Genomic DNA, 142,446 nt, shown 5'->3' with positions numbered 1-142,446 from the left:
TTCTAAGGGGCCTAATAGGAGCAAGGAAGTGGGTAAGTGAAAGAAGGAAGGGGAAGGCATTATAGTTCTACAGGCCTTCAATATTTCTGTCCCATAAACTAATCATGGGAATCCACCATTTGTTTATAGCAGTCAGAAGGTCCAGTCTGGAATCTGCTCAAAGTGTGGTCACCATCGACATACATAATAGGCTGAATTTAACAAAAGGATTTTCACCAAAGGAAGCCAGTTCTGGCTTCTCTAAATTATTTCCTGGCTGAGCACAGTGGCTCACCCCTGTGATCCCAACACTTTGGGAGGCCAGGGAGGGAGGATTGCATGAGCCCAGGAGTTCCAGACCAGCCTGGGCAACATGGTGAGACTTCCATCTCTATGAAAAATTTTATAAAAATTAGCTGGGCATTGTGGTGCACACTTATGGTCCTAGCTACTTGGGATCTGAGGTAGGAGGATTACTTGAGCCCAGGAGGTTGAGGTTGCAATAAGCCATGTTTGTGCCACTAAACGCCCGTCTGGGTGACAGAGCAAGGCCATGTCCAAAAAAAAAAAAAAAATTCTAATTTAGCAAATGACTTTATGTTCAAGACATTAAATGATAATTACCTCATCTAGATTAAGCTTGTGACTTTCTGCTTCTATTCTTTTAAATTTCTAAAAGATAGAAGATAACTGGAACTAGCACACATAATCTAGGCTAATTTTTGGACCCTGTATAGCCTTGATTCCTACACACACATATTACAAACTGAGTCTTTTATGTTCTACATTAACCTTCCTGAGAAACAGCTAATAGTACAGCCTTTTTTCTTTTTTTTTTTAAGTGGTACAAACACGACTCATTGAAACCTGGACCTCTTGGGCTCAAGTGATCCTCTCACCTCAGCCTCCTGAGTAGCTGAGACTACAGACATGTACCACCACGCCTGGCTGATTGTTTTGGGGTACTTTTGTTGAACTTTGGTAGATACAGCGTCTCCTGATGTTGCCCAGGCTGATCTGGAACTCCTGGCATCAAACGATCCTCCTGTCTCATCCTCCCAAAAGGCTAGGATTACAGGCATAAGCCACTGTGCCTGGCCTCTTTTTTTCAATTTTTGTGGATATTGAGGAAATTAAGATACTTTATTATACCCTTCTTAATCGTACTACTAGAAGTGCTTTTTCTCTGCCTACCTAAAAACCCAAATCCTTAATATACCAATTACCATTAAAGATAGGTTTAAAGAACGATGTCCTAGCAGAGGTTATGCAAGCAGTCTGCTTTAAAACTGTTGAAGGCCGGGCGTGGTGGCTCATGCCTTGATTACGGTTTGTGGGCTCTGTGTCCCCACCCAAATCTCATCTTGAAATGTACTTCCATAATCCCCACATGTTGTGAGAGGGACCCGGTGGGAGATAACTGAATCATGGGAGCGTTTCCCCCATACTTTCTCGTGGTAGTGAATAAGTATCACGAGAATTGATGGTTTTATAAGGGATTTCTGCTTTCATGTCTTCTTCATTTCTCGCTTGCCGCTGCCATCTAAGAAGTGCCTTTCGCCTTCCACCATAATTGTGAGGCATCCCCAGCCACTTGGAACTGTGAGTCCAATAAACCTATTTTTCTTCCCAGTCTTGGGTATGTCTTTATCAGCAGTGTGAAAATGAACTAATATACACCTGTGATCCCAGCACTTTGGGAAGCTGAGGTGGGAGGATCCCTTGAGGTCAGGAGTTCGAGACCAGCCTGGCCAACATGGTAAAACTCCATCTCTACAAAAATACAAAAATTAGCCAGGTGTGGTGGTGGGCACCTGTAATCCCAGCCATTTGGGAGGCTGGGGCAGGAGAATCGCTTGAACCTGGGAGGTGGAGATTGCAGTGAGCTGAGCTTGCATCCACTGCATTCCAGTCAGAGCAAGACTTCATCTCAAAAACAATACGTAATAAAATTTTAAAAAATAAAACTGTTGGGGGCATTAGCCACACAAACAACTGTCCAAAACCCAGGGTCTCTGGTTTTTGTTGTTTTTGTTTTTACAGTTTTATTGGTTTTATTTAAATCCCAATAAAACAAACACATTTGCTGTCTATTCATTTCTGCACTGTGTAGGCTGGTACTGGCATTGGTGACTCTGATGACCACCTGGGGTGCTCTTTCGTTTTTTTTTTTTTTTTTTGAGGCGGAGTCTTGCTGTCGCCCGGACTGGAGTGCAGTGGCCAGATCTCAGCTCACTGCAAGCTCCGCCTCCCGGGTTTAGGCCATTCTCCTGCCTCAGCCTCCCGAGTAGCTGAGACTACAGGCGCCCACCACCTCGCCCAGCTAGCTTTTGTATTTTTAGTAGAGACGGGGTTTCACCGTGTTAGCCAGGATGGTCTCGATCTCCTGACCTCGTGATCCGCCCGTCTCAACCTCCCAAAGTGCTGGGATTACAGGCTTGAGCCACCGTGCCCGGCCCTGGGGTGCTCTTTCTAAGATGGCTTTGCAGTTCTTGGAGGAAACATCATGAGTGACCTCAACACAGTAAGATTTGTTGCACATCAGCAGTACTTCCAGTTCCTTAACATTGTGGACCAGGAACTTCCAGAAGCCACTGGTCAGCATGTACTTTGTCTTTTTTTTTTGTTTCTCCCATAACCAATGTTGGGCATAGAGCTGGCCCTCGAACCTTCTATGAACCATGTTGCCAATACCTCTGTGTTTCCACCAGTTACACTTAATTTTGACATATCAGTCTGACTGGTGCCCAGTGAACTTCTTGGTGCTCTTTTTGACGATCTTGGGCTTCACAAGGGGTTTGAGGATGGCCATGATGGAGGAGATGGGTGTCACCTCCATAGGCTTGTGCCAAAGAAAAGAGCTCAGGTCTTTCTGTAATGGTAAAAGAGGACCCATAAAAAGTGAAAAAGCAATGATGCCCAACCAAATTCAATAAATTTTTACTGCATGCCTGCCCCGTGAAACATGTTATGTCACTATCAGGATCTAGATTGAGTGGAATTAATTCAGAGAACACCAAAGATCACTCTAAATCATGTCTTAGAGAAACAGTTGAAATAATCAGAGATGGTTATACTGGAAATAAGAAGATTCTAGGAAAATATGAGAGCCGTCATGCCTAAATATTTAGCACCCCTCCCCCCTTTTTTTTTTTTTGCAGAGATTAGACTTGGTTTGTACAGGACAACACAGAATTAATATCAATGAGTATCAGTCAAAATCAGTAGAATGAAATCATAGCAACCTAAGAAAAACCTTACTATCAAAGCAATCTAAAAATAGAATGAGCTGTTTTAGGAGGAGCAGAAGCCTCACTAGCAATATTGGTACCAGGGACATTATATACTGCAGTCTCTGGATACTCAATCTCTAAATGAGTCTTAATCAGACACTGCTGCAAATCAAATCATAAGTCACATCACCCAAAGTCAAATGCTGCTAACATAATGACATGTTTCCTTCTGATTTTTTTCCCTGTGTAGTTTAACATAATAAAATTGTAGCACATACACAATCTTTCACTTTTTATAAAAAATTATTTCTTTCGGCAATTTTGTAGACTACCAATATTTACCAAAGCTTTCACTTTTTTTTTTTTTTTTTTTTTTTGAGACAGGGTCTCACTCTGTCTCCCAGGCTGGAGTGCAGTGGCATGATCTTGATTTACTGCAACCTCCTTTCCCAGGTTCAAGCAATTATTGTGCCTCAGCCCCCCAAGTAGCTGGGATTACAGGTGTACACCACCACGTTCAACTGATTTTTGTATTTTTAACAGAGATGGGGTTTCACCATGTTGACCAGGCTGGTCTCGAACTCCTGGCCTTGTGATCCACCTGCCTTGGCCTCCCAAAGTGCTGGGATTACAGGTGTGAGCCATCACACCCAGCCAGCTTTCACTTTTTGTTGAACATTTACAGTTTAGTGGTAAGAGCAGTTTTCAAGACACACTACCTGGTTGACTCTCTCTTACCAGCTATACAATCTTGGGAAAGTTACTTATTCATTGTGCCTCAGTCACCTCACTTGTAAAATGGGAACTGTACCTCAAGGAGTTGTTGTATTAAAGGAGATTCCATAGCCAAAATGTTTGTGTTCCCCATAAAATCCACATGTTGAAACGCTAGCCTATGGGTTCCAGGAGGTAGGGCATTTTGGAAAGAGATTAGGCCATGAGAGGTCAACCCTTATGGGATTAGTCCCCTTATAAAATAAGCCCAGGAAAGCTCATTTGCCCTATCCACCGTGTAAGGACACAATGAGAAGGCACCATTTATGAGTCAGGAAACAGCTCTCATCAGACATGAAATCTACCAGCACCTTGATCTCGGCCTTCCCAGCCTCCAGAACTGTGAGAAATAAATGTCTGTTATTTAAGCCACTCAGTCTACTCGATTTTGTTACAGTGGCCCAAAGACACTAAGACAGAATCCAAACCTAAGAATATATCCTCTGCCAGAGTAGTGGCTCACACATGTAGTCCCAGCAAGAGGATCACTTGAGGCCAGGAGTATAAGACCAACCCGGGCAACATTGCAAGACCCTGTCTCTACAACACATTTTGAAAAAGAAAGAATAGATTCTCTATGTTCCAATGGTTGTTTGGGCCTCTCCTATAGCACCTACCATCTTTTGCCATCAACACTTATTGAGCTTTTACTAGGTAATTTAGTTCAATTACCCAACAAATGAGGACCTATTAATCTACAAGGCATCTTGCTATGTGCTTGGTATACATGTAAATATGAAAGGAAACATTTACTCCTGCCCTCAAGTAACTAAGTGATCTTTGGGAATAAGAGATGCACAGTCCTTTAAACGTACAATAAGTGTGTTATGGATATTAAGAGCATAAGCACTGATGTCAGACAGACCCAGTTCCAGTCATTTTGTCTCTTTCTTTGGGAGACCTTGAAAATTACTTAATCTCTAAGCCTCAGTTTCCTTGGTTATGTAATGATGATAACATCTACTGAAAAGTATTCCAAGACTTGAAAAAGGCAATGTGCATAAAGCACTTAGCATAATGTCTGGCACATAACAAATTTTAAAGCAGAATCTTTATCAAGTAAGCATTATTCAACCCCTACTAGAAAAGCCAGACCACCTATCCACAGCAGCCTTCCCACTTACTACCACCATGTACACACAGGGATAGGACTGGCTAGGAAGTGTTTCCCTTCCATTACCTAAGGCACTGCACGTCTCTTACGGAATTTACACCAGGCCATCACACTAGACCAGAGCCCAGCTCATCCAAGAGACTCTCATGGCCAAATCAAATACATCTCACACCCCTGTTGACCTAACTCACCACTACATATGTAAGCTTCTCTCATCATCTCCCAAACTTTTTTTACATTTGCTTAGCTGACACAGCTTCTCATCTACTCTATCTGCAATACCAGCTCATCCCATTACCAATAAATCTTTTTTACATCCTCAACCTCATCTCCCAATATTCTTCCCACCTCCTTACCCAGACTGAAACTTGCTTCTTTCCCCTAGACACTTCCCCAACACCAACTTTATCATCACATACACCTGGGGTTCAGGGTTAGGCGCATAGGTGGATTTACTATGAAGTTTATAAAACTTAAGTTCCAGTGTCCCTAACTTCTACAAGCTCCTTCTAAGGAAAATATACTAGGAATGTGTTCAATTATGTTTTCAAAAAATTGGCGGCCAGGTGCGGTGGTTCATGCCTGTAATCCTAGCACTTGGGGAGGCTGAGGTGAGTGGATCACCTCAGGTCAGGAGTTCGAGAGCAGCCTGGCCAACGTGGTGAAACCCTCCCTACCTCTACTAAAAATACAAAAAATCAGCCAGACGCTGGCAGATGCCTGTAATCCCAGCTACCTGGCAGGCTAAGGCAGGAGAATCACTTGAACCCGGGAGGCAGAGGTTGCAGTGAGCTGAAATCATGCCACTGCATTCCAACCTGGGCAACAGAGCAACACTCCATCTCAAAAGAAAAAAAAAGAAAGGCTGGGCGCGGTGGCTCACGCCTACAATCCCAGCACTTTGGGAGGCTGAGACGGGCAGATCACCTGAGGTCTGGAATTCGAGAACAGCCGTTGACCAGCATGGAGAAATCCCGTCTCTACTAAAAATACAAAACGAGCCGGGCATGGTGGTGCATGCCTGTAATCCCAGCTACTCAGGAGGCTGAGGCAGGAGAATTGCTTGAACCCGGGAGGCGGAGGTTGCAGTGAGCCAAGATCACACCACTGCACTCCAGCCTGGGCAACACGAGCGAAACTCCATCTCAAAACAAACAAACAAATAAAAATTGGCAAAGATAATTTAGCTGCAACCAGTTAAGATGCTCATTCCAGCTTCCCTTCTGTCACACTTCCCCTCCTCTCAGATGAAACTGGGGTTACCAATTCTATCTTAATCAGAGGCACACAATACAGTTGATCACTCACTCTCTGCTTAAAACAGATTCTATTTGGATGTGTAAGACATGTCTCAAAGTCAACATGTCCAAACTGAACTTTCTATTCTTCCCAAATCTGGGAAGACCTATCTCAACAGTAATTCTATCCTTCCAGTTGCTCAGGCCAAAATTCTTAGAGTCATTCTTAGACTGGGTCTCATTCTGTTGCCCAGGTAGAGTGCAGTGCCACAAGCCTCCCAAGTAGCTAGGCATGCACAACCACACCTGGCTAATTTTCTCTTTTAAATTTTTGCTATTCTCTCACCTAGGCCTCCCCAAGTGCTGGGATCACAGGAGTGAGCCGCTACGCCCAGCCCCTAGCAGTCATTATCTACTCCTATCTCCCTTATTGGTTCCTTCAACAAACCTTGTCTCCCACGGTAAGGCTGGTTGCAGTGGTGCTCGCCTGTAATCCACTTTGGGAGGCCAAGGCAGGCTGATCACTTGAACCCAGGAGTTCAAGACCAGCCTGGACAACAAACCCCATCTCTACTAAAAACACAAAACATTATCCCAGCATGGTGGTGTACACCTGCAGTCCCAGCTACTCAAAAGGCTGAAGTGGAAGGATAGCTTGAGCCCAGGAGATTGAGGCTGCAGTGCACCACTGCACTCCAGCCTGGGTGATAGAGCAAGACCCTGCCTACAAAAAAAAAAAAAAAAAAAAAAAAAAAATGTAGTGACTATCTCAACCACTCCCATCTATCCTAATGCAAGCCAAAATCACTTGCCTAGACTATTGCAATAGCTTTATTTCTCCCTCTGCCTCACTGAAATATGTTTGGCTCTTAAGAACTTAGTTCACTGCTGGGCACAGTAGTGCACACCTGTTGTCCCAGCTATTTGGGAGGCTGCAGGAGGATCACTTGATCCCAAGAGTTCAGACTAACCTGGACAGCATAGTAATACCCCAACTCTACAAAAATAAGTTTCCAAATGGATGCTAATCTCACAATATCTAACTATAACCTACAAGGCTACTACAGACCCTGACCAACTTTCTCACTCTTCATCCACAACTTTGCTATTTCTCTGATTCCATTCAGGAATTCTCTTCCCCACACAACCTACGCTGTAACCGCTATTAAGTTCATAAGCCAAATGTAAGTATGGCCTTCTTCTCTGACCTCAGCATCTAGCACATATACCTCTTTTACCCTGCTTTTCTTCAAATAACGCACATTATCATGTATTGCTGCTCTATCAGCATATAAATTCAATAGAAAACTTTTCATTCACTGCAGAATTCTGTCTGGCATATAGGAACTCAAGTATTTGTACAATTGTTGTCCACAAGTGGTAGAACACTACTTTCCAAACCTGGATCACGTAGGGGCTCTTGTTCAAATGTACACCAATTAAGGAGGCACAGGGTATACCTGAACAGGGCATTTCTAATAGACTTCCAGATGACAACATGTCAAGTCCCAAGAATTTTCACCTACCTTCATTTCTTCCATCTCATGACAGTCACCTGCATTACCAATGTTAAAGCAACCACACACTACACCTACACTTCACCTTTTACTGAGTCCCCCAGTAGACGTCTTTCAGGACCATGATTTTTTACAACTTGCACAACCCCTCCAAATACTCCCAACTGCTTTTCTCCACAAATATGAACATGCACACATTGACAGATAAGCCCCTGCATCTCTTCAGAAGTGTGTGAACATATATAAATTCCTTAAAACATTTTTTTCTCATCCTAACACAGTAAAACCCCATCTCTACTAAAAATACACAAGATTAGCCTGGTTTGGTGGTGGGCACCTGTAGTCCCCAGGAGGCTGAGACAGGAGAACATCATGAACCCGGGAGGCTGAGCTTGCAGGGAGCTGAGATGGCGCCACTGCACTCCAGCCTAGGTGACAGATCGAGACTCCGTCTCAAAAAAAAAAAAATTCTTTACAGACAAGGTCTCACTATGTGGCCCAGGGTGTTCTCCTGGGCTCAAGCAATCCTCCCACTCTGACCTCCAAAAGTACTGGTATTACTGGCATGAACCTGACATGTTTTGTAAAGTATAAAAATAAAACTGGCATTTACCAGTTTACTGGCTGGTACAATTTTATGTTAACTCAGGGAAAATAAGCCATCAAGTATATCAACGTAATAAAATTTATAAGATTTCTTGCCGGGCGTGGTGGCTCACGCTTGAAATCCCAGCACTTCATGGGAGGCCAAGGCAGGCGGATCACGAAGTCAAGAGACTGAGACCATCCTGGTCAACATGATGAAACCCCCATCTCTACTAAAAATACAAAAATTAGCTGAGCGTGGGGGCTGAGGTAGGAGAATGGCTTAAAATCAGGTTACAGTAAGCAGAGATTGCGCCACTGCACTCCTGTCTGGCGCAGAGCAAGATTCCATCTCAAAAAAAAAAGAAAGAAGTATTTCTATAACCAATTAACTATTCGTCATATTAAAACACTCATAAACTGAAGGGTTTTTTCAAAAGTTTATTTTATGTACAAAAAACTATCATGGTTTTTCATTGAGTAGATGCCTTGGATAATCCTTTGAAGGAAGATCAAACACTCATAAACTGAAGGGTTTTTTCAAATGTTTATTTTATGTACAAAGAACTCTCATGGTTTTTCATTGAGTAGATGCCTCGGATAATCCTTTGAAAGAAGATCATTTAGTCCAACTGAAAAAAAAAAAGCAGATAATGATTTATTTCAAAATGCTTTAATCTCTACTTCTCACAAAAAAAAATGACTCATTATAGAATGTTTAACTGGACCTCTGACCTACCTAAACTAACCACACCAGGTTCTACATAGTTTAAATATTTACTGAATGCCTACTCCAGAATCAACTATGTTTTAGAATGATTTTTGGTAATGCTATCCCGCTTCTTCCATCAAAGTAATGTTTCCCAAAACAAAACACTAGTAAATAAATGATCTTTACCAAATGCACAGGATAGTTGTTCAATAGGCAACTATAATTACACAACTATAATTCATCTTTTTTTTTTTTTGAGACAGTCTCGCTGTCTCCCAGACTGGCGTGCAATGGAGTTATCTCCACTGATTGCAACCTAAGCCTCCTGGGTTCAAGCGATTCTCTCATCTCCGCCTCCTGAGTAGCTGAGACCACAGGCGCGGGCCACCATACAAGGCTAATTTTTGAGAAGACAGGTTTTTGCCATGTTGGCAAGGCTTCTCGCGGAAATCCTGGGCTCAAGAGATCCGCCCACCTTGTCGGCCTCCCAAAGTGCTGGGATTTCAGGCGTGAGGCACCTCGCCTGGCCCACAGTTTATCTAGGACACAGAGCTAGGGCGTGGGCCAAGGTCCATTTTCTTATGTGTGATATACCTCCCGAATTAGGCGAACCTTCTCATTTTAACAAGAAGCATATACTGAAGTATTTGTTCAAGGCTGCCAAGCCTGAATTTAAAGGTACTTTCTCTGTCCCTGCTGCACTGCAGAATTCATATTAATTTACAACAGGGCGCCAAGTGGCTCACGCCTATAATACCAGCACTCTGAGGGGTCAAGGCGGCCGATCTCCTGAGGTCAGGAACTCAAGACCAGCTTGGTCAACACGGCGAAACCCCATCTCCACAAAAAATAAAAATAGGCCGGGTGTGGTGGGTGGCAGACCCCTGTAATCCCAGCCCCTCGGGAGGCTGAGGCAGGAGAACTGCTTGAACCCGGGAGGGAGAGGTTGCAGTGAGCTGAGATCACACCACTGCACTCCAGCCTGGGCAACAGAGGGAGACCCAGTTTCCAAAAAAAAAAAAAATTTACATCATTGTAGAACAGTATTGTCCAATACAAAATAATTAAGAATCAAAAAGCTGGTGAATTTATCTCAAGGAGTCAATCATAAATTCGTTTTCACCTTAAAAAAAACCCCAAATTACTATTTAAAAGATTTTTAGAAGCCAAAAGTTTCATATAAACATTTGCTTAAGGTGATCAAGAGATAGAAGTACTAAATGGTAGACCCTTGTTTGCTGAATCTTCACAATGTCTTTCTGACCCCAAACTTTTAGTTCATTCCAGTATATGACCCTATCAAACATTTAGGGTGGCCTGGCGCGGTGGCTCACGCCTGTAATCCCAGCACTTTGAGAGGCGGGCGGATCACGAGGTCAAGAGTTCAAGACCAGCCTGACCAATATGGTGAAACCCTGTCTCATCTAAAAATTAAAATGAGCCGGGCATGGTGGCGAGCGCCTGTAATGCCAGCTACTCAGGAGGCTGAGGCAGGAGAATCGCTTGAACCGGGGAGGCGAAGGTTGCAGTGAGCCGAGATCATGCCATTGCACTCCAGGTTGGGTGAGTGCGACTTCGTCTCAAAAAAAAAAAAAAAAAAAACTTGGGGTCAGTGGTTAATACATTTATTTGGTTAGAAAATATCTAGGTAAAGCCGCGCATGGTGGCAAAAGCCTTTAGTCCCAGCTACTCGGAACGCCAAGGCAGGAGGATCGCCTGAGACCAAGAGTTCGAGGTTGCAGTGAGCCAAAACAACGCCACTGCACTCCAACCTGGGCGACGAGAGAGACCCTGTCTCAAGAATAGGTACTTATAAAATCGATAAGTGAAAGAAATGTAAAACAATTTTAGTAGCCTCTGTATGAATAATTTCACCCAACACAATACATGGCACCTAAAACTGACTAAGCTATCTATGTAAAAGGGGGTAGGAAAGACTAAGTCCTTCAACCTTCTCCATTCTATTAGTCTGATTGTCCAAACCATCAACACTGTCACCAGCTACCAACTAAAAAAGAGGAAAAGCTCTTGGTCGAATGCTCACAATTACCACCCCAAGGAAGATATGTCGGTTGTCCTTCGCAGAAAAAACAAAGAACCACCACGACCTCCGCCCACACAAACGTGGAGCACGCCTGCAGACGCCTACCTTAATGAAACCGATATCCTTCGCGTACTGACGGAAACACTGGCGGCACATATTGAGGCCATATTTCCGGATCAGACCGTGCCGGTTTGAACACACGCGACTGTAAGAAAACAGACAGCGGCTTTGCAGGTCACAGAAATTACAAGACTCCACACTCAGACGGCTACTACCCACATCCCGGGACTCCCAGGCCCCGGCACAGGCCTGTAATGGCGGCACCAGCGGCTCCCAGTCGGCCTGCTCCCTCGTGCCGCCCGTGGCCTCCTCTACTTGAGATTCTAAGCAGCCTAGCGCTCCATGGCAACGCTTCCCCAAAATCACAAACTATTTCTCACCAAGAGCGAGAACCCTGGCCGAATTTTCGCGGGTGGCTCCAGTACAGCTGCTGGTGACCCATCTTGTTCTCAGAAGTGCAACGAGGTAAAAGGAAGGAGCTCGTCCACGCATGCGCTCTTCAAATTTTTGAGACAGTTTACCCAGAATGCAGTGCTCAAAGGAAACGCGTGCGCAGTGTGGTCAGGTTGTTTCGCGGGGTGAATAAAATGAAGTCTTATAGGAGTTGTGGGCCGTCCCAGTTGATGACGTCACCACACCACAGCTTCTAGTGCTATTCTGCGCCACTATCTGACCGCCGGGCGCGGTGGCGCGTGCCTGTAGTCCCAGCTACTAGGGAGGCTGAGGCTGGAGGATCGCTTGAGTCCAGGAGTTCTGGGCTGTAGTGCGCTATGCCGATCGGGTGTCCGCACTAAGTTCGGCATCAATATGGTGACCTCCCGGGAGCGGGGGACCACCAGGTTGCCTAAGGAGGGGTGAACCGGCCCAGGTCGGAAACGGAGCAGGTCAAAACTCCCGTGCTGATCAGTAGTGGGATCGCGCCTGTGAATAGCCACTGCACTCCAGCCTGGGCAACATAGCGAGACCCTGTCTCTTTTGAACAATAAATACGTTAATTTTGAACTCTAAAGAAATGCATATTCATAGCCTCTTTTATTGATTAAATCTTTTACTTTCTTTTCATTAAAACGTTACACTTGGGAAAGGATTTTTTTCCTCGACTCACCAGTGACACCTACTGGAATAAATGTACAAAACAACTTAAAATCAGCTGTAATAATCACGAGTCAACGGTAGGGTTTGCTTTTATTTTGTTAAACAGAGTACATTTTCAAATTTATTTTTTTGACACACTCCTCCAAGAAATACACCTACACCATTCCAGAAAAAAAAAATGAGATTCTTTGGCATTTAGTGTATTTGATTCTTAAATGTAATTGGCTGAATGTAAAGTAGTAAGCAAGTAATGTGCAGGGTATGCTGCTTTGACCAGATAATTTGGTGACAAAACAACTAATGAAAAGCAAATGCAAAAATGCAAAAAAAAATGTCAATAAACGAATTTCTGCTGAAAGATGCCTAAAATTCCATATGGTCATTTATAATGCCTCCAGATAAAACTGCTCTGAAATCAAAGCTTTAACAAGATTTATAACATGTAGCACAGGGTGCAACAATTCAAGAAACTTTTACATATAAACTCTTATAAATTGAAATACAACACTTCTTTAAGGTATGTTATGTCAGGGTTCTAGTGGGGTCCCCCTACCCAATCATTAAGTTAGGCATTGTATTATATGATTAAGGAAGGAGGGGAGTCAGAGATTTGTAAACTACATATAACTTGTTCCTTGCCCTCAAAATGTTCTAATCTAATCTACTGTGGAAAACAGGATTATCTCCAAGACCTCAACATACAACGTTTGTGCACCAGCAACACGTATACAACTAAGGAAAATATTCTGTATTCAATGATGGGTGTGCTCACGAAGTATGAGAGGAGCCAAGAAGAGAAATTAGTTCCAGCTTGAGGTACATTTGAGAGACTTTTGAGGAAGACCTTGAAGAATGGGATTTCTACAGGCAGCACTTGACAGAAGGGAATGCCTGTTGAAAGAAAGCCCTTGAGCCGAGGTAAGGCAAACAACTTTGTGTGACTAGAATAGAAGATGCACAAAAGGCCTAGTGATAGGAATGAAAAGATATTTTATTTTAAAGCCTCATTGGGCAATATCCAATGTCAAGTTTCTACAACTTTCCTATAATTTATATCAGTCACTAATGTGTGGTTTCCAAAAGCCGTTTGCCTCACAAAAGCTAATCTAACATTTGTCCACACTTTCTCAGGCCTCTCCTAGTTGGTCTCCATAATATTTAAAAGATTACAGTGGTTCTGAGATCAATTCCATAAATATTTTTAGTACTCTGATATATAATCCTTTGGACCTAAAGAATTGAATTCATTTAGGAGAGAAAAAAAGACAAATAAGCAACTAGTTGTACTTGAACAATCTTAATCTGAATACTTAAGTAATTGTTAATGCTTAGTCTATAGATTATTCTCTTTGATAGAGATATTGCAAAAGTGCAGCTAAGAAGTCGTACTTCCTTTCAGTTTTAAGATAATGTGACATAGGCTGGGCGTGGTGGCTCAAGCCTGTAATCCCGGCACTTTGGGAAGCCGAGGCGGGTGGATCACGAGGTCAGGAGATCGAGACCATCCTGGCTAACATGGTGAAACCCCGTCTCTACTAAAAATACAAAAAACTAGCCGGGCGTGGTGGCGGGCGCCTGTAGTCCCAGCTACTCGGGAGGCTGAGGCAGGAGAATGGCGTGAACCCGGGAGGCGGAGCTTGCAGTGAGCCGAAATCGCGCCACTGCACTCCAGCCTGGGCGACACAGCGAGACTCCGTCTCAAAAAAAAAAAAAAAAGATAATGTGACATCATCTATCCCAAACAATGGAATTATGCATTTCTTTTTCAATAAACTGAGAACAGCTTTAAAAGTTCATTTTAACTCAGTGTTTATCAAGAGCTTTTATGTTTTTGTTTTTCCTTTTGTTTTGAGACCGAGTCTCGCTGTCGCCCAGGCTGGAGTGCAGTGGTGCTATCTTGGCTCACTACAAGCTCCACTTCCCGGGTTCACACCATTCTCCTGCCTCAGCCTCCAGAGTAGCTGGGACTACAAGTGCCCGCCACCACGCCCGGCTAATTTCTTTTTGTATTTTTAGTAGAGACAGGGTTTCACCGTGTTAGGCAGGATGGTCTCGATCTCCTGACCTCATGATCTGCCCGCCTCAGCCTCCCAAAGTGCTGGGATTACAGGCGTGAGCCATCTTAGTTCTCTTTTATACATGGCTTTTAAACTTCGAAATGCCTCTTCTTTTAGAACACATTTTCCTTTAATAGGATATTTCTTGGGTTGGGTTCTTTGTTTTTTAAAAAAATGTACAATGAAGTACAAAGAAAAAAAAAGAAAAAAGTACCATAATGTCCTTGCCCAGATAACCCTACTAATGTTTTTCTTTTGAAAAAATAAAAGTAATATACCTGTAAAATTGAAGCATTCTAACACTACAGTGTATAGATCTTATTTTTAAGTACATTGGAATAATATGCATATTAGGACACTATTATTCAAGATGTCTTTAATTTTCTTTCTCAAATTTCTACAATCTTCTGTGATCGTCTATCCAGAATTTTATCATTTAAGAACCTTCATCTTAGGCGTATACACTCCTGATGGGAATGTAAATTACTTCGGCACCGTGGAAAACAGGTGATTTCTTAAAGAACTTAAAACAGAACTGCTATTTGACCAGCAATCTCATTACTGGATATATACCCAAAAGAATATAAATCATTCTACAATAAAGACAAATGCATGTGTATGTTCATCGCAGCACTATTCACAATAGCAAACACACTGAATCAACCTAAATAGCAATTTTTTAGGCAACAGTCGACTGGATAAAGAAAATGCAGTACATATACACTATGGAATGCTACACAGCCACAGAAAAGAACAAGATCATGTCCTGTGCAACAACATGGATGGAATTGGAGGCCATTATCCTAAACAAGCTAACACAGGAACAGAAAACCAAACACCACGTTCTCACTTATAAGTGAGAGCTAAACACTGAATACACATGCACCCAAAGAAAGTAACAGACAGCGGGGCCTACTTGAGGGTAGAGGGTAGGAGGAGGGTGAGGATTCAAAAAGTACCTACTGGGTACTAAGCTTATTACCTGGTTGATGAAATAATAACCCCTGTGACACACAGTTTATCTATAGAACCAACCTGTACATGTTTCCTTGAAACTAAAACTTTTTTAAGAAAAAACTTGGCCAGGCGTGGTGGCTCACGCCTGTAATCCCAGCACTTTGGGAGGCTGAGGCAGGCAGATCACAAGGTCAGGAGTTCCAGACCAGCCTGGTCAATATGGTGAAACTCAGTCTCCACTAAAAATACAAAAATTAGCCAGGCATGGTGGCGGTCGCCTGTAGTCCCAGCTACTCTGGAGGCTGAGGTAGGAGAATTGCTTAAACCCAGGAGGCAGAGGTTGCAGTGAGCCAAGATCTGCACCACTGCACTCTGGTGTGGGCAACAGAGTGAGACTCCATCTCAAAAAAAAACAAAAAACAAAAAACCCTGCATCGCTCTTGAGTTACTTTCAATTTCAGAACCTTTAGGAGGCTGGGCATGGTGGCTCACGCCTGTAATCCCAGCAATTTAGGAGGCCGAGGCAGGCACATCACGAGGCAGGAGATCGAGACCATCCTGGCTAACACAGTGAAATCCCGTCTCTACTAAAGAATACAAAAATTAGCCAGATGTAGTGGCGAGCACATACAGTCCCAGCTACTCGGGAAGCTAAGGCAGGAGAATGGCATCAACCCAGGAGGCAGAGGTTGCAGTGAGCCGAGATTGTACCACTGCACTCCAGCCTGGGCGACAGAGCAAGACTCCATCCCAAACAAAACAAAACACAATAGATTCTTTAGGAATAGAATCATACTTTTCCTCTAAACTTTACAAAACCTGTTTTACCAGAGACAGAGTCTAAAATACATGTTTTGCATGTTTGGTTATTACAATATGCACACTTCAGTGTCATGCTCCGGTTAGAATTAGGTCTTTTTTTTTTTCTTTTCTTTTTGAGACGGAGTCTTACTCTGTCACCCAGGCTGGAGTGCAGTGGCACCATCTAGGCTCACTGCAACCTCCACCTCCCGGGCATTAGTGATTCTCCTGCCTCAGTCTCCTGGGTAGCTGGGATCACAGGCGTGCGCCACCACTCCCGGCTAATTTTTGTGTTTTTATTAAAGACGGGGTTTTGCCATGTTGGCCAGGCTGGTCTCGAACTTCTGGCCTCTAGTGATCTTCCCCCCTCGACCTCCCAAAGTGCTGGGATTACAGGAGTCAGCCACCGCACCCACCCAGAATTAGGTCTTTATTAATAATTATTAACCCTTCAAAAAAGCTCAGTTGTTCAATAGTGTTATGTGTTTGTCCATATCTATTTTAGCAAATATTAAATTTTAATTAATTGTACATATTATATTTTAAAGTAAAACATACATACTTCGGGAAAGGGGACTCAAAAAAGGGGAAAAAAGTACATAATACATGCATACATTAAATATATTGTTAAAAGTAAGTCTTTCTCCAACCCTAGACCCCTATTTTCCCAGTCTCCCTGTCCAAACCAACAAGTTAGCAGTTTTTAGAGGTTTTTTTGTTTGTTTTGTTTCTGTTTTTGTTTCTTTGACAGTCTCACTCTGTTGCCCAGGCTGGAGGGCAATGGTGCAATGCAATCTCCAATCTCAGCTCAGGACAACCTCTGCCTCCTGGCTCAAGTGATTCTCCTGCCTCAGCCTCCCAAGTAGCTGAGATTACAGGCACAAGTCACCACACCCAGCTAATTTTTGTATTTTTAGTAATCACGGGTTTGCACCATGTTGGCCAGGCTGGTCTCAAACTCCTGACCTCAGGTAATCCACCCGCCTCAGCCTCCCAAAGTTCTGGGATTACAGGCATGAGGTGCCACGCCTGGCCCAATCTGATTTTCTTTTTTTTTTTTGAGATGGAGTCTTGCTGTGTCACCCAGGATGGAGTGCAGTGGCATGATCTCGGCTCACTGCAACCTCTGCCTCCCGGGTTCAAATGATTCTCCTACCTCAGCCTCCTGAGTAGCTGAGATTACAGGTGCCCACCAATACACCTGGCTAATTTTGTGTATTTTTAGTAGAGATGGGGTTTCACTGTGTTAGCCAGGATGGTCTCGATATCCTGACCTCATGATCTGCCTGCCTCGGCCTCCCAAAGTGCTGGGATTGCAGGCATGAGCCACCGCGCCTCACCCCGATTTGATTTTTTGAAGTCCATTTAGCAAGATTCAATTTGATTTTTTGATGAGACAGAGCATAATTTCCTATGTTTATAAGCCAGACATAATATCTTTATCTGGGAACTTTTTTGAGTCCACAGCCCAATTTTTTAATCCATTGGTAATCCAGAGTTTATATATTTATAAATACTTATGTATAAGGAAATACACCTTTGACTTCAGATAAGATGCAAAGTTATTTTCTTTGCCACCATCCCAGATTATTTATTTTTTAAATTTGTTTATAGTGTATTTTTCCATGCAACAAGTTTTTTTTTTTTTTTAGGCTAGTCAAGTGAAGCAGTAGGAGTGGAGAAGGAACAAATAAATCTGTAACTGGTTTAGTTGTAAACTCCACTGCACTCAGACCAGCACCATGCGAAAAGTTTTAAAGTCTATGTATTTTTTTTTTTTTGAGATGGAGTTTCGCTCTTGTTGCCCAGCTGAAGTGCAAAGGCGTGATCTTACCTCACCGCAACCTCTGTCTCCCGGGTTCAAGCGATTCTCCTGCCTCAGCCTCCCGAGTAGCTGGAATTACAGGCATGTGCCACCACCCCAGCTAATTTTGTATTTTCAATAGAGACAGGATTTCTCCAGGTTGGTCAGGCTGGTCTTGAACTCCCGACCTCAGGTGATCCACCCACCTCAGCCTCCCAAAGTGCTGGGATTACAGGCGTGAGGCACTGTGCCTGGACAAAAGTCTATGTATTAAATGTATTAACTTGTCACACTACTGCCTTTAGGTTTTGCATCAAAATTATTTAAAGGTTACATGTGTTTTCCTGTGATATTTTTAAAGTTTTTATTTTAAATCTTGAAACCACCTAAAATTTATGTCACTGTTCCCCAGGAATGAGGGAGAAATTCAGCTTCTTTTCCCCTCCCAAATGGCTACTTATCCCAACACAAGCATGTAAGACTGCTGTATTCTAGCACAGTGCATGCTTTCACAAATATTTGCTAAATGAATAAATGAAAAGCAGTATTTTTTTATTCTTTCTACAAATATGCATTGAGTACCGACTGCATATAAACACTATGCTAGGCTTTGCATATAATAGTAGTGACTCAGAAGCCAGGAAGCATATCATCTAGAGGTGAAGATAAGCATTAAATAAGTAATCATATAGCAATATTTTGAACAGAATAAAATTCCTCTTACCATCAACTTCCAAATGTGCTGGATAAAATATGACATTTTGACTGGGCGCAGTGACTCAGGCCTGTAATCCCAGCACTTTGGGAGGCCGAAGTGGGTGGATCACCTGCGGTTAGGAGTTTGAGACCAGCCTAACATGGTGAAACCCCATCTGTACGAAAAACATAAAAATTAGCCAGGCATAGTGTAATCACATCTACTCGGGAGGCTGAGGCAGGAGAATCACTTGAACCTGGGAAGTGGAGGCTGTAGTGAGCTGAGATCGCGCCATTGCATTCCAGCCTGGGCGACAGAGCAAGGCTCCGTCTCAAAAAACAAACAAACAAACAAAAAAAAAACCTTTTAAAATGCAGAGGTGAGCTCACAAGAAAGGGGTATACTGGGGGCAGGTGCTAAGTGGGAACTGAAAAACCAGAGGCTGTCCTGGGGCGATTTGTCCTACTAAGTAATATTAAATATAACCTGGATTCCAAAGGGAGCAAGAGACAAGCCTTTGGGCAAGAGACAAATCTTTGTATTTAATTAAATTGTGAAGAGTGGAAATCCATGAAGGTTTTTGGGAGAAATTAAATACAGCATCTGAGACCTGAGTTCTAGACCTCTTTAGTCTAACATTGACTATCTATGAGGTCAGGGTCAAATAGTGTACCTTTACTCTTAATTCCATTCCCTCTTGTGCGAAATGAGAGAATTTAAGTATAATATCTGTAATCAACATTTCAGCTCTAAAACTTGAGGATTCTATGGTAGGATATCCCTTCACAAATTTAATTTGGCTGCAGTATGGATGGTGGATTATTACAACAGCCTCCTGATACATCTGCTTTCAGGCTTGCTCTACCTCCAAAACATCTTTTTACTGACCACAAGAACCTTTCCTGATCAGGTCTGAATTTTATCCTTCTTAAAATTTTTCAAAGGTTTTCCAGAACTTTCAGAGCCTGGGGGACAGGGTGTGAACCTGTCTAAAAAAAAAAAAATCCTGTGTTAAATGAATGAATAAATGTATTGAAGCAAGAAGACCTTATAAATTTTGCAACAGCTCTGTAGCAAAGTAATGCAGCTCTGAATTGATACGGCAGTGCTAAGAATGGAAAGGTGGTCATTCATTAGTAAATAATCGTGGAAACACAATCCATAAGACATAATCAAAGTGTCACTGAAGAAAGGCAGCACTGAGAGCAGTAAAAGTTGCAGATACCAGGATGAAATTACTTTTGTCAGAACCAAACAAAATAGGGCCAGAAAGGCACAAAGGAAGGGGCTCATGTTTGTACGTCTGAGATAAGAACTATTTCTGAAGACTTTCTAAAAGCTCCACAAGAGATCAGTTCACATCCTTCACACATGTCCTCCTTTGCACAGTCGGCAGGTTTCAGACATATACATATGTTTCTATGACAAAGCTTATCATTCTTTAGGACTGCAGTAATTTAGATAAGATGCTCTCAAAAGAACACTTACCCAGTAACAGCATCTCCACTAATGAAAGGATGACAACTCTGGCTCTGAGCCTCTGGAACCAATGAACTCTGTTCATTGAACAGAACTCTTGCTTCTGTTTCCAAGCAGCTTTATTTGAACTTGTCCTTTTTGCCAATAAAAGCTTCCTTTTACCCTTCCCTCACTGGACATACTTTTGGCTTGCCATTTCATGCATCCTGAATTCTAATATTCTCTTCCCATTTCTGAATAAATTCAACATATTTGGAGACATTTTTCTCCAGTCTTTTTTTTCCTTGATATTGAAAGAGGTCTGATGTTTAGGTTCATATTTGTTAACTATTTAGCTGTACTGAGTCTTAGATGATGTTTACCACTAAAAAAAAAAAAAAAAAAAAAAAAAAAACTAACTCCAACATCTGGATCAAATGTGCTAGGGCAAGCAAGTCTACATTGTCCATAGCTTGTGACAATAGTTCTTTAAGAATCTGATGTGGGTGGGGCATGGTGGCTCATACCTGTAATCCGAGTGCTTTGGGAGACTGAGGCAGGAGGACAGCTTGAGGCCAGGAGGTCAAGACCAGACTAGGCAACATAGCAACAACCCCCATCTCTAGCAAAAAGTGAAAAAAAAAAAAAAAAAAGAAAGAAAACCACACACATTTGGCCATGGTGGCATGTACCTGTAGTCTCAGCTACTCGGGTGAGTTGCATACTCAAGGATGGCTTGAGCCCAGAAGTTTGAGGTTGCAGTGAGTTATGAATGTTGCCACTGTACTCCAGCCTGGGTGAAACCCTGTCTCCAAAACTAAACTTAAAAAAAAATTCTGATGTGACTGTGATTTTACTAGCTCAAATCTAGTGAGCTACAATGTGAGCAAAGTTCACTATGACTACAAATGAAAAGTTCAAGAAATCCATTATCAGCAGGGCGCAGTGGCTCACACCTGTAATCCCAGCTCTTTGGGAGGCCGAGGAGGGTAGATCACCCGAGGTCAGGAGTTCGAGACCAGCCTGGCCAACATGGTGAAACCCCGTCTCTACTAAAAACACAAAAACTAACCAGGCGTGGTGACGGGCACATGTGGTCCCAGCTACTCGGGAGGATGAGGCAGGAGAATCGCTTGAGCCTGGGAGAGTGAGGTTGCAGTGAGCTGAGATCTTGCCACTGCACTCCAGCCTGGGAAACAGAGGAACGGGAGGTCAGGGGAGGGGAGGGGAGTGGAGGGGATTCAATCCAAGGGAATCCATTATCTGTTGAATGCCTAGTATGTGCCAGAAAGCCGGGGAAATAAACGAAAAGTGCAATCGGAGCTTGCAAAAAGGAAGGTCAAGATGCTAAAGAAGGTTTAGTGGAAACTGAACTGGAATTTGATAATATTAATTAGTATGAACAAAACAGAGAGAAAAGAATGTAGTTTGTAGGCCAGGTAGAAGATGAACTAATTTTATAGAAGAAAAACAAATCTAAATGTTTTATCTCTTATTTCTCTTGTCAAAAACTTGTAGCCCAATTATTTTAAACTCCTTGTGTATTTCCACTTTCAGTCTGTCTACAAGGGAAACTAACTCGAGGTAATTAAGGGTAGAGACCAAAGAGCAGATTTTATTTGTATGGTGGTAAAGTTCAAAGGGCTCTTTCCTTCACAAGCAATCCACTAAGACCAAAAACTTTAGGTGTACTCTAGAGTGTCAGATCCAAGTATTTAAACCATTAAATTTGGGTGGACAAAGGGGAGGATGTGGAAAGGGAAATGAGATATCAAAAACTGATAGATGTTTAAAAAAGAGGTAGTTTTGAAACTACCTCTTTTTTGAAACTGACAGGAAGACACGTTTTCGGCAGTATATACCACTGTTTCACTCTAAAATCACCGTTGAACTGTTATGTAACTTTCACCTATTTATTTAATTACTGAATCCATGCTTCAACAACCCAAGCCTAAGTAACACCAAATAAAGGATTGAGATTAAAGCTTTTTTTTTTTTTTTTTGAGACAAGGTCTCGCTCTGTCGCCCAGGCTGGAGAGCAGTTTCCGCTCATGGCAACTTCCGCCTCCCAGGCTCAAGCTGGGACTACAGGGCGCGCCGCCCCGCCCAACTAATTTTTTTTTCTTTCTTCTTTTTTTTTTTTTTTTTTGAGAGTCTTGCTCTGTCGCCCAGGCTGGAGTGCAGTGGCACGATCTCGGCTCACTGCAACTTCCGCGTCCTGGGTTCAAGTGATTCTCCTGCCTCAGCTTCCCGAGTAGCTGGGACTACACGCACGCGCCACCACGCCGTGCCTCCCAAATTGTTGGGCTTACAGGCGTGAGCCACCGCGCCCGGCCTAGCTCATTTTTTAATTTAAATATTTTGTGGAGATGAGGTCTCACTATTGCCCAGGCTAATCTCGAACTCCTGGGCTAAGCGATCCTCCTGCCTCGGGCCTCCCAAATTGTTGGGATTTCAGGGGTGAGCCACCGCACCTGGCAGAACATTTCTACTCTAATGAAAATTGTAACAGTTTTTAGTTTTCCTAGTTCCCAACTGTACCTGGAAGTTCAGAGTCCATTTAATGTACTTGTAATAATTTAGGCTGGTGTTTTATTTTTTCTATATTATTACCTTCTCAAAGAACAAAAGCAGGTAACTCCTGTAAAGTCTAATAGTCTGAAAATTGTAGTGTCCGTTTTCTCTTTAGCCATGAAGTTAGTTTTGCTAAATGCTGAGTAGCGTTTTAATGCTCTACTGGATGTACATGTAAGAATACTAAATGGAGGGGAAGTAATTTTTTTTGAGTCGAGACGGGGTCTCACTGTGTCACTCAGGCTGGAGTGCCAGTGCGTGATTATGGCTCACCGCAGTCTGTCGACCTCCCCAGGCTCAAGTGATCCTCCCGAGTAGCTGGAACTACAGACGCGCCACAATGCCCGGCTAATTTTTTTGTATTTTTTCGTAGAGACGGGGTTTTGTCAAGTTACCCAAGCTGGTCTTGAACTCCTGGGCTCAAGCGACCTGCCTGCCTCAGCCCCCCAAAGTGCTGGGACTACAAGCGTGAGCCACCGCCCCCGGCCATAATTTTATTTTAATCACTATTTTTCAGGAACGATTACGTCTTAAAGAATGAGGAATTAACCGGCACCTCAGGTTCAACATGTAAATAGGGACGCTCATTTGAGAATAAGTCACACTTTGTCACAGTTGTATTGAAAAATCGGTATTTCTGAACGTCATTTTACCATTACGGAAGTATAAGTCAAACACAATAAAATGTTTAATATACGGCTAGAACTAGGTTAAGGCGAGGGAGGCGCCTAGAGCACACATTTTAAGGAGGCAAGACTACTACCCCGACAGTGAACGCCTCCTTAACACTTGCTCCCCAGGCGCTTCCCACTCCCCAGCCGGGCCCCGCCCTAGTTCAATCAATCAAGAAAATCAACAGTAAGAAGGCCTTGTGCGGTCTGGATGGTCTTTCCACGTCTCACGTGCAGTTAAGCCAGTCACACTCCATCCACCCTACTCGCCATGGAAAAGTATTTGTTCAGCAGGAATTAACAAGTCAAATACAGCCATATAAAGCCCCCCTCCGACGTGCCAGGTTTGCCTCCGGAGAGTAGCCACCAAAACCACCAGCAGCCCGTCCGCGCGGGGAAATGCGCCCTAGCTGGCTTGCGGGGCCACGCGGACAGTTCTAAATCCCTTTCCCTGTAACGCAGAGGCACACCTGCCTTCCCTTGGGAAACAGCGGCCCGACGTGCGCCGGCAATGCGTAAAGCGTCAACAGCTGAAACCCTCGGAATCCGCCCCAAACAGAAACAACCACCCCTGCCAGCTGCGCGCTCCCGGCGGGGTGGGGGGGGGGACGTTGCGCCCCGGCCGATTGCCGGTTTCCGGGGGCGCGAGCCCGGATCTCAGGTGGTCAGTCCCGGTACGCAGCAACGGCGAGGACCCGGCGCTGCTAAGGGAGAAGGAAAGCCGTTTCCCGCGGGCTTCATAGAGCCACGGTACTAAGACAGCCCGAGTCGCGGACAAGTCCAACAGGCAGGCGGATCCGCGGGCAGCCCGCGTGCGTGAGGACCCCGGTGGCGGCGCTGGGTGGCGGGAAGGAGGAAGTTTCAAAGCCAGGTGGCCTGGTTGTGGCCTCTGGGCGAGATGAAGCTACACTGTGAGGTGGAGGTGATCAGCCGGCACTTGCCCGCCTTGGGGCTTAGGAACCGGGGCAAGGGCGTCCGAGCCGTGTTGAGTCTCTGTCAGCAGACTTCCAGGAGTCAGCCGTCGGCCCGAGCCTTCCTGCTCATCTCCACCCTGAAGGACAAGCGCGGGACCCGCTATGAGGTGCGTGAAGTGGGCAGGCCCTGTCAGCCTCGCGTTCTTCTCGGAAGCCGACACGCGGGCCGCCCTCGGTCCTCATGCGCCCGCTTGCTCCCTAGGCGAGAGCCCGCCGTGGGGGTTCCTGAACTCCCATCCCTGGGACCTACCACCAACCCGACCCCAGGGTCCTGTGCGTCTTCCTACGGACCCGAAAGAAGAAAGCTTTTGAGAGTGCACCTTTTCGCTATTTTTCCTCCCCACTTTTACGACTTTGAATTTACAGTGTTGCTATTTAGTAGTGGATGGCAGTCCCGCCTGTTTCAAGCTTCTGAAATTTTGCGTGAAACAACTGCAAATGAAGCCGCTGTCCAATTGGGGAACAGTAAAATAACTGCACTTCTGTTCAGTGAATTCTTTCTCCCACAGTATTTTCCTTAGCTTAAAAAAGCAGGTCATAGCCTCCTGCACTTGCCTTGTCTTGATATTTGTTATAAGTACTGGTTTAATAACGCTCTCATTAGATTGTCAACTCTAAGTGTAGTTACCCTGTCAGTCTTATTCATTGCTATGTCCCAAGCCCCTATTAGAGTACCAGGTACATAGTGGGTTGTGACTCAATAGTTGTTGAAATCTAAAGCAGATGCAACAGCAATCATTAATTTTTTTAAATTTTTTTTTTTCGGAACTAAAAAAGAACTTTATTTATTGAGGGCAAGGGGATGCAAACAATACAAAAATCAAAAGCTTATCTGGTATTTAACTTTCCTTTCTCAGCTTGTCAAATGGGAGTTAGATTTTATTTTTACATTTGCTAATGGTCCTGATCTGCTCATGAAATCCTTCTATGGGGGAAGCTGTGGGGCAGATTCCTTAAGCGACCCTTTGGGACAACTCTTAACAGGGAGGAGGGAATTGCTCGTTTCTGCCTACTTCTTTCCCTTCTGCTTCATGTGTACTACAAAATAGTCATTGCATGCAATGGTGAGGCCCGCAATTAGGGAAAAGAAGCTCTGGAAGCCCACTTTGCCATCTCTGCACTGGTCCAGGTCCTTCATTATTTTGTCCACGGCAAGAGGGTCTTTCTGATTTTCCAAAAATCCAGGGAACTCCTTTTCCATGAGTACTCTCAGGTCCTCCTTTGTTAAGTAGCCTTTATCCCCCGCGAATTTGTGAAATGTAAACATCATGGTTTCCATGGCGTGCTCCATTTGAGACGGCATTTTGGTGTGGTCTGTTGAAGCCTTGGCCGAGGCGCGGCGGACGCTGGGCGAGCTGGACGCGGGGCGGCGAGGCGAGCGCGGAGGGCTGTGCGCCTTCCTTAGTACGTGCGGCGGGTGGGGAGAGGGAGGTGGCGCGGGAGCGGGTGGAGCCTGGCGGGCGCTCGGCCGGGCGCTCCCCAGCCCTGTCTAATTTTTTTAAATTTTAAATATTCCATTTATGTAGATGATAGTCATTTTTTTGAGCATCCATTATGTGTCAGTCACCGTTCTTGCACTCAGGATAGAATAGCAAAGGAGACAAGATTCCTGCTCTCATGAAGTTTGTATATAATCTACTGGGAGGTGTGCCCACCCCAGGCTAATGGACTGGTTATGAAGGCAAGTAACTACTATTGGCAACTCTACCTACAGTTACATAGTTGGAATGGGAGAAGAGGAGCATTCTCTCAAAACATCGTGATCCTGTTCTCAAAGGAGAGTTACTGGACAGACAGAGCAGTAACATCCACTACCAGCTAGATGGGGAGTATAACTTCCCAACTACTAAAAAAAAAAAAAAAAAAACTTTACAACTTGGCCAGGCGCTGTGGCTCATGCCTGTAATTGCAGCACTTTGGGAGGCCCAGGCAGGCGGATCACTTGAAGCCAAGAGTTCTAGACCAGCCTGGCCAACATGATGAAACCCTGTTTCTATTAAAAATACAAAAACTAACCGGGCATGGTGGCATGCACCTGTAATCCGAGCTACTAGGGAGGCTGAGTCAGGAGAATGGCTTGAACCTGGGAAGCGGAGGTTGCAGTGAGCCAAGATGGCACCACTTCACTCCAGCCTGGGCGAGAGTGAGTGAGACTCCATCTCAATAAAAACAAACAAAACAACTGTTTGTTTGTTTGTTTGAGAAGGAGTCTCATTCTGTTGCCCAGCCTGGAGTGCAGTGGTGTGATAAAAAGCTTTAAAACTTAAAACTATGAAAACATTCAGACTCAAGGACTAAAAGCCAAACCAAAGTCTGGCAAAGTGACTGGCACATTCTAGTTGTAATAAATGTTACTGAGTAACAATAGTTAGTTTTGTTCTTTTTTCCCACTGGTTTTATGCAGCTAAGGGAGAACATTGAGCAATTCTTCACCAAATTTGTAGATGAGGGGAAGGCCACTGTTCGGTTAAAGGAGCCTCCTGTGGATATCTGTCTAAGTAAGGTATGGTATTAAAAACATTAATGGTTAATGTTTGGCTGTATTTTCTAGAAACAGAATCTTGTTCTGTCACCCAAGCTGAAGTACACTGGCACAGTCATAGCTCACTGCAGCCTCGAACACCTAGGCTCAAGCGAGCCTCCTAAATATCTGGGACTACAGATGTACCTCACCACTCCCAGCTAATTTTTTTAAATAACCTTTTGTAGAGACAGAATCTTGATATGATGTTGCCCAGGCTGGCCTCGAACTTCTGGCCTCAAACGATGCTTGGCCTGGCAGGTATTTTCTTTCCTTCTTTTTCTTTTTTCTTTTTTCTTTTTCTTTTTTTTTTTGAGACGGAGTTTCACTCTTGCTTCCCAGGCTGGAGTGCAGTGGCACGATTTTGGCTCACTGCAACCTCTGCCTCCTGGGTTCAAGTGATTCTCCTGCCTCAGCCTCCTGAATAGCTGGGAATACAGACTTCTGCCACCATGCCTGGCTGATTTTTTTTTTTTTTTTTTTTGTATCTTTAGTAGAGACAGGGTTTCACCATGTTGACCAGGCTGGTTTTGAACTTCTGACCTCAGGCGATCCACCCACCTTGGCCTTCCAAAGTGCTGGGATTACAGGCATGAGCCACTGTGCCTGGCCTGGCATGTATTTTCTTTAAAGAAGGCTGTTTGCACATTCTGATATTCCATATAGCTGAATAGAGACAGACTCTTGCAGGTTGGTTTGAAGAGGCAATGGCACAAGAGGTAGCTTCCCAAATATGCTTGTGTGCCTTCTAAAAGGGCAAAGTCTGCCTCAGTAAGATTCCCAGGATGGGAAGAAAACTGGGTTTGCTTCTGTGCCGAAGATGGAGCCCTAGGGTATTCTTGGACTGGAACGCCATAAGGCAACTGCATAGGTCTACATTTTGCCAGCTAAACCACAGGTTACAAACCTTAAGTTTGGTGTAATAAAAGAGGAAAATATTCAATTAGAACTGTCTTGTATTTTATTTACTATAATCATTCTTTTTTCTTTTTTTCTTTTTTTTTGAGATGGAGTCTCACTCTGTCACCCAGGTTGGAGTGCAGTGGGAAGAGCTTGGCTCACTGCAACCCACAGATGGGTGCCACCACTCCTGGTGAATTTTTGTATTTTTAGTACAGATGGGGTTTCACTACGTTGCCCAGGCTGATCTTGAACTGAGCTCAGGCAGTCCACCTGCCTCAGCCTCCCAAAGGGCTGGGATTACAAGTGTGAGCCACCATGCCTGGCCCCTACTGTAATCCCCTTTTTTTGTTTGAGACAGAGAGACTGTCTCTCCTTGTCATCCAGGCTGGAATGCAATGGCGCGATCTCGGCTCACTGCAACCTTCGCCTCCTGGGTTCAAGCGATTCTCCTGCCCCAGCCTCCGAGTAGCTGGGATTACAGGCACGTGCCACTATGCCCAGCTAACTTTTTGTATCTTTAGTAGAGATGGGTTTCACCATGTTGGCCCAGCTGGTTTCAAACTCCTGACCTCGTGATCCGCCCACCTCAGCCACCCGAAGTGCTGGGATTATAGGCATGAGCCACCTTGCCTGGACTGTAGTCATTCTTATGAAAACATAAACTGAGGCTGGGTACCATAGCTCACACCTCTAATCCCAGCACTTTGGAAGGCCAAGACTGGTGGATCACTTGACCTCAGGAGTTCAAGTCCAGCCTGGGCAACATAGTGAAACCCTATTTCCACAAAAAAAAAAAGAAAAAAAAACCAGGCATGGTTTTCGTATCTGTAGTCCCAGCTACTTGGGAGCCAGAGGTGCGAGGATCACTTGACCCTTGGAGGTGCAGGTTACAGTGTGCCAAGATTGCACCACTGCACTCTAACCTGGGCGACAGAGTCAGACCCTGTCTCACAAAACAAAACAAAAATACCATAAATTGGTTGGGTGCAGTGGCTCACACCTGGGAGGCCGAGGCAGGAGGATCACTTAATCCCACAAGTTAGAAGCTGGAGGCCAGACACGGTGGCTCATGTTTATGATCCCAGCAATTTGGGAGCCCTACGTGGATGGATTGCTTGAATCCAAGTGTTCAAGTGGTGAAACCCCATCTCTACAAAAAAATTAGTCGGGCACGGTGGTGTACACCTGTAATCTCAGCTACTTGGGTGGCTAAGGTGGAGGGTCACCTGAGCCTGGAAGGTCAAGGCTGTAGTGAACTGTGATTGCAGTCACTGCACTCCATCCTGGTTGATAGAGGGAGACCCTGTCTCAAAAAAAAGTTCAAGTCTTTGGTGAATTATGATTGTGCCACTGTACTCCAGCATGGGTGACAGAGCAAGACCCTTTCTCAAACAAAAATATATAAATCATTAGAATTTTAAAACTAGTGGGGTTTTTTTTTGCCGTCTCTCCCCTTTTCCTCTTTCCCTTCCCGGTGGGTGGAAACAATGTCTCATTCAACCTTACTTTTTTTTTTTTTTTTTTTTTTTAGTGAGACAGGGTCTCACTCTGTCACCTAGGCTGGAGTGCAGTGACACCATCACAGCTCACTGTAGCCTCGACCTTCCAGGCTCAGGTGATCCTTCCTTCTCAGCCTCCCAAGTAACTGGGACTATAGGGGCACAACACCATGCCCGGCTAATTTTTTTGTGTTGGTAGAAACAGGGTTTCAGCTTGTTGCACAGGCTGGTCTCAAACTTCTGGGCTCAAGCAATCTGCCCACGGTGGCCTCCCAAAGTGGTGACATTACAGGCATGATCCACCACATCTGGCCCAACTGTGCATTATTCTTAACTCCAAGCAAAGTGCTTTGCAACATTGAAAGTTAAATAACTAAGGAGTTTGGATTGAATGGAATAATTTTGTCCATTTGATCCTGTGCTGGGATTACAGGCGTGAGCCACCACTCCCAGCCTTTTTGTTTGTTTGTTTTTGTTTTGAAATGGAGTTTCACTCCTGTTACCCAGGCTGGAGTGCAGTGGTGTGATCTTGGCTCACTGCAAGATCCTTGTGATTTTTCATTTTTTTCTTGACTTGCAGCTTATTCTTTCACTAATTCCTCCTTTCTATCTAAAAACAAGCTGAGATCTTACTGATTTTAAAAAACAAAACAAATTTCTAGAAAGACAAGGCTGAATTCATTGTCTCCACTTTTTATCTTTTGACCTTTACTTTTACTGGCTTACTGAAAACACTGCCTCAGAGATCAATGATCTTTTCACTTGTCTATCATAGTATCATTTCTCATTATTTTTGCACTCTGTAGAATTTGACAATGATAGTTACCCTTTTCTTAATAAAACTCTTTTCTTGGTATCTATGATTGGGCAGTATGGGTTACCTTCAGTTTTCTTAGTCACTTCTTTGTCTCCTGCTTCCAGCAATGTTTTTTTCTTTTTTTTTTTTTGAGACGGAGTCTCGCTCTGTCGCCCAGGCTGGAGTGCAGTGGCCGGATCTCAGCTCACTGCAAGCTCCGCCTCCCGGGTTTACGCCATTCTTCTGCCCCAGCCTCCCAAGTAGCTGGGACTACAGGCGCCCGCCACCACGCCCGGCTAGTTTTTTGTATTTTTTAGTAGAGACGGGGTTTCACCGTGTTAGCCAGGATGGTCTCCATCTCCTGACCTCGTGATCCGCCCGTCTCGGCCTCCCAAAGTGCTGGGATTACAGGCTTGAGCCACCGCGCCCGGCCAATGTTTTTTTCTATACCCAGAATAAAGGCTTTATTTCAGTCCTCTGCTGTTTTCTGTCATACCTGCCTTCTGTTTGATAGCTCAGCTGTTATATGGGTGACTCCCAAGTCTGTGAGCCAGTATGCTTTATAGTACCTAGTTGACCCAGGTCTTCTCCAGACTTTTCCCTACCCTGGTTCATTGTGTACAGTGCTACCAAAACAGCATTTAGCTCTTGTCATGTAACTTTCTTGCTTAAAATCCTTCCACTTTATGCTGGCATCTGAGCTCATTTACAAGCTGTCCTCATATTATATTTCCAATCTTTTGCTCTACATAGCTTCTACATTCCAACAAAAATTAGCTTTTTTTTTTTTTTTGATATGGAGTCTTGCTCTGTTGCCCAGGCTGCCATGCAGTAGTATGATCATGGCTTACTGCAACCTCTGCCTCCCAGTTTCAAGGAACTCTTCTGCCTCAGCCTACCGAGCAGCTGGGATTACAGGTGCCTGCCACCATGCCCCACTAATTTTTATATTTTTAGTAGAGACGGGGTTTCACCATGTTGGTCAGGCTGGCCTCGAACTCCTAACCTCAGGTGATCGCCCACCTCAGCCTCCCAGAGTGCTGGGATTACAGGCGTGAGCCACCACTCCCAGCCTTTTTGTTTGTTTGTTTGTTTTTGTTTTGAAATGGAGTTTCACTCCTGTTACCCAGGCTGGAGTGCAGTGGTGTGATCTTGGCTCACTGCAATCTCTGTCTCCCAGGTTCAAGCATTCTCCTGCTTCAGCTTCCTGAGTAGCTGGGATTACAGGTGTGCGCCACATTGCCTGGCTAATTTTTATATATTAGTAGAGAAGGGGTTTCACCATGTTGGCCAGGCTGGTCTCAAACTCCTGACCTCAAGTAATCTACCTGCCTTGGCCTCCCAATGTTCTGGGATTATAGACGCTGAGTCACTACACCTGGCCTTAAATTCATTTTTTTTTTTTTTTTTAATTTTTCAGACGGAGTCTCGCTCTGTTGCCCAGCCTGGAGTGCAGTGGCATGATCTCGACTCAGTGCAACCTCCGCCTCCTGGGTTCAAGCGATTCTCCTTCCTCAGCCTCCGAAGTAGCCGGGATTACAGGCATGCGCCACCACACCCAGCTAATTTTTGTATTTTTAGTAGAAGCGGGGCTTCACCATGTTGGCCAGGCTGGTCTCAAATTCCTAACCTCAATTGATCCACCTGCCTCGGCCTCCCAAAGTGCTAGGATTACAGGTGTGAGCCACTGCACCCCACCTAAACTCAAATCTTAAGTAGAATATTCAATCCTTTCCTGTCTTATTTTATACTCTTATGATTTCCCTTTATTTTTGTTACTTTTTGTTTTTTGAGACAGTCTTACTCTGTTGCCCAGGCAGGAGGGCAGTGATACTATCATGCTTACTGCAGCCTCTACTTCCTAGGCTTAGGTGATCATCCCACCTCAGCCTCCCAAAATGTTGGCATGATTTCCCTTTGAACGGTTTTATTTAGAATGTGTCCCTCCATGTAATTGTTTTTCAAAAACTTTTAAACTTGAAATTTAGTCAAAGTACTAAGAAAAGTTTTACAGCCAATTTCAATAAATTATTGTATCACATTAATAAGAAATGCTATAGAATTTGTTATGGGAAGAACTAGCATGTATGCATTATCTCCAGTGGAATTTATAATTCTACAACTTTTATTTATTCAGGCCAATTCCAGCAGTTTAAAAGGTTTTCTTTCAGCTGTGAGACTGGCTCATAGAGGCTGTAAGGTTGATATACCAGTTTCAACGCTCACACCAGTGAAGACTTCAGAATTTGAAAACTTTAAAACTAAAATGGTTATCACATCCAAAAAAGACTATCCTCTAAGTAAGAACTTTCCATATTCCTTGGAACATCTTCAGACTTCTTACTGTGGGCTTGTCCGAGTTGATATGCGTATGCTTTGCTTAAAAAACCTTAGGAAATTAGACTTGAGTCACAACCATATAAAAAAGCTTCCAGCTACAATTGGAGACCTCATACACCTTCAAGAACTTAACCTGAATGACAATCACTTGGAGTCATTTAGTGTAGCTTTGTGTCAGTCTACACTCCAGAAGTCACTTCGGACTTTGGACCTCAGCAAGAACAAAATTAAGGCACTCCCTGTGCAGTTTTGCCAGCTCCAGGAACTTACGAATTTAAAACTTGACGATAATGAAATGATTCAATTTCCTTGCAAGATAGGACAACTAATAAACCTTCGCTTTTTGTCAGCAGCTCGAAATAAGCTTCCATTTTTGCCTAGTGAATTTAGAAATTTATCCCTTGAATACTTGGATCTTTTTGGAAATACTTTTGAACAACCAAAAGTCCTTCCAGTAATAAAGCTGCAAGCACCGTTAACTTTATTGGAATCTTCTGCACGAACCATATTATATAATAGGTAAGATTTTAATAGTCATGTAATGTGGTGTCTTTGATAGCATTCTAATATTCTCATCAAACTCAGAGTAATAAAGTCTAACATTGCTTACAATACTATGCACAGTCTAACCCTTTGCTATAATAGTCTTCTTGCTGTTCCTTACCTCTACTTAGAATGATTTTTCTCCAGGAAGTCTCATAGCTCACTCCCTCACTTCATTCGGTTCTCTGCCCAAGTGTCATCCCAGAAAGGTCTTACCTGTCCATTCTATCTAAATTTTATTTCTTACCTCCTTACATTGCTTGATTTTTTTTTTTTTTTTTGTCACAGGACTCATTGCCTATTATATATTTTTAAACATTTTTTTTTTTGGTTTACTGTCAGTTTTCCCCACTAGAATGTAAGATCCATGAGCATTTGGATGTTGTTTTATTCTCCACTATTTCCCTAGGATCTAAACTGTGTATCCCCTGCTCCTAGCATATATTAAGCACTCAATAAGTAGTTAAAGGAATGAATGACATTGTTTCTCAAAGTGTGCTTCCCAGACCAGCAGAATCTGCATCACCTAGGAACTTCTTAGAGATGCAAGTTCTAACATTCCAGACCTACTGAATCAGAAACTGAGAGGGGGGTCCAGCTATCTGTGTTTTAGTGAGTCTTCCAGATGATTTTCATGTACTGTAAAATTAGAGAGTTGGCACAGTGATGAAGTGTGGTCTTTGAAGTCAGACTTGGGTTTGATTCCTGGCTTCACCACTTTGTATGACTTTAACCTCTTTTTTTTTTGAGACAGGGTCTCACTCTGTTGCCCAGGCTGGAGTTCAGTGGTCCAATCTCAGCTCATTGCAACTTCTGCCTCCCGGATTCAAGCGAATCTCCTGCCTCAGCCTCCTGAGTAGCTGGGATTACAGGTGCCCGCCACCATGCCTGGCTCATTTTTGTATTTTCATTATATTTATTTGTTTGAGACAGAGTCTCACTGTGTCACCCAGGCTGGAGTGCAATGGTGCCATCTCGGCTCACTGCAACCTCTGCCTTCCAAGTTCAAGCGATTCTCCTGCCTCAGCCTCCTAAGTAGCTGAGACTACAGGCACCCACCACCACACCTGGCTAATTTCTTTTGTATTTTTAGTAGAGACGGGGTTTCACTATGTTGTTCAGGCTGGTCTTGAACTCCTGATCTCGTGATCTGCCCACCTTGGCCTCCCGAAGTGCTGGGATTACAGGCATGAGTCACCGTGCCTGGCCTTATTGTTTTAATTTTTGAGATGGAGTCTTGTTCTGTCGCCCAGGTTGGAGTGCAGTGGCATGATCTCAGCTCAACTATAACCTCTGCCTCCCGAGTTCCAGCAATTTTCCTGCCTCATCCTCTCAAGTAGCTGGGATTACAAGCGTGTGCCACCACGCACAGCTGATTTTTGTATTTTTAGTAGAGATGGAGTTTCAGCATGTTGACCAGGCTGGTCTCCAACTCCTGACCTCAGGTGATCTGCCTGCCTCGGTCTCTCAAAATGCTGGAATTACAGGTGTGAGCCTCTCAAAGTGCTGGAATTACAGGCATGAGCCACCACGCCCGACCTATTTAACCTCTTTGATTCCATTTTCTCAGCTGTGAAACAGGAACAATAATACCCACCTGACAGAGTTGTGACAATAAATGAGCTAATGTAATGCCAAAGCATTTGGCATATAGTAGGATTCGGTAGCTGTTGGTTCTCTTCTCTTTGTCTTTAAACAACACTAACTGCATTGGTTTCATGACACCCTGAGCACCAGATTCATTTTGTTCAGGCTTTTATTTTTTTTTTTGAGATAGAGTTTCACTCTTGTTGCCCAAGCTGCAGTGCAGTGCCCAAGCTTGAGTGCCTCCTGGGTTCAAGTGATTCTCCTGCCTCAGCCTCCCAAGTAGCTGGGATTACAGGCACCCACCACCATGGTCAGCTAATTTTTTGTATTTTTAGTAGAGATGGGGTTTCACCATGTTGGCCAGGCTGATTTTGAACTCTTGGCCTCAAGCAATCCACCTGGCTTGGCCTCCCAAAGTGCTAGAATTACAGGTGTGAGCCACCATGCCCGGCCATTGTTCAGGCTGCTTTTTATTTTTTGAGACAGTCTCTCTCACTGTTGCCTGGGCTGGAGTGCAATGGCATGATCTCAGCTCACTGCAGCCTCTGCCTCCCAGGTTCAAGCAGTTCTCCTGCCCCAGCCTCCCAAGTAGCTGGGATTACAGGCACCCTCCGCTATGGCCGGCTAATTTTTTGTAGTTTTAGTAGAGACAGGGTTTCATTATGTTGGTCAGGCTAGTCTCGAACTCCTGACCTTGTGATCCACCTGCCTTGGCCTCCCAAAGTGTTGAGATTACAGATGTGAGCCACCGCACCCGGCCTGTTTAGGCTTCTTGAATGCATGTGTGGAAGCTAAGATGTGGACCAAAGTATTACTGAAAGCCTATAAAATGGTAGAAAGATCATATTTCAAATAAGAAATTCTTAACTTTTTTAGGGAGGAGGGGCTCTTAAAACTGACCAAAGTTGGCCGGACGCGGTGGCTCAAGCCTGTAATCCCAGCACTTTGGGAGGCCAAGACGGGCGGATCACGAGGTCAGGAGATCAAGACCATCCTGGCTAACACGGTGAAACCCCGTCTCCACTAAAAAATACAAATAACTAGCCGGGTGAGGTGGTGGGCGCCTGTAGTCCCAGCTACTCGGGAGGCTGAGGCAGGAGAATGGCGTGAGATCCAGAAAACTGTACACATGAGTACACAGAATGTTGCATAAAATGAGCCTGGTTCCCACTGAAACCCAGTCCAGTCCTCTCCTTGCCATCCCTAATGTAAGAACTCTTATTCTAAACCAATAGTTCTCAGACATTACTTCAAATTTAGAATAACCTGAGAAACATTTAAAACATCTGAAGGCCAAGTGCGGTGGCTCACGCCTGTAATCCCAACATTTTGGGAGGCCAAGGCAGGCGGATCACGAGGTCAGGAGTTTGAGACCAGCCTAACCAACGTGGTGAAACCTCGTCCCTACTAAAAATATAAAAATTAGCCAGGCATGGTGGCGTATACCTGTAATCCCAGCTACTCAGGAGGTTGAGGCAGGAGAATCGCTTGAACCCAGGAGGCGGAGGTTGCAGTGAGTCAAGAAAGCACCACTGCACTCCAGCTTGAGAGTGGAGATTGAGACTCTGTCTTAATCAATCAATCAATTAATTAAATAAAATCACCAGAGGTGATACTGATGATTCAGGGTAAATCCACTGATTTGAAGGAACTCGGAATGGTATCTTTTGGCAGTGAGGTGCACCTGAGGCTATTGTTTCTCTAAGACATAGATAAAAGAAATTGTAAGGCGGGGCGTGGTGTCTCACGCCTATAATCCCAGCACTTTGGGAGGTCGAGGCAAGTGGATCGCTTGAGGCCGGGAGTTTGAGACCAGCGGGGCTAATATGGTGAAATCCTGTCTCCACTAAAAATACAAAAATTAGCCAGGTGTAATGGCAGGCACCTGTAATCTCAGCTACTGGGGAGGCTGAGGCAGGAGAATTGCTTGAACCCAGGAGGTGGAGGTTGTAGTGAGCCGAGATTGTACCACTGCACTCCAGCCTGGGCTGCAAAGCGAGACTGCATCTCAAAAAAAAAAAAAAAAGAAATTGTATTTATTCAAATTTGAAATTATGTCCAAATGAGAAATGTTGTAGTTTTGATTTGAAAAGATTATAACAAGTTGGCTAAATGATCAGGTAAAAACATGCTGAAGTCCAACACGAAAAAGTACAAATTTGGAAGGAAAAAAAGGATGATCAAAATATAGTATAATTAGCAAGGCAAAATTTGGCAGAATAGTAATTTATTAGTGCTGAATGATTTCGCATTATAGCATTTATATTGCTTTTTAAATCTTACCCCTATTAATACAGCTTTCTTGTAAGACTACCAAACCTTTGCTGAAGTATAATTTTGCATGTTTTAAGCTCCCTTGTTTTAAAAAGTATGTAGATTTAAAGCTGTGACACCAATACCTATTATCTAGCTGTTGATAAATGGCTCTAACTACTGGTTACAAGCATACAGTTATGATCTGTTAGGAAAATGTGTGGGAATTTAAGTTATTCCAGATAGAAAATACAGTTTTTAACTATTAGCTGTTTCCTCAGACTAAAACCATCTATCCTGAAAGAGATTAATGTAAACATGTGAGAGACATTCCCTGGCAGAGTTTTTTTTTAAAAAAATGGTTACTTACACAAGCAACAGATTAATACAGTTTTTTGTGAAAAATTTAAAAATTGCAAATAGGGCCATCCTAGATCCCCTACCAAAGGTAATCGCTGTTTTTATTTGAAATGTGTATCTTTTCAGACTTTTCTGATAGGGTTTTAAACTCTCATTTTTAAGTTATAAGGCTAGGCTTGTTGAAAAATATCTGAGCACCTATTATGTGCCAGCCTAAGCTAGAGACTAGAGAAACAACAAAGAGCAAGACACTGTGTGGGAGGCAAAGTGGCTGGGGCATGGTTGTGTTTAGAGGGGACATTTGGGCAGTGGGCAGGCAATCTCAAGATTGTCTTTTAGTGTCTTGTAGGTGATTTAAAAACTTCGAGGCCCAGCGCAGTGGCTCTTGCCTGTAATCTCAGCACTTTGGGAGGCCGAGGTGGGCGAATCACTTGAGGTCAGGAGTTCAAGATCAGCCTGGCCAACATGGTTAACCCCCATCTCTACTAAAAATGCAAAAATTAGCCGGGAATGATGGCGTGTGCCTGTAATCCCAGCTACTCGGGAGGCTGAGGCAGGAGAATCACTTGAACCCTGGAAGTGGAGGTTGCAGTGAGCCGAGATTGCACCGCTGCACTCTAGCCTGGGCAACAAAACGAGACTCTATGTCAAAAAAAAAAAAAAAGTTTAGGCCAGGCGCGGTGGCTCACACCTGTAATCCTAGCACTTTTGGAGGCTGAGGCTGGCGCATCACCTGAGGTCAGGAGTTTGAGACCAGCCTGGCCGTCATGATGAAACCTCATCTCTACTAAAAATACAATACAAAAAAAATATTAGCTGGACGTGATGGTAGGTGCCTGTTATCCTAGCTACTTGGGAGGCTGAGGCAAAAGAATTGCTTGAACCCAGGAGGCAGAGGTTGTAGTGAGATGGCGCGCCACTGCACTCTAGCCTGGGTGTCAAAGTGAGACTATGTCTCAAAAAATAAAAATAGGAAGTTCGACTTGGGCACCATTGAAGGGTTTTAAGTGTGAGAGTGAAATGCCTTAAGCAAGGTAAGATTAGCCTTACTTGCCCAGCCACTAAAGTAAAACTCATGTCCCAAGTAACATGTATTTTAAATTTGTCTTACAGAGTTTAAATTTCCCTTTTGAACAGTTGATCCCTGAAAGAGCCTATATAAAGGACAGGTGACTTTTTCATTCTGTTTAGGAAGTTATGCTATTAAGTGGTTGTGCTGGAAGATATTTTATGGTGTCGTATCTGAAGTTTACAATACGTCATATGCTGTATTTAAAATATAGTATATTTTAAATATACTAATCACTTAATAAAGTAATTTTATTTTTCATTGTTACAATTCCATGTCCTAATAATTCATGTCCTGAATCTAGTAACATGTTATAAAATATTTTTATCATTCTTTCCAATAGGATTCCATATGGCTCTCATATCATTCCATTCCATCTCTGCCAAGATTTGGATATCGCAAAAACCTGTGTTTGTGGAAGATTCTGTCTGAACTCTTTCATTCAGGGAACTACTACCATGAATCTGCATTCTGTTGCCCACACTGTGGTCTTAGTAGATAATATGGGTGGTACTGAAGCACCTATTGTCTCTTATTTCTGTTCTCTAGGCTGTTATGTAAATTCCTCTGATATGTTAAAGTAATGGGTGAGACCAGAAAAAGAAATTTCAATAACAGATCAGTTTGGGATGCATGTATGATTTTGCGATGTCACATTGGAGTAAGGGAAGATTTCTGTATAGTTGCTGGAGAGGAGGAATGTGTATAGTTACTCATTTGACTCCAAAACTTTTATTAAAACCAATTTTAATTTTACTGTGGGGTTAACTTTTTTTTAGTTTATTGTACTTGTGGTTATTTCAGCCTAAAGTTTCCAAGATGGGTTGTGGAGTTTTCTTTTAATGTTAAACAGATATTGATCCCAGTTACTCTGTTTGTAAGAATTTTACTAACTTTCTTCTTGCATTTCAGTTAAACACATCTGAGTTTCTGTGTGCAGAAAATATCTGTTGGAGGGCTAATATGTCCTAAATTATGGTGAAAACTTGTTTATTATGAAATTATATGTAAGTTTTTAAGCATGCCACTTTTTGTGTTTTTCAGATACATTATTCTACATGTGGAATTTACATTTACCAAGCAAAACATAGGAATTGTTTCGGGAAAGACTTTAGCTTTCATAATTTTTAAAAATGTTCCCATAGTAATTGTTGTGATTTCTTTTTTTGTTTTTATTTTTCTGAGATGGAGTCTCTGTCTCCCAGGATGGAGTGCAGTGGCGCAATCTCGGCTTACAGCAACCTCTGCCTCAGCCTCCTGCGTAGCTGGGGTTGCAGGTGCACGCCACCATACCCAGCTAATTTTTTGTATTTTTCAGTAGAGACGGTGTTTCACCATGTTGGCCAGGCTGGTCTCGAACTCCTGACCTCAAATTATCCACCCATCTGGGCGTCCCAGAGTGCTGGGATTACAGGCTTAAGCCACCGTGCCTTGGGATTGGGTGGGATGGGAACGGGAACAGAAAATTGCTACTTTTTTTTTTTTGAGACAGAGTCTCACTCTGTCACCCAGGCTGGAGTGCAGTGGCATGGTCTCGGCTCATTGCAACCTCCGCCTTCCAGTTTCAAGCGATTCTGCTGCCTCAGCCTCCCGATTAGCTGGGACTACAGGCGTGTGCCACCACACTCGGCTAATTTTTTTGTATTTTTAGTAGAGACAGGGTTTCGCTATGATGGCCAGGCTGGTCTCGAACTTCTGACCTCGTGATCCGCCTGCTGCGGCCTCCCAAAGTGCTGGGATTGCAGGCGTGAGCCACTGCGCCCAGCCAAAAATTGCTACTTTTTGCTGATTACATTTTGTATTATTAGGGTGGGTTTTAAAATTATTTTTGTCACATAAGATGACAAAAATGTATTAGTGACAAAATGTTTAATATATTATTTTTGTCATATTAAATGACAAAATGTGTAATGTTTTTAATTTTAAAAGGAGTGGCAATACACCAGCTAAATGGTCATTTGGGCCCAGTGCAGTGCCTCACTCCTGTAATCCCAACACTTCAGGAGGTCGAGGCTGGCAGATTGCTCGAGCCCAGGAATTCAAGACCAGCCTGGTCACCAAGACAAAATCCTATCTTTACAAAAAATACAAAACTTAACTGAGGATTGTGGCATACTCCTGTAGTCCCAGCTACTCTGGAGGCTGAAGTAGGAGGATCACTTGAGCCTGGGAGATTGCAGTAAGCCAAGATCATGCCACTGCACTCCAACCTGGGTGACAGATGGAGACCTGTCTCAAAAAAAGATGACGTGAACTAGGGCATAAGGAATGGAAAAATAACCAACTTGAAAGACTCATGGAAAATAGAACCAGTATTAACTTTTTCATTCTGTTCATTCCCACTGACCAACCTCAAGTCAGCCTCTCCACCAGAACATTGCAATAACCTCAGACTGGTTTTTATGAACAAAGGAAAGAATAAAAGTTACTGGAGAAAAGCCCTCTCCAGTGTTAACATAATATAATTGCTGTTTTGGGCTTATTAGCAGGGTCTCTGTAAGATTATTTCTTACAAAATAATTACTGCCTTTGTCTCCCTTAAATGTTTATTTGGGGCTTTTTTTTTTTTTCTTTTTTGAAAATTCAGATATTCCTGAGTAGATGCAGTTTGTTTTTGTTTTTGTTTTTTGAGATGGAGTCTTGCTCTGTCACCCAGACTGGAGTGTGATGGCGTGGTCTCGGCTTACTGCAACCTCCACTCTGCCTCCCGAGTTCAAGTGATTCTCCTGCCTCAGCCTACCACGTAGCTGGGATTACAGGCATGTGCCACCACGTCTGGCTAATTTTTGCATTTTTAGTAGAGACAAGGTCTCACTAGCATTTTAAGTAGAGATGGGGTTTCACTATGTTGACCAGGCCGGCCTCGAACTCCTGACCTCGTGATCCACCCTCCTTGGCCTCCCAAAGTGCTGGGGTTACAGGCATAAGCCACCGCGCCTGGCCATCTAATTTTTGTATGTTTAGTAGAGTTTTCACATGTTGGTCAGGCTGGTCTCGAACTCCTGACCTCAAGTGATCCGCCTACCTCGGCCTCACAAAGTGCTGGGGTTACAGGCATGACCCACTGTGCCCAGCCATTCCAGGTGTTTTATAAGCATTTATTCTTTACAAATCATCCTACGAGGGAAGTACTATGAACCCAGATCAGATTTTAAGCCCAGGATACTGTCTTCTAGTTAATTCACTTTTGGTCTTTAAAACCAAGAATTCTCTAAGTAAAATATTTTAGGATTTTCTAAACTTGTAGGTTGGTGAGGGATTGTCCATAAATATTACAAAACAGCTGCATTAAAACGTTCTTTAAAAAGTGATGGTAGGCCAGGTGAGGTGGTTCACGCCTATAATCCCAACACTTTGGGCTGAAATGGGTGGATCCTTTGAGCCCAGGAATTCGAGATCAGCCTGAGCCACATGGCAAAACTCCGTCTCTATAAAAAATACAAAAATTAGCCGAGCATAGTGCTGCGTGCCTGCAGTCCCAGCTACTAGGAAGGCTGAGGTGAGAGGATAGCTTGAGCCTGGGAGGTCAAAGCTACAGTGAGCGGAGTAAGCCACTGCACTCAAGTCTGGGCAACAGAGCAAGACCCTGTCTCCAAAAAAGTAAAGTGATGGTGACGTATTTAAAAATAAACTTGTATACGTGATTTTTACAATCAACAAATGTAGCTATAATCGTCAATTATTGGGATTATGTGCAAACCATGTTACTCCTACACACCCTAGCCCTTTGCATTCCTCTCTCTTCAGTCATTCCCATGTATCTTAGTCAACTTAAATTCATATACAAAAGGCAGAATTTGTCCTCTTATAACCCATACCTTTTCCCAGCTTTTCATTTGATGCTGAACTTTTCTTGCCTTTCATAATTACAAGGCTCAATTTTTTTCATTGTGAATTTCAACCTTTTTGTTTTCAGTTTATAACTCCTAAACCTTCCCAACTGTCAATAAGTTCTGGCCAAGCACAGTAGCAGACACTGTAATCCCAACACTTTCAGAGGCTGAGATGGGAGAATTGCTTGAGCCCACGAGTTGAGACCAGCCCAGACCAACATAGTGAGACCCCATCTTAAAAAAAAGGCCAGGCAAATTCGCCAGGCGTGGTGGTGCCCAACTACTCCAAGGCTAAGGTAGAACCTATAGAGCCTGAAAGGCCACAGTGAGCCACGAATGTGCCACTGCACTCCAGCGTGACAGATTGTCTAAAAAAAAAAAATTTCCATACCTCCTAGTGTTCTGAGAGGTTCAAAAAACAAAATTTATGCTATCTTGGACTTTCACTCAATTAACTTTAGTTTGAAGTCAATTTTGAACTATTCTTTTATGCTCAAGGCCATAGTCTCTACTGTCCAAAAGAACTTTCTGCAGTGGTAATGTTTTATATCTTTGTTGTTCAATAAACTAGCCACATGTGGCTGTTGAGTACTAAATGTGACTAGCGTAACAGGAAGCACATTACCTGGCTAGTGACCCCTACTAGACGGAACATTTGCCGTCAGCTCTTACTATCCCGCAACTTCGATCCTCTGCCTAACCCAACCTGCTATACACAAGCCTAGCATATCTTGTTTCTTCTCTTGCAAAATCTTAAAGACCCTTCTAAGCTGCTCGATGTTTATGAATTCACTCAACATTTAAAATTGACTAGAAAACAAAATAATATAGTATTTTCCCTTCATATATATGTTTATATAGATAAATATATATATAAACTTGTTAGTAAAGTTTGAAGTGGAACTACACTAAACATGGAATTCTATTTTTAAGTAAAAACCACAAAAGGTTTGCGTAAGAATATCACTATTTATTTCCCCTCAGGTAATTTTTCTATGGCTTCAACATTTTCTCTTCAAAATCAGAAGAAAAATATCCCAAAGTTTAGAACTGGATCACTTGGCCCTTTCTCTTCTTATCTCCTCCCAGTTCAAAATGCTTGCATCTCTTAATGGCCAGCATCCTCTTAGATCTGCAGTTAGGCTCAACACATTCCAGCCTTAGCACAATCTTCTTTGTGGTCTTAGCCTTCTTCCGGAAAATTGGCTTTGTCTGCCCACCATAGCCACTCTGCTTCCGATCATAGCGCCTCTTTCCCTGGGCATACAAAGAATCCTTGCCCTTCTTATACTGTGTCACTTTGTGAGGCTGATGTTTGCCACACTTCTTACAGAAGGTTCTTCGGGTTTTAGGTACATTGACCATCTTTGCAGCAGGGCTGTTGTCTATATGATGAAAACTAGTAAAATAAGATAGCAGACATTAAACCTTCCGAAAAGTTAAAGTGCTACACAAGTAGATATACGAAAACCGTATACATAAATAATATATAAACCCACCACGTACTCATTTTCCATATGAATAAATGCACATACAAGTGCATACCTTTAAACACTTCGTTTAAATTACTGGAGGACTAATTTGTCAACCTAAAGAACTGAGGCAAGGCCAGGCGCGGCGGCTCATGCCTGTAATCCCAGCACTTTGGGAGGCCGAGGTGAGTGGATCTCCTGAGGTCAGGAGTTCGAGACCAGCCTGACCAACATGGAGAAACCCCGTCTCTACTAAAAATACAAAATTAGACGGGCGTGGTGGTACATGCCTGTAATCCTAGCTACTCGGGAGGCTGAGGCAGGAGAATGGCTTGAACGCGGGGCGCGGAGGTTGCAGTGAGCCAAGATTGCACCATTGCACTCCAGCCTGGGCAGCAAGAGCGGAATTCCGCCTCAAAAAACAAAAACAAAAAAAACTGGGGCAAAATTCATTAAGTAGAGTGTTTATTTGGGCCAAGTTTGAGATTGCAACCCGGAGCACAGATTCAAATTGCCGTGAATAGCAGCAGTTGCAAGCGGGTTTTTAGAGGAAAAAACGGCAGTTCCTAAGTTGTTTACCAAGAATTTACATTAAAATAACACAAGCGATTGGTTGGCTATACATCGTTCTTTTTATGACAAATTCCAGGAGCACGGACATAATGGGTGAAGCAGCTAGTCAGGAATAAAATGCCAGGCATGAAGTGGGGAGGTGTCCGAAGTCTCATACTCCTGTCTCTCTGGGCCCTGCAAATTTTGCATACCTCAAATAACTCACAATGCTCCGAGCCATTTTTCTTTTCTCATATAGAACAAGACTCACGAAAACCAAGAGCAATAGCTTTAGGAGGCCCAATACAGTCAGTTTTCTGTACGAAATGGGTTTAATTTATTGTGGCTGCCCCAAAAGACATGTGCGGTTCATCTAATTTTCTTCCGCAGAAAAAGAAGAATTTCTTTGACTCTCTTTCCCCCACCCACCTCCTCCATTTTCCAACTCTAGAGAATGGCTGGAGCAGTGTGCGACGTCGTAGCTACGGTTACGACCCGCCCCGTTCCTTCTCCGAGAACCACATCAGCGTGGTATCACTTTTCCCCTCCGAAGCACGGTCACCAGTCAGCAGCCTAGAGGGCTGACGTGTCCTTATCAAGCCGGCGCGCCTCGCGATCCTATAGCCGCCATGCCTGAAGGGAGAAGCCTGCTCTCGAACGAAGGCCGACGAGGGCCGTGGGTCTCGCCTTCCCTTTCCTAAGAAGGCCTAGTCCTACCCCGGATTCTGAGCAACGGAGGCTCCTACTGGAACCGCTACAGTCCCGTTCTTAGCTTACCGAGAAACGGAGTCCGACACCCTCGTGTAGCGCAGCTCTCGCCTAACAGGAAAGGGAAGAGAGAAGCGGAAGTAGGAACTGCACCTGAGCGACAGTACTGCGAACCAATAGGCAGCCGGTCAAGGCGGCCAGGCGCCTTCGGTCGCGTCTGGAAAGTACCAACCAACGGTCTAAGGGGCGGGCCGGAGGGGTGTGGGCCGGAGGGCCGCGGTGTTCCGTGGGCCAGTTGCGGGTTGTCAGAACTGTCGCCACCGGAGTGGGGCGAGGCTGCGTCGCTCAGTCCTGGCCGTCTAGGGCCCACGTAAGGATGAAAACGCAGAGGACGCAGGGCCGCTGGAGGCGCAGGTAACGAAGCTAGGGTACAGTGGGGCAGCTGCTGGGTTTCTTCCGGGACCCGTGGTGCTGAATGGAGAGGACCGAGACGGAGCCGAGCCGCGGCTCCTAGCGGCGGCGCCGATGCCCGAGCTGTAGCTGCCAGACGAGGATGTGTGGAGCGCAGGCGGCGCGGGGTAGCTGAGAGGTCTCGGGCCCCAGGACCCCCGGGGCCCGGGATGAGTTAGCGAGGGCAGCCGCGGGGTCCAGTTCCGACCGTGACAGGCCAAGGCGACGGCCGCCGCCCGCCCGCCCCATCCGTGCAGAAGCAGCTACTCCTTTCCGCGCCCGCCCGCCCGCGCTCCCGGCCCGGGAGACCATGAGGTTCCGCATCTACAAACGGAAGGTGCTAATCCTGACGCTCGTGGTGGCCGCCTGCGGCTTCGTCCTCTGGAGCAGCAATGGGCGACAAAGGAAGAACGAGGCCCTCGCCCCGCCGTTGGTGGACGCCGAACCCGTGCGGGGTGCCGGCAGCCGTGGCGGGGACCACCCCTCTGTGGCTGTGGGCATCCGCAGGGTCTCCAACGAGTCGGCGGCTCCCCTGGTCCCGGCAGCCCCCCAGCCCGAGGCGGACAACCTGACGCTGCGGTACCGGTCCCTGGTGTACCAGCTGAACTTTGATCAGACGCTGAGGAATGTCGATAAGACTGGCAACTGGGCCCCCCGGGAGCTGGTGCTTGTGGTCCAGGTGCATAACCGGCCCGAATACCTCAGACTGCTGCTGGACTCACTTCGAAAAGCCCAGGGAATTGACAACGTCCTCGTCATCTTTAGCCACGACTTCTGGTCGACCGAGATCAATCAGCTGATCGCCGGGGTGGATTTCTGTCCGGTTCTGCAGGTGTTCTTTCCTTTCAGCATTCAGTTGTACCCTAACGAGTTTCCAGGCAGTGACCCTAGAGATTGTCCCAGAGACCTGTCGAAGAATGCCGCTTTGAAATTGGGGTGCATCAATGCTGAGTATCCCGACTCCTTCGGCCATTATAGAGAGGCCAAATTCTCCCAGACCAAACATCACTGGTGGTGGAAGCTGCATTTTGTGTGGGAAAGAGTCAAAATTCTTCGAGATTATGCTGGCCTTATACTTTTCCTAGAAGAGGATCACTACCTAGCCCCAGACTTTTACCATGTCTTCAAAAAGATGTGGAAACTGAAGCAGCAAGAGTGCCCTGAATGTGATGTTCTCTCCCTGGGGACCTATACTGCCAGTCGCAGTTTCTATGGCATGGCTGACAAGGTAGATGTGAAAACTTGGAAATCCACAGAGCACAATATGGGTCTAGCCTTGACCCGGAATGCCTATCAGAAGCTGATCGAGTGCACAGACACTTTCTGTACTTACGATGATTATAACTGGGACTGGACTCTTCAATACTTGACTGTATCTTGTCTTCCAAAATTCTGGAAAGTGCTAGTTCCTCAAGTTCCTAGGATTTTTCATGCTGGAGACTGTGGTATGCATCACAAGAAAACCTGTAGACCATCCACCCAGAGTGCCCAAATTGAGTCACTCTTAAATAATAACAAACAATACATGTTTCCAGAAACTCTGTCTATCAGTGAGAAGTTTACTATGGTAGCCATTTCCCCACCTAGAAAAAATGGAGGGTGGGGAGATATTAGGGACCATGAACTCTGTAAAAGTTATAGAAGACTGCAGTGAACATCACAATTACAGAAGCAAAAGTGACAGTCTTCTATTTTTGATATTTGTCCAAACAGGACAGGACATACAATTGAATAAAATAGGAACTGGTTTCTGCTTTAATACAAAAACAAAATCTTGTAAAAGGTGTCCAAATACATAGTAATCTTTTCCAATTATGTCTGATTAAGATTTAAAAGTGAAGGTTTCATTTTGGGAGTAGGGTTTTAAAGCTCCATCTGTATCTGCTAAAACTGATTATTGTTGATTGATAGAGGAGTGGAAATTTGATTTAAATTGCATCTATTAGTCTTTTTATCTGAAACTTTGTACACTTTTCCACTTTTAAAACCTATTTTAAGTACAGCAAAATTTATTTAAAACTGTCAAAGCAGTAAAAAGTATTACCATGAAATTGTTAGGGTATTAATGGAACAAACCCAGTTTCACTGTATTGACACACTTACTAGGAAGGGATTGCTTCACTGGTTTAATAATTAAAAAGTTATGTTTGTTAAAACACCCTGTCAGAACAGTCATTTTCAGTATTAGATTCCTGTACTATTGTGTTTTGAGTGTGCTTTGGAACCTTCATAGAACACACTTTCTTTTGGAATGTATTTGATTGATAAGAAAGTTTAAACATTGTTTTCACCTCAATGTAGAAATACAGTGGTTTTGTTTTTTTTTTCTTTTAGTGCTGACAAAATAAAATACTCATTTTTGCATAAAAAGGTTCCTAATCCTTTTGCAGAATAAGTTTTGTTTACTCTTTATACCAAATTTAGTGAAGGCATTCTACAAGTTTTGAGTTAGCATTACATTTTAATATTTATTATTGCTACATTGTATAATTGAGTTTGAAATAAAACCCAGCTCATGACAATGCATTCCCTGTGCAAGAAACTGTTTGGCTTTCAAATTACCCAGGCATAGATAATGAAGAATAAAAAGTTGCTGTGTAAGGTAAATACAGCCTAAATTGTTTTTGAAAGCCAGAAATGATACAAAGTTCAGTCATGCCAAAGTGAAATACTTTCTAGTGCCGGCTTTAACTTAAATCATACTTTTTAAAAGGACAGATACAGAAAATTATAGGAAACAGGTTTAAATTTTGCTCCATATTTAATGTAGAAGTTTCTAGAAGTTTCCCTTAATTTGTAATTGCATTCAACCAAAAATTTCTCATAAAAGACTAATTTCTGTGTAAAGATACTATTAGGGGCTGGGTATGGTGGCTCATGTCTGTAATCCCAGCACTCTGGGAGTCTGAGGCAGGCAGATTGCTGGAACTCAGGAGTTTGAGACCAGCCTGGGCAACATGGCGAAAAGCCATCGCTACCAAAAATACAAAAAATTAGCCAGGTGTAGTGGTGCATCTGTAGTCACAGCTACTTGAGAGGCTGAGGTGGGAGGATCCTTTGAGTTTGGGAGACGGAGGTTGCAGTGAGCCTAGAGCATGCCACTGCACTCCAGCCTGGGCAACAGAGCGAGCCTCCATCTCAAGAAAAAAAAAGTTACTTAAACTTACAACTATTAAATGGTAGTCTCAAAATTATTGCATCAATTTAAGATTCATAGTGGTTTAAGAGCACATATGCTCATCCAAGGTGAGGTAAATAGTTCTCTTGCTTTACGAGCTACCTTTAGACTTACCCTCACAGCCCAATCTGGTGCAAGATTTAGGGGGTTATAAATAAGGGTGAATCAGGAGGCTCTACCTATTTCTGCTATTCTGACCTGACATCACTAGTTCAAAGAACTAAAAACTTAGGTTATTTCCAGGACTGAGCTAAGAAGGCCAGAGTCTGAAGTAGTAGCTGTTTTTAAAACAAATAGATCAGCTCCTGGCTTTGGGGGTTAGTGATTAGATCAACAAATTTTTGTTTGTTTGTTTGTTTGTTTGTTTTTTGAGACGGAGCCTCGCTCTATCGCCCAGGCTGGAGTGCAGTGGCCGGATCTCAGCTCACTGCAAGCTCTGCCTCCCAGGTTTACGCCATTCTCCTGCCTCAGCCTCCCGAGTAGCTGGGATTACAGGCGCCCGCCACCTCGCCCGGCTAGTTTTTTGTATTTTTCAGTAGAGACGGGGTTTCACAGTGTTAGCTAGGATGGTCTCGATCTCCTGACCTCGTGATCCACCCGTCTCAGCCTCCCAAAGTGCTGGGATTACAGGCTTGAGCCACCGCGCCCGGCCAAGATCAACAAATGTTTTCCCTTCTGCGTTTTCTTTTCCTTTCTGCATTTCCTTCCTTTAATTTTCTTTGGCTGCCCTAAAATTTTTTGTGAGAAAAAAACCTGTTAGGATCTTCTCTTTGCCTCACATTTTAGGTGTTATAAATTGATTATGCAGGAGGCTGAGATGAGAGAATCGCTTGAGCCTAGGAGTTTGAATCCAGCCTGGACAACATAGCAAGACCCTATCTTTGTTTTTTTTGAAACAGAGTCTCTCTTTGTCGCCCAGGCTGGAGTGCAGTGGTGTGATCTCAGCTCACTGCAAGCTCTGCCTCCCGGGTTCATGCCATTCTCCTGCCTCAGCCTCCTGAGTAGCTGGGACTACAGGCGCCTGCCACCACGCCTGGCTAACTTTTTGTATTTTTAGTAGAGACAGGGTTTCACCATGTTAGCCAGGATGGTCTCGATCTCCTTACCTCGTGATCCACCCGCCTCGGCCTCCCAAAGTGCTGGGACTACAGGCGTGAGCCACTGCGCCCGGCCGACCCTATCTCTGAAAGAAAGAAAGTGATTAGGAAACACTGGCTTTTTTTGTTTTTTTGTGTGTGTAATAATATAATGAAGGCAATTTTCCTATCAGAGCAAATTGCCAGATTTTAAAAATTCCAGTTTTACTCTTAAATTTCTGTAAAACTACAAGATGTTTTAATATTTCAATAACTTACAAGAAATTCTTCAAAATTGAATTTTCAAAATCATTACTAAATAACTAAATATATTATATATACTTTCTGTGACAAAGTAAAATATAGAGTTGATGAAAAATACCGTATTTTATCTGGTGTATTTGTATCGTAATTATTTAGATTAATATTGGTTAGTAAAGTTCTTTCCCCTCTAAGTTCTATTTCAAGCTTAAATATGTCCTATTTAGTGAGACTGAGAAACAGTTTTGAAATTCTACCCCCGACACATGTACTCACAATTCCAGTTACTTGCATTCTTGAGAATTACTTTGTTTGACAAACACAACTTAGTGAATATTTATTTTGAAATTTTATTAAAGTAATGACAAAGCAAAATTTAACACAGAAGTATATATACACAGGTTGTATTAAACAATGTTTTAACTCTCAAATAGAAAAATATACACATTTATTACAGGAATCACAAACTTATCTCCATAAAGAAACTTTAAACTCCAGAGGTAAAAAAAAAATAAAAATCTCCAATTTCCCCCATGAGAATCAAAACTGCAATTTAAAAAAAAAAAAAATTGCAAATTTTAATTTTATACTTTAATGCCTTTGGTTTTAAGACAACAGTTAACAGAATCAATTTTAGATACAGGCATTTTTTAACCTTAATATTTAAAAGTCCAAAATTATATAGAATTAATCCAAATCATATAGTAAAGAATTCTGAAAACTGAATGTACAATTGGTCACATGATCTTTAATGACCTGTACACTACCATCCTGCATATTGGTTTCTTTTATGCTGTCAAATCCAGGTATATTGTGAACTGTAGTTTTGTTCAGTAATGAAGATAGGTGATCTCCATCTGTTTCTTTCTCTTCAGTTATTACTGACTCGTTTAAGTTATCTTTTTCCTCATTTGAGCAAGTAGCACTTTTTTCTTTTATAAATTCAGATTGCATTTTTGACTCAGGTTGCTGAGATTTTCCAAGTATCATTTGAGAAACATCAAGAGACTCTTGTTGAAAGCATGTAACTGAACCAAAGCTATCTATTTGTAGTGCTTTAACTGCTATAGATGAATCAGAATCAGTTGTAGAGGTGTTACAATGTTCTATATATTCCTTTTCAGTTAGAGGACTTTCTTCGTTTACCCTTTCTTCCTTTCCTTTTTCTTCCTTTCCTTGTAGCTGATCAGAGTTACCACATTCTTGCAACTGTGTCAAGAGAAACAACAAATTAATAATTATTTGAAATAATATAAAATTAAATTGTACTACCCTCTGGAAATAAAATTTTTAACAGTTGTGAGATAATAGCCCTTACACACCTGCAGATAAACTTCCAGGCTTCCTGTCAAAATTCATCCGCCAGCCTGGGCACTGTGGCTCCCGCCTGTAATCCCAGCACTTCGGGAGGCCAAGGCAGGCAGATCACTTGAGGTCAGGAGTTCGAGACCAGCCTGGCCAACATGGTGAAACCCCATCTCTACTAAAAACACAAAAATTAGCTGGGTGTGGTGATGCACACCTGTAATCCCCTCTACTTGAAAGGCTGAGGCAGGAGAATCACTTGAACCCGGGAGGTAGAGGTTGCACTGGGCCGAGATGGTGTCACTGTACTCCAGTCTGGGTGACAGGGTAAGACCCTGTCAAAAAAAGAAAGAATGAAAAAAAAAAAAAAAGAAAGAAAAAGACAGGCAGCATTTGAAGGATGACTTTTTTTTTTTTTTTTTGAGATGGAGTCTTGCTCTGTTGCCCAGGCTGGCACAATCTCAACTCACTGAAACCTCTGCCTCTGGGTTCAAACAATTCTGCCTCAGCCTCCCAAGTAGAGGGGATTACAGGCATGCACCACCACGCCCGGCTAATTTTTGTATTTTTTGTAGAGGCAGGATTTCACCATGTTGCCCAGGCTGGTATCTAACTCCTGGCCTCAAATGATCCACCTCCTTAGCCTCCCAAAGTGCCGGGATTACAGGCATGAACCATCACAACTGGTTTGCTGCCAGTCTTTTTTTTTTTTGAGATTGAGCCTGGCTCTGTCGCCCAGGCTGGAGTGCAGTGGTACAATCTTGGCTCACTGCAACCTTTGCCTCCCAGATTCAAGCGATTCTCCTGGTTCAGCCTCCAAAGTAGCTGGGATTACAGACACCCACGACCACAGCTGGCTAATTTTTATACTTTTAGTACAGACGGGGTTTCACTATGTTGGCCAGGCTGGTCTCACTCCTGACCTGAGGTGATCCGCCCACCTCGGCCTCCCAAAGTGCTGGGATTACAGTTGTGAACTACGGCACCTAGCCTACTGCCAGTCATTTTTTAACAATGTAAGCCTGGCATTAATATCCTGATTATATCCTTTCACAACAATAATCCATACTTTTCAACATGGTCTACAAAACTATTTGTTATTCTTATAAGCACATTGTTGAATTTCTTGAATTTTCTTGAATTCCTCTAATTTTTCAGAACCGCCCTTCTATACATATGTCTGTCGATTGTGGTAGTTACTAAATTATTTGCATCTTCAATACTGAAGACTATAAAAATGACTAAAATTAAGATTGAATTAGAAAGAATGTTATGACATAGTTCCCATGGTTTGAGAGTCAAAAAAGATTGTATGTCCCCGGACTAGTACTCAAACTTCCTAAGTGTTATTCTCTCTTTGTTTCTCATTGTAGGGTTATTTTGGGATTAAATGAGATGACGTGAAAATCATAAACACAGCAGAGTGTTTAGCACATAATAAATACACAGACAAAAGGCTTTTCTTGGCCGGGCGCAGTGACTCACGCCTGTAATCTTAGCACTTTGGGAGCCCGCGGAGGGCGGATCACGAGGTCAGGAGATCGAGGCTATCCTGGCTAACACGGTGACACCCAATCTCTACTAAAAATACAAAAAATTAGCCAGCCATGGTGGCACGCTCCTGTAGTCCCAGCTACTCAGGAGGCTGAGGCAGGAGAATCTCTTGAACCCAAGAGGCAGAGGTTGCAGTGAGCCGAGATCACGCTACTGCACTTCAGCCTGGATGACAGAGTGAGACTCCATCTCAAAAAAAAAAAAAAGACTTTTCTTCTCTTAACATCACTCTGCTCTACCATTATGTTCATTTTGTTTAAAGTTATGACATTAAGAAATCAATAATTCGTTAGGTTTTAACTCTGTGCTTCATTACTCCTCTATAGAGCCCACAAACTTCCTTACCTTTGCATTAATTTCAATCTTATTATCAGTAACTTGAAGAACTTCAATTAATGGTGGGGTCAAGGACGTACACTGTTTGAATGGAGAGCTCAGGACCTCTTCAAGAAACTCATTAACATTTTCTTCATTGACAAATAACCTTTCCTAAAATAAAAAGGGAAAAAATATTCTGCCTTATAAGTCACACTTGACACAGTTGTATCTCAAAGCAGCTCACAAAATTTCTCACATTGTTCAGGGGTACATTTTTTAAAATGTTTATTTTAATGTTATTCCTATGAGCTGTCTTGGAAAAATTTAAGTTTGGTATTGTACAGAGCAGTAAGAGTTGTACTGAGAACAAACATAAATGTATAGGAAAAGAACCTAAAAGAAAGAGGTCTTGGTACTTTGTCTATTAAATCTGACCTTTTAGTATTTCTTTTCTCTCTTTTTTTGTTTGTTTTGTTTTGTTTTGTTGAGACATAGTCTCACTCTGTTGCCTATGCTGGAGTGCAGTTGTGTAATCTCGGCTCACCGCAACCTCCGCCTCCCAGGTTCAAGCAATTCTCCTGCCCCAGACTACCGAGCAGCTAGGATTACAGGCAACCGCCACCACGCCGGGATAATTTTTGTGTTTTTGGTAGAGACGGGGTTTTACCATGTTGGCCAGGCTGGTCTTGAACTCCTGACCTCAAGCTATCTACCTGCCCTGGCCTCCCAAAGGGATGGGATTACAGCTGTGAGCCACTGCACCTGGCCTCTTTTAGTATTTCATAAGAATAACATCATCTCTAGGGCTATAAATGGGATCCCAGATACAAAATATAATTCAGCTTTAAAACATTTCCTAATGAGGTGGCTAAGAAATATACATGAAAGGATCTATTCAAATTTTGCGTGACCAGTTTGCCTTATAGTTCTTGGGCAGGTAAGAGCTAATAATTACAGTATTTTATTTAAAAGAAGTGGTGTGTTTTTTTGTTTATTTTTGTTTTTGAGACAGTCTTGCTCTCTCACCCAGGCTGGAGTGCAGTGGCATAATCACGGCTCACTGCAGCAGCCTTGACCTTTCAGGCTCAAGTGATTCTCCCCTGCTTCAGCCTCCAGAGTAGCTGGGACCACAGAACATGCCACCATTCTCGGCTAATTTTTGTATTTTTTTGTAGAGACAGGGTTTTGCCATGTTGCCCAGGCTGGCCTCAAACTTCTGGACTCAAGTGATCCACCTGCTTTGGCCTCCCGAAGTGGTGGGATTACAGGCATGAGCCACTACCACACCCAGCCTTTTTTTTTTTTTTCCCTTGAGACAGGGTCTCGATTTGTTGCCCAGGCTGGAATGCAGTGGCACTCATAGCTTCCTGCAGCCTTGACCTCCCTGGCTCAAGCAATCCTCCCACCTGTGCCCCCAAGTACCTGGGTACCTGGGACTATAGGTGCATGCCATAATGCCCAACTAATTTTTACATTTTTTGGGCCAGGTGTGGCAGCTGACGCCTGTAATTCCAGCACTTTGGGAGGCCAAGGCAGGTGGATCACTTGAGGTCAGGAATTCGAGACCAGCCTGGCCAACATAGTGAAACCCTGTCTCTACTAAGACTTCAATCACTTGAACCTGTGAGGTAGAGACTGCAGTGAGTCCAGCCTAGGCGACAGAGTGAGACTCTGTCTCAAAAGAAAAAAAAATTTTTTTTAAAGTTTTTTGTAGAGACAGGTCTCACTTTGTTGCCCAGGCTGGTCTCCAACTCTTGGACTCAAGCTATCCTCCCACCTTGGCCTCCCAAAGTGCTAGGATTATGGGTGTGAGCCACTACACCCAGTCAAGAAGTGTATTGTATTTTTAAGCACTGGGATACTCCAGTGTGACATCAGCAAACTGTACAGTTATTAAAAGAATGAAGTAGAAAGCATATGTTCAGGGCATTTTGAATCTACGCTCCAGAGAAAAGGTAAATTATGAAAAAAAAATAGGTTGGGCACAGTGGCTCATGCCTGTAATTCCAGTACTTTAGGAGGCAAAGGCGGGTGGATTGTTTGAGCCAGAAGTTCAAGACCAGCCTGGGCAACATGGCAAAACCCGTCTCTACAAAAAATACAAAAATTAGCCAGGAGTGGTGGCATGCACCTGTGGTCCTAGCTACTCCAGAGGCTACGCTGGGAGGATGGCTTGAGTCTGGGAGGTTGAGGCTGCAGTGAGCCATGATTGCACCACTGCACTCCAGCCTGGATGAGACAGAGTGAGACCCTGTCTCCAAAAATAAATAAATAAAGAATGAGGTAGATTTCGAGATGCTGACATGAAAAGATTTCCAAACTATTACTAGGAAATGCAAAAATCACTCTTTTACCTGAATTCCAAACACAAAGCAGTTTGTTCATGTCAAGTGAATACAGGTATACAGTTAGGGTGTGGGGAGAATAACCATATTTTAAATTACTTAATTTATAAAAGCAGTTCATTGTTGCCCCAAATAAAAATGTTTTCCTCTGTACTTTTATATAAGCAAATTTTGTAATTACAAAATAAACACAGCTCATTGTTTGGTCCAAATAGGTAGAAAATATCAGAAAGAAACAAGTTTCAAGTTATCTTCTATTGGGAACATATATTCAGGGCAACTTGAATATGTGTCTCCCGGGTTGCAGTTCTCTATTTTGGCCCAAATAAACTCTCTCGACACACACACACACACACACACACACACACACACACACACACACACACCTTTTTTTCTTTGAGAGGGAGTCTTGCTCTGTCACCAGACTGGAGTACTATGGCGCCATCTCGGATCACTGCAACCTCCACTTCCCAGGTTCAACAAATTATCCTGCCTCAGCCTCCCAAGTAGCTGGGACTACAGGTGCGCATCACCACGCCCAGCTAATTTTTGTATTTTTAGTAGAGACGGGGTTTCACCATGTTGGCCAGGATGGTCTCAATCTCCTGACTTCGTGATCTGCCTGCCTCAGCCTCCCAAAGTGCCGGGATTACAGGCATGAGCCACCATGCCTGGCTGTATATTTTTCTTCCATTAAACAGTATTTAAAATCGTGAAAACCTACCAAAACAAAAGTGAACCTTGGGAATAGAAAAATTTTACATTTAGAGTAATTGGCCTTGCTATTATTTGAAGATCCAGAGTAACACTGTGTTACAGAAACATCCCCATCAAAAGCATTTCTAAGGTTCATGCCTCTGGAAAAAGACATCATCTTTGACTCATTGCAAATAATACACCAAATATTTTAATTTTTAGTTAACCCAAGGAATATATAACAGAAATGGTTATGAATAAGATACAGAAGATTTGCGGCTGGGCGCGGTGGCTCACGCCTGTAATCCCAGCACTTTGGGAGGCTGAGGCGGGGGGATCACGAGATCAGGAGATGGAGACCATCCTGGCTAACACGTTGAAACCCCCTCTCTACTAAAAATACAAAAAATTAGCCGGACGTTGTGGCAAGCACTTGTAATCCTAGCTACTTGGGAGGCTGAGGCAGGAGAATCCTTTGAACCCAGGAGGCGAAGGTTGCAGTGAGCCACTGCACTCCAGCCTGGGCGGCAGAGCCAGACTCCGTCTCAACAACAACAACAAAATAAATAAATAAAATAACCTCTTCCCAGAAGAGGTGCAGTTAACGTATGTACTGTTAGGTTCAACAAATATTTATTACACTTTGTTAAATGCTAGTCATTGTGCTAAATATTAGTAGGGACCTAAGCATGATTACGAGATGCAAAGTGACATAATCTCAATATCATATAGCGCCAATCCAAGGACAATACCGCCAAAATCTTAGACTAAAATTAAGCAGCACCATATGGCCCAAAGGACATTTGAACATAATAACTGTGTAACTGGAAAAGTAACTGGCTGAGTTACTTTTCCTCTCTGGAAGTAAATTATTATTCTTCTCTACTTTCTAAGCTCGGAAAAAATGATTTACTAACTTCAAATGCCCATTATAGAGTGCTTTTTAAACTTCTTTGTGTTTCAAACCCCTTTTAAGAATATAACTAAAAGTATAGCCCTTCTCCCAGGAAGAGATCACTCCCTACTTTTTGCATACAAATTCAGAGGTCTACGGCTCCCTGAAAATTCATTTAAGGTCTCCTTCCGAGTCAATGGACCTCAGGAAACAACGCATTCGAGGTAACTTTGAAGATCTGAAACCCATCCACCAGACGCGATGCGTGTTTTTTTTTTCAAAATACGCTTAACAAGCATGACATCTTTCATCATGTGCATCAGTGCAAGTCATTACAAGAAAAGTTATAATGGAAAATGCTTTGTTTAGGATAAACTGAAAGGGTGCCCGTAATGGCAGTTGTTTTTTTTTTGTTGTTGTTTTTTTTTTTGAGACGGAGTCTCGCTCTGTCGCCCAGACTGTTCTGCAGTGGCACGATCTCGGCTCACTGCAACCTCCGCCTCCCGGGTTCAAGCGATTCTCCTGCCTCAGCCTCCCAAGTAGCTAGGACTACAGGCGCCCGCTACCATGCCCTGCTAATTTTGTATTTTTAGTAGAGATGGGATTTCATCATATTGGCCAGGCTGGTCCAGAACTCCTGACCTCGTGATCTGCCCGCCTAGGCCTCCCAAAATGGTAGGATTACAGGCGTGAGCCACCGCGCCCGGCCCGTAATAGCAAATTTTTAAAGTGAGATGGGATATTTCAAATATGAGGACTCTGTAAAGAACTGTTACCTCCAAAGAATCGTTGTTTACACCATAATACCACTCTCTCCAATGTCCATGGCTCTCTGGAGATTTTGCCAGTTCTATCACTGCATTGTTTGAAGAAACGCTAATCACAGGTTCTGTGGTACTCAATTTATTCTCTGGAGCAAATTGCAAAAAGAAGGAATAAACTAAGTCTTGTGTGGAGAAGCGTAATTTGTACCAGAGGGGATTCAAATCTCCTTGAAGACTTTGCGGCTGGATCTGAGGCACCTGAATGAGCAGAGTCAAGGTTTCTTTGTCCTGATTACACAGTAACGGAGGACACAAAGGCTCCCCGCTCTTGGTCCCGGGACCACCCATGGCGCGGGCTGAGCGCTCGCAGCGCTTGCCCTCCGACTCCTCGCGCGTCTCCACACCGGTATCTCCGGGCGCACTCTCTCTTCCCGCATAAGACTCCCAGGCAAGGCCCCGGCAGGACGTACAAAGGGAGCCTCCGCCACCAGGTGAGATCTCTCCTCCGGGAGATGGTTCCTCCACGCTGCCCGGAGGCGACCCCGCGTGCCTGCTCAAGTCCTGCTCCTCCGGCTTGGGGACACGCTCCTCTCCAGCGCCGGCTGGCGGGGACGCCACCTCGGGGTCGCCCACAGTGGTGACCCCAGAGCTCGCAGCCCCAGCCACGCAGGTATCGCGGCCTCCGTCCTCGGCGCGACTCCCCGCGGGTCCCGCCTCCCCTTCGCGAACGGAAGCGCAGGCCTGGCCGTCAGTTCCGGACGGGTCCAAGGACTCTTCCGGCGCGGCGGCGGCGACTGCGCCGGCGACGGCGGGATCCCGGCGCGCGGCCGGCAGTACCACTGGCAGCGTAACCACCAGCTGTCGCCGGGCCTTGTTGAATTGTGCCTTGCCGCGGCCGTCGTCCACTTGGTACGGGAGCGAGAGCCGCAGCCGGTAGTCGGGTTTCCTTGAGTCGAGGCACAGCAGCTTTCCCGTCACCTCCAGCGCCGCCTGCTCGGCCGAGCGCAACAGCGGCAGTTCGATGGTGACCACCAGCTCATGGGGTACGGGGCTCGGGGCTGAGTCCCTGGAGCAGCGGTAATCCTGGAGGTCCACGTGGTGGCGCTGCACCACGCTGTAGCGGGGCTCGGTGGGGGCGGGCTGCAAGGCCGCTTCCGGAGGGGAGGGCGCTCGGGGCCCGGGGGTTGCAGAGTTCCGGGTGGTTGCTGGGTACTGGTAGGGGTAGGGGAAGTCCGGGAGAGGACTCTTCGGCTCTCCCTCAGGCCTGGCCAGGATGACCCCGGGCAGGGGTGTGCGCAACACCGCAGCCTCGGGGGTCCCCTTATACTTGGCTTTCAGGGTCTTGGCATTCCTGCGGTCCAGCTTCACGCCGAACTGCTTCTCGACGGCCTCCAGGGCCGTAGCGTCCAGCATCTGGCTGAAGCCCTCGTGCCGCCGGGCCAGCGCTAGCGCGTCTGGATGGAAGACCACGTCGTAGACCATGTATCGGCTGCTGCTGCGCCCCGCGTACTCACGGCCTGGCGCCAAACTGTAGGGCAGGGACCAGTGACTGCCAGGAGCTGCACCCGGGTCGTCATCGGAGCTGGGCCGGCTGCTGGGCGCGCCCACCAGCGCATTGCTGCAGACGTTCACGAAGCAGCGCCGTGTCCCGTCCAGGCTGGTGCGCAGCACGTGCCCCGGCTGCGGGTGCACGAACCGCACCTCCACCCCGCGCTCACGCTCTAGCGCGGTGATCTCAGCCTCGTAGCGCCGCCGGTTCTCCGGGTCGGTGAGCTCCTCGGCGTACTGGGAGAACATTCGCCGGAACTCCGGGTCCTGGAAGGCGGAGGTGAGCTGCTGGACCTCCTCTCCACTCAGGTCTAAGTCCTCCAGCGACGAGGAGGCCTCCGCTTTGGCCATATTGACCTGTGGCTTCTCGCCCTCTGGCCAAGGGGGATCAATATGAGACTGGGTTGGGGGATCCGCCTTAGTCTCTGGGCAGCGGAGAGTGACGCGGTGGAGGTCGGTAACGGCTGGAAAATTGAGCCTTGAGCAGTGCGTGCTTGTTGCCATAGTGACACCACTAACATTCGGGAGGAGGGTTAGAAATGGTGGAATAGGCCGGGCGCATGGTTCAGGCCTGTAATCCCAGCACTTTGGGAGGCCGAGGCAGGCGGATCACGAAGTCAGGAGATTGAGACCATCCTGGCTAACACGGTGAAACCCCGTCTCTACTAAAAATACAAAAAAATTAGCCGGGCATGGTAGGGGGCGCCTGTAGTCCTAGCTACTTGGGAGACTGAGGCAGGAGAATGGCGTGAACTCGGGAGGCGGAGCTCTTGCAGTGAGCCGAGATCGCGCCACTGCACTCTGGCCTGGGCGACTGAGCAAGGCTCTCAAAAAAAAAAAAAAAAAAAGGAAATAATGGTGGAATAGTGGAAATGCCAGAAATAGCCCTCTTAGATTCTTCAAACTAACCCACCGCCGTACTTTCTCTGTTTCATAGATTCCTGTGCCATGGTGCAGTTACTTACTTCTGCAGAGTAACTGTTGTAGTAACTGGCATAATTTCCAGCATTACGTGCCTTATCCCATTCATTGCTCACACCACTTAAAGATAAAAACCTCATCCCCGACTCTTGCCTGCCACCACTCTGCTCTTTCTTCGTCTTCTGCCATGATTGTGAGGCCTCCCCAGCCATGTGGAACTAAAGCCTTCTGGAGAATGTACTTGGAGCTCCTAATAAGCTATCTCGGGCCAAGGAAAATGTCACATTTCTTTGCTCTTGGCAGGAATCCCAGCTCCTTGGCTTGGGAGCACCCTTTCTCCCATGCTGAACAGAAACTTCATTTGGCCATTATGTTCATTGCCAATTAATAAATTATAGGAGAACAACAACAACAAAAAAAAAACCTCCTCATCCCCCTTTCACAAACAAGAAGATGGGACCTGAGAAGTTGAACCAAGGTCACATACCCAGTGTATTCAACAGGCAAATCCAAACCTAAGTTTATCTGCGTTTTTTCACTTTGCTAAACCAACATTTCAATCTTTTTTGTTGTTGTTGAGATAGAGTCTCACTTTGTCTCCCAGGCTGGCATGCAGTGGCGAGATCTTGGCTCACTGCAGCTTTAGCCTCCCGGGTTCAAGCAATTCTCCTGCCTCAGCCTCCCGAGTAGCTGGGATTACAGGTGCCCGCCACCACGCCTGGCTAATTTTTGTATTTTTAGTAGAGATGGGGTTTTACCACGTTGGCCAGGCTGGTCTTGAACTCCTGACCTCAGGTGATCCACCCTCCTCTGCCTCCCAAAATGCTGGGATTACAGATGTGAGCGACTGGCCAACCTTTCAATCTCAGTGTTCCTCCTTTGCATTTTCTGGCGATTCCACTATAATATTTACCCAGTAAAAACTCATTTAGGGCAAGACATATGGGCAGGGTGTTCATAATTGCCAGTGGCCTGTGAACATATAAGACTACATTAATAATAAAAATGCAAATATACCACATTTAAACTACCAAAATAGCAAAGATCCTTGTGTTATTGTGTTTCCTTGGGGTGGGAGTAGACTTTAGTAAAATCTTTCTAGAGAGCAGTTGTGCAATTATATCAACACCATTTATTCATTTGTGTATGTATGTATATATTTTTGAGACAGGGTCTCACTCTGTTGCCCAGGCTGGAGTGCAGCTTCAACCTCCTGGGCTCAAGCACTACTCCTGCCTCAGCCTCCCAAGTAACTGGGACTACAGGCATGCGCCACTATGCCTGGCTAATTTTTTAAGTTTTTGTAGAGATAGGGTTCTCACTGTGTTGCCCAGGCTGGTCTCTAACTCCTGGATTCAGATGATCCTCACACCTTGTCCTCCCAGAGTGCTGGGATTATAGGATTACAGGCGTGAGCCACCACACCAGGTCCAAAACCCTTTTTTTTTTTTTTTTGAGGGTGTCTCACTCTTTTGCCCAGGCTGGAGTGCAGTGGTGCAATCATGGCTCACTGCAACCACTGCCTCCCAGGTTCAAGCAATTCTCGCTGCCTCAGCCTCCCAAGTAGCTGGGATTACAGTCACTCACCACCACGTGCAGCTAAGTTTTGTATTTTTAGTAGAGATGGGGTTTCACCATGTTGGCCAGGCTGGTCTCCCACCCTTGACCTCAAGTGATCTGCCCACGTCAGCCTCCCAAAGTGCTGGGATTATAGGCATGAGCCACTGCGCCTGGCCTAAAACCTTTCTAATGTGCATATTTTTTTTGACCCAAATGCCCTTAGAGTATTTGACACAATACTCTTAGAACATTCTCAAGGTGACATCATTTATGATTCTAAAGGTTTGAGAAGAATCTACAAATTGAACAATGGAACTGATTGAGCAGGTTTTGGTAGAGCCACACAACAGAATTTTGTGCAACCATTCAAAATGATCATATGGAAGTATGTTTATTTACTAGAGTAGTTATTTATTCATTGGTAATTGGTCAATTCAGTGATCATTTTTCTATTCTCAGCAACATTTAATATAGTTGATGTTGGCATTACCTCAGTGACAAGACACTTTCCAGATTTCTATCTCATCAGTCACTCTCATAGTTTTGCTCTGTAGTTATCTACTTCTTTTCAACTTCTACATGGAAATGCCCCAAAACTAGGACCCAGTCTCTTACCCATCTATACTCTCCTTCAGAAATATATTTACACTCACACATACTTGTCTTACACTCAGGTTTTACACTCCTATATCCAGCTGCACATTCGAGGTGTCCATTTGAGTGATTAATGCGTAAGCTACTCAGGCTTGAAATGATCAAGATCGGCAGAACTCCTGACTGTCTTCCCAAACCACTGCCTCATCTTATAGTCTCTTGGAAGCATTCAAAGCAGTTAACTGCCCCCTTGAAACACATTTTTCTCATGTTTTGCAGAATTCCAAACTCTCCCATTTTCCTCCTCCTTTATGCTCCTGCCAGTTTTCCAAATGTGGGAGTCACCCAAGGCTTTGTTCATCAGCCCTCTTACCTAATCATATTTCTTCCAAGATGTCTTATGCGGCCCATAGTTTTAAATGCCATCTGTGTTCAAATTAGTCCTTTCAAGAAATATTTATTGTGTGCTCATTGCACTTATTACATAGGTAATTAACAAGGATGTGAAGCAGTTGCATTTCTTTTTTTTTTTTTTTCTTTGAGACAGTCTTGCCCTATCACCTAGGCTGGAGTGCAATGGCGCGATCTTGGCTCACTGCAACCTCCGCCTCCTGGGTTCAAACGATTCTCCTGCATCAGCCTCCCAAGTAGCTGGGATTGCAGGGGCCCAACACCATGCCTGGCTAATATTTGTATTATTTAGTACAGATGGGGTTTCACTATATTGGTCAGGCTGGTCTAGAACTCCTGACCTCAGGTGATCCGTCCACGTCAGCCTCCCAAAGTGCTGAGATTACAGGCGCAAGCCACCATGCCCAGCCAGCAATTACACTTTCATATCCTGAGAGTCTGTATTGGAACACTGTTAACATAATGTTTATGACAATGAAATTCTACTCCCAGATACACATTCAACAGAAACACGTATCCCCACCAAAAGACATGTACTACAATGTGTGTATTCATAGCGGCACTATTCATAACTGACAAATTCTGGAAACAACCCAAATTCTCATTCATAGTAGAATGGATAAATAAATGGTAAATACCCACCCACACAATGCACTACTCAACAGTATAGATGAATATGATTAACATCATGGTGCCTGAAAGAAACCAGATGTAAAATAATACATATGACTCTGTCATATAATAGACAAAACTTGGCAAAATAAATCTGTTAAGCCAAACTAGTGATGGCCATTTTGGGAGAGCTTCTGGGGTGAGGATCTGTTAATCTTGGTTACATTGGGTGTGCAATTTGTGAAATTCATTGTGCTGTGCACTGACAATGGATTTTATGTATCTTTTAAAGTCAAAAAATGTACTTTTTTTTTTTTGAGACAGAGTCTCCCTCTGTGACCTAGACTGGAGTGCAGTGGCACAATCTCAGCTCACTGCAACCTCCGCCTCCCAGGTTCAAGCAGTAGTCCTGCCTCAGCCTCCTGGGTAGCTGGTATTACAGATGCCCGCCACCCACGCCTGGCTAATTTTTGTATTTTTAGTAGAGACGGGGTTTTGCCATGTTAGCCAGGCTGGTCTCGAACTCCTGACCTCAGGTGATCCACCCTCCTCAGCCTCCGAAAGTGCTGGGATTATAGGAATGAGCCACCTTACTCAGCCTAAAAAAAAGAAAAAAAACTTTGGTTTTTTTGTTAAAAAATAAAAAACTTTGCCCTCATGGATTTCATGTGGGGTGAGACTAGTGATTCGAAAATGGTATCTCCAGTTCTATCTGACCACTGAACTCTAAGAGACTTACATGCCACTGCCCCACAGAGTTCTCCACCTGGATGTTTGATGGGCATCTCACATTAACAGTTCTGCATAGAAATCTTGATTTTTACATCTTGAATTTGTTCTCTCCCCAGTCGCACTAAATGATACTGCCTGCCCAGCTACTTAAACCTAAAACATAAGCATAATTCTCGATTCCTCTTTCCCTCACCCTGCTACCATTTATATCCATTTATATCCACTGCCATTTATATCCACTTCTTTCTATTTCTGCTGTGAGCCACCATCATCTCCATCGCAGACTAGTGCAATAGCTTCCAACTGGTCTCTTCAGCTCTTCCCTTCTGACAGTCTCTTTTCCACACAATTGCTTTAGTGATCTTTAAAATCAAATCAATTTACATCATTCTCTGCTGAAAACCTGGTAGCTTCATATTCCAGGTTCCTTACATGTGTCTACACTTAATCCCTAACCCTCTTCATATTCACTATCTAATTTTCTTCCCCGGATCAATCTAATGTCAGAATACTCTTGACTCCTGTGCAGCCTGGGTACAGGTCATTGAACCTTAAGACTGAAAATGATGTTACCTTAGTGACTTCCTGCAACATGCTTCTCCCACCTCCAACACCTTATATAATTATGGCCAGCAACATTTTTTGTTCTTCTTGTTTTGAGATGGAGTTTCACTCTGTAACCTGGGCTGGAGTGCAGCAGCACGATGGCGGCTCACTGCAACCTCTGCCTCCTGGGTTCAAGCAATTCTCGTGCCCCAGCCTGCAAGTAGCTGGGACTACAGGAAGGTACCACCATGCCCAGCTAATTTTTTTTTTTTTCTATTAGTAGAGATGGGGTTTTCTCCATGTTGGCCAGGCTGGTCTCGAACTCCTGACCTCAAGTGATCTGCCCGCCTCAGCCTCCCAAAGTGCTGGGATTACGGCTGTGAGGCACCATGCTTGACTTTTTTTTTTTTTTTTAAACCATGGTTTATATTTGGTATTTTCTTGTCATAGGGTATGGCTCTCCCCATTTGAAAAGGGAAGCATCATGAAATCTAGGACCTTGCCTTTCTGGTTTACCGCTGGATTCTCTGATGCCTAGAACATTATTGGGCAGGCAGATGAATTAATATAGTAAAGAAAAAAATCAAGTTTAGTATGTATAGTATGATCCCAAAATATTTTTATAGGAAAAATGTATACATAGAGAAAAATCTGGAAGCATATTTACCAAATATTAACAATATTTCTGATAGTGGAATTGCAGGTTGTTAAAACTTTTCTTTATGCTTGCTTATATTTTACAATTTTCTATGAACTTGTTTAGTAAAAAGTCTTAGAACACCCTGCTGTTAGGTTTTAAAGCTTTGCATCTAAAATAGCTTTGAGACATAAAGATGAGTTCCAAAAGGTTTAAAGCACCTGAGGGATGTGTAAAATTGCACTCTTTTCTATTATAACCCTGAGGTCAGTGAGCATAACCAAGGATTGTCAACTTATTTTCACTCACCTTTGTAATGTCAAAATTCTGGACGTTTGACCTTAAAAAAGGCATTTCCAAACATGAACACACCATACTTCTCAAAAGATAACAAACTACAACTGGTTGTTTAGAAGTGATGATTGCCTTTAGGGTTCCTGAACCCTCTGAAATTACACGTAGGGGTAGGTTCATGTGGGGCTGGGGGACATGGGTCTCAGTAGAGGCCCATAGGGCCCATAGCTTTCATTAGATTTTCTGAGGGTTCCTACCCTCTGCTTTGCCAAATTTCTTACTATGTGATGTTCTCTTTCCCAGAAGAGTCTCTTTGGGAAAAGACAGTGTAGTTGTGGAAGAGCCCCCTTGCCCAAGACAAATGTTCCCCTGCCTAAAATTCATCCATTAAAGAAAGCTGTCCTTAAAAAAAATAATGGGCCAGGCGCAGTGGCCCACACCTATAATCCCAGCACTTTGGGAGGCCGAGACGGGCGGATCACGAGGTCAGGAGATGGAGACCATCCTGGCTAACACGGTGAAACCCCGTCTCTACTAAAAATACAAAAAACTAGCCGGGCGAAGTGGCAGGCGCCTGTAGTCCCAGCTACTCGGGAGGCTGAGGCAGGAGAATGGCGTGAGCCCGGGAGGCGGAGCTTGCAGTGAGCTGAGATCCAGCCACTGCACTCCAGCCTGGGCGACAGAGCGAGACTCCGTCTCAAAAAAAAAAAAAAAAAAAAAATTAGCCAGGAGTGGTGGCGGGCACCTGTAATCCCAGCTAGTTAGGAGGCTGAGGTTGCAATGAGCCGAGATTGTGCCATTGCATTCCAGCCTGGGCAACAAGAATGAGACTCCGTCAAAAAAAAAAAAAAAAAAAAAGAATTAATGCCTTTTGGAGGGAGAAGGTCCTAAGTATTAGAGCCATTATCAGTTATTAACCCCTTTGTGCAACCTGTCTTATCCTATCCTTCCACAAATACTGCTTTTGCTCTCTTCAGATGTCATTGTTCTATTTATTGGGAAGTAGAGGTCCAGAGTAGATGGCTGAGACCTACTGACTTAAGTGAGACACTGTGATAGCACATGCCAGATCCTAATACATAACAAACAGCTTCATGAGACAAAACTTAATGCACTGGAATTTTCTGTTCTGCCGTGACTCATTTATATTTCAACCCACTGATCAGTTTGACTTTCAGTCTGAAACACTGCTCAAGATAAATGATCTTTTGTAGCTTCAGTAGCATGTTCAGTAAGGAAGTAGAGGAAGGCAAGACAATACTATGCTGGTGAGGCGCCTGGGCTCCAGTCAGATAACCCAGCATCAACTCTGCTGTGACCCTTACCAGCTGTGTGACTTTGGGCAACTTATTTAACCTCCCTATGCCTGTTTTCTTCATGTATAACTAAAGGTAATAGTGAACCTAATGAGGATTAAACTGTGCAATGAATAAGCACTTAGCACAGTGCCTAACATAGTAAACATTTAATACATGTATTAAGGAATTGGAGCAATGGTCTTGCAACCCTTTCCGCAACCCAACCCCCCCCAGCCCTTTAATTCAGAAAACCTGCCTAAAAATGAAGCCCAAAGTGTAAGCACAATAAAAACAATAAAAGTGGAGCTTTTGAATAGTGTGTAGGAGCCTTAGCTCCAGAGAAAACGTGTATGTGGGCACAGGATCAGAATGAAATGTCCCATTTTGTTTACCTTCCCTCATCACCATTACAAGAGGACACTAAATTTCACAGATGGTGGTGAATGATTGGGGCTCACCTGATTTTGCTTAATAGGGATATCTTATGGACCACAAAATTAAATTCCTGTGCCTATAAGGCAGAGAAAACAGTTCGTGAGCACAATCGAATCTGTAAGCATGTCTTCTTGGTTGCAAACTGCAATTTAAATTAGTGCTTGCGAAGTCAGGATATTGTACCGAAAAATCCAGATTTCTCTAAAATGGCCCTAGAGGCCTGGTTTCCTCCATGGCCGCCCGTGGCTAAAGAATGCTTCATTCGGTCTGTCCAGTCTCTGGTATTCCATGGTTTCCCCATAGAGACCACGTGTTTGGTTTTATAGTAGAGAAATCTTTTGTGTGTTAGTAATCTGGCTCCTGCTCCGAGGTGCACCTTTACTTAATGGTGCCTCGTAAACAGACTGCAGCAGTGAGATCAGCCGGGCTTCAGCTGATTAAACACCCAGTTGGGAACATGCTGTCTCTGTTCTTTACTAAAGCAAAGTCCACACACTCTTTCCCACCGGCTCCTCTGCTGTCTCATCTCACAGACTTTGGCTTTCTTTTCCATCTCTGAATGATGTTGATCCTCACCTGGTTCTAGCTCCTGCCTTACCTTATTCTATTGATGGCCTGCTTCTGGCAATGTACTGCTCTGGGTTAACTGCCTTGTTTCACTTCACTTCATCTTGTTTAATCCCTAAATACACCCTACTTTCGCTGTGTTCTTGAAAAGATCTCAAAATACCTCTAATTATAGAAGCAATTATGTAACCAGTGAATGAGAGGACACCTTGATTTCAATTTCCATTTATAAACTTCTGCCCATCATCATTCATATTTAGCTGTGTGACTCTCATAACTGGACCAGCAGCCTTGCATGTCTATTTTACTGCCACTTTCTAGGCCCTGTTTAAATTTATGTCTTGATTTCATCTTTAAATTTTGATTTTACCAGGTTATTCTTGAAATTAAAGCTAAACCTTGCTTTTCTAACATTAGGCCCCTTCTAACATCCTTCCAATTTTCCATCCCCAAACCACATGTCAGATTGTCATGTCCTTGCTGCTAAATTCACTTATCACTGCATTCATATTAAATTTCCTTGAGGAATTTCCCGTTCACTGTGTCATTTTTATATTTTTTTATTAGTACCTTTTCTCTCAAAAGCTAATTCTGTTTGAAAGCAATGTCTTCCAGTCCAGGTTCTTGTTTTTTTTTTAATTTTGTTTTGTTTTGAGACAGAGTCTCACTCTGTCACCCAGACTGGAGTGCAGTGGCCTGATCTCAGCTCACTGCAACCTCTGCGATTCTTTCATCTCAGCCTCCTGAGTAGCTGGGACTTTCCTTCCTCCCTCCCTCCCTTCCTTCCTTTCTTCTTTCTTTTTTGACAGAGTCTCGCTCTGTTACCCAGGCTGGAGTACAATGGCACAATCTTGGCTCACTGTAACCTCCACCTCTTGGGTTCAGGTGATTCTCCTGCCTCAGCCTCCCGAGTAGTTGGGATTACAGGTGCCCGCCACCACGCCCAGCTAATTTTTGTATTTTTTTTAGTAGAGACAGAGTTTTGCCATCATGGCCAGGCTGGTCTTGACCTCCTGACCTCAGGTGATCCACCCGCCTCGGCCTTCCAGAGCACTAGGATTACAGGTGTGAGACACCACTCCTGGCCCCCATATATTTTTCTTAAAAATATGCAGAAAATATTTTTCCTAGAAAACTTTCTAAAGTATACCATCATATTTATCACTTAGTATCAAAATTTCACAAAATACAAATTTAAGCAGAACATCCTAAAGTTTACCATAATTTTATTGTAATATCAAAATCACATAAGATACAGAGTTAAGCAGAAAACTGATGAATTTTCTTCAGATGGTCTTCAAGATCTCAAAAGCCTTGAAGTTTGCTGAAAATAGAAAAAGAAAATTAAATATTTGGAAACCTAAGTTGTATACTTACTAATACTTAGTTGTAGTTAATTTTTAAAAATAGGTATAATTGATTTTAAAAAGTAGGTCACTACATACATACTGTTTCAAATTCAAAAGGAGACTCTAAAAAATAAGTCATTCTCACGCCCCTTTTCTGCTCCCCAAAAAGCAAGTGTATATCCTTTTTTTTTTTCCGAGATGGAGTCTCACTCTGTCGCCCAGGCTGGGGTGCAATGGCACAGTCTCGGCTCACTGCAACCTCTGCCTCCTGGGTTCAAGTGATTCTCCTACCTCAGCCTCCTGAGTAGCTGGGATTACAGGCACCCGCCACCACGTCCGGCTAATTTTTGTATTTTTAGTAGAGACGAGGTTTCACCATGTTGGACAGACTGGTCTCGAACTCCTGACCTCAAGTGATCCACCTGCCTCGGCCTCCCAAAAAGTGCTAGGATTAGAGGCATGAACCACCGCACCCTGCCGATAACTGTATGTCCTTATAAAGGTAGGCTAATTTTAAAAAAAGGTAGCTGGGCGCAGTGGCTCACGCCTATAATCCAGCACTTTGGGAGGCAGAGGCAGATGGATCACCTGAGATCTGGAGTTTGAGATCCTGAACCCGGGAAGCGGAGGTTGCGGTGAGCCAAGATGGCACCACTGCACTCCAGCCTAGGCAACAAGAGCGAAACTCCATCTCAAAAAAAAAAAAAAAAAGTAAGTCTAATCATATGTAAGCACATGTATATGTGGTCTTATGCTTTAAAAACACAGAAGTGATAGGATATTATGCATACTTTCTACACCTTTTTTCCATGAGTAGTAAATACATTATATTTATCTATATTTAATTTTTTAAGGCTTTGACATTTAAGTAAATCAGAAAGTTCTGAATAGGTACATTTAGATATATATACATTTTAAAAATTTCTTGGTATAAAAGCTGCAGTAAAAAGGCTGGGCACAGTGGTTTATGCCTGTAATCCCAGCCACTTTGGGAGGCCAAGGCTGGTGGATCACCTGAGGTCAGGAGTTTGAGACCAGCCTGGTCAACATGGTGAAACCCCATCTCTACTGAAAATACAAAAAATAGCTGGGTGTGGTGGTGTGTGCCTGTGATCTCAGCTATTTGGGAGGCTGAGGCAGGAAAATCGCTTGAGCCTGAGAGATGGAGGTTGCAGTGAGCCGAGATTGTGGCACTGCACTCTAGCCTGGACAACAGAGTAAGACTCCGTCTCACAAAAAAAAAAACTGCAGTAAAAAGCCAATTGTACCCAATTCTACATGATGTACTTGTATACATAGGCTTAAGTATACCTTAAGGATAAATTCCTTTTAGGATAAATTCCTAAAAGTGGAATTGTTGGTGTAGGCATTAATAAATCTTGTCACATTGTCCTCCGAAAAGGTTTTTGCCATTTTTCATTCTGACCAAGTACATGTGAGAATGTGTATTTCCTCCACTACATCACCAATATTGTTTTTAAATAAAACTACTTGAAAGTCATGTTGAAATAGGGTTAATTTTATCAACTTTGACTACATTTCTGTGATTAATTCCACAATATAATTTCGCAAATATTCTAACAGAAGGCTTCTTAGAAGAAACTAAGTGGCAAGAAGACCAGATTATTTCAATATATGTTGAAACTTTTCTGTTTTCCCAAAACATAAACTTAGATCAATTTGTTTGATCTAGCATTGAAAAGATTCCCCAGTTACCAATACAAAATTATAGTTTGGAAATTATGTCAAGGCTTTCAGCATCTGAGGCCACAGCAGATAAAGGAAGCAACTATTTCAGTTCGACAAAGAGTGAGCATCAACTACAAGTACCATGAGACAGGGTACTTAACAGCTGTCACCCAGGCTGGAGTGCAATGTGGACTAATCACAGTTCACTGCAACCTCCGACTCCCGAGCTCAAATGATCTTCCCACCTCAGTCTCCCCAGTAACTGGGACTACAGGCATGGGCCACCACGCCTAGCTAATTTTTTGTATTTTTTGTAGAGAAAGGGCCTTGCTATATTGCCCAGGGTGGTCTTAAACTCTTGACTTAAGCTATCTCCCTGCCTTAGCCTCCCAAAGTGCTGGATTACAGGTGTGAGTCACCACGAATGGCTGCAGGCCATTTTATGTCTACAAGTTTTATGCCAAATCTTACTTTAGTAAAAGTCATTCTAACAGTGGAGAAGACCATATGCTCCAGGCTGACAGCCCTCAGAGTTGACTTAGTCTTGAGGTCACAAAATCAAGTGCCCTCAGGATATCCAGCGTAGATAAGTGGGCTGGAAAAGAGCATATGTCTGTCCCTTACCTAAAGGCATTCCAAATCAATTTTTTAAGTATTCAGTATGGGCTAGGTAAAATCAAATACACATTAGGCTTTCATAAAACTAGGGGCTAGAATATCTATGACCTTTATGAGAATATCTGCCTATATTCCAAGAACTAAGCTGTGCTTGGAACACAGCAAGAATCAGCTGTATGTAAAATAAGCAAATTCAAGAATAAAATTTAGAATATATCATAGAATAAATGGACTTAAATCTTCCATGAGTATTAAGCAGCAAGAATATATGCATAAAAATGTTCTAAAATAAATATATTTAAGAAACTTAATCATGGTTTCAGGATTAGGAAACAGAGGTGTTTTTCCTTTTCTCTCTCTTTTTTTTTTTTTTTTTTTTTTCCTTTTTGTGGAGAACGGGGTCTCGCTGTATTACCCAGGCAGGTCTCAAACTCCTGGGCTCAAGCTATCCTCCCGCCTCTGCCTCCCTGAGAGCTGGGATTACAGGCGTGAGCCACCGCGCCCGGCTCTCTTTTTTTTTTTAAGACAGAGTCTCGCTCTGTTACCCAGGCTGGAGTGCAGTGGCACAATCTCGGCTCACTGCAACCTCAGCCTCCTGGGTTCAAGAGATTCTCCTGCCTCGCCTCCTGAGTAGCTAGGACTACAGGTGCGTGTCACCATGCCTGGCTAGTTTTTTGTATTTTTAGTAGAGATGGGGTTTCACTATGTTGGCCAGGCTGGTCTCAAACACCTGACCTCTGGTGATCTGCCTGCCGCGGCCTCCCAAAGTGCTGGGATTGCAGACTTGAGCCACAGTGTCCGGCCTCCTTTTTAATTTTATATTTGTAAGCATTATTTTGAAAATTTTGTTATTCATTTTGTATTCACTTTTATTTAAATAAATATGTTAATTCCAAAAAGAAAAAGACAATTGGGCTGTGTTCAAGATTATATTCTCTGACAAGAATCTGGGGGGGAGTTACTTGATTTGGTCACTTGTTCTTTTTTTTTTTTGAGACGCTCTGTTGCCCAGGCTGGAGTGCAGTGGCACCATCTCTGCTCACTGCAACCTCTACCTCCCAGGTTCAAGCAATTCTGCCGTAGCCTCCTCCTCCTGAGTAGCTGGGATTACACGTACATGCCACCAGGCCCGGCTAATTTTTGTATTTTTAGTAGAGACGGGGTTTCAGCATGTTGGTCAGGCTGGTCTCGAACTCCCGACCTCATGATCCGCATACCTCGGCCTCCCAAAGCCCTGGGATTACAGGTGTGAGCCACTGCACCCTGCCTGGTCACTTGTTCTTAACCAGTGCTGGGAGCTTTTTCAAAATATAGTTATCTGAGAAATCACGTTAGGATGTCTGAAATCAAGGGAAATAATATTTAAAATGCCTATTCTTTACAATTAGAAAGTCATTTGATGAGTCTGGGGTAAAATCCTAAAACTTAACATTTTTAACAAGGACCCCAGAGGATTCTGATGTGGGTGATCTATATAGATCACTCTGTGAAAACTACTACCCACTAGGTGGTTATTTTCTTCTCTCCCAAGACCTTTCTGTAACTCCAACCCCATACCATCACCAAACTCACACACAGCTCCCTCACTGTCAATTTAAGGGAAAGGAGGGCTGACCTCTCAGAAGAATGAGAACATAATCAGGAGTCAGCCTATAAGAGAACTAGCTCACCTCCACAGCTGGCCTGAGATTCCCCCAAAAAACAGTTCTTGATCTATTTCAACACAAACGTACTGTCATGTATGCACAATTCTATGTCACACAGCATAACCATGATAAGCTCAGCCGATAATATTTCTTACGGGCCAGTGTAGACATTTTCAAAAAATCTCAACACACTGATAGAACATCTCATTTTCAGTAATTTAACACCTAGAGAAAGATCTTTTTTACTGTGTCTGTGCACACTTACCTATCTTCTACCGTCTTATTAGAAGGATAAAAAACTTTGAATGAAAATCCACTTCTTGGAAAAGAGCCCTTTGGGGGAGAAAAATACCCGTAAGTGAATATTCCAACTTTTTTTTTAAATAAATTTTTTAAAATATATATATTTTTTATTTTATTTATTTATTTATTTTTTTGAGACACGGTCTCACTCTCATTACCCAGGCTGGAGTGCAGTGGGGGCAATCTCACTGCAACCTCCATTTCCAGGATTCAAGCGATCTTCCCACCTCAGCCTCCCAGGTAGCTGGGACCACAGGCATGGGCCACCATGCCTAGTTAATTTTTGTATTTTTTGTAAAGACAGATGGGGTTTCACTGTGTTGCCCAGGCTGGTCTTGAACTCCTGGGCACATGTGATCTGCCCACCTCGGCCTCTCAGAGTGCTGGGATTATAGGCATGAGCCACCGTGCCCAGCCGAATACTCAAGTTTTATAAAATAATCCCTGTTTTTTAAATTAAATCCCTTGGTTATGACTTAAAATGACAAGATGTGACTATAAAATAACACAACAGATTTTTACATGATCTCTGTACAGAGTTGTTACTATAAAATATCTCCACTTGAAGCAAGTCTTTCGAGTTGGCTAGACAGTCTTATGCTAAAAGATGAGGTTGGAAATGCTGAGGAGGAGCTCTACTTAGTATAAGAAATAGACTGTGTGATGCCAAATATGCATGTGAGACAATCAGCAAGTTCAAGAAGTCTTTCCTGCCCCTCCCTCTAATGCAAATCTGATTTGCATTCCTATGTGCCTGTTTGATTCCCTTCCTATGTGCCTGTAAAGCAACTGAGCAATAATCACACATACAATTGTCTACTATGAAACTCACAAGTGGCTGAGCAGAGGCCCTGTCTTTTCAGTCTTGGTGCCCCAAGCACTGAACCCAGCGCCTAGCCTATAGCAGGCATTCGTTAATGTGAATAAACATCAAGAAAGGATGAAGTAATGTCTAAAGCTAGTTTTGAGCTTGCCCAAAAGGTATAAATGAGGTAAAAAAGATATAATGATGGTATAGGAGGTGGTGGTTTACTCACAGGAATGAAAAAGTAGAAAAATTCAGAAATAAGTTGTATTCAAATAGAGCATTAACTAGGAGAATGCCCAAAGTTTAAGTAAGGAAATAGGATCAACATGAAAGACTATTTCAAGTGAATAAAAATGAGGTCATAAATTTCTAAGCAATAAAACCAAATCAGTTAACTGTGTTCATCCTTAAAGCAGACGTTCTTTTTTTTTTTTTTGGAGACAGAGGCTCGCTCTGTCCCTCAGGCTGGAGTGCAGTGGCGCCATCTTGGCTCACTGCAAGCTCCACCTCCCGGGTTCATGCCATTCTCCTGCCTCAGCTTCCCGAGTAGCTGGGACTACAGGTGCCCGCCACCACGCCCCGCTATTTTTTTTTTTTGTATTTTTAGTAGAGATGGGGTTTTTCCTTGTTAGCCAGGATGGTCTCGATCTCCTGACCTCGTGATCCGCCCGCCTCGGCCTCCCAAAGTGCTGGGATTACAGGCGTGAGCCACCGTGCCCAGCCAAAGCAGACGTTCTTAACCAGGGCTACTTTGTCCCTCAGGGGGATATTTGGCCAATGTCTAGAGACACTTCTGATTATTACAGCTGGGGGATGCTACTGGCATTTAGTGGATAGAGGCCAGGGATGCTGCTAAACAGCTTACAGTACACAGGATGGCCCCCACAACCAAAAATTACTTGGTCCAAAATGTCAAAAGTGCCAAGGCTGATAAGCCACGTCTTAGAGGAAGCTGGACAAACTGTGTGTTTGAGGAAAGCAAAGTAAATAGAGACAGGCCCTTCCTATGTTGCCCATGCTGGTTGTGAACTCCTGGACTCAAGCCATCTTCCTGCCTTGGCCTCCCAAAGTGCTGGGATTACAGGTCCAGCATCATGCCAAAACTAAGGCATGATGTTTCTAGAAATTACTCAGATGAAACAAAAAATTAGTAAAGTCTAAAATTCACAAGAATCAAGGAAGCATGCAATTCAAAAATCACTGGTGGAGATAATATTTTGTGTGACATAACTGTGCTTATGTCATTGTTTATGCAGTATTCTCCAAGTTCAAAAAGTCAATTATATTTCTTTTCTTTTTTTTTTTTTTTGAGATGGAGTCTCACTCTGTTGCCCAGGCTGGAGTGCAATGGCGTGATCTCCACTCACTGCAACCTCTGCCTCCTGGGTTCAAGCAATTCTGCCTCAGCCTCCTGAGTAGCTGGGATTACAGGTGTGTGCCACCATGCCCAGCTAATTTTTGTAATTTTTAGTAGAGACGGGGTTTCTCAGGCTGGTCTTGTACTCCTGACCTCATGATCCACCTGCCTTGGCCTCCGAAAGTGCTAAGATTACAGGCATGAGCCAGCACGCCCAGCCTAAAAGTCAATTATATTTCTGTAGAAATTCTGAAGCAATGTCAAGATTCTGAAGCAATTTCAAGGTTCTACATAAAAAGTAATAAAATGTGTACCAATGAGGTTTCTACATTAATCAGGCTTAGATTTTTGGGACCTGTGCAATTTCTAAAAATCAAAATCATTTTCAAAGAACAGGTACCACCAATATACAGACTCTGAAGCAATTCCCAGAAGGGAATCCCAATATAAGTTTTAAAGAGGAGAAAATATTGTTTTGGATTCATGTTTTGGTATGGTGGTTTTTTGTTTTTTTTTTAAGTCACATTACTTTATAGTCACATACTATACTGAAAATTTAAGAACTTTCTGTGTAAACTTAATTCAGTGTTTTATTAATAGCATATTTTTACTTCAACAATAATTTTATTAAATATATATATATATATATATATATTTTTTTTTTTTTTTTTTTTTTTTTTTGAGACGGAATCTCGCTCTGTTGCCCAGGCTGGAGTGCAGTGGCCGGATCTCAGCTCACTGCAAGCTCCGCCTCCCGGGTTCATGCCATTCTCCTGCCTCAGCCTCCCGAGTAGCTGGGACTACAGGCGCCCGCCACCTCACCTGGCTAGTTGTTTTTTTGTATTTTTTAGTAGAGACGGGGTTTCACTGTGTTAGCCAGGATGGTCTTGATCTTGTGACCTCGTGATCTGCCCGTTTCTCGGCCTCCCAAAGTGCTGGGATTACAGGCTTGAGCCACCGCGCCCGGCCTAAATATATATTTTAAATTAAAAAATGCACTCTAATCTTGACAAATAATGACTATATAAGATTAATTACATTCTTACAGGGTTTATGCAGAGGCATTCAGTATTGGTCATAGTGAAGGGATCGTATTTGTCTGCAATGACAAGTAGATCAGGCACAGGATACACTCTCAAAGCATAGTCATATGCCCAATACACTGGGCAGACATAAAGAGGTAGGGGAGTCAGATGTCCTTGGGATAAGATAGTCTTTACAAACTACAAAAGAGCACAAAACAAAGCAAACTTCAGTTCATTTGCAAAAGTGAAAATAGCTAAACAAATAATTTCAAATTAAACCAAAAGGAACCAGAAAATTTGAGAAACAACTAGGAAAGCTTTGACTCACAGAGCTTTGGGAGACACTAATTTAAAAACGAAATGAACTATTCTGTATTTTAGGGAAAAAAAATCTATGAGTTTTCACTTAATAACATATATATACATCATTATGCTGCCCAGGCCGGTCTCAAACTCCTGGCCTCAAACAAGCCTCCCAAAGTGCTGGAATTACAGGCATAAGCCACTGTGCCTGGTCCATAAACTTTAAATATTACAAAATGAGTAACACAAATGCTCTGTAACATCTATTTCCATACTTCTCAAATGGAGGTATATGTAACCTGGGATTGACAACTGTATGTGAGGGAACCTTGAAGCTACAAGATAAACACTGCACATTCTTGTGATATGGACATACTATATAAAATATGTAACCAATGGGATAAATAAGAACAGTTTATTAAAACAAATATACATATATTTTAAAGTATGATTTAAGAGTTTAAAAGGCAAAACACAAAGCTTGAAAGAAATGTTCTGCTTATTCTCAGCTTTTCTCTGTCCTTTAGGGTATACACTTTGATAGAAAGCTGCGAAACACTGACTTCACTAACAAAAATTAACTTACTGACAAAAGTATGTTCAAACTATTTTGAACCATAAATAAATGTCCTAACCCAAGGACAAATTATTAAGTGGCTTAATAAAATTTTATATAATGCAACATGTAAGACAGTTTAATAAAAAAGATGTTTCACTTACATGATTAGGAATAGCCAAACTGCTATTAGGAAAACGGACGCAGTTTCTGCACATTTTATTTACTAAATCTTCACGGAAGACAATAATTTCCTGTGTACAGTACTGAATTCTGAAATGAAAACAGTAGTTGAATTTGACTTCTCAGAAAAAAATGAGATTAATTTTAAAGGAAAAATCTCTTAGAATACAACCCCATTCCCACATCAACTGTTCACCACACAAAACTTCAACCAGAGTCTGTCTATTCATCCATTCATTTAACAGCTATGTATTGAGCTCTTAATATATGCCTACCTCATTCTAGGGATTAGCGAACAGAACCAAGAGATCCCAGCCCTCATACAGTTTACATTCTAGTGAGGAGTGGGGCTAAGAAAATAAAAAGCAAACATAATTATATAGTATGTTTTAAGATAATTAAGTGTATGAGAAAAAGAAAAAGACAGGCTAAGAGGGATAACATATGTAGGAAGAGAGAGCCTAGAAGGCTGGCATATTAATAGGATGATCAGAACAGGCAGGGCTCATAATTTAGGGTGACTTGAGCACAGGCTTGAAGCGGAAGAGGGACTTAGTCAAGCAGATATCCAGAGGAAGCGCACTGCAGGCAAAGGGAACAGATGTAGCACAGGCCCTCAGACTGGAGCTCGCCTGGCATCCTTGAGAAACAGAAGGGAAGCTAGGGTGGCTGGAGTAAATGGGGAGGAGAGGAAATCAGAGAGAGAACGGGGCCAGATCACACAGGGCCTTGATTCCCACTGCAAGGATATGGCTATCACTAAATCACATGAGGGGGCCCTTTTTCCAGGATCAGGGAGATGGACTGGATATGTCTTATGCTTTACAGGATCACTTTCACATTGCATTAAGAGTAGAATATGGAGGGGAAGGGGTAGAAGCTGGAGACCAATTAGGAGGCTATTGTAATAATCCAGGCCGACAAGATGGCAGAGCAGAGCTCCTCAACCCCTGGGCCATGGACTGGTAGCAGTCTATGGTCTGTTAAGAACTGGACCACACAGCAGGAGGTGAGCTGCAGGCTGCAAACAAGCAAAGCTTCATCTGTAGCTACAGCCGCTCCCCATCAGTTGCATTACATCCTGACCTCTGCCTCCTGTCAGATCGGTAGGGGCATTCGATTCTCACAGGAGCACGAATCCAGTTGTGAACTGCAGATGTGAGGGATCTAGGCTGCACACTCCTTATAAGAATCTAATGCCTGATGATCTGTCACTGTCTCATCATCCCCAGATGGGACCATCTAGTTTCAGGTAAACAGGGCTCCCACTGATTCTATATTACAGTAAGTTGTATAATTGTTTTATTATATATTACAATGTAATAATAATAGAAATAAAGTACACAATAAGTGTAATATGCTTGAATCATCCCAAAATCACCCCCACCCCCCTGGGGTCTCTGGAAAAACTGTCTCCTGTAAAACCAGTCCCTGGTGCCAAAAAGGTTGGGTACCACTGTAGTAGAGGGTTGTGGAGGTGGAGGTATAGACAGGTGGCAGATTCTGGATATAATTTGAAGTTAATAGGACTTCCTAAAAAAACATATGTGAGAGAAACCCTGAAGTGTTTGGCCTGAACAACTGGAATAATTGTTATTCAGGCCATGAAGGTGCCACGAACTAAGATGGAGAAGTCTACAGAAGAGGTTAGGGGCATTGGTGGGGAGGAAGATCAGGAGTTCACTTAGGTTGGGATGGTGATAAGTAGGCAACTGGATACCTGAGTCTGGAGTTTGGAAGGTAGGTTGAGGTGGAAATATAAATTTGGGAGGTGTCAATACACAGATGATACTTAAAGCCAGAGGACACTGGAGAAGGCCAGCAAAGGAGTGAATGTAGGCAGAAAAGAGAGGCCAACCAAGGCTGACTCTGACAGTATTCCCACAGGAAGAATTTATGATTACAATGAGCAATACCAACAGTAAATAAGTAATCTTTGTATTCTTCCTTTGTAACCTTTCTTAAAGGATGTGTAATAATAGTATCTATTTTTAAATCGCTATCCATTATTCAAGAGTCTGAATTCACTACCAATAAATTATTTAAATATAGTTAAACATTTTCAAAGTTTTGAGAAACCTAAAACAAAAATAAATTTTCTTCTTATATTTATTCCATAACAGTTGAAATTCAGAGACACACTTTAGGAATCAAGTTAGTTTTTTTTTTGCTGTTTTTTTTTTGTTTGTTTGAGACAGGGTCTCACTCTGTCGCCCAGGCTGCAGGCTGGAATGCAGTAGTGCATTCTCAGCTCACTGCAACCTCTCCACCGACCAGGCTCAAGCGATTCTCCCATCTCAGCCTCTTGAGTAGAACCACAGGCGTGTGCCACCACACCCAGCTAATTTTTGTATTTTTTGTAGAGATGGGTTTCACTGTGTTGCCCAAGCTGGTCTTGGAACTCCTGAGCTCAAGCAGCCTGCCTGCCTCGGCCTCTCAAAGTGCTGAGATTACAGGTATGAGCCACCGCAGCTGGCTGAGTTATTTTTTAAATGAAAGGAAAAATGTGTAACACAAAATACTAATTCTTACCTACAAGGATTAGTAGTAAAAACTGAAAATGGTACCCTTTGTCTGAATTCATTAGTGATGCTTTCAGCAAGTGGTGGCCTATAAAAACAATTTATGTGATATAGTTTATCTTTTTAAATTTTACAACATTTTCTACACTGTTGCAAAAATTTGAACAAAACTTACCTTGGTAAGATGGAACCAAATCCAGGATCCTCTGGACCAGGTACAAACACAAAACGACTACTGTAGCAAAATTCAACACAATTCATTTCAAAATATTATTGTAACACTATCCAATAGCTTAAAAACAAGTTATTCCCTTTGTTTTCACTTTAAAATTAAAAAATGTTTAAATTTCATGCATTATAATAAATGAACTATTAAGTCTCCAGACCAACACTGTCTAGTAATGTGATGATAGAAAAGTTCTATATCCGCACTGTCCAATTGAACACTTGAATTGTGGCTAGCATAGCTGATGGACTGAATTTTATATTTTATTTAACTTCAGTTAAACTTAAATTTAAAGAGACATGTGGCCAGTGACTATCATATTGGAGAGTGAAGCTCTAGACTCTTAAGAGTAATGTCACGAAGATATTCCAAGTATGGCTGAAATTACCTCTATCCCTTTCAGTACTTTTCATTATAAACCTCTAGTACAATGTGAGGATAACTTTATCTCTTAGCTTTTTTAATTTTCTCAACTTTATCTTTCTTCCTTAGTTTTGTAATAATTATTGCTGATAAAACAAAATTCATTTTTTGGTTTTTTTTTTAAGCAAAATGGTGAAAAAGATATATAGTGGTGAGATCATTACCTTTGGTGAATATCTGGGTATTCACATATTATATCTGCCAAAGTTTTTAGGGAATCTAAAATTTTAAAAAGGTATTGAATTAAATTTGCATATAATGCCATAAAATTATATTTGATTAGACACAATTCTGTATATTCTTAATTAAAATATTATGGATAATTCCTTATTACTTTAGTTTATATGACTATAGAAACACTTCTTATTAAATAGACCCTTAATACCTTTCAAAGCTTGAACTTGATTTTTTCCATATGGTGCAGATGAAAAATTACCACACAGAATAAAACAGGTTGGAGGTGCTGGTGAATAACCTAAAGAATAAAAGAGTAATGAACAATACTTTTCTAGTCTACAAATCAAGTTAAAAACCTTTAACTATGACTTTTTAATAATAAAAATTTATTTTAATTAAAATAACATTTTAATAACTTATTAAAATAATACTAATAACAGTACTCATTTATTGGGCACTTACTATAGGCCAGGCCTGCACTGGCTTAATTACTCCTTAGAATGTCCATATAATCTGAGACTTAGGTTAAGTAACATGCCCAAGGTAATAGGCTCACACTTAAACCCAGTTTGTTTTTGTTTTTGTTTAGAGATGGGGTCTCACTATGTTGGCCAGCTGGTCTTGAACTTCAGGACTAATTCTTATTTATCATGACTATAAACACACACACACAGGTTTTGTTCTTAATGTAAAAATTTAAGTCTTTAAAATGAAATCTAATTTAAATTATCTCATTGTTAACTCAGTTTTTTTTTAAATAGAATACTCAAAAAGATAAATATAATACTCAAAAAGTTTTAAGATATGAACCCTCATAAGAGTTCAAGAAAGAAGAAAAAAAATAAGACCTACCAGCAAACATTATGCGAAGTTTTTCCAATACTTCCACCTGGTCCAACCAAACATCAGATAAAAACACAAACATAGCATCTTTATTCTCCTCTTCTAGTTGTTTTAGTTTTGTAGAAGTCTTCACAGATGTATTAGAAGGACCTCCAAAAAAATTAATATTTCCATAGTATGCCCTAGATAATTATAACATAATTATCTTCTATATACTACTAGAGATATTTTTCTAATAATTTTATACATTTAGCTTCTTTTTATCTAATGAAGTTATTTTCCAGTGTAAATAGGTGAAAATGTACTCTTTGTAATACTTTAAAAGTACAAAGGTTATCTAAATATTCTAAAATAAGACAAGCAATATGGAAGCCGTAAATAAAATAATAGGCTATATCTGTGTCTTAAAACTGACCAGAGCAAACATTAAAATAACAATTTCCTATGTCGCTGAAAGTAAGAGAAATGAGTACACCATTTGAACAATACCTAATAGAAACCTCAAAATATGTGCTAACCATCTGCCCAAGTAATTCCACTTCTGGAATGGTTAATCCTAAGGAATTAAGGATACCTACAGAGACTAGCCTATATCCAAGAACTGCGAAAAAAATTATTCAACGGTTCCTTCAAAGCTTGGTTTTATTCAACGCTCAACAAGCAAGGGTCAGTAGGAAAGTGGGTAATCTACACACTCCCAGCCTCGACCACTCTTGCCCACTCTACACTGACAGCTTGCAGTTCCCAGCTTAAATGCAAATACCCCAGAGGCCTCCTCTGAGGATCCCAAAAGAGGTTAGATTTTCCCATTATACACTTTCCTAGGAACCTGTGCTTCTCCTTTGCAGATATTACCACATTTGTAATCAGGCCAGGGTGGCTCACACCTGTAATCCCAGCACTTTGGGAGGCCGAGGTGGGGGGATTGCTTGATGTCAGGAGTTCAAAACCAGCCTGACCAACATGGTGAAATCCACCCAGTCTCTACTAAAAATATGAAAATTAGCTAGGTGTGGTGGCAGGCACCTATAATCCCAGCTACTTGGGAGGCTGAGGCAGGAGGATCGCTTGAACCTAGGAGACGGAGGTTGTAGTGAGCCAAGATCATGCCACTGCACTCCAGCTTGGGCGACAAAGCAAGATTTAGTCTCAAAAAAAAAAAATTGTAATTGGCCAATTGTAATTGGGCGATTCTTTCATGTCTGTCTCCCCCACCTAGTGGCAAAACAGTATGTGCTCAAAACACATTTCCTAAATGTCACAAATCATGATATAAAACAATATTTCACAGTAATAGAAAATGTTGATAGCATATTAATAGATGAAAAACACGTACAAAGCAAGGTACAGTATGTATCCATTTATAGTGCCAAAAAAAGGGAATATAGACCTCTGCATTCATGCATAAAAAGAAACTCTCCAGATACACATACATACCCTGTTATAGTTGATTTCCCTTTTTTTTTTTTTTTTTAAAGATGGAGTCTCACTCTGTCTCCCAGGCTGGAGTGCAGTGGTGCATGGTGCAATCTCAGCTCACTACAACCTTTGTCTCCCAGGTTCAAGCAATTCTCCTGCCTTAGTCTCCCAAGTAGCTAGGATTACAGGCACATGCCACCACATCCAGCCAATTTTGTATTTTTAGTACAGATGGGGTTTCACCATGTTGGCCAGGCTGGTCTTGAACTCCTGACCCCAAATGATTCGCCCTCCTCCCAAAGTGCTGGGATTACAGGCATGAGCCTCTGGGCTCTGGGAGGAGGCCTCTGGGGTATTTGCATTTAAGCTGGGAACTGCAAGCTGTCGGTGTAGAGTGGGCAAGAGTGGTCGAGGCTGGGAGCGTGTAGATTACCCACTTTCCTACTGACCCTTGCTTGTTGAGCGTTGAATAAAACCAAGCTTTGAAGGAACCGTTGAAAAATTTTTTTCACAGTTCTTGGATATAGGCTAGTCTATATTCGGCCTCCCAAAGTGCTGGGATTACAGGCATGAGCCACCATGCCCAGCCAGTTGATTCTTGTTATTAGTGATAGTTACGTTCTATAAAATCTCCACAATGAATTGGCAAACACTGAACCACGGCTCCATGGGAAAATTTGTACATATATATACATGGATTGATTATAGTCTTAAGTCCTAAAACCAATTTATCCTGGTAGATTCTAATTTACAAATGAGAAAAGTTTAAGTGACTTGTCTGAGGTTGCTCCAAAAACAAGTGCCAGAGCTGAGATTCAAATGCCCCCTCCCCACTCACAGCTGGCCCCAGGGCCAGAGCTTCTTGCACTACCCTGTACTGCTCCCTGCAGTCTGTGTCCTCTGGTCATCTTTTTTTTTTTTTTCTTTTTGAGATGAGTCTTGCTCTGTCACCCAGGCTGAAGTGCAATGGCGTGATCTTGGCTCACTGCAGACTCCGCCTCCCGGGTTCATGCCATTCTCCTGCCCCAGCCTCCTGAGTAGCTGGACTACAGGCATCCACCACCACCCCCACTAATTTTTTTTTCTTTTTTTAGTAGAGATGGGGTTTCATCATGTTAGCCAGGATGGTCTTGATCTCCTGATCTAGTGATCTGCCCGCCTTGGCCTCCCAAAGTGCTGGGATTACAGGTGTGAGCCACAGCCCCTGGCCCCTCTGGTCATCTCTTAATGAGGCTGAAACAAGAGGGCAGTGTGGTCTTGTTCGACTTCAGCTGGGAACATGCATGCCAGGTGACTCAAAATTTTTTGCTGTTCTGCTGAGCATAAATGACTAAAGCACCTTTAGTATTGACTTTAGGAGGTACAAAACCATTTTAGCACAAATCTGTAAATAATGAGGATCTACTATATATGGACAGTCGTGCACAGCATAACATGTTTTGGCAATGACGGACGACATATATGAGTGGTTTCATAGAATGACAATGGAACTGAAAAGCTCTTATTGCCTAGTGACATCTTAGCTGTCAAAATGTCCTAGTGCCACACATTACTGTGTTTGTAGAAACACTGGTGTATACAACCTACTGAGCTGCCAGTTGCAGGAAAGTAGAGCACATACAATAATGTACAATATGTAACACTTGATAACAATAATAAATGACTATGTTACTAGTAAATATGTAAACATTTACTGTACTTTTAATCATTATTTTAGAGTGTACTCCTTCTACTTTTTTTTTTTAAGTTAACTGTAAAACAGCCTCAGGCAGGTCCTTCAGGAGGTCCTTCAAGAAGAACGCACTGTTACTACAGATGGCAGCTCCATGAATTATTGCCCCTGAAGACCTTCCAGTGGAAAAGATGTGGAGGTGAAAGATAGTGATACTGATGACTCTAGCTGTGTATAGGCGTAGGTTAATACATTTGTCTTAGTTTTTAACAAAAAACATTTTTAGAAAATATAAAGATGGAAAAAAGTGGCTGAGCACAGCGGCTCATGCCTGTAATCACAGCACTTTGGGAGGCTGAGACAGGAGGACTGCTTGAGGCCAGGAGTTCAAGACCAGCCTGAGTAACATAGTGAGACCCCCCCCCCCCCCCACCGACTAATCTCTACACAAAAATTTTTTTTAATTAGCAGTCCTAGCTACTTGGGAAGCTGAGGCAGGAGGAACACTTATGTCCAGGAATTTGAGGTTGCAATGAGCTATAATCCAGCCTGAAGAGAGAGTAAGATTCTGTCAGTAAGTCAATTAATCAATAAAAGAAAAAAGCTTACAAAATCAGGATATAAAGAAACAATTTTTGTGCAGCTGTACAATGTGTTTTAAGCTGTTTATTACAAAAGAGTCAAGAAGTTTACAATTTTTTAAAGTTTCTAAAGTAAGAATGTTACAGTAAACTACAGTTAATTTCATTAAAAAATTTTTCTTTTGAGACAGGGTCTTGCTTTGTCACTCTGGCTGGATTACAGTGGCACAATCATAATTGACAGCAGCCCTGAACTCCTGGGCTCGCTCGAGCAATGCTGCCACTTCAGCTCACAAAGTAGCTAGGACTATAGGTACACGCTGCCACACCCAGCCAATTTTGTTGTTGTTGTTGTTGGTAGAGATGAGGTTTTTTTATGTTGTCTAGGCTGGTCGCAAACCCCTGGCCTTAAGCAATATTCACTTCAGCCTCCCAAAGTGCTAGGATTGATTACAGGTGTGAGCCACTGTGCCCAGCCTAGGTTAATTTCTTACTGAAGAAAGAAAACTTTTTTTGGCCGGGGTCGATGGCTCACGCCTGTAATCCCAGCACTTTGGGAGGCCGAGGCGGGCGGATCACGAGGTAGGAGATCGAGACCATCCTGACCAACACGGTGAAACCCCGTCTCTACTAAAAATACAAAAAATTAGCCAGGAATGGTGGCAGGCGCCTGTAGTCCCAGCTACTCAGGAGGCCGAGGCAGGAGAATGGCGTGAACCCAGGAGGCGGAGCTTGCAGTGAGCTGAGATCACGCCACTGCACTCCAGCCTGGGCGACAGAGTGAGACTCTGTCTCAAAAAAAAAAGAAAACTCTTTTTAAACAAATTTAGTGTAGCCTCAGTGTACAGTGTTAATAGCCTACAGTAGTGTACAGTAGTGTCCTAGGCCTTCAGATTCACTCACTAGTCACTCACTGACTCACCCAGAGCAACTTCCAGTCCTGCAACTTCCATTCATGATAAGTGCTCTATATAGGTGTACCAATTTTATCTTTTACGCCATAGTTTTACTTTATCTTTTCTACATCTAGATAGACAAATACTTATCATTGTATTACAGTTGCCTATAGTATTCAATACGGCAACATGTCATACAGGTTTGTAGCATAGAAGCAACAGGCTGTACCATACAGCCTTAGTGTGCAGTGGGCTATATCATCTAGGTTTGTGTAAGTACACTGTGATGTTTGCACAATGACATAATCACCTAACAACACATTTCTCACGATGTATCCCTGTTGTTATGTAATACACAACTGTATATATATATAAAAAGTAATGTTAACAGTGTTTTCTCTGTTTAGTAAAATTACAGGTGATTTTCCTTTCCTTTTGTGTGCCTTTATATATTTTCTAATTTTTTTTTGCAATCATAAACTACATTATTAATAAGAAAAAAGCTTTTTTTTTAAAGACCCAACTACTTTTCCAGTGCAGCATACCAGCTTCAGTCAGAAACCTGGGGATCAAAGCACATCTCTAACACTAAAAAGTTTGGGCCGGGCTCAGTGGCTCACACCTATAATCCCAGCCTCCCTCTGGAAGGCCGAGGCGGGTGGATCACCTGAAGTCAGGAGTGCAAGACCAGCCTGACTAACATGGCAAAACCCCATCTCTACTAAAAATACAAAATTAGCTGAGTGAGGTGGCACATGCCTCTAATCCCAGCTACTTGGGAGGCTGAGGCAGAAGAATCGTTTGAAACTGGGAGGTAGAGGTTGCGGTGAGCTGAGATGGTGCCATTGCACTCCAGCCTGGGCAACAAGAGTGAAACTACATCTTAAAAAAGAGTTTGTGACCATGGACAAATTACCCAACCCTTCTTTTCTGGGGGGTAGAGGGACAAAGTCTCAGTGTGTCGCCCAGGCTGGAGTGCAGTGGCAGGATCTCGGCTCACTGCAGCCTCCACCTCCAAAGTTCAAGCGATTGTCCCGCCCAAGTAGCTAGGACTACAAGCACATACCACCACGCCTGGCTAATTTTTGTATTTTTAATAGAGACAGGGTTTCACCGTGTTGCCCAGGCTAGTCCTGAACTCCACAGCTCAAGCAATCCACCCACCTCAGCCTCCCAAATCAACACTTCTTAACCTAACTCTTCAAATGCAAAAAAACTAAACTCATGTCTACTGCACAGGTTTACTAGAAGGAATAAAAGTGATAATGTACAGAAAGCAGATAGGACACAGTACTTAGTACACTGTGAGCCCTTAGACATGGTAACTGATATTGTTCCCACCAAGTGGACCAACTGGCATTTTCAAAGGTACAGTAATAATTTTGCAGTTGCTAGAGGAATACAGTAAGTAGATATAATTATATGATGATTTCAGTTAAGCATATACCCAAACATAAACCAGAGCATCACAGAAAGAAACACCTATTAAGCTAAATATTGAGAAATTAAACTTCAGAAAAGCCTTACTCACATCTTCCATTAAAAAAATTATTGGCATTAACTACACAAAGGTAGGGAGGGTATTAAGTCAGTGTAAATCTCCTTAGGATAGGACCATGCTGTAGACCTATTTGCACTTATTTCTAAAACAGTATTGTACACATAAAAAAACTCAGTAAAATATTAGTTGTTGAGTTGTCTGCCACCAGATTTAGCACCCTGAATTTTGTATTTTGAAGGCATGTTAAGAGAAAAGTAATTTATAATCCTAACAAGAATAAAATGATTATTTCATTTTAATGTACTTTACTACACCTCATTACCAGTCCTTTGGTTTACTAAGCATATACTGAACAGTTGGATGTAGAGAAAATGGTATAATTTAAGTGGAAAATTATTTGAAACATTATAATAATGATCTCTTGGCTAAAGAGAAACGAATGGTAAACTGACAGCCAGCCAACTCAAATATACCTCTCTTCCAAAGTAGTAATTTTGAAGTTTGTACAAAACAAAAACACCACAGCGCTTGAGGTTCCAAGATGGCCGAATAGGAACAGATCCAGTCTACAGCTCCAAGCATGAGCCATGCACAAGACAGGTGATTTCTGGATTTCCAACTGAGGAACTCGGTTCCTCTCACTGGGGCTTGTCAAACAATGGGTGCAGCCCACGGAGTGTGAGCAGAAGCGCGGTGGGGCATCGACTCACTCAGGAAGTGCAAGGGGTCAGGGAATTCCCTTTCCTAGCCAAGGAAGCTGTGACAGACAGTACCTGGAAAATCGGGACACTCCCACCATAATACTGCACTTTTCCAACAGTCTTAGCAAATGGCACACCAGGAGATTATATCCCACGCCTGGCTCAGAGGATCCCACGCACACGGAGCCCCGCTCACTGCTAGCACAGCAGTCTGAGATCAAACTGAAAGGCACAGCGAGGCTGGGGGTGGGGCATCTGCCATTGCTGAGGCATGAGTAGGTAAACAAACCGGCCAGGAAGTTTGAACTGGGTGGAGCCCACTGCAGCTCAAGGAGGCCTGCCTGCCTCTGTAGACTCTACCACTGCGGGCAGGGCATAGCTGAACAAAAGACAGCAGAAACTTCTGCAGACTTACACTTCCCTGTCTGACACTTTTGAAGAGAGTTGTGGTTCTCCCAGCATGGAGTCTGAGATCTGAGAACAGACAGACTGCCTCCTCAAGTGGGTCCCTGACCCCTGAGTAGCCTAACTGGGAGACACCTCCCAGTAGGGGCCGACTGACACCTCATACAGCCCAGTGCTCCTGTGAGACAAAGCTTCCAGAGGAAGGATCAGGCAGCAACATTTGCCGTTCTGCAATATTTGCTGTTCTGCAGCCTCCGCTGGTGATATCCAGGCAAACAGGGTCTGGAGTGGACCTCCAGAAAACTCCAATAGACCTGCAGCTTAGGGTCCTGACTGTTAGAAGGAAAACTAACAAACAGAAAGGACATCTACACCAAAACCCCATCTGTACGCCACCATCATCAAAGACCAAAGGTGGACAAAACCACAAAGATGGGAAGAAACCAGAGCAGAAAAGCTGAAAATTCTAAAAATCAGAGCGCCTCTTCTTCTCCAAAGGAACGCAGCTCCTTGCCAGCAACAGAACAAAGCTGGACAGAAAATGACTTTGATAAGTTGAGAGAAGAGGGCTTCAGACGATTGGTAATAACAAACTGCTCCAAGCTAGAGGAGGATGTTCGAACCCATTGCAAAGAAGCTAAAAACCTTGAAAAAAGATTAGATGAATGGCTAACTTGAATAAACAGCGTAGAGAAGACCTTAAATGACCTGATGGAGCTGAAAACCATGGCATGAGAACTACGTGACACATGCAATAAGCTTCAGTAGCCGATTTGATCAACTGGAAGAAAGGGTATCAGTGATTGAAGATCAAATGAATGAAATAAAGGGAGAAGTTTAGAGAAAAAAACAGTAAAAAGAAATGAACAAAGCCTCCAAGAAATATGAGACTATGTGAAAACACCAAATCTACATTTGATTGCTATACCTGAAAGTGACGGGGAGGATGGAACCAAGTTGAAAAACACTCTTCAGGATATTATCCAGGAGAACTTCCCCAACCTAGCAAGGCAGGTCAACATTCAAATTCAGGAAATACAGAGACCACCACAAAGATACTCCTCAAGAAGAGCAACTCCAAGACATATAATTGTTAGATTCACCAAAGTTGAAATGAAGGAAAAAAATATTAAGGGCAGAGAGAAAGGTCAGGTTACCCACAAAGGGAAGCCTATCAGACTAACAGCGGATCTCTCAGCAGAAACTCTACAAGCCAGAAGACAGTGGGGGCCAATACTCAACATTCTTAAAGAAAAGAATTTTCAACCCAGAATTTCATATCCAGCCAAACTAAGCTTCATAAGTGAAGGAGAAATAAAATCCTTTACAAACAAATGCTGAGATTTTGTCACTACCAGGCCTGCCTTACAAGAGCTCCTGAAGGAAGCACTAAACATGGAAAGGAACAACCGGTACCAGCCACTGCAAAAACATACCAAATTGTAAAGACCTTCAATGCTAGGAAGAAACTACATCAACTAATGAGCAAAATAACCAGCTAACATCATAAGGACAAGATCAAATTCACACATAACAATATTAACCTTAAATGTAAATGGGCTAAATGCTTGAATTAAAAGACACAGACTGGCAAATTAGTTAAAGAGTCAAGACCCATCAGTGTGCTGTATTCAGGAGACCCATCTCACGTGCAGAGACACACATAGGCTCAAAATAAAGGGGTGGAGGGAGATCTACCAAGCAGATGGAAAACAAAAAAAAGCAGGGGTTGCAATTCTAGTCTCTGATAAAACAGACTTTAAATGAACTAAGATCAAAAGAGACAAAGAAGTCCATTACATAATGGTAAAGGGATCAATTCAACAAGAAGAGCTAACTATCCTAAATATTTATGCACCCAATACAGGAGCACCCACATTCATAAAGCAAGTCCTTAGAGACCTACAGAGACTTAGACTCCCACACAATAATAATGGGAGACTTTAACACCCCACTGTCAACATTAGACAGATCAATGAGACAGAAAGTTAAGAAGGATACCCAGGAATTGAACTCAGCTCTGCACCAAGCAGACCTAATAGACATCTACAGAACTCTCTACCCCAAATCAACAGAATATACATTCTTCTCAGCACCACATCGCACTTATTCCAAAATTGACCACATAGTTGGAAGTAAAGCACTCCTCAGCAAATGTAAAAGAACAGAAATTATAACAAACTGTCTCTCAGACTACAGTGCAATTAAACTAGAACTCAGGATTAAGAAACTCACTCAAAACCACTCAACTACATGGAAACTGAACAACCTGCTCCTGAATAACTACTGGGTACATAACGAAATGAAAGCAGAAATAAAGATGTTCTTTGAAACCAATGAGAACAAAGACACAACATACCAGAATATCTGGGACACATTTAAAGCAGTGTGTAGAGGGAAATTTATAGCACTAAATGCCCACAAGAGAAAGCAGAAAAGATCTAAAATTGACACCCTAACATCACAATGGAAAGAACTAGAGAAGCAAGAACAAACACATTCAAAAGTTAGCAGAAGGCAAGAAATAACTAAGATCAGAGCAGAACTGAAGGAGATAGAGACACAAAAAACCCTTCAAAAAATCAGTGAATCCAGGAGCTGGTTTTTTGAAAAGATCAACAAAATTGATAGACTGCTAGCAAGACTAATACAGAAGAGAGAAGAATCAAATGGACGCATTAAAAAATGATAAAGGGGATATCACCACCGACCCCACAGAAATACAAACTACCATCAGAGAATACTATAAACACCTCTACACAAATCAACTAGAAAATCTAGAAGAAATGGATAAATTCCTGGACACATACACCCTCCCAAGACTAAACCAGGAAGAAGTTGAATCCCTGAATAGACCAATAACAGGCTCTGAAATTGAAGCAATAATTAATAGCCTACCAACCAAAAAAAGTCCAGGACCAGATGGATTCACAGCCGAATTCTACCAGAGGTACAAAGAGGGGCTGGTACCATTCCTTCTGAAACTATTCCAATCAATAGAAACAAAGGGAATCCTCCCTAACTCATTTTACGAGGCCAGCATCATCCTGATACCAAAGCCTGGCAGAGACACAACAAAAAAAGAGAATTCAGGCCAATATCTCTGATGAACATTGATGCAAAAATCCTCAATAAAATACTGGCAAACCGAATCCAGCAGCACATCAGAAAGCTTATTTACCATGATTAAGTGGGCTTGATCCCTGGGATGTAAGGCTGGTTCAACATATGCAAATCAATAAACGTAATGCATCATTTAAACAGAACCAAAGACAAAAACCACATGATTATCTCAATAGATGCAGAAAAGGCTTTTGACAAAATTCAACAGCCTTCATGCTAAAAACTCTCAATAAACTAGGTATTGATGGGATGTATCTCAAAATAATAAGAGCTATTTATGACAGACCCACAGCCCATATCATACTGAATGGGCAAAAACTGGAAGCATTCCCTTTGAAAACTGGCACAAGACAGGGATGCCCTATCTCACCACTCCTATTCAACATAGTGTTGGAAGTTCTGGCTAGGGCAATCAGGCAGGATAAAGAAATACAGGGTATTCAATTAGGAAAAGAGGAAGTCAAATTGTCCCTGTTTGCAGATGACATGATTGTATATTTAGAAAACCCCATCGTCTCAGCCCAAAATCTCCTTAAGCTGATAAGCAACTTCAGCAAAGTCTCAGGATACAAAATCAATGTGCAAAAATCACACGCATTCCTATACACCAATAACAGACAAACAGGGAGTGAAATCATGAGTGAACTCCCATTCACAACTGCTTCAAGGAGAATAAAATACCTAGGAAGCCAACTTACATGGGATGTGAAGGACCTCTTCAAGGAGAACTACAAATCACTGCTCAACAAAATAAAAGAGGACACAAAGAAATGGAAGAACATTCCATGCTCATGGATAGAAAGAATCAATATCATGAAAATGGCCATACTGCCCAAGATAATTTATAGATTCAATGCTATCCCCATCAAGCTACCAATGACTTTCTTCACAGAATTGGAAAAAACTAAAGTCCATATGGAACCAAAAAAGAGCCTGCATTGCCAAGACAATTCTAAGCCAAAAGAAGAAAGCTAGAAGCATCATGCTACCTGACTTCAAACTATACTACAAGGCTACAGTAACCAAAACAGCATGGTACTGGTACCAAAACAGAGATATAGACCAATGGAACAGAACAAAGCCCTCAGCAGTAATACCACACATTTACAACCATCTGGTCTTTGACAAACCTGATAAAAACAAGAAATGGGGAAAGGATTCCCTATTTAATAAATGGTGCTGGGAAAACTGGCTAGCCGTATGTAGAAAGCTGAAACTGGATCCCTTCCTTACACCTTATACAAAAATTAATTCAAGATGGATTAAAGACTTAAATGTTAGACCTAAAACCATAAAAACCCCAGAAGAAAACCTAGGCAATACCATTCAGGACATAGGCATGGGCAAGGACTTCATGACTAAAACACCAAAAGCAATGGCAACAAAAGCCAAAATTGACAAATGGGATCTAATTACACTAAAGAGCTTCTGCACAGCAAAAGAAACTACCATTCAAGTGAACAGGCAACCTACAGAATGGGAGAAAATGTTTACAATCTACCCATCTGACAAAGGGCTAATATCCAGAATCTACAGAGAACTTAAACAAATTTACAAGAAAAAAATCAAACAATCCCATCAAAAAGTGGGCAAAGGATATGAACTTCTCAAAAGAAGATATTTATACAGCCAACAGACACATGAAAAAATGCTCATCGTCACTGGCTATCAGAGAAATGCAAATCAAAACCACAATGAGATACCATCTCACACCAGTTAGAATGGCAATCATTAAAAAGTCAGGAAACAATAGGTGCTGGAGAGAATGTGGAAAAATAGGAACACTTTTACACTGTTAATGGGACTGTAAACTAGTTCAACCATTATGGAAGACAGTGTGGCGATTCCTCAAGGATCTAGAACTAGAAATACCATTAGGCCCAGCCATCCCATTACTGGGTATATATCCAAAGGATTATAAATCATGCTGCTATAAAGACACATGCACACATATGTTTATTGCAGCACTATTCACAATAGCAAAGACTTGGAACCAACCCAAATGTCCATCAATGATAGGCTGGATTAAGAAAATGTGGCACATATACACCATGGAATACTATGCAGCCATAAAAAAGGATGAGTTCATGTCCTTTTTGGGGACATGGATGAAGCTGGATACCATCATTCTGAGCAAACTATCGCAAGGACAGAAAACCAAACACCGCATGTTCTCATTCATAGGTGGGAATTGAACAATGAGAACACTTGGACCCAGGGTGGGGAACATCACACACCAGGGCCTGTTGTGGGGTGGTGGCCTGGGGGAGGGATAGCATTAGGAGATATACCTAATGTAAATGACAAGTTAATGGGTGCAGCACACCAACATGGCACATGTATACGTATGTAACAAACCTGCACATTGTGCACATGTACCCTAGGCCTTAAAGTATAATTAAAAAAAAAAAAAAAAACACAACAATGGCAATTTTGCTCTAAACATATTCCAAAAGCAATTTACCATATTGGAAAAAGCCACAAACTGCACCAAAAGCACTCAAATCGAGGTGAGCTTGGCTTGATTAGGACTTGTGTTCTCCTTAGCAAGATCAGTACCTTTCCCTCAGTCACTTCAACAGGAAGAGTAGATGCTCTGCAAAGGATGCCCTGCCAGTAAACTCCCAGCCAGAAAATGTTGCCTTTGCACCCTGAATTTATACAGGCATACTAAAACTAAATCTTTGTTGTTGTTGTTGTTGAGATGGAGTCTCGCTCTGTTGCCAAGCTGGAGTGCAGTGGCGCGATCTCAGCTCACTGCAACCTCTGCCTCCTGATAAAACTAAAATCTTAATCCTTATGCTTCCTTTTGATATCATCACCATCATATAGAATCTCATGATTAGAAGTCAACTACTTTAATTCCCCCAGAGGTGGCAAACTCGAATGCTTACAGGCTCCAAGAAGATAACACCAAATAGCAAAGCAGCAGTCCACTGACAGTAACTAGAGCAGACATACCTGCCCTGCCCAAAGTGGGCAACCACTGCAGTTTAGTTTTTGCCTTGTGAGAATTCAGGCACTCTATTGCCAGATCCTACTGTTAAAAGAGAACTCCAAAACCTAGACTTTTATGAGAAATCTTCTAATTTTTATACAATGGAAACTAACTCAAAATGTTTTTAAACACCTCAAAGTGGAGAGAAGAAAAGAAAGGTCTATAGACTACTTTCAACCCATGAGCCACCAAGTACAACTTTTATACTATCATACAGCCTCTGCCCAAATAACTCAAGTGACAGGGAGCTCAGTTCCTCTAAGAGAAGGCCATTTGGAATAGCTCTAATATTATGATGCTTTTACTTATATTAAGGAGCTATAAGCTACCTCATATAACTTTCATTCATTAGAATATAAAAGTGAGAATTTTATATTAACATGGAATTATATTCTTCTAAGTGTTATTCTATCTCTCTTATCTCACTTGAACTTCTCATCAACCCCAAAGATAAAACAGATAGACTGGAAATCTTTCCCAGTTAAAGCTGAAGTACAAAGATGGTATTGCAACTAATCTTTGGCCAATCTGTGAGTTTTCACATTACATATAAAACCCAGTCTTCTAATTCTCATTTTCCATTGCTCTTTCCATTTTGACATAAAGCCTGACACCTTGTAGTAACTGAGATATGACGTACTATCTTACACTCACTCCTGCCAGCATTACCAAATTCCCGTAGAGTATAAACCAAACATTTTAATACCTAGTAGTACTAGAGGGCTCAGTGGGTGGAAATCCAAAGGCATTGACATGAAACACTTGATCTTCAAACCAACCTGAAAAAAAGTAACACCACTTTGATTTGTCTAATCCTCTGTGTTTGAAAGGACAAAATTATGTTACAACAAAGCAGTAATGCCAGGCTAGTCTCATGCCCTGTGAACTAATTAGAGAGGTTGCCAGCCTCAACGAACCACACAACAACTTTAGATTCACAGAGAGTCTCAACTTATAAAGTTCATTAAATAGAAATAGATTCATAACTTTTCACTTTTCAGTTTGGCAGTCAGTACATGTTGAAATACATATTAGGAAATGTTTCATTTTATGGCCTATATAAAATTAAGTGTTTTTTTCAACGTTATTGAGATATCATTCACATACTATACAATTCACCCTTTAAAAGTATATAATTCAGGGCTGGGCGCGGTGGCTCACGCCTGTAATTCCAGCACTTTGGGAGGCTGAGGCGGGTGGATCACAAGGTCAGGAGATCGAGACCATCCTGGCTAACATGGTGAAACCCCGTCTCTACTAAAAATACAAAAATTAAAAAAAAAATTAACCAGGTGTAGTGGCAGGCAACTGTAGTCCCAGCTACTAGGGAGGCCAAGGCAGGAGAATGGCGTGAACCCAGGAGGTAGAGCTTGCACTGAGCAGAGATTGTGCCATTGCACTCCAGCCTGGGCAACAGAGTGAGACTCCATCTCAAAAAATAAACAACAAAAAAAAAGTGCATAATTCAGGCTGGGCAAGGCTCACGCCTGTAATCCCAACACTTCGGGAGGCCAAGACAGGTGGATTGCCTGAGCTCAGGGGTTTGAAACCAGCCTGGGCAACATGGTAAAACCCCGTCTCTACTAAAATACAAAAAATTAGCCAGGCATGGTGGCATGCACCTATAATCCCAGCTACTCAGAAGGCTGAGGCATAAGAATCGCTTGAACTCAGGAGGCGGAGGTTGCAGTGAGCCGAGATCGCACCACTGCACTCCAGCCTAGGTGACATAGTGAGACTCTGTCTCAAAAAAAAAAAAAAAAGTGTGTCATTTGGTGATTTTTAGTATATTCATAAGTTGTGTAGCCATTACTACTATCTAATTTCAGAACATTTTCATCACCCCAGAAAGATTTCTATTAGCCCATTAACAGTCTAAGAATTATTTTGCCAAAAATATGCTCTTCTAATTAATGGTATCCCAAATTATATCATGTTAACATATTTTACCCAAAGCAGAAATAGTTTTACTGGAGAATGAGGAGGAGGACAGTAACAAAGTATACTGACTTACCTTCTGCTAAGACAAAGCATGCCTCTGTGTATAAACCACTGTGGAACTGGTACACAACAGCTGAGGAAAATAATTCTATTCTTGAAGCAGTAATAAAGTCAACATACATTTTGAGACCAACAAGGCTTCTAAATAATAAATTCAAAGACTTCCCATTTGAAACTGTGAATAGACCACAGCTTAGAAAGAGCTTTAAAAAATTTAGGTTTAAATGTCCTCATGTTTAATTCTTGGTAATATTGACAAGGTGGATCATTCTTACCATGATATAAACTTCGTCAGTCATTTGTCTAGATTCTTCAAATAAGAGGAAATTAAAGTTGTTCTGTCTCTGTTTAGGATTATATCTCTATATTCCTATACCAGCAACATAGAGAAGTTACATTGAGAACCCAAATAGGTAAATTTTAGAAGGATATATAGTCAATTTCCCCAATTCACGTAATGCAGATTTTAAAAAATACAGACAAGTGAAGGATATAGCTTTACTAAGGTCTAGTTGTACTGTTCCAGTAGGATCTTCCAGAAAAAATTTTCCCTGAAAAAAAAATGAAAAGAAATAAATCCACATTTATGTAACAATGAAAACTATGACAAAAAATTAAACTACAAGTTTGACAACAGAATACAGTCGGGAGAAAAGTGGATTTTAAAAATCAGCTATTATTTCTAGTCCAGGCTCTTCCATTTACTAGTCTGATAACCCCAGACTAATCACTTAACTGAGATTCTGACTCCTCACAGGTACAAAATGGAGAATGACTCCTACAGATAAGAAATGGCAAGAGGGACACTCAATGTCTGCCATACGGAGGGTCTCCCCAGGTACCTTCTAAGACAGCCAACAGCATTGCCAAGTGACCAGGACATACTCTGCAGATTGCTTGTTCAGAAACCCAGTACTCTCTGTTTATCCAGAGGTCACTAGGGGCCTAATTTCAGGCTATGCAAACTGGGCTCCCGGACAAGACACTCTGTCCTAATGTCTACTCAGGAAACCAAACACAAACGAAAAAGACACTTGGTAACTGAGAAAAGTTTTTTTTGTTTTTGTTTTCTGTTTTTTGTTTTTTTGTTTTGTTTTGTTTTTTTGACTATTACAAAAGTTTATTTAACAAAAAGTCTAATATGAAAATGTACATGACCTAATTTTTACATCATTGTAAAACAGGCCCTATGGAGACAGGAAATGGGTTTCTCTGCTGAACAGCCATTATTTTATTTTATTTTATTTATTTATTTATTTATTTAGAGACAAAGTTTCGCTCTTGTTGCCCAGGCTAGAGCACAATGGCACCATCTCGGCTAACTGCAACCTCCACCTCCTGGGTTCAAGCAATTCTCCTGCCTCAGCCTCCAGAGTAGCTGGGATTACAGGCATGTGCCACCACACCCGGCTAATTTTGTACTTTTAGTAGAGACAGCGTTTCTCCATGTTGGTCAGGCTGGTCTCGAACTCCTGGCCTCAGGTGATCCGCCCGCCTCAGACTCCCAAAGTGGCTGGGATTACAGGCGTGAGCTACCGTGCCTGGCCAACAGCCATTATTTATCCTCATTCCAAGGCTTCTAACATGATGATACTATTTCCTTACATTACCACTATTCCAATATTGTTCTGTTCGTGAGGCGAGTTTTCAATAAAGAGTACATTCCTGTGCCCGCCACAAAAATGTTCTATGTAACCGACATTTCATCAATCCAAGGCCAAAACTAAAAGTTTGATGTTTATTAAGTTACCTCTTTTAACTGCGTTATCATTCCAAGAACAATCACATCTCCAATTTTGGTTGTACTACCCAATAAGGTTTCTATTGTTTTAAGCTAAAATAAAACAAAATAAATTTTAAAGACTATAAATACATTCTTTCAAGAAACTAAACTTTTATAAATAAGTAAATTTGGGGTACACATTTCAGCATTTATAGCTACTTTACAGTAGAAAATCAAATAAAATGGAAATAAAGTTGTAAAATTAAACTTAGGATGTTTAATTTTGTCCTACAAAAAAGCTGTAAGATCAAGTGTATGATGGCCTAGAAGAATCATGCCTAAAGAAACACCACATCAACTCAGGCTCTTACCAATGACTGAATCCACACCATATCATTCCGAATAATGATAAGTACATTTATTTTTAAAATATAGAAAAGAATACCAATTTTATTTTATTTGAACAGTACCTTTTGAAAATTAGCAAGCTATTTAAAAATATATATTCTAATTTTACTTAGTATTTTAAAAGGCTCTCATTATTATTTACATTCTCAATCTGATCTTTTTTTCTAATCAGAAAGTTCAAGGTAGTAAAAATTGGGACACCATTGAAAAAATCCTTTCCACCCAGGCGCAGTGGCTCACACCTGTAATCCCAGCACTTTGGGAGGCCAAGGCGGGCAGATCACAAGGTCAGGAGATCGAGACCACAGTGAAACCCCATCTCTACTAAAAATACAAAAAATTAGCCGGGCGAGGTGGCGGGCGCCTGTAGTCCCAGCTACTCAGGAGGCTGAGGCAGGAGAATGGCGTGAACCCGGGAGGCAGAGCTTACAGTGAGCTGATATCGTGCCACTGCACTCCAGCCTGGGCCACAGAGCAAGACTACATCTCAAAAAAATAAAAAATTAATAAATAAATAAAAATCCTTTCCAACTTTTTCTGTATGTAATCCTAAATATATGTAAATACATACATATATAATTTATGACACACACCTATACAGTTTATTCAAAGATGAAATCATAGTATATGTACTATTCTGCAACTTAACTTTTTGAAGTTAATATCTGAGATATCTTTCCATTTTTCTACATATAAATTTCCTTCTGTTTAAAGAATAGAGATATCTATATTATACATATGACCATTTATTTCATCAAACTCCTATTAAAGGACATTTAAGTTGTTCCCAGTTTTCTACTAATAAAAACAATTTTTAATATTTCTGTGCACCTTTCTTTGGCCCACAACAGCGATAGAAACTTTTTTCTTTTTTTTTTTGAGATGGGGTCTCACATTGCCCAGGCTGGAGTGTAGTGGCACTCTCATACCTCACTGCAGCCTTCAACTGGGCTCAAGTGATCCTTCCACCGCAGCCCCCTGAGTCTCCAGGATTACAGGCACTAGCCACTGCATCCAGCTACAGATAATAACTGTTGAATAAAGTTCTGTACATTCTAGAAACACAATTGCTAGATAAAAGGATATATAAGTTTTCATATTTATAGAAATTATCAAGTGGAGCTTCTTTTATCTTTACGTTTTATCTTTGTTTTCTTATTACAAATAATTCATGTTTACTATAGAAAAAAATTTACAAGAAAGAAAGAAAAACTTATACAATCCTATCGTTCCATAATAATCACATTAACATTTAATACTGGAGTTACTCTTAAAAAATATGAACGTAGGGCTGGGCGTGGTGGCTCACGCCTGTAAACCCAGCACTTTGGGAGGCTGAAGCGGATGGATCACTTGAGGTCAGGAGTTCAAGACCAGCCTGGCCTACATGGCAAAACACCATCTCTACTAAAAACGCAAAAAAATTAGTTAGGCATGATGGTGTGCACATATAATCCCAGCTACTCAAGAGACTGAGGCAGAATTGCTTGAACCTGGGAAGAGGAGGTTGCAGTGAGCCAAGATTGCACTACTGTACTACAGCCTGGGTGACAGAGCAAGACTGTCAGAAAGAAAGGAAAGAAAAGGGAAAGGGGGAAGGGGGAAGGGAAGGGAAAAGAACCTAGCCAAGTGTAGTGGTGCACACCTATTGTCCCAGCTACTCAGGAGGCTGGGGCAGGAGGATCATTTGAGGCCATGAGTTCAAGACCAGCCTGGGCAACATCACGAGACCTCATGTCTCTATCAAAAGAAAAAAAAAAAAAAGAGAGACCTTAAACAACACAGGAGAAGTAAAAATAACAGTATTTTTTAGCACATGGTTTTTGCAATCTGTAAAGGGATATTATCATACAGGTAGATAAATGTAATTTAAGTAGGGTATGTGCCATCACAGATACAGAATTAGATAGTTCGAAATGAATAATTATTTAGTTAAGCCTTAAAACTGCTTTGTCAAAGAGGAGACGAGGGAAAAGGCTCCTGGGCTGTGGGCATCTCAGTTGCCAGAGAAAATCTAATATAGAAAACATATAGATGATCTTTGCTAGGGAAATATAAGTAATGCCAATTTCTAAAACCTAATTTATACTCTAATAGAAGTTTTGTTTGTTTGTTTGAGGGGGTCCTTACACTGTCACCCAGGCTGGAGTACAGTGGCATGATCTCAGCTCACTGCAGCCTCAACCTCCCAAGCTCAAGTCATCCTCCCACCTCAGCCTCTCAGGTAGCTGGGACCACAGGTGCACACCACCATGCCTGGCTAATGTTTTTTATTGTTTGTAAAGATGAGGTCTTGCTATGTTGCCCAGGTTGTGGGATCCATTTGTGTTCTCACATTCATTCTATAAATGTTGTTTCCTTAGTACCTTAAGTAAAGTTTTCACTTCAACCAATGTAACACATTCTAGTTCAATAACTGTGTGTGTGGTCACGAGGGATGAGTTGGGCAAGAAACCAGTATTTGAGTTCCTTAGTGCTATGGTCACTAAGGGATGAGTGAGGGCAAGAAAAGAAATGTTGAAAAGTTATCAGAAAGCCAGTGTAGTATCCAAATGGGCTAGGAAGCTATATTGGAGGCCAGAGTGTATCTGGGGCTAGCATTGTATCAGGGCCTTCTCAAAGGAAGCAGTAGCTTCTGTTAGAGATTTGTGGGACACAGGACTCTAGGAATGGACTATATCAAAAGTGGGCATGCAGCCAGTCCAGTTAGCTAAACAGTTACCAATTTTATTTTCATTTAAAATTCAACGAATTAGAATTAAGCAACAAATATTAAACTTATACACTTATATCCCCTACATAACTAGAATAATGTTCTAACCTGGAATTTGCTTCCACTTTCATCAGGGTGAGAACCTATCACCGGAGGAGTAAATAATTCATGCCTGTGGGTCCTCTATAAAAAAGAAAGATTCACATGAATTCCTGAAACAGACATTTAAACATAAGATTCACTAAAATAGTGTCCTGATGAAACATTGTCCTTAAACTAATGTCTCTATTACTTATTCTCAACAAATTTGAAAACCCACATAATTTAACATACAAATATCTAGTAATACAAGTTTTAAAATTAAAAAAATAAAAGTAAAAATTTTAAAGGTCTATTGTGCGTATGGCAGCAGCACATTGTGGGCTGAGGATATGAAGAACAACCAAGCGTCACTCTGAGAGCACTGGGGCTACTGAAAGAGAACCGCCACCACACAACAAAGTACTGTGAGGGCTGACTGTACCCCAGGCCAAAGGGGCCATTGAACAACAGCCCAGATGATAAATAAGGTTTGGATAGTAAGAAACAAAAGGAGGCCGGGCGCGGTGGCTCAAACCTGTAATCCCAGCACTTTGGGAGGCCGAGGCAGGCGGATCATGAGGTCAGGAGATCGAGACCATCCTGGCTAACACGGTGAAACCCCATCTCTACTAAAAATACAAAAAATTAGCCGGGCGTGGTGGCAGGCGCCTGTAGTCCCAGCTACTCGGAGGCTGAGGCGGGAGAATGGCATGAACTCGGGAGGCGGAGCTTGCAGTGAGCCAAGATGGCGCCACTGCACTCCAGCCTGGGTGACACAGCAAGACTCCGTCTCAAAAAAAAAAAAAAAGAAAGAAACAAAAGTTGGCTGAGATAAGACATTTCAGGGCCAGGCACAGTGGCTCACGCCTATAATCCCAGCACTTTGGGAGGCCAAGGAGGACGGATCACCTGAGGTCAGGAGTTCGAGACCAGCCTGGCCAACATAGTGAAACTCCGTCTGTACCAAAAATACAAAAATTAGCTGGGTATGGTGGCAGGTGCCTGTAATTCCAGCTACTCAGGAGGCTGAGGTAGGAGAATTGCTTGAATCCGGGAGGCAGAGATTGCAGTGAGCTGAGATAGTGCCACTGCACTCCTGCCTGGGCAACAAGACCGAAACTCTGTCTCAAAAAAAACAAAAAAAAAACACAGCATTTCAGGCAGAGAAATCATAAGAGTTAGAGTATTTAGGAAGCTATGCAAAGTTTAATACAGTTGAATTATGGAGTGCAGACAAGGCCAGAGATTAGTAAGATCCATGTGGGGATACTTCCCTCCCCAACTCTCAGTCCATATAGTTTAGGTAGGATTGATACCCCTTCCCCTTTCTATAGATAGGAATTCAAGGCCTAAAAAGTGAAAGTACTCCATCCTTTTGGCCAGTGATTGGTTCAAGGATGAGCAAGTGCTTCAAGGTAGGCTCAAAAAAGACAGATTCAAGACTTTTGCTAGAACTATTAGAAAAGAGGAACTCTCTTTCCAAGAGTTGCTAAGGCTACTAGTGGAGATCTTTGTCACTTTAAAGGGAGAACCTATTTGAAAGTAAAATCAATTTTTTTAAAGAGCTGGGACATGGAAAGAGACAGATGCCTTCTGATATTGTGTGAACACCTGGATCCAGCCAGGCTTGAAACTGGTGGACTTCTAGACTTCAGAATACAAGCTAAACCAATATATTCCTTTTTCAGTTTTAATCAATTTGAGTTTCCGTAACCTCCAACTCAAAAAGCCCTGACAATACAAACTGTGTATGCCCAGCCAAGAAGTTTATTGTATAGACAATGAAAAACAAAGATTTTGAAGTAGGATAATGAAAACATCAGATTGATTTTCTGGAAGATAACTGCAATGAAAATATGAATGGACTGAACTTCAACCTGTTTATTTCACAGATGAATAAATGAGGCTCAGAAGGGATAAGTGGCACACCCACAATAACAGAGTAGACTTCAAAACATACTTAAGAAAAAAGAAGGCCGGGCACGGTGGCTCAAGCCTGTAATCCCAGCACTTTGGGAGGCCGAGACGGGCGGATCACGAGGTCAGGAGATCGAGACCATTCTGGCTAACACGGTGAAACCCTGTCTCTACTAAAAAATACAAAAAACTAGCCGGGCGAGGTGGCGGGCGCCTGTAGTCCCAGCTTCTTGGGAGGTTGAGGCAGGAGAATGGCGTAAACCCAGGAGGCAGAGCTTGCAGTGAGCTGAGATCCGGCCACTGCACTCCAGCCTGGGCGACAGAGCGAGACTCCGTCTCAAAAAAATTAAAAAGTAAAAAAAAAAAAGAAAAAAGAAATATGGTGTTTACTAAGCACCTTCTTTGTATAAAGGACAGTGCCAAATGTGGCAGAGAAGATAAACAAGGAATTCAGTCTAATCACAGGGTAAACACCTCAAATGCAAGGTAGGGCCAAGTCTAGTCAGTGACATAAAAGACTACTCGGCTGGACTCAGTGGCTCACGCCTGTGATCCCAACACTTTGGGAGGCCGAGGCACGTGGATCACGAGGTCAGGAGATGGAGACCATCCTGGCTAACACAGTGAAACCCCGTCTCTACTAAAAATACAAAAACTTAGCCGGGCGTTGTGGCACGTGCCTGTAGTCCCAGCTACTCAGGAGGCTGAGGCAGGAAAATCTCTTGAACCTGGGAGGCAGAGGTTGCAGTGAGTCGAGATTGTGCCACTGCACTACAGCCTGGGCAACAGAGTAAGACTCTGCTTCAGGAAAAAAAAAAAGACGTACTACTCGGTTCAAGCAGAAAGAGATTGCATTCAGCTAGGCATGGTGGCTCAGGCCTGTAATCCCAGCACTTTGGGAGGCTGAGGTGGGCAGATCACTTGAGGTCAGGAGTTCGAGCCCAGCCTGGCCAACATGGTGAAACCCCGTCTCTACTAAAATAAAAAAGTTAACTGGGTGTAGTGGTATGTGCCTATAATCCCAGCTACTTGGGAATCTGAGGAAGAAGAATCACTTGAACCCAGGAGGCAGAGGTTGCAGTGAGCCAAGTTTGCACCACTGCACTCTAGCCTAGGCAACAGAGCGAGACTCCATCTCAAAAATAAAATAAATAAAAAAGAAAAAGATTGCATCCAACTGAAGATCAAGAAGGGCTCCAGAAAGGAGGAATCTGAGAAGAGCCTTCCAAAATTAGGACGGTTTCAACAGTGGAGGTAAGAGGGAAGAGCAGTCTACAGGATAAACAAAGTCACAGAAGTAGTGAAAGAAACAGAAACAGTAATTCCATATTTCAGTTTTGGCTCCAGCACAGAGTATGACTAGAGGAAAAGTAGAGATTAGGCCAATTATGTGCAAGAGAAGATCTTACATATTAAGGATAATCTGCATTGAATAGGCAGTGAATTTCCTTGAAAGACTTCTGTGCAAAACCCATGAGGTGGTCAGAGCTACACTTTGGGCAAATTAACCTGGCAACGCTATGTCAGCAATGAAAGCAGCAGAGGATACTGTTTCCTCAAGGATCATTCTTTTCGACCTTTATTTAACTTACTGCTGACCATCTGCTCCTCCTTGAAGCCTTCTTGTGCTTCTGCCATATAACACCATCCTCGCCTGGCCCCCAAGTTCTATCTATCCTCTTCCCCTCTTCTCTCTTTTTTTTTTTTTGAAATGGAGTTTCGCTCTTGTTGCCCAGGCTGGAGTGCAATGGCGCCATCTTGGCTCACCTCAACCTCCGCCTTCCGGGTTCAAGCGATTCTCCTGCCTCAGCCTCTCAGTAGCTGGGATTACAGGCATGCGCCACCATGCCTGGCTAATTTTGTATTTTTAGTAGAAACACGGTTTCTCCATGTTGGTCAGACTGGTCTCGAGATCCTGACCTCAGGTGATCCACCCGCCTCAGCCTCCCAAAGTGCTGGGATTACAGGCGTGAGCCATCGTGCCTAGCCTCCCTCTTCTCTTTTTATCACTTCTCTTTCTGCCAGGGTCTCATCCTTGCAGTTCCATTTTTTACTCTATGCAGATGCTCCCAAATCTCTCTCATGCTACCAGCTCTCTTTCCTTAGCTCCAGATGTACACTTTACTTCTCCTGGCAATCTTAACTCAAATGCTTAAAACAGAAACTGCCATCACCTTCTACAAACATTCTCTTTTTCCTGTTTAACGTATTATTCTATATTCTATTCTCTCAGACTCCAGGCCTTACTCATCTCTGATTCTTCACCCCCTCCCTTCTCCTTCACATCCAGACAGTCACGATGTGCTTATAGTTTCTGCTGCTTGAATGTGATGCCCTCATTCTACACCCCTTGCCACTTCCTTCATCCAGGCTATCATTTATGCCAAGACTAATAGCACAGACTTCTAGAAGGCTTCTCTCACACTCTTAAGTCATCCCCATATCTGCTGGTGGAGGAAGCACTCAAAAAACCTGGCTGCGATTTTCTCTGGTATTCCAGAGCACCTCGCACAAGGAGAATAGTCCCAACTCCCAAGGGTGGCATCCAAAGTACTCCTACAATTTGGCTCCCACTTGCCTTTCCAAATTGATCCCATGCTACTCCTGATTTTCTCATCATTTCCTGCACAGAGTCTATTTTTTGCTGTACCTTTGTTCACAATCACCACCACCCTTTCCCCATTTCCACAAGATTAAAGCAATCTAGGTCCATGCCAAATGCCATCATTTCCTTGAAGCCTTCCCTGATTCTTTTATTGAATACATTGTTTGTATCTCTTTTATAGCACGTATAAAATTCTACTTTATATTTTTGCACAAATGTCTATAACTTCATAGACTGTAAGCTATTTGAAGGTAGTAAAGTATAGTAGGCAATGGCTGGGCTTTAGAGTCAGGCTGGATTGAAATCCTGTCTTACTATATGTGATCTATAAGCAAGTTACTAAACTTCCTTAAGCCTCAGTTTCCTCATCTGTAAAATGGGGATAATAATAGCATTTACACATATATTAGTATTATGACGATTACATGAGGTAAATAATGTATGTTAAGTGCTAACTGGCATATCATGTATTAAATGGTAACTACTATTTTTACCATCATCATTGTCGTTAAGGGGAAAATAGCTTTTTCTTTTTTTTTTTTTTTTTTTGAGACGGAGTCTCACTCTGTAGCCCAGGCTGGAGTGCAGTGGCGCGATCTCGGCTCACTGCAAGCTCCGCCTCCTGGGTTCAGGCCATTCTCCTGCCTCAGCCTCCCAAGTAGCTGGGACTAGAGGCGCCCGCCACCGCGCCCGGCTAATTTTTTGTATTTTTATAGAGACGGGGTTTCACCGTGGTCTTGATCTCCTGACCTTGTGATCCGCCCGCCTCGGCCTCCCAAAGTGCTGGGATTACAGGCGTGAGCCACCGCGCCCGGCGAAAATAGCTTTTTCATCTCTGTATCTTCTACATGGTCTCAATCACAGAAATCTCAACAACAGTTTATTGAATGACCAACTTTGGACCACAAAATTCCATTCGTTAAACATCCCTGAGATTCCCTAACTGAAACAGTCTCTTTTTCTCTCCGTTTACCTAGTATCCTCCCCTCCGCCCGCTACCAAACTTACCTGGTGCAAAATGGTATATCGCTCACGAAACAGCTCTGCTTTATCTCTTGCTGTTCCAAATAAATTTGGTGCAGGGTGGTTGGTCATTAACAGACTAGAAAAAAAGAATGCCTATTTTTGACTATCATAATACACAAAGGTGAGCCAAAAGTGAAGCAAGAGACTATATACCTTCTGGAAAAAACATTTGAAATTAATTTAAAATCAGTGGATGGCATACTTACGGAAAAAATTTTTTTCTTTCTGAATTGTATACAAAGCGTGGAATATCAAATGCTCCTATGATATTGAAAACGTGCTCTCTGAAAAACATCCCACAAAACACAAACCTGATTTACTAAAACATAAGTACTCTAGGTGAACATGATAACTTGCATTATAAGTCTTTGTAATAACACACTTTTCACATTTTCTCAGGCCAGGCACACAATTTCGTTCTCTTTTTTTTTCTTTTTTTTTTTTTTTTAAGACAGAGTTTCGCTATTGTTGCCCAGGCTAGAGTGCAATGGCGTGATATCGGCTCACTGCAACCTCTGCCTCCTGGGTTCAAGTGATTCTCCTGCCTCAGTCTCCCAAGTAGCTGGGATCACAGGCATGCACCACCATGTCCAGCTAATTTTGTATTTTTAGTAGAGACGGGGTTTCTCCATGTTGGTCAGGCTGGTTTCAAACTCCTGACCTCAGGAGATCCACTCACCTTGGCCTCCCAAAGTGCTGGGATTACAGATGTGAGCCACCATGCCCGGCCCACAATTTCTTGTAGTGTCAAAAATACTATGGATGTTTAGCTTGTGCATTTTCATCTCAAGGGACAAGAAAGCATTGCCAAAACTCACAAGAAAAAAAAATGAATCAAGTTAACTTCCAGTTAAGAATTTCATCTGTTGAAAAAGAACAATTATATAAACAATAGTCACATCTTAAAGAAATCTCTACTTTTATGAGCTACAGTGTTTTTTTTGTTTTTTGTTTTTTTTTTTGAGACGGAGTTTCATTCTTGTTGCCCAGGCTGGAGGGCAATGGCTCGATCTTGGCTCATCACAACCTCCGCCTCCAGGGTTCAAGAGATTCTGCTGCCTCAGCCTCCCAAGTAGGTGGGATTACAGGCATGCACCACCACGCCCGGCTAATTTTGTATTTCTAACACAGGTGGGGTTTCTTCATGTTGGTCAGGCTAGTCACTAACTCCCAACCTCAGGTGATCCGCCTGCCTCAGCCTCCCAAAGTGCTGGATTATAAGCATGAGCCACCATGCCTGGCCATGAGCTACAGTATTATCAAAGGATATGATTAAGTTCCAACAATTTTTTTTGTTTTTGGTTTGTTTTTTGAGACAGTCTCACTCTGATGCCCAGGCTGGGGTGGGATCTTGGCTCACTGCAACCTCTTCCTCCTGGCCTCAAGCAATTCTCCCGCCTCTCAAGTAGCTGGGATTACAGGTATGTGCCACCATACCCAGCTAATTTTTGTATTTTTAGTAGAGAAAGGGTTTTGCCATAGTGGCCAGGCTGGTCTCAAACTCCTAACCTCAAGTGATCCACCTACCTCAGCCTCCCAAAGTGCTGGAATTACAGGCATGAGCCACCATGCCCAACCCCAACAATTTTAAAAATCTAAAATTTTTTTTGTTTGTTGTTTGCTTGTTTGTCTGAGATGGAGTCTACTTCTGTCACCCAGGCTGGAGTGCAGTGGTACAATCTCGGCTCACTGCAACCTCTGCCTCCTGGGTTCAAGTAATTCTCCTGCCTCAGCCTCCCAAGTAGCTGGGATTACAGGCGCCTTCCACCACGCCCAGCTAATTTTTGTATTTTTAGTAGAGACGAGATTTCACTGTGTTGGCCAGGCTGGTCTTAAACTCCAGACCTCATGATCTGCCTGCTTTGGCCTCCCAAAGTGCTGGAATTACAGGAGTGAGCCACCGCATCCTGCCAAATCTAAAATGTTATGCAAAAGTGTCCCAGGAAAAGTTATACAATGGAAAAAAGAACCCCCCCAATTCTGGCCATATCTTTCAGACTTATACAATATATATATAGTGTTAGAGATGGAAAACCAAAAAAATTATTTAATTTCAGACACTTTTAATAATACAACCATGTTTAAAAGAAGTTAAAAATTTCCACAGCACTATTGTATAAATATCCCAACCTAAAAATATTTCCTAAAATTATATGTTTATCTCCCAAATTGAAAATGATCAAAAAAGGTTAATGCTACCCTAGAGGTAACAAGTATAGAGTAGCTGAGAATCAGTGAACTTGAGGAAACCCTAGACTCCAGACACTGCTCCACTATTTTCTGGTGGATCAGTCTGAGTAAGTTATTGAACTTCTCATGCCATCTCTTCATCTATGAGAACAAGAGCCTCTATTGTGGTATAATATAATGATTCTGACAACTGAAGGTACAAAAATCCTTTACCGTTCAGTCCTCACTGGACCTCCGTGTAGGTTGGCTGTAACATATAAACAGCCTGACAGAAATAGCTGAGCCAGGTCAGTGAGGAGTGCGGGCTAGCCGACCCTGGCACTGCGCACTGAGGCCAGGGATAGGCCTGAGCCTCGCACCTCCTCTGAAACTGTGCCCTGCCTTTGAGGCCTGACAGGTGTGGGAGCAGGGGCTGCCCAAAGGTGGGCTAGGGTTGGAGGAAGCAGCCTGGTAGTTGCTATGTGTCCTGAGGCTTTAAGGCACCTGACCCCACCCTTGTTGGAACTGGCATCACCAGGACCTGTTTACTCTAGATGAGAATCATGATCCCTGGGCGCGTAGTGCATTGCCTGGAAGAGCCCACTCACCCTGGACGAGCCCTTTGGCTGCCTCAGACAGTCCTTGAGGAGGATGACTGAGACATCATGGGCCACACACTGTGTGCCTGCTCTTAGGGAAATGTCATCATTGACAATAGCTATTTCTTCATCCAGAACCTGGGGGAGGGTGGGTTCAGCTATGTGGACCTAGTGGAGGTGTTACAGGATGGACACTTCTACGCCCTAAAGTGAATCCTGCGTCACAAGCAGCAGGGCCGGGAGGAGGCCCACCCAAGAAGCGAACATGCATCGCCTCTTCAATCACGCCAGCATCCTTTACCTCACGGCTTACTGTCTGAGGGAGCAGGTTGCTAAGCATGAGGCCTGGCTGCTGCTTCCGTTCTTTAAGAGAGGTATACTGTGGAATGGAGAGAAAGGCCGAAGGACGATGGCAACTTCCTCACGATCAAATCTTTCAGCTGCTGCTGGGTATCTACAGCAGCCATGAGGCCATTCATACCAAGGGTTAGGCCCACAGGGACCTGAAGCCCACCAGTATCTTGCTTGGAGATGAGGGGCAGCCAGTTTTAATAGACTTGGATGCCATGAATCAAGCATGCCTCGAGTGAAGGTCTCCCACCAGGCCCTGACCCTGCAGGACTAGGTGACCCAGCAGTGCACCATCTCCTACTGAGCCCTAGAGCTCTTCCCTGAGCAGTCAGTGTCACTGATGAATAGACTGATGTCTGGTCCCTGGGCTGTGTGATACATGCCACAATGTTTGGGGAAGGCCCTTATGAAATGGTGTTCAGGAAACGTGACAGTGTGGCCCTTGCTGTGCAGAACCAACACAGCATCCCACAAAGCCCCATGCATTCTTCAGGAGTGTGGCAGCTCCCGGCCTCAGTGATCACTGTGGACCTGCTGCAGCACCCTCACAATGCTTGCCTCCTCAATCAGCTGGAGGTACTGCAGCCGCCAGCTCCTGGCCAGCACACTACCCAAATCTGAACGAAGCAGTGGCCATGTTGAGAAGGTAGCCCCTTGTGCCTTGGAAAGAGGCTCCCATCCCTCACTGGAGTCTCTACCCATTCTTTCTTTTTTTTTCTTTTTCTTTTTCGTCTGTCATCCAGGCTGGAGCAAAGTGGCACGATCTTGGCTCACTGCAATCTCCGCCTCCCAGGTTCAAATGATTCTCCTGCCTCAGCTTCCCAAATAGCTGAGACTACAGGCATACACCACCATGCCCAGCTAATTTTTGTATTTTTTAGTAGAGATGCGGTTTCACTGTATGTTAGCCAGGCTGGTCTCGAACTCCTGACCTCAGGTGATCTGCCCACCTCAGCCGTCCAAAGTGCTGGGATTACAAGCATGAGCCACTGCGCCTAGCCTGATTTTCTGCTTTCTTACCCCCAAGAGCAACACCTGGACAAGGAGCTTTACTGAGTGGGGGTAGGACAGGGGTTGGGAAAAGGAAAACTGATGGGATATGGTACATGGCTCTGTGCAGGACTGTTGAGCTCATATTATTATGTTCTGCCTCCAAATCTGGGAGCAGGAGAATGTATAAACAGAAGAATAAAGTGAATGCAGATTGATGTGGGGGAAAATAAGTAAATAAATAACAGGTAACTTTAGGTTAAACAATGAGTAATGTCTATTTTAGGATAATAATCCTTAAACTTTAATATAATCGTTTTGAATTTCTATTGATTGCTTTAGGAACATTCATTATACTCTAGTATTTATTTTATTTTATTTTATTTTTTGAGACAGGGTCTCACTCTGTCACCCAGACTGGACTGTAGTGGCATGATCTCAGCTCACTGCAACCTCCACCTCCCAGGCTCAAGTGATTCTCCTATCTCAGCCTCCCAAGTAGCTGGGATTACAGGTGCATCCCACTACCGCCCGGCTAATTTTTGTATTTTTAGTAGAGATGGGGTTTCACCATGTTGGCCAGGCTGGTCTTGAACTCCTGACCTCAAGTGATCCACCCACCTTGGCCTCCCAAAGTGCTGGGATTATAGGCGTGAGCCACTGTGCCTGGTCACACTAGTATTTTAAATGAGTTTGCAAGCGTTTTTAAAATTTAAAATCCTCAATTTCTGTATTTATTTATTTATTTATTTTTAGCAGTTACAAGTTCTGACCCTGAGAAGATTACAACTTCTGACTAAAATAAAGATAATGACTCCTTTCAATCACCTCCATTACCCCAAATAGGAAAGAAGTGGCAATGTTAAAACTGTCTCTCAGCCCATTTTCCCCAGTGTTTTCCTTCCAGTTAAATGCCATGAATTTGGATAGAAGTATCATATCAAGAGGGATATTCACAGAAATAAAACCCAGAAGAATTACTGCCATATAAATTCTTAAACCTAAAAACGTAAGATAGTAGAGTCACAAAACTGAGGTCCTACTCTCATTTGCCATTCACCATGTGACCAAGTAAAGTTGCTAAACTTCTCTGGGCATGGTACTTTCCTAAGAGCAAAGTAAATTATACTTCTGAATATTCATTTCAATTCAACTCATTTGTAGCATACAGAATAAAAAGTCAGATCCACTGGTTGGGTAGGCAGCAAAAGTTAGTAATGAATGGTACAGCAACATTGTAACTTCAAATCCTAGGAAAAACCAGTAAAGATGAATCATTTAATAATGAGGTTTGCAAAGAAAGCCATTATTTAAAAAGACATACAGAAATAACAACAGTAACCACTGTGGAAATGTTGATCACTAATAATTTTCCAAGATAATAATTAAAACTAAGTGCTCAATAACACCTCCGATGAGGAAAAAAGTTAACTGTACCCACATACATAGTTTCATCAACAGACTGACTGCATTCCTGGACTGCTGCTTCCACCACAGATCGTTCAATCATGTTTGATGACACTGAAAAGAGAATTGCAGAGTCAAATTAAAAAAAAAAAAATTAGTTCTTTCCACAGACAGCTCTTTTCCCAAAAATAATTTGCAAATATTAATACTGGGATTCTCATTATACAGTTCTTGGAGAAAAAAAAGTGTTAGGTCAGAACAATAACAAAAGCCTTATCTCAAATACCTTAATTTTCCACTCCAGACTCCCAGTCTGGAGTGCGGTGGCATAATCTCAGCTCACTGCAAAGTTTTCCACACTCAAAGTTACAATACCTTAATATACAATCAAATGTCTTAACTTTCTAAACCCTGTTTAGTTATAAGAACATTTCTGAGCCAGGGTTGGTGGCTCACACCTACAATCCTAACACTTTGGGAGGCCGAGGCAGGAGGATGGCTTGAGCCCAGGAGTTTGAGACCAGCCCAGTCAATGTGGTGAAACCCCATCTCTACAAAAAATACAAAACTTAGCTGGGTGGGCTGCCACACGCCTATAGTCCCAGATACTCAGGAGGCCAAGGTAGGAGGATCACCTGAGCCCAGGGAGGTGGAGGCTGCAGTGAGCTGTGATCATGCCACTGGCACTCCAGCCTGGGCCACAGAGTGAGATACTATCTCAAAAAAAAAAAAAAAAAAAAAATTCCCTAAGCTCCCACTTTTAATAAGGTTACATTAGTATAACTTTATCATCATAACTACTCAGTTTCAATGAGCATGATAGTAACAATAATAACAATAGCAGCTACCACTTATTAAGCACTGAGTAAATGTGGGGCACCATGCTCAGTACTTTATTTACCAGTATTATTCCCTTAGGTAGATGTCCTGTAAGACTGATGTTAAAATGCCCATATCTTATAGATAGGGAAAATACAACTTTAAGAGGTTGAAAATTTTGCCCAAAAACTAGAAGAGATAGAGAGCAACAAAAACCCAGGTCTGATTCCAGAGTGGGCTCTTTTAATCACTTTGATATGCTGTCAAGCAAAATACCATGTGCCATCTTAAATCAATGTACACAGAAACAAGTATCATTTTCTTCTTTTTTTTTTTGAGACGGAGTCTCACTCTATCACCCAGGCTGGAGTGCACTGGCGCGATCTTGGCTCACTGCAAGCTCCACCTCCCAGGTTCACGCCATTCTCCTGCCTCAGCCTCCCGAGTAGCTGGGACTACAGGCGCCCGCCACCACGCCCGGCTAATTTTTGGTATTTTTAGTAGAGACGGGGTTTCACCATGTTAGCCAGGATGGTCTCGATCTCCTGACCTCGTGATCTGCCTGCCTCGGCCTCCCAAAGTGCTGGGATTACAGGCATGAGACAAGTATCATTTTCTAAATTTTCAAATGTAAAGGAATTTTTAAGCAATGTAAAATGCTGCCTTTAGGAATGAAAATGAGATATAATAACCATTTATCCTATATCATGGAGTATGTTTCTTCCTATATAATTGAAGAGACTAGCATCTATATAACATTAAGGGTAAACTCAGCACTTCTCAGCCTTTTGGCTACCAAGATCAAGTGGAGAGTGAGCCATACCTGCTTCTATCCTTAGGGTGCTATAAATATCAGACTTTTTTTCCGAGGGCAAGAGCATTTCTTCTTTCCATGCCCATGCTTGTGGTATTAAGTATTTAACAAAAAGGTCCCTGAATCCCTATGGCAGTGTGGCAGTGGCAGGAGGAAACATGCTGATACAGTTTTACCGACAGGTTGAATAGAGAGGTCTCTCAGAAAACTCCCCCAGGTATACGGCTGAAATGGACTGCAAATTATAAAACAGTGGAACAGAGGTTTAGTTCATGTATTGGTGGTCCCATTCTAGCTTCTTTGGGCGTGTTTCAACAGATGTGAATTTCCAAAAAAGGACACGAAGAAGGAGTGGAGGGGCCGGGCGTGGTGGCTCATGCCTGTAATCCCAGCACTCTGGGGGGCCAAGGTGGGTGGATTACCTGAGGTCAGGAGTTCAAGACCAGCCTGACCAATATGGTGAAACCCTGTCTCTACTAAAAATATAAAAATTAGACGGGTGTGGTGGCATGCACCTGTAGTCCCAGCTACTTAGGGGGCTGGGCCAGGAAAATCGCTTGAACCCAGGAGGCAGAGGTTGTAGTAAACTGAGATCGCGCCACTGTACTCCAGCGTAGGCGACAGAGTGAAACTCTGTCCCCCTCTTACCAAAAAAAAAAAAAGGAAGGAGAAGAGGGAAGCACTGTGTAGAAAGGAAATGCCTTGAAGGAATTCCCAAACCTCTACATTCCTGGGTCACCTTACGTTTCATAACTTTGGTATACTCAAGAAAAAAATGACCATCTTTTATAGAATGTACTTTTCTTGAAATCCACTTATTCTTTTTTTTTTTTTTTTTTTTTTGAGATGTAATCTCACTCTGTCACCCAGTCTGGAGTGCGGTGGCATAATCTCAGCTCACTGCAACCTTTGCCTCCCAGGTTCCAGCGATTCTCCTGCCTCAGCCTCCCAAGGAGCTGGGATTATAGGCGCCTGCCACCATGTCTGGCTAATTTTTGTATTTTCAGTAGAGACAGGGTTTGCCATGTTGGCCAGGCTGATCTTGAACTCCTGACCTCAGGCATTCCCACCAGCCTCGGCCTCCCAAAGTGCTGGGATTACAGGTGTGAGTCACCATGTCTGGCCCCACTTATTCTTATCACAAGTGTTATATAATTTTGTATAAATGTCTGTTTTCGCCGGGTGCGGTGGCTCACGCCTGTAATCCCAGCACTTTGGGAGGCCAAGGCGGGAGATCACCTGAAGTCAGCAGTTCGAGACCAGCCTGGTCAACATGGTGAAACCTCGTCTCTACTAAAAATATAAAAATTAACCAAGCGTATTGGTGCACACCTGTAATGCCAGCTACTTGGGAGGCTGAGGCAGGAGAATCGTTCGAACCCAGGAGACAGAGGTTGCAGTGAGCCGAAATCGCACCACTGCACTCCAGCCTGGGTGACAGTGCAAGACTCCTCGGGAAAAAAAAAAAAAAAATGTCTATTTTCTATAGTTTGCTTTCAGTAAAATGCTTTCCAACTCTGTTTAGTATATTCATTATCAGTGCATTAGTAGAATTGCTTTTTATTGAAAAGTTACTATCTCTGCCCTTTAACTTAGACTTATAAAATTAAGTTAAAACGACTAGCCATTCTATTAAAAAAAAAAAAAAATCCTGAAGAAATTAAGAAGAGATGGCAGCTCTGCTTACTTTACTCTTTTTTCCTCCCAAACATTTAGGAGTACCTCACTTAAATACGACATGGTAATAGCCACTAGGAGAGAAAAAGTGACTGTAAAGGACCAGATCAAAATCAGAAGCCAAGTGCAGGAAACATGGTGGTGACACCTCCACTGGGGGAGAGGAACTATAAAAGGGCCCTTGGGGAACATCTTGAGGTTCCAACTAAATTAAAGGTTTGGATGTCTTCAACAGTTAAAATAAAAAAGAAGGCCGGGCATGGTGGCTTCCACCTGTAATCCTAGCACTTTGGGAGGCTGAGGCGGGTGGACTGCGTGAGCCCAGGAGTTTGAGACCAGGCTGAAAAACACAGTGAAATCCCGTCTCTACTAAAATATAAAAAATTAGCCCAACATGGAGGTGTGTGCCTGTAATCCCACCTAATCAGGAGGCTGAGACAGGAGAATTGCTTGAACCCAGGAGGTGGGGGTTGCAGTGAGCCGAGATAGCGCCATTGCACTCCAGCCTGGGCAACAGAGCGAGATTCCGTCCCAAAAAAGAAAGAAAAAAAAATTAAAATAAACTAAAGGTATTACCCCTTGGGAAGAAATGCTACCATGCATACATCTTATAACACTGGGACATCTTAATACTGAAGCCTCAACTTCACTTTAAACCTATACATCTAACTGAAGATGCAGAACTATATTAACAATTTAGGAGTTATCAGAAAATATTACTTACAGGGTTGCTTTTCAACTGCATCAATTATCTTTTCCAGTTTATCGTCAAGCTCTAATTCACTGATAGACTGCAGAGCTTCTGTGAGGTACTTAATAGCTTCACTAAGAAAAGGAAAGAAAAAATGAGGCGGGTCATTAGTAATTAAAGGCTAAAAGTTTTCCGCCAAAAAGTGGCAAACACTCATCAATCTGGCACTAAAAGGAAGAACACTAACTTCTCTCTTCAAATAGCACTCATCTTTCCTGTGCTTTCTGAACAAAATCATCCTCCTATATCTTGCTAACATAAAGCCTCAAATCACATCGTTCCTCTAAGAAGCCTTCCTAGACCAGCTCTACCTGCTGCAATCTTCCCTTTCTTCTGAAATTGTTAAAAATCATATTTATATATACCTTAGATCTGATATATCACATTAGCCTTGTACTACTTACTACCCTACATTTAAGGCAAGAGTCCATCTGTTTCAATGTCAAGCACCATATCCTGAACATAACAGACACTCATATATTTAATTTGATAATGCACTTGTTCAAAGTAAATTCCAATAATCACTGTTTTCAATTATAAAACAAGAAAAAAAAAAAAGGCTTGGCTGTGCGCGGTGGCTCAGGCCTGTAATCCCCGCACTTTGGGAGGCCAAGGCGGGCAGATCACGAGGTCAGGAGATGGAGACCATCCTGGCTAACACACGATGAAACCCCGTCTCTACTAAAAATACAAAAAAATTAGCCAGGCATGGTGGCGGGCACCTGTAGTCCCAGATACTCGGGAGGCTGAGGCAGGAGAATGGCGTGAACCCGGGAGGTGGAGCTTGCAGTGAGCCGAGATCGTGCCACTGCACTCTAGCCTGGGCGACAGAGCGAGACTCCATCTCAAAAAAAGAAAAAGACTTAAAAAAACTATGACATCTGAAATATAATCACAGAAGCAACACTCATTAAAATCACATGAATTTGTGTTATATGAAAGGAGAGGTTGGCACTCCCCTTGGCAAAGATGGAAGAGGCCCTCGGGCCTGACAATACACATATTGTTAAGGCACTGCCACCTGCTTCATGGATGAGTCTGACCATCATTTAAAAAAAGAAAAAATCACAGCTGGGTGTGCAGTGGCTCACGCCTGTAATCCCAGCACTTTGGGAGGCCGAGGTGGGCAGATAACAAGGTTAGGATATCGAGACCATCCTGGCTAACACGGTGAAACCCCATCTCTACTAAAAATACAAAAACAAAATTAGCTGGGCGTGGTGGCACGCGCCTATAGTCCCAGCTACTCGGAGGCTGAGGCGGGAGAATTGCGTGAACCGGAGAGGCGGAGCTTGCAGTGAGTGGAGATCGCGCCACTGCACTCCAGCCTGGGCGACAGAGAGAGACTCCGTCTCAAAAAATAAATAAATAAAATAAAATAAAATAAAATCATATTAATTCCTGACTTAAATCCCAATAATGATCAGAATGAACATTATTAACTAGTTACATGCCCTTACATGCCATTTCTGTATTTGCAGCACACAACTTTACACCTCACATCAATATTATTGCTGATTACAGTATTAAACAATTAGCTAATTACATGCCATTCTGTATTTGTAGCACACAACTTAACATTTCACATATTATTGTTATAGTCATCACACTAATTGTTCTGTATGTTGGGTTGCTTATTAGTTGTTTTGTGTGTAGGTGTTGCATCTCTCCAATTTATCATAGATAACTGAGAACTGAGTTATTATAGATAACTTTAAAACTGTAACTTAGAACTCTGTGCCATCCTTCCACAGGGTTCTAAATACACTTGAAAGTGGTCCATAAATATTTGACCACTGAGTCCCTAAAATCATATACATTTTGGGTGCGTCTTGGGGCAGTTCTTAGCATAGACCAAAGCCTGCAAAGCCATACAGGATCTTGCCCCTGCCAAATCCCATTAAGCTCATACCATGTCCCTGGCCTTCCTGGCACTCTCCTGCTTCGGGGTCTTTACGTGGCCATTTTCTCCCACTTTTCTCTCCACCTAGTCAGGTCCTGTTCTTTTTTTTTTTTTTTTCTTTCTTTTTTGAGACGGAGTCTTGCTCTCTCACTCAGGCTGAAGTGCAGTGGCGCAGTCTCGGCTCACTGCAACCTCCACCTCCCGGGTTCAAGCTATTCTCCTGCCTCAGCCTCCTGAGTAGCTGGGATTACAGGTGCGCAACACCAGGCCCGGCTAATTTTTGTATTTTTAGTAGAGATGGGGTTTCGCTTTGTTGTCCAGGTTGGTCTCGAATTCCTGACCTTGTGATCCGCCCACCTCAGCCTCCCAAAGTGCTGGGATTACAGGCATGAACCACCACACCTGGCCAAGTCCTGCTCATTCTTTAACAGTCAGCCCAAACCACTTCTGAAGTGAAGTTTTTCCCTGACTCTACAGCAGTTTATACACATTATTATACACTCTCATAGCACTTCTTTCCTGAAATCCCTTTCACAATTGAGATTAAATAGCTGTGAAATAGTCATTTAATATCCATGGTAGACAGACTTCTAAGATGGCCCCCAATAATCCAATACTCCTAGTAGTTACACCTATGTAATCCCCTGCCCTTAAGTGTGGGCTGGACCTAGTAACTTGTTTCCAAAAATAGAATATAGCACAAGGGATAGAAAAACTTACTGTATTGTAATTTTGAAAGTAAAATTTAAAAGTGAAAAGAAAACATTTAAAAATAACAAGATGTCACTTCCTTGATTAGGTTACTTCAGAGTTACTAGCGGACTCTCTCTCTTGATGAAGCCATGTTGAGGGCTTGAAGCGAATGCTGCCTGGTTAACATTTGAGATGATCCATCTTGACTGCAACCTTGTGAAAAGACCCTGAAGTTGAGGACCCAACGAAGCCACACCTGAATTCCTAACCCACAGAAAATGTGAGATAATAAATGTGTACTGTTTTAGCCTCTAAGTTGTGGAGTAATTTGTCATGCAGCAATAGAATACACTATCTGCCCCCTACAAAGCTCTTGCTCTCTCTTGCACCCCCTTGCCCTAGCACAGTGCTTTGCAGCTAACAGATTTAAGTATACTTATGACTGAAATAATTAATGAACAAAAGCTTAATATTAGGTCAAATTCTAAGTGAAAAGAAAGTTAATTCATCAGTTGCTCATGCTTTCAAAATGTCAAGGACCAATTGAACGAAACTCATCATTTTCCCCCAAGGTATATCCATTACTAACCCAAAGTACAGTTAAAAGTCCCATAAAACTCACAAAAAACAACCAAAAATCTACACACACGAGAGCAATAAAAACTGATACAGTGAGGTATATCCAGTTCAGCAGGTATTTAAATATGTATAAAATATTGTGTTCTAGGCCAGGCGCAGGTGGTTCACGCCTGTAATTCCAGCATTCTGGGAGGCCAGGGCGGGAGGATTACTTGAGCCCAGGAGTTCAAGACCAGGCTAGCAACATAGCCAGACCCCATCTCTACAAAAAATACCACAACAAAAAATTAGCCAGGTATGGTGGCCCACGCCTGTAGTCCCAGCTACTTGAGCCCAGGAGGTTGAGGCTGCAGTAAGTCAAGTTCGCATTACTGCCCTCCAGCTTGGGCGACAGTGAGACCATGTCTCAAAACACACACACACACACACACAGAACTCTAAAACACGTAACTGATTTAATGAGAAAAATCTCGGAAAGGTTAATATGTTCTATAGGTCCTCAAAAACACAGATATGCCCAGGAAACCTGACTTCCACATAAATTGGCAACTGTAGACGTGCGAGCGGGCTTTTTTGGGTCTCTCATCTGATGTCTCAGCAACCTTCCCAGGAGCCTGAGAGCTGACCAGGTCACAACGCTGATAACCGGCTGCCATAGACAGGTTGCCGCTTCTCGGGCTCAGTTTGACACGTGAAAAGAGCCTGGGCCCGCCTAGAAGAAACATTAAACTCCTTGCACGGGTCGGTGAAACCAAAGAAGGCACGGCAGCCTCAAGATCTTAGAACTGTTTTTTTTAATGGAGTTTCTTTCTGTCGCCAGGCTGGAGTGCAGTGGCGCGATATCGGCTCACCGCAACCTCCTCCTCCTGGGTTCAAGCGATTCCCCTGCCTCAGCCTCCCGAGTAACTGGGACTACAAGCGCGCGCCACCACGCCCAGCTAATTTTTGTATTTTTAGTAGAGACGGGGCTTCACCATGTTGGCCAGGATGGTCTCGATCTCCTGACCTCGTGATCCGCCCGCCTCGACCTCCCAAAGTGGTGGGATTACAGGCGTGAACCACCACGCCCGGCCGCTTCTTAGAACTCTGTCATTTAAGATCAAGCCCCCTCTCCGCGCGCGGGGAGCCGCCACGGTGCGTCCCGCTGCCGCACGAGGCAGCCGGGCCCCAGCTCTTCCCTCTCGCCCCTCAAGTTGCCCAAGCCCACTCACCCCCGGAGTAGCAAGCCCCGCAACTTAAAGGCAGAGAGCGCCCGGCTCCGCAACCGCTCCGGCGCCATATTCGCGATTTGGCGCCACCGCCGCAGCTCCGCCCCTTCCCGGGCACGCCCCGGCCCAGCTCCGCCCCTGGACCTGTCCCGGGTGGCGCTCGACCCTGTTAAGATCCCTGCTTGGTCCAGGCTGCCTGCGCCGCAGCCACTTGCACCTAGCAGTTCGCAACCCCGGACCGAGTAGGCTGAAAGTGGAGATCACCTCGCGCTCCTTTGCTGCCGGGAAACTGAGGGCCAGAGCGTCTTCCCTGGTGTCCGGCTGCGTTGAGCCAGCCACAGCTCTCTCACCGCTGCCCTAGACATTCCACAACTGCGGCCGAGCTTCCCGGACCCAGGATCCCCCTGCTTTGAAGGTGAGAGCTGTTGGGTTCCCTACTTCGCACAAGCTCTGGAAATACTGTGCCTCGACATTTACTGGAAGCTGTTATAAATCTCCATCGCTCCCACCTACCCCATTTTTATTTAACTTGAGGGCTTCGTATGCGCCATGCACTGTCATAAGCACTTTAAATGTGTGAATTGATGTGTTGCTCATGACAGCCCGATGAGCTGTGTGCTGTCTTTTCCACAACAGCCTCATTTTACAGATGAGAAAACTGAGACACAAAAATGGTAAAGGGCTTGCTCAAGATGAAATGACGAGTTAAGTGGTGGAGTCAGGATCTGAACTCAGGTATTCTGATTCCAAGTGGACTGTCAATCTGCCACACTTCAAAACGTTTGCTCCAAAGAGTCGACTAAACCATGGAGTACTACAAGTAAACACGCGGCTTATAAAACATGAGGATGATTTCGCATTACCAATATAAAGTGACCTCCAACGTGTACGGCTTTTTTTTTTTCTTTTTTAAAAAAGCGCAGTTTAATGAAGGAAGGGAAACAAAAATATATGTATTCGTTTTTGCATTTTAAAAAACCTCTGGGCCCGGGCGCGTTGGCTCACATCTGTAATCCCAGAACTTTGGGAGGCCGACGCTGGCAGATCACTTGAGGCCAAGAGTTCGAGAACAGCCGGGCCAACATGGTGAAAGCCCGTCTCTACCAAAAAAAAAAGAAAAAAGAAAATACAAAAAAATACAAAAATTATCCAGATGTGTTGGTGCGTGCCTGTAATCCCAGCTCCTGAGAGGCTGAGGCAGGAGAATCTCTTGAGCCTCGGGGGCGGAGGGTGCAGTGAGCCGAGATCGTGCCACCACTCCAGCCTGGACAACAAAGCAAGACTCTATCTCAAAAACAAAAAAAGCCGGACGCAGTGGTTCACGCCTGTAATCCCAGCACTTTGGGAGGCCGAGGTGGGCGGATCATCTGAGGTCGGGAGTTCGAGACCAGCCTGACCAACATGGAGAAACCCCATCTCTACAAAAATACAAAAAAATTAGCCAGGCATGGTGGCGCATGCCTGTAATCCCAGCTACTCGGAAGGCTGAGGCAGGAGAATCCTTTGAACCTGGGAGGCGGAGGTTGCCCCTAGCCGCCATTGCACTCCAGCCTAGGCAACAAGAGCCAGACTGTCTCAAAACAACAACAACAAAACAACTCTGGAAGGTTAAACCGGAGACCACAAAAATGATTAACTATAAAGGGGTGAGGGGATAGGGATGAAAGTGAAAACTTTCTTTACAGTGAGACTTTTAATGCATGTGTATGTCTTACGTATTCAAAAAATAGAAAATAAAAAGGTGAGCTTAAAATTGAATGCATACTAAAACTGATACACCTAATTGCATATTAAATTGGTAACATAACATCACAAGTGATTTTTGAACACAGTTCTCTTTATTTAGTGAAATATTTTTCAAAGACAAAAAGTACAAAGAAATTTTTAATTTTTATGTAAGAAAGGAGATAGGAATAGAAAGACATACAGCTAATTCTCATTACTGTAGCTGTGATAGTTAGATTTTATAAGTAGCCACCAACAAATAATTAGTGAATACTAAACCATTGCTACTAGGGGAAGTACAGAATTAAGTTCCTGTGAGCGTCTGGTGACAATGTTTTCATCAACTGACCAATATATGACCTTGTTTTATGTGTGTTGTTATTTAAAGACATCTTTATATTGTGATTCATTAGCACTGAACTCAGGGCCAACCCCTATAACTCATAGCTGAAGGAAGCTTATTTATTACATGTATTTTCTCCATAAGGCACATTACAACCTTCTTGTGCCTTCAAATACTAGACAAAACTTCAGCACTGTGTTTGGAGGCAACTTTAAACAGCAAAATCACCAACAAAAATAGCAAAAATGCTGAAAATACAGCACTAAATGTACCACAAAAGGGACATTTACTTATAGTATGAGAGATGACACGAGAAGGCAGTGTCACTCTGTTTAACCTCATCTGGGAATGTACGTGATAGGTAACTCAAATGTTCTGCTTCTCTATGCATATCCTCAAAAGACCGTGAAAGCTTCCAACATTGATTTGGGCATTACAAATAAATGTTAGTGAACAGGTGAATTCGCGAATAAGGAATGCACAAATAATGGGGATTATTTGCTTACCCCCTAGAAGGATGAACAAGGAATAAGTGGTTACCTATGGGCAGGAAAGGAGGGGGAATAGGGACATAAAATGATAAAGCTATTAAGTAAAGTGTTTTAGGAAATGGATATTTGCACAGTCCCAAAATATCCTCCGGATAACTGATAATTATACAGGGGAAAATGCACTTTTACAATGGAACATTCAGAGGTTACCACCTTAATCAAGTATCAAATTTAGCAGGAGAATTGCTTGAACCCAGGAGGCAGAGGTTTCAGTGAGCTAAGTTCATGCCACTGCATTCCAGCCTGGGCCACAGAGTGAGACTCCGTCTCAAAAACAAAAAACAACAACAACAAAAACAGGCCATGTGCAGTGGCTCACACTGTAATCCCAGCACTTTGGGAGGCTGAGGTAGGCAGATCACCTGAGGTCAGGAGTTCAAGACAAGCCTGGCCACCATGGTGAAACCCCATCTCTATTAAAAATACAAAAATTAGCCGGGCGTCATGGTAGGCGCCTGTAATCCCAGCTATTCGGGAGGCTGAGGCAGGAGAACCTGGGAGGCGGAACCTGGGAGGCGGAAGTTACAGTGAGCCAAGATTGTGCCATTGCACTCTGCCCTGGGCGACAGAGCAAGACTCTTGTCTCAAAAAAAAAAAAAAAAAAAAAGACAAAAAGAACTTAACAACCAAATGCAATAGGTAAGCTTTGATTGGCTCCCAGTTTGGAAGAAAAAGCTATAGTTAGAATACAATTCAGGAATTCTGAATATCAAATTATATCAAGAAATAACAGCCAAGCGCGGTGGCTCACGCCTGTAATCCCAGCACTTTGGGAGGCCGAGGCGGGCAGATCACAAGGTCAGGAGATCAAGACCATCCTGGCTAACATGGTGAAACCCCGTCTGGACTGAAAAAAAAAAAAAATTACCCGGCGTGGTAGCGGGCGCCTGTAGTCCCAGCTACTCAGGAGGCTCAGGCAGGAGAATGGCGTGAACCTGGGAGGCGGAGCTTGCAGTGAGCGGAGATGTGACAATGCACTCCAGCCTGGGCAACAGAGCGAGACTCCGTCACAAAAAACAAACAAACAAACAAAGTTGATTTTCTTACGTGTAGTAATAATATTGTGGTTATGTAGGTAATATTGTGGTTATGTTTTTAGAAAATGCGTGCTGAAGTGCAACATTATACCTCCCACTCAAATAATTCAACAAAATGAAAAAGACACACACACACATACCAACAAACATAAAACTAGTATGGTAGTATTAATAATTATTAACCTGGAGTGGAAGATACACAGGTACTCCTTGAACTATTTTTTCAACTTTTTTTGTTTGCTATTTTTTATATTAAGAAATTGGAGAGAAAATAATCAATTCCAGTTGCCCAGCTTCCTCTCACAATCTGACCTCACAATTCCCCTTTTCCTATAAATTTTCCCAATCACAATTCTCTTTCTCTCATAAATTTTCAACTTCTTCCTCTATGGCTCCTTCACCTGGCCAGCTCATAAAGTCCCAATACTTAAATGAACAATTATATGCTGATGACTCCAAAATCCCTATCTCTAGCCCTTAGCTCTCTTAGACTTCAAATCCAACTCACTGTGCCTCCAAATGAACTCACCATTGCCCCTGCCCTCCCTGACCACCACCAAAACCTGTTTCTCCTCCCATACTGACTAACCTAGTGAAGGGCTCCACCCACCTTCCACCCAGTGACCAAGCTGGTAAACTAGGCATATCCTTGACTCTTCCCTCTCACAAATCTAAGTTCCCTGAACAACTTCCATTCATTTTTCAGTTCTTAGCTTAGACTTTACTTTCTCTCAGGAACCTTCCCTGTCTTCCCTTAATCTGAGTTAAAGGACCTCTGTAGACCCAAGGTGCCCTGGACTTTTGCTATTTTCACACTTACTGCACGGTATGTTGTCTGTTTGCTGGTCTGTAGACTCCACCAGACTCTACAGTCCACGAGGTCAAGTGCTCCATTTCAAAAATACAATACCAGTATTACTAGTAACAATAAAGTGATGGAGTGAGAATTATAATTGACACAGAGTTTGCACATATCTGTATGCAGTTCAATGCATTTTGATAAATGTATACACCCATGTAACCACCACCTCAATCAAGATACAGTAGAACATTTTCATCACTCCAGAACACTTCCTGTACTCCTTTTTATCAATCCCCTCCGCCTCCCTACTCCCAAATAACCACTTTTCTGCTTTCTATTACCATAGATCACTTTTGTCTATCTTGAATTTTTCTTTTCTTTTCTTTTTTTTTTTTTTTTGAAAAGGAATCTTGCTCTGTCGCCCAGACTGGAGTGTAGTGGCACGATCTCGGCTCACTGCAACCTCCACCTTCCGGGTTCAAGCGATTCTCCTGCCTTTGTCTCCCGAGTAGCTGGGATTACAGGCATGCGCCACCATGCTAATTTTTGCATTTTTAGTAGAGACGGGATTGCCCAGGTTGGCCAGGCTGGTCTCAAACTCCTGAGCTCAAGTGATGCGCCCACCCCATCTTCCCAAAGGGGTGAGATTACAGGCATGAGCCACTGCGCCGGGCACAAAACTCCTAATGAGGGAAATCCAGTTACATCTTGTAAAGTTAAATAGGATTCCACATCTAGAACTCTACTCCAAAGATAGGCTTCTACAAATACAAAATAACATATGCATAACGTTATTCATCACAGCATTCTTTATGATAGCCAAAAAACCTGGAAATAACCGATATGTCCATCAAGAACCTGTTTGAATAAGCTCTGACACCTCCAATCAGTGGAGTACTATGAAGCTATAAAAAGGACTGAGGAGACCGCTGTACCTGATATGGATCGTCAAGTGAAAAGAGCAAGTTAAGGAACACTGTATATACTTCCTTTTGTGTAAGAAAAGGAGCAGATACTCTGTGTTTATTTGTATCGTCAAAAATAAACAACAGAAAGTATCATTAAGTTGCACCACACTTAAGTGCCTTCTAATGTGATGCAATATGAAGTATTTTCCAAAAAAAATCTGAACCAGAATCTAATAAAGCTTTTGGTTACAGCTTCCAGCCTAAAAGAAATATGGTGAAAGCTTGCACAAGTTAATGAGAAAGGACATTGAGGAACCAAACCCAGAAGGCTGTAGGAAAATAAGAAAACTAATCCATATAACAAACCAATGGCACAAGAGAGAAGGGAGAGAAGCTATTCTAGAGTAAAAAAGACATAAAGTCTTAAGAGGCGTTAACAACGAAATACAATGCTGGACAAAACAACTGTAGAAACGACATTTTGAGATAATCAAGGAATTTGACTACAGACTGACTACTAAATGAGGCTGTACTGCCAAAACACAATTCCAAGAGAGAAGGAATCTGCGCATGGGAAGCCCAGATCCCTTCCCCACTGCGAGGAGCCAGACGTCCCTCCGCAGCCGCGCCGCCCCTCGCTCGACTTCCCGAGCGAGAGCCGCGGGACGTCGCAGACGCACTGACTCCGCCTTCCACCAATCTCGACCCTCGCCGCGTGCCGTTCGTGCGTGGAGCAATCGGGACTGGAGGCTAGGCCGCCGGGCGGGCAGGGGCTGTGGCGCGGCAAGCGGCGGGCCAGCGACGGCGCGAATGGCGGACTCACAGCTGTTCTGCGTGGCGGAGGAGCGCAGCGGCCACTGCGCCGTGGTGGACGGAAACTTCCTCTACGTGTGGGGGGGCTACGTGGTAAGGGGAAGAGGCGGGACGGGGCGAACTCGCGCCGGGAGACGCTCGGCCTGAGCGGACGCAGCGGCCGCCACACCTGCTCCCAAGCCCGCGGCCCAGGCCTGGCGCGCCCGGCGCCTGCCGCCCCCCCAGCCCCTCCGCTGGCCGCCGCCCCCACAGCCGCGCCAGGGCTTGACGTCGTCCTGCCGTTACTTCTGTTAAAGCCTCAGACCCGGTTCCGGGCGTCTTTCCCCTCTCCACCCCCCACCCCCAGCAGTTCAGTAACCCACGTTTGCCCAATGCAAAGGCAGTTACAGCGCGATTAAGTATTATCCTTAAATACTGGCGCAGACTTAGAAGGACCCAAGGACGCCGCGCTGTATCATTTTGTATATATTTCCTTATTCCCACGGCGCGATTCGAAATAAAATATTGAAATCACTGAAGCATTTAAATTTTTTTTTTTTTTTTTTTTTGAGATGGAGTTTCGCTCTTGTTGCCCAGGGCTGGAGTGCAATGGCACGATCTCAGCTCACGGTAACCTTCGCCACCCCAGGTTCAAGCGATTTTCCTGCCTCAGCCTCCCTAGTAGCTGGGATTACCGGCATGTGCCATCATGCCCGGCTAATTTTGTGTTTTTAGTTGAGACAGGGTTTCCCATGTTGGTCAGGCTAGTCTCGAACTCGCGACCTCAGGTGATCCGCCCTCCTTGGCTTCCCAGAGTACTGGGATTACAGGCGTGAGCCACTGTGCCTGGCCTATATATTTAAATATTTCTAAGCTATTATTAGTGGTGTTTCTTTACTAATGACTATGAATATTTTTCTAGTCTCAAAATAGACCTATGTTAGCAGTAATATGCTAAGGAATATTATGCTTTAAAATTCTTATTACAATGGAGGTTTGAACGTATGTGTGTGTTGTGTGTCCATAATCACAGAATTATAGAAGCAAGAATGGTAAAGCTGGAAAACAGGAATACTATATGCCAACCCTCTTAGTTTACAGATTTTTTTTCTTAAGCCATCTGGAAGTTCTACTGATAGTAGAACCTACATCTTCTGTCTCGCTACCATTATGTGACAGACTTGTAACGTGACTGAATCACATTGAAATGACCAACAGACAGGCATACGTCGAAAGTATGCTGGGTTCTGTTCCAGACCACTGCAATAAAGCGAGGTCATACGAATTTTTTGATATCTTAGTGCATATAAAAGTCATGTTTACACTGTAGTGTGTTAAGTGTGCAATAGTATTATGTGTAAAAAAAAAAATGTACATACCTGGCCAGGGGCGGTGGCTCACACCCGTAATCCCAGCACTTTGGGAGGCTGAGGCAGGTGGATTACCGGAAGTCAGGAGTCCGAGAACAGCCTGGCCAACATGGTGAAACCCCGTCTCTACTAAAAATACAAAAATTAGCCGGACATGGTGGCGGATGCCTGTAATCCCAGCTAGTTGGGAGGCTGAGCCAAGATCGCGCCATTGCACTCCAGCCTGGGCGACAGAGGGAGACTCCGTCTCAAAACAAAACGAAAAACTGTACATACCTAATTTCAAAATTATTGCTAAAAAATGCTAAGAATTATCTAGCCTTCAGTGAGTTGTATTCTTTTTGCTCATGGAGGGTCTTCCTCCATGTAGATGGCTACTGACTGATTAGGGTGGTTGTTGCTGAAGGTTGTAGTGGCTGTGGCAATTTCTTAAAATAAGACAATGAAGTTTGCCACATTGACCCTTCCTTTCGCAAAATATTTCTCTGTAGCATGCAATGCAGTTTGAGTGTGTGTGTGTGTTGAGACGGAGTCTCTCCTGCATCCTCCGCCTCCTAGGTTCAAGCGATTCTCCTGCCTCAGCCTCCTGAGTAGCTGGGATTACAGGTGTGCACCACCATGCCTGGCTAATTTTTTTATTTTTTACAGGCGTGAGCCACTGTGCCCAGCCATGAAATGTATTTTCTTAAATAATAAGACTTGAAAGTCAAAATGATTCCTTGATCCATGGGCTACAGAATGGATATTGGGTAGCAGGCATGAAAAGATAAATCTTGTAGATCTCCATCAGAGCTCTTGGGTGGCTAGGTGCGTTGTCAATGAGCAGTGAGTGATATTTTCTGAGCAGTAGTTCTCAACAGTACACTTAAACTACTCAGTAAGCCATGCTGTTAAAGAGACATGCTGTCATCCAGGCTTTCTTGTTCCGTTGTTAGAGCATAGGCAATGTAGATTTAGCATAATTCTTAAGGGCCCTAGGATTTTCAGAATGATGAACATTGGCTTCAACTTAAAGACAGCCACTAGATTAGCCACTAACAAGAGAATTAGCCAGTCCTTTGAAATCGGGCATTGACTTCTCCTCTCTAGCTATGAAAGTCCTAGATGGCATCCTCTTCCAACATAAAGCTGTTTTATCCACATTAAAAATCTATTGTTGGCCGGGCGCGGTGGCTCAAGCCTGTAATCCCAGCACTTTGGGAGGCCGAGACGGGCGGATCACGAGGTCAGGAGATTGAGACCACCCTGGCTAACACGGTGAAACCCCGTCTCTACTAAAAATACAAAAAACTAGCCGGGCGAGGTGGCGGGCGCCTGTAGTCCCAGCTACTCCGGAGGCTGAGGCGGGAGAATGGCGTAAACCCAGGAGGCGGAGCTTGCAGTGAGCTGAGATCCGGCCACTGCACTCCAGCCTGGGCGACAGAGCGAGACTCCGTCTCAAAAAAAAAAAAAAAAAAAAAAATCTATTGTCAGCCGGGCGTGTTGGCTCACGCCTGTAATCCCAGCACTTCGGGAGGCTGAGGCGGGCGGATCACGAGGTCAGGAGATCGAGACCATCCTGGCTAACATGGTGAAACCCCATCTCTACTAAAAATACAAAAAAAAATTAGCTGGGCGTGGTGGCAGTCACCTGTAGTCGCAGCTACTCAGGAGGCTGAGGCAGGAGAATGGCGAGAACCCAGGAGGCAGAGCTTGCACTGAGCCGAGATCCCACTACTGCCCTCCAGTCTGGGCGACAGAGCAAGACTACGTCTCAGAAAAAAAAAAAAAAATCTATTGTTTAGTGTAGCCACCTTCATCAGGTAGCTACACTAGAGATAGGGTTTAGCCAGATCTTTTGGATAACTTGCTGCAGCTTCTACATGAGCACATGCTGCTTCACCTTGCACTTTTTTTTTTTTTTTTTTTTTTTTTTTTTTTTGGTTCCCCCGGTGCTGGGTCATGGGCAAGGTCCCAGCTTACTGCAGCCTCCGCCTTCTGAGCTTAAGCAATTCTCTTGCCTCAGCCTCCTGAGTAGCTGGGATTACAGGTGCATGACACCACACCTGGCTAATTTTTGTATTTTTAGTAGTAATTTAGTAATTTTTGTATTTTTGCCATATTGGCCAGGCTGATCTCGAACTCCTGACCTCAGGAGATCTGCCCACCTTGGCCTCCAAAGTGCTGGGATTACAGGTGTGAGCCACCGTGCCTGGCCTTACCTTGCAATTTTATGTAATGAAGAACAGCTTCCTTCCTAAAAACTCATATTAGCTTCAAAATTCTGCAATTTCTCAATTCTCTCAGCCTTCATAGAATTTAAGAGAGTTAAGACCCTCCTCTGGGTTAGGCTCTGGCCTCCGGGGATGTTGTGGCTGCTTTGATCTTGTATCCAGACCACTAAAACTTTCTCCACGTCAGGAATAAGGCTGTTTTGCTTTCACGTTACTCATTTTTCATTAGAATAGCACTTTTGATTTCCTTTAGGAACTTTCTCTTTGGATTCACAATGTGGCTAACTGGCACAAGAGGCCTGGCTTTTGGCCTGTATTAGCTTTTGACTTGCCTTTTTCACTAAGCTTAATTGTTTCTAGCTTTTGATTTAAAGTGAGGGACATGCCACTCTTCCTTTCACCTGAACACTTAGAGTCCATTGTAGAGTTACTAATTGGCCTACTTACTTTTTTTTTTTTTTTTTTTTTGAGATGGAGTCTCCCTCTGTCGCCCAGGCTGGAGTGCAGTGGCGCAATTTCGGCTCACTGCAAGCTCCACCTCCCAGGTTCACGCCATTCTCCCGCCTCAGCCTCCCGAGTAGCTGGGACTATAGGCGCCCGCCACCAGGCCCGGCTAATTTTTTTTAATTTTAATAGAGACGGAGTTTCACCGTGTTAGCCAGGATGGTCTCGATCTTATGACCTCATGATCCGCCCGCCTCGGCCTCCCAGAGTGTTGGGACTAAGGAGGGAATAAGGAGGCCCAAGGAGAGGGAGAGAGACGGGGGAGTGGTTGGTCAGCGGCGTAGTCAGAACACACACATTTATCAGTTAAGTTCTCCATCTTATACAGGCACAGTTTATGGTGCCCCAAAACAATTGCAGTAGTACATAAAAGATCATTGATCACAGATGATCCTAGCAGATATAATAATAATGCAAAAGTTTGAAATACCGTGAGAATTGCCAAAATGTGACATAGACACGAAGTGAGCATCACATGCTGTTGGAAAAATGGTGCCAATGGACTTGCTTGATGCAGAGTTGCCACACACCTTCAATTTATTTTAAAAATGCAATTATCTGTCAAGCACAGTAAAGCAAAGCACAATAAAATGAGGTATGCCTGTACTGTGTATGTTAAATAATTCTCAGATTCAAGTTGGTTTTTGTTGTTGTTTTGTGTGTTTATTTTTAATTTGGTTCAGTACCAGTGGGGGAAAATGAGAACTAACTTTTGAGTGCTTACTACATCTGGCATGTGCTAGGTACTCTCACATCCCTAATCTTATATATTCTTACTGTATTCCTGTAAAGTAGGTCATATCCCTATTTTATAAATAAGGAAAGTGAGTCGATTAGAGTGACTTTAATGGCCCTTGGACCTCAAGGGAAGCAGATACCAACCGACATGTATAGGATTTCCAAAGGCAACTTTTTAATGATAAATTAGGTGATTGTGCTTTGTTAGTGATTGATATTTCCACCATTTATTCTTGATGCAAAGAGTCTAGTATAAAGATGGCTATATGCATGAGAAATAAACTTTGATTGTTTTGAGTTCTGCCACTTACAGAGGTGTCAGACTTCATCTGCTGTATTCTTGATGTTGTAAAAGTTAAGTGAAAAATTCACTTAAGACAGCAATCTGTAATATATCTGTATAGATTTCTTTTGAGCCCATAAATGAAAACTTTTTTTCTCTGAGACAGAGTCTTGCTGTGTCGCCCAGACTGGAGTGCAGTGGCACAATCTCAGCTCACTGCAACCTCCGCCTCCTAGGTTCAAGATAATCTCCTGCCTCAACCTCCTGAGTAGCTGGGATTATAGGTACACGCCACCACGCCCAACTAATTTTTATATTCTTAGTACAGACGAGGTTTCACCATGTTGGCCAGGCTGGTCTCAAACTCTTGACATCGTGATCTGCCCACCTCAGCCTCCCAAAGTGTTGGGATTACAGGCGTGAGCCACCACGCCTGGCCTTTGTTTTTTGTTTTATTTTGTTTTTTGAGACAGAGTCTCCCTCTGTCACCCAGGCTGGAGTGCAGTGGCACCATCTCAGCTCACTGCAACCTCCGCCTCCTGGGCTCAAGCGATTCTCCTGCCTCGGCCTCCCAAGAAGCTGGGATTACAGGCACGCACCACCATGCCCCGGCTAATTTTTGTATTTTTAGTAGAGACGGAGTTTTGCCATGTTGGCCAGGCTGGTCTCAAACTCCTGACGTTAGGCAGTCAGCCCGCCTCAGCCTCCCAGAGTGCTGGGATTACAGGCGTGAGCCACTGTGCCTGGCCTAAATGTCTGAATTTTTTACATCTCATTTTAATCTTGAAAATTGTGTAATTGATAAGATCACAGTTCTTTAGGTGGCAGTTATTGAATTGAAATACTTCTTTTTCTCCTGTTTATTAATCTAGTCAGTAGAGATGCTGTAAGAACCACTCTGGAAAATACAATACAGATGTAGATCCTGAGTCTACTACTTTTTTAAATTCCAGGGATTATCAGCAGTCAAGAAGTGTCTAAGGCATAAGTGGAAGGAAAGGGAGAGTAGGAGGCAAAAAAGAAACCATATGGGTAGTATAGGCTTTAAAAAAAAAAATCAGAAGACATGGCATATCAGGAGAAAAAGTAGAATTCTTCTAACAATTATCTTATTCCCATCGTTCTAAACAGAAGATAGTTAAAAGGCCCTGGAATCTGGTGGTATTCAGTACTCAGTAGTTAAGTATAATGATCGATGGTTCCAGATATTCCAGTCACAATTTTCCTCTTCATTGACACAATGTATTAAAATGGACCAACATATGTTCTAAAGCTCACTGACGTCTGTCTAAATTACTAATTGCTCCATTGTCAAACATATTCTGAAGGCCATTATATTAGTATCTGAAAATAGCCCCTCCCAGAGGTAAGAATGATAATATCAAAAAAGTAAATGGTCGATTCTAATTGGTGTCAGAATATGATTTTGCTCTTAGTTCTACATCCTTTCCACATTACAGAAATTCACACAGACTTTGGTGCTACTGCAAGGAACATTAAAAGTTGTGAATAGCTTTTCCAAATTTAGGGAGAAAACTCGATGTCTTGGCATGTTTGCAGATAGTATGGTTTTCCTCTTATGGCTCTAATCATTTGAACCGTTTTATTTCTGTAATATAGTTGATATTAATACGTTTTGCTCTGAACCTTTTTTTTTTTTTCTTTCTTTTCTTTGAGATGGAGTCTCGCTCTTGCCCAGGCTGGAGTGCAGTGGTGCGATCTCGGCTCACTGCAACCTCTGCTTCCCAGGTTCAACTGACTCTTCTGCCTCAGCCGCCCGAGTAGCTGGAACTAGAGGTGCATGCCACCATGCCCACGTAATTACTGTATTTTTAGTAGAGACGAGGTTTCACCGTGTTGGTCAGGCTAGTCTCAAACTCCTGACCTCAGGTGATCCACCCGCCTTGGCCTCCCAAAGTGTCTTCACAGGCTGGGTGTGGTGACTCAGGCCTGTAATCCCAGCACTTTTGGAGGCCAAGACAGGAGGATTGCTTGAGTCCAGGAGTTTGAGACCAGCGTGGGCAATATAGCAAGACCCTTGTCTCTGCCAAAAAGAAAATAATTAGTTGGGCATGGCAGTGTGCTTCTATGGTCCTAGCTACTTCGGAAGCTGAGGTAGGAGGATCACTTGAGCCCATGTGTTCAAGAATGCAGTGAACTATGATTGTGCCATCGCACTCCAGCCTGGGTGACGGAGACCCTGTCACTTGAAAGAAATATTTGTATACATATGCTTAACTACATATTTCTGCTATGGATATGGACTTAAAGGGAAAAAGCATCAATTTAGAAAATGTCTGAAAAGAATGAAGATGGAAGCCTTACCATGTCAGATATTAAAACATATCACAATACCATAATAATTAGTTGACTTGATGCAAGTAGAGATAGTACAATGAAATGTGAAAGGAATTACGGAAACAGCCGGGCACGGTGGCTCACGCCTGTAATCCCAGCACTTTGGGAGGCCAAGGCAGGCAGATCACCTGAGGTCAGGAATTCAAGACCAGCCTAGCCAACATGGTGAAACCCTGTCTCTATTAAAAATATAAATAAAAACATTAGCCAGGTGTGGTGGTGCATGCCTGTAATCTCAGCTACTCGGGGAGCTGAGGTAGGAGAATTGCTAGAACTTGGGAGGTGGAGGTTGCATGAGCCAGGATCATGCCATTGCACTCCAGCCTGAGCGACAGAGCAAGATTCCATCTCAAAAAAAAAAAAAGAAAAAGAAAAACGAAAAAACTACAAAAACAGCCAGGCATATAAGGAGAAAAATATAAGACTATTTTGTATTTAAAAGGTAGCATTTCAAATCTGGGAAAATGATCACTTATGCAATAAATGATCCTAGGATAGCTAGAGGAAAATATTATTGGTGCCTTAGGATTGAAGGGTTAAATACAGAAAAATTAAGCTATATAATACTGGAAGAGAATATATGACTTCTAAAATCTTGAGGAAAAAACTATAATGGAAAAAATTGGCAGATCAGACTTTTAAAAAACTGATTTTTGGCCAGGCACGGTGGCTTATGCCAGTAATCCTAGCACTTTGGGAGGCCAAGGTGGATGGATCACCAGAGGTTGGGAGTTCGAGACCAGCCTGATCAACATGGTGAAACCCCGTCTCTACTAAAAATATAAAACTAGTCGGGCTTGGTGGCATGTGCCTGTAATCCCAGCTACTCAGGAGGCTGAGACAGGAGAATCGCTTGAACCTGGGAGGCAGAGGTTGCAGTAAGCCAAGATCATGCCACTGCACTCTAGCCTGGGCAACAAGAGTGAAATTCTGTCTGGAAAAAAAAAAAAGGTACAGATAACATCCCCATTGAAAAATGAGCAATGGATAAGTACAGTTTACAAAATAAATACAAATATCATACAAACGAAAGAAACCCAGGTAAAAATCATAATGAGGTTTTTCTTCTCCAATTTGCAAAGATTAGAAAGAATTTTGATGAAGAGCATGGAGAAATGAATTACTAGTACGCTGGTAATAGGAGTACAAGTTTGTGTAACCTTTTTGAGGAGAAATTTAGCAATGTATATCAAAAGTGTAAGGTATGTTTTCTCTTTAACCTAATAGTTCCACTTTATATATTCATAAATGATCACATTGGTCATCTGTGTCATATGGAAGACATTTATCATTCTTTTTTTTTTTTTTTTTTTTTTTGAGACAGAGTCTTGCTCTGCCACCCAGGCTGGAGTGCAGTGGCCGGATCTCAGCTCACTGCAAGCTCCACCTCCCGGGTTCACGCCATTCTCCTGTCTCAGCCTCCCGAGTAGCTGGGACTACAGGCGCCCACCTCGTCGCCCGGCTAGTTTTTTGTATTTTCTATTAGAGATGGGGTTTCACCGTATTAGCCAGGATGGTCTCGATCTCCTGACCTTGTGATCCGCCCGTCTCGGCCTCCCAAAGTGCTGGGATTACAGGCTTGAGCCACCGCGCCCGGCCTATCATTCTTTTTAAATGACCAGAATATAAACCTCCTTTCTCTATTTGTGGTATTCCCCTAGTGAGTGAATATTGTCAGGGTATTTATTCTAGTTGTCTCCTACTTATCCTCATAAAATATAAGATATATAACTTGTTCTCTGTTGTATCCTCAATGTCTAGAACTGGTTATAACTCATAGTAGGTACCCAATAAAGATACTTGAAAGTCAGGTACTAACTTTTCCTGCCTCACTTGCAGCTAGGTTGCAGGCAAGTGGCTAGGACTCCATTGGTTAGATGAATCTGTGCTAGATTTGGACTTGGGAATAAAGATATAAAAAACCATGACCTGTAGAAGATTCTTAGCCTGCAATACAGTTTAGGAAGATCAAGGTTCCTTGCATAAAAGGCAGCAGTGTGGTGTGCGCCAGTGACCACAGACCTGCTCTCTTGGCATGGTTTCAGACCTCGCTCTTCCTTACATAGACCAGAGGCTGGTTCTCCAGCCTCCGTGATGATTCTATGAGCTACTTAATATTCATTTCTTACCATTTTATTTACTTAATTTTTGAATTTGAAATATATGTACAAAAGAATGTATAAAATAAGTATTATTTAAATGTAAACAACTGTTTATTTTCTAGACTAAGAAATAAACAATACCTTAGAAGCTTCCTTTTATCCTGCATTGATTGCATTGCTCCCAGCACCCCCACTCATACAGGTTACCACTGTCTTAAATTTCTTTATAATTGTACCTCACGTGTATCTCTAAACAATATATTATTTGGTTTGGAATCATAGCATATGTATTCTTTCATGAAATTTTTTTTTTTTGAGACAGAGTTTCACTCTTGTTGCCTAGGCTGGATTGCAGTGGCACGATCTCGGCTCACTGTAACCTCTGCCTGCTGGGTTCAAGTGATCCTCCTGCCTCAGCCTCCCAAGTAGCTGGAATTACAGGTGCCCACCACCACACCCAGCTAATTTTTGTATTTTTAGTAGAAATGGGGTTTCATCATGTTGGCCAAGGTGATCTTGGACTCCTCACCTTAGGTGATCCACCCACCTCGGTCTCCCAAAGTGCTGGAATTACAGGTATGAGCCAGTTGTTAAATAATTTGAAAATCATCTCTGGATCTATTCATTTGATATATATCCTATATAACATTCTACTGTATGAGTTTACTGCAATTTATCCATTCCATTATTGGTGAATATTTCAATGTTTCTAATTTTTTGCTATTATAAGCATTCTTATAACGTGCTTCCTATTGTGTACTCATAAGGACACGTACATTCCCTAGGGAATCTAGCAATGAATGAAATGTTGGTTCACTTGATATACACATCTCCAAAATTATTTGGAAATGTCAGACTGTTACCAAAACATTTGTATCAATTTACGCTCCCACCAGCCACTTCCTTGCCCCATATCCTTGACAACACATTTGGTACCATCTGGCCTTACATTTTTGCCGTTCCAGTGAGTGCGACATGATAGTTCATTGTGGTTTTTGTTTTCATTTCCCTTGGTTACTGATAAAATTGAGTGTCTAACTTTATGGACTATTTGTGTCTTCCGTAAAAATGCTGGTTCATGTCTTTTGCTCTTTTTTCTATTGGGTTATTTGCTTTTTTAAAAAAACTAATTTATACAAGTTTTAAAATACATAATTTTGTGAGTTCAGTGTCTTCAATTTATAGCTTGTCTTTTTATTTCTTTTTTCTTTCTTCTTCTTTTTTTTTTTTGAGACAGAGTCTCGCTCTGTCGCCCAGGCTGGAGTGCAGTGGTGCAATCTGGGCTCACTGCACCCTCTGCCTCCCAGGCTCAAGCAATTTTCGTGCCTCAGCCTCCTGAGTAGCTGGGATTACAGGTGCCTGCCACCACACACAGCTAATTTTTTGTGTTTTTAGTAGAGGCCAGAGTTTCACCATGTTGACCGGGCTGGCCTTGAACTCCTGACCTCGGGTGTTCTGCCCACCTTGGCCTCCCAAAGTGCTGGGATTACAAGCATGAGCCACTGTGTCTGGCCTTGTCAAACATATTCTAACCATTCCTAGAAATGGGAAGAGGAGTCAAGGGAGAATTTTTTTTTTTTTTGAAAGATGAGATGAGGCATGTTTGTGTATTGATAGGAATAAGGAAAACTTGGGCTGGGCGCGGTGGCTCACCCCTGTAATCCCAGCACTTTGGGAGGCCGAGGCAGGTAGATCACAAGGTCAGGAGTTCGAGACCAGCCTGGCCAATGTGGTGAAACCCTGTCTCTACTAAAAATACAAAAATTAACTGGGTGTGGTGGCAGGTGCCTATTTCCCAGCTACTCGGGAGGCTGAGGCAGGAGAATCGCTTGAACCCAGGAGGCGGAGGTTGCAGTGAGCCAAGATGGTACCACTGCACTCCAGCCTGAGTGACAGAGTGAGACTATGTCTCAAAAAAAAAGAAAAGAGAAGGAAAACTTGGGGAAAAAGAAGGGATAATGTAGGAGGGAAGTCTCTGAGAAAGTGAGAAGGAACTAGGTCTAAACTTTTCAATTCTGTGCTTTATCTGTGTTGAGATATTAGTGAAACTGACTTTTAAAAAATATCAGTTTGAAGTGACTGTGCAGTGAGTTTAACAGATGTTATTCACTTACCCATTCGCTCAATCAATAAATACTTTATTTGTCTTTTATGTGTGAGGCACTGTAGTAGGCTCTGGGAGCATAACAAGATAGACAAGATCCCTGTACTCATGAAGCTTAGTAGTATTGGTGGTGGTGAGGGTGGGTGTGATACAAAGAACTTCAAAGGGAAAGTACAGGACTATAAGAGCCTTTAATAGGGGACCTTAATACTTTAAACTATTATAGAGAATAGGTTAAAGAAGTACCTTTAAGCTGATTCCCAAAAAAGGAGGAGTTAGGCAAACTCTGAAAGAGCACTACAAGAAGAGAAAAGAGAATAGATGAGTGGTCCTATCATAGCAAGGAACTAGGAGATGTTTAAGTAGTGAATGCATACTGTGTGTGAAAGGCAACTTGAAATTTCGAGGGATAGCAGGTACTATATAATATAGAATCATAAACATTTTAGATTATGCTAAAAGCAATAGGGAGCCATTGAAAGGACTTAAACAGAATAATGACAATTCACTTTCATAATATTTCTTTTTTTTTTTTTTGAGATGGAGTCTTGCTCTGTCGTCCAGGCTGGAGTGCAGTGGCATGATCTCAGCTGACTGCAACCTCCGCCTCCTGGGTTCAAGCAGTTCTCCTGCCTCAGCCTCACTAGTAGCTAAGACTACAGGCGCCTGGCATCACGCCTGGCTAATTTTTTTGTATTTTTAGTAGAGACAGGGTTTCACCATATTGGCCAGGCTGGTCTCAAACTCCTGACCGTGTGATCTGCTTGCCTCGGCCTCCCAAAGTGCTAGGATTACAGGTGTGAGTCACTGCACCCAGCCTATAATATTTCTTTTGTAAAGGAGTACACATGAGACTACTGGAACCTAATGCTTATACAGTAGCTCCCCTTCTTAAAATTATTTGTTTACTTAGACATTTAATATGGATTCCTCAGTCAGACATGAGTGTAAGTTTATGTTTTTTCACTGTTTGAATTTTTTTTTTTAATTTTTGTGAGTACATAGTAGGTATATATGTTTATGGGATGCATGAGATATTGATACAGGCATGCAATGCATAATAGTCACATCATATAAAATGGGGTATCCCCTCAAGTATTTATCCTTTGTGTTGCAGACAATCCAATTACATTCTTTTAGTTATTTTGAAATGTACAATTATTATTGACTATAGTCACCCTATTGTGCTATCAAATACTAGGTCTTATTCTTTCTAACTATTTTTTGGTACCCATTAGCCATCCCTACCCACCCACCCCCCACTCCCATTACCCTTCCTAGCCTCTGGTAACCATCCTTCTGCTCTCTATTTCCATGAGGTCAATTGTTTTGATTTTTACATCTCACATAAGAGCATGTGATGTTTGTCTTTCTGTGTCTGGCTTATTTCACTTAGCTAATGACCTCCAGTTCCATCCATGTTATTGCAAATAACAGGATCTCATTCTTTTTTATGGTGGAATGGTACTCCATTGTGTATGAGTACCACATTTTCTTTATCCATTCATGTGCTGATGGACACAAGTTGCTTCCAAATTTTGGGTATTGTGAACAGTGCTGCAACAAACATGGGAGTGCAGATATTTCTGCGATACACTGATTTCCTTTCTTTTGCATATATACCTAGCAGTGGGGGTGCTGGATCATATGGTGGCTCTATTTTTAATTTTTTAAGGAACTTCCAAACTGTTCTCCATAGTAGTTGTACTAATTTACATTCCCACCAACAGTGTATGAGGGTTGCCTTTTCTTCACTTCCTTGCCAGCATGTGTTATTGCCTTTCTTTTGGATAAAAGCCATTTTAAGTGAAGTGAGATGATATCTCATTGTTGTTTTGATTTGCATTTCTCTGATGATCAGTGATGTTGAATACCTTTTCCTGTGCCTGTTTGCCATTCATATGTCTTTGGGGAAATATGTATACAAATATTTTGCCCATTTTTAAATGAGATTGTTAGATTTTTTTTTTCCTGTAGAGTCGTTTGAGCTCCTTATATATTCTGGTTATTAACCCCTTGTCAGATGGAAAGTTTACAAATGTTTTCTCCCATTCTGTAGGTTGTCACTTCATTTTGTTGATTGTTCCCTTCACTGTGCAGAAGCATTTAAAATTGATATGATCCCATTTGTCCATTTTTGCTTTGGTGGCCTGTGCCTGTGGGGTATTATTCAAGAAATTTTTGCCCTGACCAATGTCCTGGAGAGTTTCCCCCCTGTTTTCTTGTAGTAGTTTTATAGTTTGAAGTCTTAGATTTAAGTCTTTAATCCATTTTGATATTATTTTTGTATATGGTGAAAGATAGGAGTCTAGTTTTATTCTTTTGCACCATCTATTGAAAAGACTCAGACATGAGTGTAAGTTTAATTTCCTTGGAAGTAATACAACAGTTTTCTGTTTCTACGTGTGTGTGTGTGTGTGTGTGTGTGTGTATCTATGTGACAGAGAGAGAGAGAGAGAGACATGGTAGACAAGATACCTCTTTTTTTTTTTTTTTTTTTTTTTTGAGACAGATTCTCCATCTGTTGCCTAGGCTAGAGTGCAGTGGCACAGTCTCAGCTCACTGCAACCTCCATCTCCAGAGTTCAAGTGATTCACCTGCCTCAGCCTCCCGAGTTGCTGGGATTACAGGCACGTGCCACCACGCCCAGCTAATTTTTGTATTTTTAGTAGAGATGAGGTTTTACCATGTTGGCCAGGATGGTCTCGATCTCTTGACCTCGTGATCCACCTGCCTCTGCCTGCCAAAGTGCTGGGATTACTGGCGTGAGCCACCACACCCAGCCTTTTTTTTTTTTTTTTTAGAAACAGGGTCTGCCTCTTTCACCTAGGCTGGAGTGCAGTGGTACTATCATAGCCCACTGCAGCCTTGAACACCTGAGCTCAAGTGATCCTCCCACCACAGCCTCCTGAGTAGCTAGGACTATAGGTGTGTGCCACCAGGTCTAACTAATTTTTTGGGTTTTTTTTTTTTTTTTTTTTTTTTTTTTTTTTTAGAGACAGGGTCTGGCTACGATGCCCAGGCTGGTCTTGAATTCCTGGATTCAAGCGATCCTCCTGCCTTGGCCTCCCAAAGTGCTGG

The 142,446-nt window shown here is 42.9% G+C and overlaps 8 protein-coding genes, 1 long non-coding RNA gene, 1 other non-coding gene and 1 pseudogene across 16 annotated transcripts in view; 6 read left to right on the top strand and 5 right to left on the bottom strand.

Moving 5' to 3' along the window:
* Window positions 1-8,968: 8,968 nt before the first annotated feature.
* On the bottom strand, window positions 8,969-11,798 carry RPS29 (ribosomal protein S29). The gene is made up of 3 exons (XM_023222652.1): window positions 11,637-11,798; window positions 11,302-11,401; window positions 8,969-9,072 (listed from the first exon to the last, which is right to left on the bottom strand). The coding sequence occupies exons 1-3, from the start codon at window positions 11,696-11,698 to the stop codon at window positions 9,064-9,066; spliced, it is 171 nt and encodes a 56-aa protein (XP_023078420.1). The 5' UTR covers window positions 11,699-11,798; the 3' UTR covers window positions 8,969-9,063.
* A 10,925-nt stretch (window positions 11,799-22,723) lies between these two features.
* LRR1 (leucine rich repeat protein 1) lies at window positions 22,724-38,971 on the top strand. 3 transcript variants are annotated; one of them, XM_023222672.3, is made up of 4 exons: window positions 22,724-24,451; window positions 26,749-26,847; window positions 32,201-32,922; window positions 38,559-38,971. In XM_023222672.3, the coding sequence occupies exons 1-4, from the start codon at window positions 24,269-24,271 to the stop codon at window positions 38,797-38,799; spliced, it is 1,245 nt and encodes a 414-aa protein (XP_023078440.1). In that variant the 5' UTR covers window positions 22,724-24,268; the 3' UTR covers window positions 38,800-38,971. The 3 variants fall into 3 exon arrangements, with proteins under 3 accessions (XP_023078440.1, XP_023078441.1, XP_023078442.1); XM_023222673.3 differs by lacking the exon at window positions 26,749-26,847; XM_023222674.3 differs by lacking the exon at window positions 32,201-32,922.
* Window positions 25,109-25,825, bottom strand: LOC111549515 (protein S100-A10). The gene has a single exon (XM_023222676.2). It carries the CDS (start codon window positions 25,645-25,647, stop codon window positions 25,354-25,356), a length of 294 nt encoding a protein of 97 aa, XP_023078444.1. The 5' UTR covers window positions 25,648-25,825; the 3' UTR covers window positions 25,109-25,353.
* A 4,026-nt stretch (window positions 38,972-42,997) lies between the features above and the next one.
* Window positions 42,998-45,006, bottom strand: RPL36AL (ribosomal protein L36a like). The gene is made up of 2 exons (XM_023222675.2): window positions 44,850-45,006; window positions 42,998-43,447 (listed from the first exon to the last, which is right to left on the bottom strand). The coding sequence occupies exon 2, from the start codon at window positions 43,411-43,413 to the stop codon at window positions 43,093-43,095; it is 321 nt and encodes a 106-aa protein (XP_023078443.1). The 5' UTR covers window positions 43,414-43,447; window positions 44,850-45,006; the 3' UTR covers window positions 42,998-43,092.
* A 4-nt stretch (window positions 45,007-45,010) lies between these two features.
* Window positions 45,011-47,756, top strand: MGAT2 (alpha-1,6-mannosyl-glycoprotein 2-beta-N-acetylglucosaminyltransferase). Its single transcript, XM_023222671.3, has one exon. It carries the CDS (start codon window positions 45,541-45,543, stop codon window positions 46,882-46,884), a length of 1,344 nt encoding a protein of 447 aa, XP_023078439.1. The 5' UTR covers window positions 45,011-45,540; the 3' UTR covers window positions 46,885-47,756.
* A 2,315-nt stretch (window positions 47,757-50,071) lies between these two features.
* On the bottom strand, window positions 50,072-59,608 carry DNAAF2 (dynein axonemal assembly factor 2). Of its 2 annotated transcripts, XM_023222677.2 has the most exons (3): window positions 57,635-59,608; window positions 52,950-53,093; window positions 50,072-50,954 (listed from the first exon to the last, which is right to left on the bottom strand). In XM_023222677.2, the coding sequence occupies exons 1-3, from the start codon at window positions 59,519-59,521 to the stop codon at window positions 50,433-50,435; spliced, it is 2,553 nt and encodes an 850-aa protein (XP_023078445.2). In that variant the 5' UTR covers window positions 59,522-59,608; the 3' UTR covers window positions 50,072-50,432. The 2 variants fall into 2 exon arrangements, with proteins under 2 accessions (XP_023078445.2, XP_023078446.2); XM_023222678.2 differs by lacking the exon at window positions 52,950-53,093.
* On the top strand, window positions 58,523-120,021 carry LOC111549520. 2 transcript variants are annotated; one of them, XR_002733759.2, is made up of 3 exons: window positions 58,523-58,665; window positions 58,961-59,450; window positions 119,855-120,021. It is a non-coding gene; the product is annotated as an uncharacterized LOC111549520 (long non-coding RNA). The 2 variants fall into 2 exon arrangements; XR_002733758.2 differs by lacking the exon at window positions 119,855-120,021 and adding an exon at window positions 60,108-60,558.
* On the bottom strand, window positions 68,986-121,701 carry POLE2 (DNA polymerase epsilon 2, accessory subunit). Of its 3 annotated transcripts, XM_023222679.2 has the most exons (19): window positions 121,539-121,701; window positions 117,126-117,226; window positions 113,130-113,205; window positions 107,782-107,859; window positions 107,558-107,651; window positions 102,055-102,129; window positions 98,853-98,936; window positions 97,597-97,653; window positions 97,116-97,164; window positions 95,808-95,880; window positions 81,815-81,987; window positions 81,171-81,260; window positions 80,950-81,004; window positions 80,312-80,371; window positions 80,147-80,224; window positions 77,596-77,704; window positions 76,594-76,770; window positions 73,345-73,412; window positions 68,986-69,101 (listed from the first exon to the last, which is right to left on the bottom strand). In XM_023222679.2, the coding sequence occupies exons 1-19, from the start codon at window positions 121,604-121,606 to the stop codon at window positions 69,083-69,085; spliced, it is 1,584 nt and encodes a 527-aa protein (XP_023078447.1). In that variant the 5' UTR covers window positions 121,607-121,701; the 3' UTR covers window positions 68,986-69,082. The 3 variants fall into 3 exon arrangements, with proteins under 3 accessions (XP_023078447.1, XP_023078449.1, XP_023078448.1); XM_023222681.2 differs by lacking the exon at window positions 98,853-98,936 and having other exon boundaries at window positions 121,539-121,631; XM_023222680.2 differs by lacking the exon at window positions 102,055-102,129 and having other exon boundaries at window positions 121,539-121,631.
* Window positions 110,410-111,438, top strand: LOC111549518 (annotated as a pseudogene).
* Window positions 118,081-118,206, top strand: LOC111549538. The gene has a single exon (XR_002733767.2). It is a non-coding gene; the product is annotated as a U6atac minor spliceosomal RNA (small nuclear RNA).
* A 5,873-nt stretch (window positions 121,702-127,574) lies between the features above and the next one.
* Window positions 127,575-142,446, top strand: part of KLHDC1 (kelch domain containing 1) — a 58,738-nt gene continuing 43,866 nt past the window's right edge. Inside the window, exon 1 of the mRNA XM_023222661.3 lies at window positions 127,575-127,807. Coding sequence (XP_023078429.2) covers window positions 127,712-127,807 — 96 coding nt within the window. The 5' untranslated portion in view covers window positions 127,575-127,711. The remainder of the gene's footprint in view (window positions 127,808-142,446) is intronic.

Source organism: Piliocolobus tephrosceles, chromosome 6 (assembly GCF_002776525.5).
Source record: "Piliocolobus tephrosceles isolate RC106 chromosome 6, ASM277652v3, whole genome shotgun sequence".
In the NCBI taxonomy this organism is placed as follows: Eukaryota; Metazoa; Chordata; class Mammalia; order Primates; family Cercopithecidae; genus Piliocolobus; species Piliocolobus tephrosceles.
The sequence above is the reverse complement of the archived record's forward strand: the minus strand, read 5'-3'. Positions and strand labels throughout refer to the sequence as shown.

Coding starts and splice junctions, on each gene's coding strand:
- RPS29 (XM_023222652.1), bottom strand. CDS start 11,698: ATGGGTCACCAGCAGCTGTACTGGAGCCACCCGCGAAAATTCGGCCAG. Junction 11,402..11,636: donor GGCCAGGGTTCTCGCTCTTG/GTGAGAAATAGT, acceptor GTTTTCTTACAG/TCGCGTGTGTTCAAACCGGC.
- LRR1 (XM_023222672.3), top strand. CDS start 24,269: ATGAAGCTACACTGTGAGGTGGAGGTGATCAGCCGGCACTTGCCCGCC. Junction 26,848..32,200: donor TGGATATCTGTCTAAGTAAG/GTATGGTATTAA, acceptor TTATTTATTCAG/GCCAATTCCAGCAGTTTAAA. Junction 32,923..38,558: donor CGAACCATATTATATAATAG/GTAAGATTTTAA, acceptor TCTTTCCAATAG/GATTCCATATGGCTCTCATA.
- LOC111549515 (XM_023222676.2), bottom strand. CDS start 25,647: ATGCCGTCTCAAATGGAGCACGCCATGGAAACCATGATGTTTACATTT.
- RPL36AL (XM_023222675.2), bottom strand. CDS start 43,413: ATGGTCAATGTACCTAAAACCCGAAGAACCTTCTGTAAGAAGTGTGGC.
- MGAT2 (XM_023222671.3), top strand. CDS start 45,541: ATGAGGTTCCGCATCTACAAACGGAAGGTGCTAATCCTGACGCTCGTG.
- DNAAF2 (XM_023222677.2), bottom strand. CDS start 59,521: ATGGCCAAAGCGGAGGCCTCCTCGTCGCTGGAGGACTTAGACCTGAGT. Junction 53,094..57,634: donor TAAACAACGATTCTTTGGAG/GTAACAGTTCTT, acceptor TTTTTATTTTAG/GAAAGGTTATTTGTCAATGA. Junction 50,955..52,949: donor AGATTGAAATTAATGCAAAG/GTAAGGAAGTTT, acceptor CTCTTGACACAG/TTGCAAGAATGTGGTAACTC.
- POLE2 (XM_023222679.2), bottom strand. CDS start 121,606: ATGGCGCCGGAGCGGTTGCGGAGCCGGGCGCTCTCTGCCTTTAAGTTG. Junction 102,130..107,557: donor GATATACCATTTTGCACCAG/GTAAGTTTGGTA, acceptor TCTTTTTTATAG/AGGACCCACAGGCATGAATT. Junction 80,372..80,949: donor TACCCAGATATTCACCAAAG/GTAATGATCTCA, acceptor ATTTTGCTACAG/TAGTCGTTTTGTGTTTGTAC.